Raw genomic sequence first — 144,179 nt, 5'->3', positions numbered from 1 at the left:
CAAAGAAGCAAAAAATGGGCTAATAGCACAATGTACACTTTTTAATAAATTGCTTTTTTCACTTCCCAATATATTCTGAAATTTTTTCATTTCAAATTGACGCATTTCTGAAACATCATTAAAGTCTGGTATGGATATAAGATAATCTATTTGATCTGTTCCATAATTCTCAATATTTCCAATAATTTGATATTCCAAACAAGGCTTTGCTGAGCATCTTTGATTTTACCCCCTGATTCTACAAATTATCATCACTGATAGTTTCCTTAGGATAACTTCTATAGAAGAGGAATTTCTTTGTCAAAAGACATGAATATTTAAAAGATGCTTTCATATGTTTTCCAATAGGCCCTTCAGAGTAGTTGTACTAATTTATTTTTTAAATTAATTTTTTAGAGAAGGCAATGGCAACCCACTCCACTGCTTTTATTGGAGCATAGTAGATTTACAATGTTATCTTAGTTTCAGGTGTACAGCAAAGTGGATCAGTCATACATATACATATATCCACTCTTTTTTAGATTATTTTCCCGTATGGATCATTACAGAGTACTGAGCAGAGTTCCCTGTGCTATACAAGTAGTTCTTATTAAGTTATCTGTTTTATATATATGTGTGTATATGTAAATCCCAATCTCCCAATTTATCCCCCCTTTCCCCAGTTATACCAATTTACTACTTCCACTGTCAGTGCATATGCTGTTACTTAACAAGCTCCATAAGAGAAGAGTGTGATAAACTCATGTATTACTTTCCCTTTTTAATCTGTGAGCAGCCAAATATAAAGCAAATGAAATCGCTTTCCATATCTAGATTGGGATTAGGTTTGGCAGCTCAGAGTAATTAGGCAAAAGGATTTCTCCAAAGTTGTGGAGCTTGAAACATTAGCCAGTGGATAAAAATAGAAGTAGAAGAAAAAGAAAAAGCCCACTCAAGGCAAGGTAAAGCAATTAATAGTGTGTTTTTGCTATTGACCTTGTAAAATCATTCCTGTGTCATGCTAAATTGCTACAGTCTTGTCCTACCCTTTGCGATCCTATGGACTGTAGCCCGCCAGGCTCCTCTGTCTGTTAGATTTTCCAGGCAAGAATACTGGAGTGGGTTGCCATTTCCTTCTCCAGGGGATCTTCTAGACCCTGTGATTGAACCGGTCTCCTGTGTCTTCTGCATTGGCAGGTGGATTCTTTACCACTGAGCCACCTGGGAAGCTTGAAGGTAAGGGAATCTGTTTCAATTCAATGTGGAGTAGAAATGAATGTTCTTGTCTATTCAAGATTCCTCCACCTCCCCAGCTTTTTTTGTTAATAACCTGGTCCTTGTTATGGCACTGGGCAATACTACTATTCTATCTCTTTGGCCATGGTGACTGGTCCAGAGACGGGCTTATGACCCCAGTCAGAGCAATCAGAATCCTTAGGCAAACATTTTCTAACTGGACTGGTCTTCTTTTCTTCTCTTTTGGTCACTGAATTTTTTAGCTGTAGGCCCAACACTGTTGGAGGGCATGTTCCCTGCTGGGTACAGAGAGTCTATCTGCAAGAGGAGGTCTTTAGCACAAGTTTTCCTAACATGAATTAGTGATGAGTTGATTGATTAATTAGAGAACATGAGGTGCCAACTAACTTGCACTGTTATAACCTCATTCAGAACTGGCAAGCAGGGTAGAAAAAAAAGTTGGAAGCAATACCAACGGTGATGTCTGAGTGACTTCATGCTTTGTTTATCTCAGCATCAGGTTGTAAAGTTGTTAACAATGTGTGCAGCTCATCCTAGTGATAAAGATGGTAGAGGTACTAATGAGTCAGTACTCTTGAGTAAGAACCACGAGTAACATAGAAATAAAGGACAACTATGAACCTGGAACCTAGAAGGACTTAGATTCACACAAGGTTATATTGTTGACCCAGTTCCAAATAAGGAAAGGACTACATCAAGGCTGTATATTGTCACGTTGCTTATTTAACTTATATGCAGAGTACATCATGAGAAACACTGGGCTAGATTAAGCACAAGCTGGAATCAAGATTTCTGGGAGAAATGTCAATAACCTTAGGTATGCAGGTGACACTACCCTTACAGCAGAAAGCCAAGAACTAAAGAGCCTCTTGATGAAAGTGAAAGAGGAGAGTGAAAAAGTTGGCTTAAAACTCAACATTCAGAAAACTAAGATCATGATATCCAGTCCCATCACTTCATGGCAAATAGATGGGGAAACAGTGGAAACAGTGACAGACTTTGTTTTTTGGGGGCTCCATAATCACTGCAGATGGTGACTGCAGCCATGAAATTAAAAGACACTTGCTCCTTGGAAGAAAAGTTATGACCAACCTAGACAGCATATTCAAAAGCAGAGACATTACTTTGCCAACAAAGGTCCATCTAGTCAAAGCTATGGTTTTTCCAGTAGCCATTAATGGATGTGAGAGTTGGCCCATAAAGAGCTGAGTGCCGAAGAATTGATGCCTTTGAACTGTGGTGTTGGAGAAGACTCTTGAGAGTCCCTTGGACTGCAAGGAGATCCAACCAGTCCATCCTAAAGGAAATCAGTCCTGAATATTTGTTGGAAGGACTGACGCTGAAACTGAAACTCCAATATTTTGGCCACCTGATTTGAAGAACTGACTCATTGGAAAAGACCCTGATGTTGGGAAAGATTGAAAGCAGGAGGAGAAGGGGACAACAGAGGAGGAGATGGTTGGATGGCATCACCGACTCAATGGACACGAGTTTGCTGCAGCCCATGGGGTCACAAAGAGTTGAACTGACTGAGCGACTGAACTGAACTGAATATTGTTGATAATAAGTGTTGGAATAAAAGAATATAGGTCACTAAAGGCTATGCTTCTCAGTAAGGAAAGAATCCTATAGCAATCTAAAGAGAGGAAGGAAAATCTACTTAAATTTAAATCTATCTGATTACCCATGTGAAATGCCATTTAAAAAAAAAACCAAGACACAATTTTTGACATACTAAACAGCTAGTTACAGTACAGTTATAAAGTTCCTATTTTATGTCCCAGGAACATAATCTTAAATTGCAACTAGTGAGATTTGGGAAACCTTCAGGGAGAGGTGTTTGCAATGAGTGTTGAAGATTGCTTGACATAGTGATGGAGATGGTATAGAAAAATATCCCAAGCTAAGGGCAGTAGCATAAATAAAATACTGGAGAGATCTGTGAATGCAGTGCACTACCTTTTGTATAAGAAAAAGAAACAGAGTACATATTATTTACTTTTATAAAAGCTTAAAGGTTCTGTACACTCATAAGGGCTTCCCAGGTGGCCCAGTGATAAAGAATCTGTCTGCCTGTGCAGGAAAGGCCAGTTCAATCCCTGGGTAGGAAGATCCCTTGGAGGAGAAATTGGCAACCCACTCCAGTATTCTTGCTGAAAAAAATCCCATGGACAGAGGATCCTGGCGGGTGATAGTCCATGGGGTTGCAAAGAGTCGGACACGATTTGAGTGCCTGAGCACACACCTACGCATGCATACTCCTAAGAACCCAATATCAGGGGTTGGCTATTGGGAGTCAGGAATGTGATCTGGATGGATGGGGACAGGGCTGGAGGGAAGACTTGTCAGTGGAACTAGAGTTTAGTTCTATTTGAATGACAGAATTTAGTGAACAGTAGGTTTAGGGTGGTGTTAGATCAAGCATAATCTTGAATGTTTTGTTACAGGATTTGTAATTCAGTTTCTGGGTGATGGAAACCCATTGCTGCTGCTGCTGTTGCTGCTAAGTCACGTCAGTCGTGTCCGACTCTGTGCTACCCCATGGACTGAAGCCTACCAGGCTCCTCCATCCATGGGGTTTTCCAGACAAGAATACTGGAGTGGGTTGCCATTGCCTTCTCCGTGGAAACCCACTACAGAATTTTAAACATAAAACTGACCTAGGCTTCCCTGGTGGCTCAGTGGTAAGAAATCTGCCTGCTAATGCAGTAGACATGGGTTCAATCCCTGGTCCTGGAACCCTGTCATAGGGCAACTAAGCCGGTGAGCCACAACTACTGAGCCTGTGCTCTAGAGCCCAGGAGCCACAACTACAGAGCCCATGCCCCGCAACTACTGAAGCCCACGCATTCTAGAGCCCGTCCTCTGCAAGAAGAGAAGCCACCACACAAGAAGCTCAGGCACCACAACAAGAAGCCCAGGCACCACAACTAGAGAGTAGCTCGCACAACAACAAAGACCCACAAAGTCAAAAATAAATATATATATATTTTTAAAAAGACTGACCTAATACAGTCTTCACGGAAGGGGTAAGTATTTGCTCTGTAACACATGAAATGCAAGCAACGTTACACTCTTTTATGTTCCAAAATTAAATCAAATTTGCTTCATTTGTCAGAGTTTGCAAAAAAAAAACAAAAAAAAAACAGTTTTGTTGCAGACAAAAGTGTATTGGGAGGAGTTCTCCTCACTCTCCCAATTCCATTAGGATCATGTTAGAGGTCTGGGAGCTTACATATAACCTAAAAAGAAATCAGCTTCCCTAGTAGCTCAGTTGGTAAAGAATCTGCCTGCAGTGCAGGAGACCTGGGTTCAATCCCTGGATTGGGAAGATCCCCTGGAGAAGGAAATGGCAAACTACTCCAGTATCCTTGCCTGGAAAATCCCATGGACAGAGGAGCCTGGCGGGCTACAGTGCATGGGGTCACAAGAGTTGGATCTGACTTAGTGACTTAACCACCACCACCAAAGAGAAATCACTCAACCTGTGGCCCAGACTTTGCTGTTTCTTCCTATCCTGGAGCAGGGCCAGTTACATAATTTGCAGGGCTCAGTGCCAAATGAAAACGCAGAGTCCTTTGTTCAAAAATAGTTGAGAATTTCAAGATGGTGACAGCAGAGCATTGGATCCCAGCGTGGGGCCCTTCTGTGTGTGAGTGCACAGATCTGTCTCAGACCCACGAAGCTGGCTCTGTCTGAGGGCAGGCAGCCTCACATGGACTACACTACTTCGAAAAACTAAGCTCCAGGAGTCTCTACTAGAGTAAGATGTGAGGCCAAAAGGATTACAGTGGTGCCCAAGGGGTGTATCTCTTGGAAGGCTTCCCAAACCTTAGTGTGCATGCAAATTACAAGATATTGCTAGGATGCAGATTCTAACTCTGGAGTAGGTCTGGGGTAGCATTTGAAATTCTACATTTTTGCAGACTTCCACGTGCCGCTGTTTCTGCAGGTCTGTAGACCACATTTTGATCCACAAAGTGTTACCCCATAACCCTGTGCTGTGCGCTTGGTTGCTCAGTCATGTCTGACTCAGCCCTATGGATGGCTCCTCTGTCAATGAGATTTTTCAGCCAAGAATACTGGAGTGGGCTGCCATTTCCTACTTCAGGAGATCTTCCTGACCCAGAGGTTGAACCCATGTGTCCTGTGTCTACTGCACTGCAGGTGGACTCTTTACCCACCGAGCCATAGGGGAGACTCCATAACCTTAGATGCATGCAACCAACCCTCAGACTCTCCTCCTGACTCTCCAAGAATTCATACCTGGTGTCCAGTCTTTTATCTCACAAAGCCTCGGCTGCTAAGGGTAGAGAAGGAGGTAAATATCCCCCTTCAGTCTATAACCTAGAAGACAAGTAGTACTTGAATTTCCTCATCAGGGTACCTGGACTGGTCTGTTTTATAAAGATAAAGGAGATGTCAGCATGAGGCATGGGAGAAAAAAACATGAAGAAATGAGAGGCAGTTATAATTGCGCAAGAGTTTGATAGGGCCCTGAGGATTAGAATGGAAGCAGACAGGAGAGGCTTTTCAAAGGTCAACCTAGCTGGCTGAGGAAACCAACTAGGAGGAGAGGGAGAGGGAGGAAATGGAGGTAAGTCCAGAGTTTTGAGCCTGGATATGCCTACAATGATAAGGATGTCATTAACCCAGGAGGGCAGAAAGGACAGCAGCTCTGAGAAGACACAAGTTCAGTTCAGGTAACACTAAGTTTTAGGGGCTGTACATCCTTATAGCTGGGCTTTCCAAGTGGCTCAGCAGTAAAGAATCCACCTACCAATGCAGGAGACGTAGATACGATCCCTGGGTCAGGAAGATTTCCTGGAGGAGGAAATGGCAAACCACTCCAGTATTCTTGCCTGGAAAATCCCATGGACAGAGGAGCCTGGAGGACTACAGTCCACAGGGTTGCAAAAGAGTTGGACACGACTTAGCGACTAAACAACAATATCCTTATACTAGGAGAAATCCTAGGCATCTAAGTAAGTAGAAATCAGAGAAAAATGGTGAAAGAAATACATTAATGGCTATCGAATGAGTATGGATGTAAAATGCAAAGTTTTTTGAAATAAGAATGTGAGGGCACATGTTCACTGAGTGGAAGAAATAAAAAAAAATGGGTGGAGGACCTGTTTTGGTAGTTCAGGGCAGTGCTACTAAGAAGTTCTAGGTGAACTAGAAACCTTTGCTCTTGAACAGGTATGCAGCATTTTCTTCTGTCACAAACTGTGATATTATCTTTATAAAAATAGACTAGTCCAGGTTCCCTGATGAGGAAATCTTTCAAAAAATCTTTGAAGCTTCCTGGAAAGCCTATTCAGTCCCTGCCATATCTGCTGTCATTAAATATATTAATAGAATCTAGAGTGCTGGAGTTACTTGTCTGCTGCCTTTTATGAGCACTGTTTGTACACAAAATAGCCTTCTGTGTTCTCATTTAATGTGGTCAAATGAATATATTTTGGTATGTAAATTTCTTTTTTTTTTTATTTTAATGGCTAACAACTTTACAGGAAAAAAAATCATGTATAAAACAGCTTGCCACAGCTTTTTGGAGGTTTCTTCTATCCTTATCAGTACACATACACATGATTAATATGTTTCTTGTGGGACTGGCTGTGAATCATTGGTGTGTAAGTTCTTTAATGACCACAAACTCCATCCTCCCAGTTTATAACACTCTCTGCAGTGCGACCTAGATGTTCTTCCATCAAGATATGGAATCTATTTCCTCCTATCTTCAATCTCTTCCAGCCTGGTGACTAACTTTGAGTAACAAGAGAATGCAGTTTCTTCTTTCTTTTTTAATGAAATGAGGCAAGGTTATTATTACTATTTAAAATTTTGGCTTTCAGGTTCTTCATTGCGGCCTGAGGGCTTAGTTGCTCCAGGGCACATGGGATCTTAGTTCCCAGACCAGGGATCAAACACACTCAGCTCCTGCATTGGAAGGAAGATTCTTTTTTTTGGAAGGCAGATTCCTAGCCACTGGACCACCAGGGAAGTGATAAGAGATTTGTGGTTTCTGTTCTTGCCATGTTGCCACCATCCTATAAAGAAGCTTAACCTAGCCTCCTTGCGGCCTACCCTTTACCCAATGCCAAAATCCAGTCATGTGAATGAAACTGAGACTGTCAAGCCCCAGTTGAGCTGCCAGATGACTGCAGTCACGAGTGTGACCCCAGGCCAGGCCAGCTAAAATCCAATGCAGCTTTACCCAGCCCAAGTGTGTGAGCAAATAAAAATGGTTGTTTTAAACCACTAAATTTTAGGGAATTCCCTGATGGTCTGGTGGTTAGGACTCTCTGTGGTCAGTGTTGAGGTTGTGGGTTCAATCCTTGGCTGGGGAATTAAAATTTTGCAAGTCACAGGGTGTGCCCAAAAACCCATTAAATTTTAGGTAATTTATATGGAATATAGATAATTGATAAAATTTGGTACATTATATTTGCATTCTAATTTTGGAATTATCATTATTCAGGGTATAATTTTGTATATATTTGAACAAGTTGTAAGATATTTTATATGCTTATACACAATTCTATGGTATTCCTTTACCACTGTTTACTTAACCTTTTCCCAATAATTAGACATTTGGTGTGTATACAGCTTTCCATTTTTATGGATAATACTGTTTCAAGAATCTTTTTACAACTGGTCTCTAATTTTTTTTGCTTGTTATTTTCTTAGGATTTTTTTTTTTAACCTAAAGTGGAATTAGTGGGTAAAATGATGTAAAGTATTAATTCTCACTACATAGTGACCAACTGCTTTCTAAAAGATGGTTATCAATTTACTGTGCAGCCAGCAATATGTTCATCTCCCCATACCCAGTTAGCAAACTTTATAAAAACTTAGCAATTTTGATTGCTTAAAAATTTTTTTTGGCCTCACCTCTCATTTTATGGCATCTTAGTTCCCCAACCAGGGACTGAACCCTGGGCCACGGCACTGAAAGCACTGAGTCATAACTACTGAACCACCAGGGAATTCCCAGCAATTTTAAAATTAAGACGTAACATATATGCAGCTAAGTATGCAAATCTTAACTATGTATCTTGATTAATATTTACAGATATAGAGAGAGAGACAGAGTTCATGTAATCACCCCCAGATGAAGATTTGGAACATTTCTAGCTCCCCACGTATTTCTCTTGTGCTCCTTTCCAGTCAAACCACCCCCAGAAGTAATCACTTCTTTGATTTTCATCACCATAGATTTATCTAATCTTGAACTTCATATAAATAGAATTATGCAGGTTGTACTCTCCTATGTCTGCCTTCTTTTGCTCATTATTATATCTGTAAAATTCATTCTTGGTCTTGTTGTGTATGGCAGTGGTTCATTCTTGTCCATTGGTAATATTATTGAGTATGCTGCAATTTCCTTATCTAGAGCCAAACAAAAACAATACCCAGCTGTGGATGTGACTGGTGATAGAAGCAAGGTCCGATGTTGTAAAGAGCAATATTGCATAGGAACCTGGAATGTCAGGTCCATGAATCAAGGCAAATTGGAAGTGGTCAAACAAGAGATGGCAGGAGTGAATGTCGACATTCTAGGAATCAACGAACTGAAATGGACTGGAATGGGTGAATTTAACTCAGATAACCATTATATCTACTACTGTGGGCAGGAATCCCTCAGAAGAAATGGAGTGGCCATCATGGTCAACAAAAGAGTCCGAAATGCAGTACTTGGATGCAATCTCAAAAATGACAGAATGATCTCTGTTCGTTTCCAAGGCAAACCATTCAATATCAGAGTAATCCAAGTCCATGCCCCAACCAGTAACACTGAAGAAGCTGAAGTTGAACGGTTCTATGAAGACCTACAAGACCTTTAGAACTAACACCCAAAAAAGATGTCCTTTTCATTATAGGGGACTGGAATGCAAAAGGAGGAAGTCAAGAAACACCTGGAGTAACAGGCAAATTTGGCCTTGGAATATGGAATGAAGCAGGGCAAAGACTAATAGAGTTTTGCCAAGAAAATGCACTGGTCATAACAAACACCCTCTTCCAACAACGCAAGAGAAGACTCTATACATGGACATCACCAGATGGTCAACACCGAAATCAGATTGATTATATTCTTTGCAGCCAAAGATGGAGAAGCTCTACACAGTCAGCAAAAACAAGACCAGGAGCTGACTGTGGCTCAGATCATGAACTCCTTATTGCCAAATTCAGACTTAAATTGAAGAAAGTAGGGAAAACCACTAGACCATTCAGGTATGACCTAAATCAAATCCCTTATGATTATACAGTGGAAGTGAGAAATAGATTTAAGGGCCTAGATCTGATAGATAGAGTGCCTGATGAACTATGGAATGAGGTTCGTGACATTGTACAGGAGACAGGGATCAAGACCATTCCCATGGAAAAGAAATGCAAAAAAGCAAAATGGCTGTCTGGGGAGGCCTTACAAATAGCTGTGAAAAGAAGAGAAGCGAAAAGCAAAGGAGAAAAGGAAAGATATAAACATCTGAATGCAGAGTTCCAAAGAATAGCAAGAAGAGATAAGAAAGCCTTCTTCAGCGATCAATGCAAAGAAATAGAGGAAAACAACAGAATGGGAAAGACTAGGGATCTCTTCAAGAAAATCAGAGATACCAAAGGAACATTTCATGCAAAGATGGGCTCGATAAAGGATAGAAATGGTATGGACCTAACAAAAGCAGAAGATATTAAGAAGAGATGGCAAGAATACACAGAAGAACTGTACAAAAAAGATCTTCACGACCCAGATAATCACAATGGTGTGATCACTGACCTAGAGCCAGACATCCTGGAATGTGAAGTCAAGTGGGCCTTAGAAAGCATCACTACGAACAAAGCTAGTGGAGGTGATGGAATTCCAGTTGAGCTATTCCAAATTCTGAAAGATGATGCTGTGAAAGTGCTGCACTCAATATGCCAGCAAATTTGGAAAACTCAGCAGTGGCCACAGGACTGGAAAAGGTCAGTTTTCATTCCAATCCCAAAGAAAGGCAATGCCAAAGAATGCTCAAACTACTGCACAATTGCACTCATCTCGCACGCTAGTCAAGTAATGCTCAAAATTCTCCAAGCCAGGCTTCAGCAATATGTGAACCGTGAACTTCCTGATGTTCAAGCTGGTTTTAGAAAAGGAAGAGGAACCAGAGATCAAATTGCCAACATCCTCTGGATCATCGAAAAAGCAAGAGAGTTCCAGAAAAACATCTATTTCTGCTTTATTGACTATGCCAAAGCCTTTGACTGTGTGGATCACAATAAACTGTGGAAAATTCTGAAAGAGATGGGAATACCAGAGCACCTGATCTGCCTCTTGAGAAATTTGTATGCAGGTCAGGAAGCAACAGTTAGAACTGGACATGGAACAACAGACTGGTTCCAAATAGGAAAAGGAGTTCGTCAAGGCTGTATATTGTCACCCTGTTTATTTAACTTATATGCAGAGTACATCATGAGAAACGCTGGACTGGAAGAAACACAAACTGGAATCAAGATTGCCGGGAGAAATCTCAATAACCTCAGATATGCAGATGACACCACCCTTATGGCAGAAAGTGAAGAGGAACTCAAAAGCCTCTTGATGAAAGTGAAAGTGGAGAGTGAAAAAGTTGGCTTAAAGCTCAACATTCAGAAAACGAAGATCATGGCATCCAGTCCCACCACTTCATGGGAAATAGAAACAGTGGAAACAGTGTCAGACTTAATTTTTCTGGGCTCCAAAATCACTGCAGATGGTGACTACAGCCATGAAATAAAAAGACGCTTACTCCTTGGAAGAAAAGTTATGACCAACCTAGATAGCATATTCAAAAGCAGAGATATTACTTTGCCAACAAAGGTTCGTCTAGTCAAGGCTATGGTTTTTCCAGTGGTCATGTATGGGTGTGAGAGTTGGACTGTGAGGAAGGCTGAGCGCCGAAGAATTGATGCTTTTGAAGTGTGGTGTTGGAGAAGACTCTTGAGAGTCCCTTGGACTGCAAGGAGATCCAACCAGTCCATTCTGAAGATCAGCCCTGGGATTTCTTTGGAAGGAATGATGCTAAAGCTGAAACTCCAGGACTGCGGCCACCTCATGCGAAGAGTTGACTCATTGGAAAAGACTCTGATGCTGGGAGGGATTGGGGGCAGGAGGAGAAGGGGACGACAGAGGATGAGATGGATGGATGGCATCACTGACTCGATGAAAGTAAGTCTGAGTGAACTCTGGGAGTTGGTGATGGACAGGGAGGCCTGGCATGCTGCGATTCATGGGGTCGCAAAGAGTCGGACATGACTGAGCAACTGATCTGATCTGATCTGATCAGTAACTTCAGCTTGGTGCTATTAAACAAAATGTTTTAAACTTTTTCACTTATTTTAATATATCAGTAGTCATACGTTCGGAGAAGGCAATGGCACCCCACTCCAGTACTCCTGCCTGGAAAATCCCATGGACGGAGGAGCCTGGTGGGCTACAGTCCATGGGGTTGCTATGAGTCGGATACGACTGAGCAACTTCACTTTCACTTTTCACTTTTCACTTTCATGCATTGGAGAAGGAAATGGCAACCCACTCCAGTGTTCTTGCCTGGAGAATCCCAGGGACAGGGGAGCCTGGTGGGCTGCCGTCTATGGGGTCACACAGAGTCTGACACGACTGAAGTGACTTAGCAGCAGCAGTCATACATTGATACCTTATAAGTGTTTCAGTACTAATTTCTTCATTACTGTTGGAGTACAACTGGCGAGGGACTAGAGAATGAGTCTGAGTGAGTAAGCAGGGCCAGATTATGAAGGACCTTGTGAGAGGTGCTGAGGAACATGAACTATGTGGCATGTACAGAGGGAAGTCACTGAGGGATCTGAAGCAAGAGAAGAACCTTATCAACCTTGAATTTTAGAAACATGTCCCTGCCAGGAGGGAGGAGAATGGATGGTGTGAGGAAAAGTCTGAAGGCAGATTTCTAGGCAGAAGACTTGGCAATAGCATAGGTAAGAAATGAGCTGGGCCTGAACTAACACAGCAGCAAGAGAACTTATTAGGTGTTGATCTTTGGGGCATGATGAGCTAACTGCTGGATAACTAAAATGGTGGTAGATGCATTGACTAAGGCAAGGAAGGCAGATGGGGAGGAGGATAGAGCACCAAAGGAAGATAATGAGTTAATTTTGGATTTGTTGAATTTGAGATACCTGTGGAACATCCACAGGTATTGAGATACCTGTGGAGAAGACTATTTGTCAACTGGCTATGCAGGTCTAGATGGGCTTCCTTGGTAGCTCAGTTGGTAAAGAATCCACCTGCAGTGCAGGAGACCTGGGTTGGATTCCTGGGTTGGGAAGATCCCCTGGAGAAGGCAATGGGCTACCCGCTCCAGTGTTCTGGCCTGGATCGCAAAGTATCGGACACGGCTGACCGACTTTCACTTTCACTTTTCACGTGGGTCTAGACATCTGGAAGTGGTCCTGCTATAGGCAGAGATTTGGGAGATTACCAGCACATAGGAGGAAGGAGAACCTGGAAGATAGACAAGGTTAATTAGAATAGTAGTTGAGGTGGATGGACAGGCAGTGAGAAGCAAAGCCAAAGAAGCCAAGATGAGAGGTCTGAGATAAATGGGAAAGTTGTGGCTCTCAGAAGTCCAGGGGTTGAAAATTTCAAAAATGAGGATATCTCAGAGAGGAAGGTGAGATAAAGACTGCATAATAACTTCTGGATTTGGAAGTCAGATCGTTGATGAGCTTGCCATAGCAGTTCCAAAGAAGTGATAGGAGCGGGTGCCAGATTGTAGCAAGCTGAGAAAGCCAAGGGCAGCAATTAGACTTTCCTTTTGGAAAATTCAGTTACAGATAAAAAGAAAGATGACATTATTGAGGCCAATGTCACTTTTGTTTTTGTCTTTTGGTTTTTTTAATTGATAGAGATCTGAGTACCAAGAGCAGACGGGGTGAAGGCATCCCCTCCTGGACTGCTCCCTAGGGACCACACCATGGATCCAGCACCTCTGTTGTCTTCCAAGCCCTCGTTTCTGCCTTCTCTAGTTTTAATAGAGCATTTTATATGATTCCTTGTTGTCTCCTCTCTTGATCTATTAATTATACTTGTTTAAAAATATATTTAAGCATTTTCCTTAGGGTGTGCAATCTACATTTACAGCTAATTCACTCTAATGCTTCATGGGTAGTGCAAGTATTTCATAACAGAGTATTATCAGTGGCTCCCTCCTATTTCTTATAACATTGCTATTATTTTTTTTCCTGGTTATTTATTTATTTTTTTTAATCTAGACTTGATTATTATTATTATTTTTTTTTACTTTACAATATTGTATTGGCTTTGCCATGTATCAACATGCATCTGCCACGGGTGTACACGTGTTCCCCATCCTGAACCCCCCTCCCACTTCCCTCCCCATACCATCCCTCTGGGTCATCCCAGTGCACCAGCCCCAAGCTTCCTGTATCCTGCATCGAACCTGGACTGGCGATTTGTTTCTTATATGATATTATACATGTTTTAATGCCATTCTCCCAAATCATCCCTGCCCTCCCTCTCCCACAGAGTCAAAAAGACTGTTCTCTACATCTGTGTCTCTTTTGCTGTCTCACATACAGGGTTGTTGTTACCATCTTTCTAAATTCCATAAATATGCATTAGTATACTGTATTGGTGTTTTTCTTTCTGGCTTACTTCACTCTGTATAATAGGCTCCAGTTTCATCCACCTCATTAGAACTGATTCAAATGTATTCTTTTTAATGGCTGAGTAATACTCCATTGTGTATATGTACCACAGCTTTCTTATCCATTCATCTGCTGATGGACATCTAGGTTGCTTCCACATCCTGGCTATTATAAACAGTGCTGCGATGAACATTGGGGTACACGTGTCTCTTTCAATTCTGGTTTCCTCGGTGTGTATGCCCAGCAGTGGGATTGCTGGGTCGTATGGCAGTTCTATTTCCAGTTTTTTAAGGAATCGCCACACTGTTCTCCATAGTGGCTGTACTAGTTTGCATTCCCACCAACAGTGTGAGAGGGTTCCCTTTTCTCCACATCCTCTCCAGCATTTATTGCTTGTAGACTTTTGGATCACAGCTATTCTGACTGGCATGAAATGGTATCTCATTGTGGCTTTGATTTGCATTTCTCTGATAATGAATGATGTTGAGCATCTTTTCATGTGTTTGTTAGCCATCTGTATGTCTTCTTTGGAGAAATGTCTATTTAGTTCTTTGGCCCATTTTTTGATTGGGTGGTTTATTTTTCTGGAATTGAGCTGCAGGAGTTGCTTGTATATTTTTGAGATTAGTTGTTTGTTAGTTGCTTCATTTGCTATTATTTTCTCTCATTCTGAAGGCCATCTTTTCACCTTACTTATAGTTTCTTTTGTTGTGCAGAAACTGATGAAAGAAATCAAAGAGGACACAAATAATGGAGAAATATACCCTGTTCATGGATCGGAAGAATCAATATAGTGAAAATGAGTATACTACCCAAAGCAATTTATAGATTCACTGCAATCCCTATCAAGCTACCAATGGTATTTCTCACAGAGCTAGAACAAGTAATTTCACAATTTGTATGGAAATACAAAAAACCTCGAATAGCCAAAGCGATCTTGAGAAAGAAGAATGGAACTGGAGGAATCAACCTGCCTGACTTCAGGCTCTACTACAAAGCCACAGTCATCAAGACAGTATGGTACTGGCACAAAGACAGAAATATAGATCAATGGAACAAAATAAAAAGCCCAGAGATAAACCCACGCACCTATGGACACCTTATCTTTGACAAAGGAGGCAAGAATATATTGTGGAGAAAAGACAATCTCTTTAACAAGTGGTGCTGGGAAAACTGGTCAACCACTTGTAAAAGAATGAAACTAGAACACTTTCTAACACCTTACACAAAAATAAACTCAAAATGGATTAAAGATCTAAACATAAGACCAGAAACTATAAAAATCTTAGAGGAGAATATAGGCAAAACACTCTCCGACACACATCACAGCAGGATCCTCTATGACTCACCTCCCAGAATATTGGAAATAAAAGCAAAAATAAACAAATGGGATCTAATTAAAATATTGCTGTTATTTATTTCACTAATTCATAAACTATAATTGCTGAAAGCATGGGTTGTATTAGTTAGTGAATCGTGTAGTGAAAATTTATCATTTGGAGTAATTTTTCTCACAGAGTTATTTGTTATGCTCTACCCAAGTGACTTGGTGGTAAAGAATCTGCCTGCCAATGAAGGAGACACAGGAGACCTGAGTTCAATTCCTGGGTCAGGAAGATGCCCTGGGGAAGGAAATGGCAACCCACTCCAGTATTCTTGCCTGTAAAATCCCATGGACACAGGACTACAGTCCACAGGGTCGCAAAGGGTCAGACACGACTGTAGTGACTTAGCACAGCACCATTTCGTATTTTATTAGTGTTGGTGCTTTCAAACACATGTGGTTTCTAACATGATGACTTTTAAAGACAAGATGTGAGATAGAAGAGAAAAATTCAGATTGAGTTTATAATGAAAATTTCAATCTTTTGAAACATCTCATTGTACCTGAGGACAATGAACTCAAGTTGTTCTGTTCCTTTGTGCACTGTATTAAACAGCTTACAAAGTAAGCAATGTGTCCCTGCAAATTGCAAAGACATATAACTCCACATCCCAGTCATTTTGACAAGTAAGGTGGCTGATTATTTTATGTGGCTATTAGAATCTTGAAACAGAGTAAAACTGTTGTTTAAAAAAAGTCACAAACAAATGGTATCTAACTAAACTTAAAAGCTTTTGAATAGCAAAGCAAACCATAGACACAATGAAAAAGCAACCTATAAACTGGGAGAAAATATTTGCAAATGATGCTACCAACAAGGGATTAATTTAAATATATATATATACAAAACAGCACATACAGCTTAATGTCAAAACAGAACAAACAAAATAACCCAGGGCAGAAGACCTAAATAGATATTTCTCCAAGGATGACATATAGACAGCCAGCAGTCATATGAAAAGATAATTAATATTGCTAATTATTAGATAAATGCAAATCAAAACAATTCTCACACCAGTCAGAACTGTTGTGTCCAACTCTTTTTGACCCCATGGACTGCAGCACACCTGGCTTCCTAGTCCTTGACTATCTCCCGGAGTTTGCTCAAACTCATCACCATTAAGTTGGTGATGCCATCCAACCATCTTATCTTCTGTCACCCCCTTCTTCTCTTGCCCTCAATCTTTCCCAGAGTCAGGATCTTTTCCAATGACTCAGCTCTTCACATCAGAATGGTCCCATCAAAATGTTTATAGGACTTCCGTGGTAGCACAGTGGATAAGAATCTGCCTGTCAATGCAGGACAGCCAGGTTTGATCCCTGATCTGGGAGGACTGTGCACGCAGGAGCAACTAAGTCACAACTACTGAGCCCTTGCTCTGCAACTTGTGCTCCGCAACAAGAGAAGCCACCACAATGTGAAGCCTGCACACTACAAGGAAGAGCAGGCCCTGCTTCCTGCAACTAGAGAAAGCCCAGAGCAGTCAAATATAAATAATGTGTGTGTGTGTGTGTGTGTGTATGTGTGTGTGTGTGTGTATATATATATATATATAATGTGTGTGTGTGTATGTGTGTATTTTTTTTTTTAAAGAGAGATTTGCTTAAAAAAAAAAAAGTCTACAGAGAATTTCCCTGGTGGTCCAGGAAGATTTCACATGCTGCAGGGCAACTAAGCCAGATGCCACAACTACTGAGCCCATGCTCTAGAGCCCACGTGCTGCAACTGCTGAAGCCCACAGGCCCTACAGCCCATACTCCACATCAAAAGAAGCCACTGCAACAAGAAGTTTGTGAACCACAACTGGAGAGTAGCCCCTGCTCACCCCAACAAAGACCCAGAGCAGCCAAAAAGCAGTCTATAAATAATAAATGCTAGTAAGGGTGTGGAGAAAAAGGAACACTCCTGCACTGTTGGTAGGATGTAAATTGGTGCAGCAGCTACAGATAGTATCGAGGGCCCTTAAAAAACTGAAAATAGAGTTACCATATGATCTTTCAATTCCACTTCCATACACATATCCAGAAAAAAGTCTAATTTGAAAAGATACATGCACCCTAGTGTTCACTGCACCCTATTTACAATAGCCAAGCATGGAAACAACGCAAATGTCAGATGATTGACAGATGAATTAATAAAGAAGATATGATACATATATACAGTGGAATATTACTCAGCCATAAAAAAGAATCAAATAATACCATTTGCAGCAGCATGGATGGACCTAGAATTTATCATATTAAGTGAAGTAAGTCAGACACAGAAAGACAAATATCATATGATATTATTCATATGTGGAATCTAAAAAAATGATACAAATGAACTTATTTATGAAGCAGAAATAGACTCATAGACATAGAAAACAAGCTTATGGATACTAAAGGGGGTACTGAATTTGGGATTAACATATATACACTACTATGTATAAAATAGACAACAAGAACCAACTGGACAGCACAGGGAACTATACTCAATATCTTATAATAACCTATAATATATATGCACACACATGCATATATACATATATATATCTGAATTACTTTGCTGTACACTTGAAAACTAACACATTATAAATTAGCTATACTTCAATAAAGATAAGAAAGAAAAAAGTCACAATTGGTAAAAATGCTCAGGAAATACATTATTTAGTAGCCTTTATTTATTGTCCAGAAAAGGAAAAATCACCCAACAGTATAATCAGTCAACATATTAGTGACATGTAACATTATGCCAACAAAGCTTTGTGAGATAAACTGAACAACAATTGCTTGTCTAGCCAGGTTGATGAGTCAGTAGATTTTACCAATAAATGTCTTAGCACAATATTTGTAAGATTTATAAATAAAGATGAAAATTGAGAGCTTTTTTTTTTTGCTGCTGCTGCAAAGAGCTCCCTAAAAAAGTCAAGGCCAACATACTTGTAATGTTTTGTCTTTGTACCTGAAGAACTGTGTGAACATTTGTAATGACCGAGCCCATCAACGGTTGTCTCCAGGAAAGGCTTTGCCTCTAGTGAGCAAAGAAAATTCTGACTTTGTTCACAACACACTGTTTTTCTTCATAGAAAAGTGCTGATGTCAAAGCCTGTTAAACAAGAAATTTTAAAAGTCTAGACAATGTGACAAAAACCACCAACTTTATTAAAAAGAGAACAATTCACTCGAGAATATTTTTTGAACTGTGTGAACATCTGGATAAAGAGCACATAAATCTGCTACCAACAGGAATTTAGTAGCTTAGCAGAGAAAGAATTCTCAGCAGGAGTTTAGGTTAAAAGATGAATCATAAAATCCCAGAGAAAATATTTTGACTTCGAGAGATAAGGTCTTAGATTGAAAAGAAATGAAAATTTGACAAATTATGTTCCAAAGGGAAATATTGACGTGTTTCCACTGTTGATTAGGTTTGAAGGTGAGGAAGGGTCTCTGTAAGCCTCACATCTTATGGAAAACCACTTGGCAAAACCACAGAATCTCACTGAATCACAGTCCCTGTGTTGGGGTTTCCCTGATGGCTCAACCAGTAAGGAATCCACCTGCAATGAGGGAGACACAGGAGAAGCCGGTTCAAGGTTGGGAAGATCTCCTGGAGAAGGAAATGGCAACTCACTCCAGTATTCTTGCCGAAAAAGTCTCATGAACAAAGGAACCTGATGGGCTACAGTCCATGGGGTCAAAGAGACTCAGACATGAATGAATATGAGTATGCACTACAGACAGTCCTTGTATGCACAAGGTATGACTCGAGCAACTCACACTCCTTGAATCTTTTGCTCAGCCTGAGAACTGTACCTTTAAGGGAAGAGAAGGAAGACTTCCCTGGTCTCCCTTCTCTTCTCTTAAACCACTTAATCCCTTAACCAGTGTTAAGAATCTGCCCTCCATGGCAGGGATTCCCACCCCTGGTAGCGGAACTAAGCTCCTATATGCAACTAAGCCTGCGCTTGGCAACTACTGAGCCCGCTCATAGAAAGATCCCGAATGCTGCAACTAAGACCTGATGCAGTCAAATAAAAAAATATAAATAGATAATAAAGTTCACTTTAATAGATTAAAAAAAAAGAAGAAGAAGGACTTTTTGAACTACAGTCTCTATTTAAATGAGGTTTACAAGTTCTGGATTCCTTTGAAAAAATAGTACCCCACTATTCATGGGAAGGGGGCTTTCATGATAGCTCATTAGATAAAGAACCTGCCTGCAATTCAGGAGGCCCGGGTTCGATTCCTGGGTTGGTAAGATCCCCTGGAGAAGGGAAAGGCTACCCACTCCATGGCCTGGAGAATTCCATGGACTGTATAGTCCATAGGGTCGCAAAGAGTCAGACATGACTGAGTGGCTTTCACTTTCACTTTTCATTCATGGGAAAACAATGATCATTTTGCTGAAGTGTTTAACTTCTCTTAAATGTGTAGATAAGCTTTGCATATTTAACCAGTGTCAGAAATTGTCTCATTTCAGTTGAAAATGAAATCTCAGTGTTGGACCAGCAAAAAAAAAAAAAAAACACATTTCAATTAAAAGGTAAATTTCATTCTTTAGTTTTAGTTTCATAAAGAATAGTTTTAATGCTTTTATATAGCCTGATAAAAGAGATCATGCAATTAGTATATATGTTGTAATTTTGCAGTTGCTAGGCCTGTATGGGAGCTTGATCATGTCACTCAGTAAGGAAATCCTTTCATACAGTGCTGAATCAAGCTGTCTTAGGTCAAAATTTTTTTTTTTTTTGGCTGTGCTACATGGCTTGTGGGATCTTAGTTCCCCGACCAGGGATTGAAACCAGGCCCTTGGTAGTAAAATCACAGAGTCCTAACCATTGGACCACCAGGTAATTCCCTCTTAGGTCATATTTTTATTCATATTGCTTGGTTTATAATTTTTGTAACTTTTCAGCATTGTCAATAAATTTCATGTTTTAAATAATATTAATTAAAATAATATATGATCTTTACATAAATTAAATCTATACCCCCCCTTTAAAAAATTAAATTTCATTTTGTATTAAGCTAGTTATTTGACAAAAATATATTATATTTGCCTCATGAGTTTTAAATATTTATGACAAGGCAATAAGGAGATAAATTTCAGGAAAAATAAGCTAATTTTAGCTATTTGATTCTTGTTCAAAGACATGGTTAAAAGAAACTTTAAGTGAGGAAAACAAACACTCTTGCACATATCATATATGACATACTAACCTCATTAGAATATCATTTAGTAGGAATTTCTGATAAGAATTTCAGAGTAGTTGGTTAAGATAAAAAATCAAGTAGGTATTATGAGTTAACATCTTTGGTCAGTAGGGAGAACCACACAAAATAGTAGGCTAATCAGTTAGTTAAAATAAATGGATCCTCAAGAAAGTATTTATACTCTACTCAAAAAAATCATTGGAAGTTATTACTGGATTGATGTATCTACAATTTACTGATCATGCTGAAACTGTCTAACTCATACTGGGACTTGAACCTAGTTGGCCAGGACTTGAACCTGGCCAAAATCCAATTTGGGACTCAAAGGCTGTCAAAATCCATGATCTTCCAACTGAGATCACATTCTTGGTTTCAGCACTTAATGAAGCTCAGATTCCTGATGTTTTATTGTGGAAAGAATTGAGTGAGAGACAAAGTGATAGGTAAGAAGTGGATTTACTTAGAGATACAGAGTTTGGATAATTTCAGAAGGAGAGAGTGGCCTTGAAATATGGTATGGTTAGCTTTTATGGGCTGGGTAATTTCATAGGCTAATAACTGGGTTTCCCTGGGGGCTCAGATGGTAAAGAATCCACCTGCAATTCTGGAGACGTGGGTTTGATCCCTAGGTTGGGAAGATCCCCTGGAAGAGGTCATGGCAACCCACTCCAGTATTCTTGCCTGGAGAATCCCCATGGACAGCCCCCTGGCAGGCTACAGTCCATGTGGTTGCAGAGTCGGACATGACCGAGCGACTAAGCACACATACAATGACTGGGAGGGTTATTCAAACGATTTTGGGGAAAGGATGGAGATTTCCAGGGGTTGGGCCACCACTCACTTTTTGGGCTTTGATGGTCAGCCTTGGAACTGTCATGGCACCTGTGGATGTGTCATTGAGCTGAGTGCTACAATAAGCAAATGCTGAGGCTCAGGGTTGCATGGAAGTTGACTCATCGCCATCTTGGACCCATTTGGTTCTAATCAGTTTATATTATGTCCTTGGGCTGTGCCATTCTTTTCAAGTTTGTGCCCTGCCCACTTCCTTCCTGTTTCAATGCTAAGGTACTACATGTGCGTGCTCAGTGGCTCAGTCATGTCCAACTCTTTGTGACTCTATGGACTAAAGCCCGCCAGGTTCCTCTGTGCATGGAATTTTCTAGACAAGAATACTGGAGTGGGTTGCCATTTCCTACTCCAGGGAATCTTCCCAACCTTGGGATCCACTTCTCCTGCATCTCCAGCACTGGCAGGTGAATTCTTTACCACTGAGCCACCTAGGAGCTGTAAGGGAAAAAAAAAAATTATATAGACATTCTCTGAAAATTATTTCAAGAGTTCCTCCGGAGGGAAAAGATTGAGAAAGATTATGTGAACCTCTGCAGGGTATCTGAAAATTGCTCTGTGCCTTTCCTTCTCAGTACAAATATTCTATAGGGCCTATCACTGAAAATTCTTTAAAAAAGAAAAGATGAATCATGTTCATGGCATCCTGTAGTAAATATATTGTGATATGTCACAACATACAGAAAGTAAAATAAAAGGTATATCACATGGTCAGTTGACAAAGTCGTCAAAAAGAAAACCAGGGCCCAAAGTGGTGTAACTTTTACTAAAGCCCAGGATACCAAACCTAGATTTAATACCTGACCCAATTTTAGCTTCAGGTTTCCCCAGGAATGTCATCTTAATGGGCCAGTCTGGGGTTTTCTGATCAACACCAGTGAGGTGATCTGGTGGGCCCTCTCCCTACCCACACTCCACCCCCAGAGGAAGAATGCATAATAAAAGCTGTTTTGTTCCCTTCTCCACAAAAGAAGATGGCTTGGCCTAAAATAATCCTTTGTTTTCTTTTGCTAATCCTTTCTTGTCCCATTCTTCTAGTTATAAAAACCTCCCATTCTGTACAACTCCAGAGAGTGTCTTTCTCTTCATTAGATGGGGTGCTGCTGATGAATCATTGAATAAAGCCAACTAGATCTTCAGATTTACTCAGTGGAGTTTGTTTTAGGCTCACCTGGTGGCTCAGTTGTAAAGAATCCACCTGCCAATGCAAGAGACATGGGTTTGATCCCTGGGTTGGGAAGATCCCCTGGAAAAGGGAATGGCTATCCACTCCAGTATTCTTGCCTGGGAAATCCCATGGACAGGGAAGCCTGGAGGGCTACAGTTCATTGGGTGGCAAAAAAGTTTTACATGACTGAGCGACTGAACAACAACAAATACTAAAAAGATTAATTTGTTAAGGATAGATAATTTTAATTTATATATTGTGTAATACTGGAGTGGGTTGCCATTTCCTCCTCCAGACAATCTTCCAAACCCATGTCTCCTGCATTGGCAGGTTGATTCTTCACCACAGTGCCACCTGGGAAGCCCATATGTGTAAATTATATATTAAATTAAAACCATATATAATTTTAATAATTTATTTCTGTATCTTAACAGATCATTTTAATAACTTCTTTCTGTATTCTAGCAGATCAAGGGCGTACACACTGACTTTGGAAACTACTGTCTTAATCACAGAATTCCTAGTCATACCCATATATCTAATGTCAGTTGATTTTCAACAAAGGTGCCAAGTCCATTCAATAGTGAAAGAATAGTCTCGTCAATAAATGATACTGGAAAACTGGATGGCCACGAGCAAAAGAAGGAAAATGAACCCATAACTCACACAAAATACAAAAATTAATTCAAAATGCTTTAAAGATCTAAATATAAGAGATAAACCTATAAAACTCTTAGAGGAAAACATAGGGGTAAATTTTGATGACTTCAGTTTGGCAGTGGATTCTTAGGTATGACTCCAAAATCACAAGCAACAAAAGAAAAAAATACATAAGTCAGACTTCATCAAAATTAAAAAAAACCTTTTGTACTTCAAAGGACATTATAAAGAGAGTGAAAAATCCACAGAATGGGAGAAAAATATTTGTAAATTGTATCAAAATTGAGCAGGACCCTGCAGGACCCTCCGGGTACAAGTCCCTCTGTTTCCCCTGTTTCTTGTTTGTAGAAAGAGGCTTTAGTTTCCAGGCCCTTCATTAAGTTCGAAAGTGCAGATTCAACAGTTATTAATAAGAAAGTGAAGGAATGCGGATAGAAAGAAAAATCAGACAGGCACAGAAAGTAATGATAGCTTAAACAATTGTTTATTGTTCAGTCACTGAGTTATGTCTAACTCTTTGCGACCCCGTGGACTATAGCAAGCCAGGTTCCTCTATCATCCACTATCTACCAGAGTTTGCTCAAATTCATGTCCATCAAGTCACTGATGCTATCTAACCACCATCATCTTCTATTACCCACTTCTCCTCCTGCCTTCAATCTTTCCCAGCATCAGGGCGTTTTCCAGTGAGTCGGTTCTTCACATCAGGTGACCGAAGTATTGGAGTTTCAGCTTCAGCATCAGTCCTTCCAATGAATATTCAGGGTTGACTTTCTTTAGGATTGACTGGATTGATCTCCTTGCCATCCAAGGGACTCTCAAGAGTCTTCTCCAACACCACACTTCGAAAGCATCAATTCTTTGGTGTTCAGCCTTCTTTACGGTCCAGTTCTCACATCCATACATGACTACTGGAAAAACCATAGCTTTGACTCTATAGACCTTTGTCAGCAAAGTGATGGCTCTGCTTTTGAATACATTGTCTAAGTTTGCCATAGCTTTCCTTCCAAGGAGTAAGCATCTTTTAATTTCATGACTGCAGTCACCATCCGCAGTGATTTGGGAGCCCAAAAAAATATGGTCTGTCACTGTTTCCCCATCTATTTGCCATGAAGTGATGGGACCGGATGACATGATCTTAGTTTTCTGAATGTTGAGTTTTAAGCCAGCTTCTTCACTCTCTTCTTTGACCTTCATCAAGAGGCTCTTCAGTTCCTCTTTGCTTTTTGCCATTGGGGTGGTGTCATCTGCATATCTGAGGTTGTTGATATTTCTCCTGGCAATCTTGATTCCAGCTGAGTTTCATCCAGCCTGGCATTTCGCATAATATACTCTGCATATAAGTTAAATAAGCAGAGGGACAATATATAGCCTTGATGTACTCCTTTCCCAATTTTGAACCAGTCTGTTGTTCCATGTCTGGTTCTAACTGTTGCTTCTTGTCCTGGTTTCTCAGGAGGCAGGTAAAGTCATCTGGTGTTCTCATCATTTTAAAAATTTTCCAGTTTGTTGTGATCCACACAATCAAAGGCTTTGGTATAGTCAGTGAAGCAGAAACAGATGTTTTTTCTGGAATTCTCTTGCTTTTTCTATGATTCAGTGGATGTTGGCAATTTGATCTCTGGATGTACAAGCTGGATTTAGAAAAGGCAGAGGAACCAGATATCAAATCACTGCATAAGTGTGTCGAAATTACTCAAGATTTGGGAATTAACCATCTGAAAGAATTAGAGGAACTCACACAGGGCCAGGAACTAGGCCTGTTTCTATTAGCCAAATTGGATAGCCTCATAATTTATGGCACACTGGGTAGGGTACTTAAAAGGATCTCACCTCAGTAGTAAAAAATAATTAACCTTTGACTATGCATGGCCCTGGTCTCACCCAACAATTGTAAATTGAAAGGATCAAAGTGTTTCCAATTATCTTAACTGCATTCCAAAACAAAGTTCAGAGATATACACAAGGATAAAAATAGCCACCTCCTAACAAGGCAAAACTCATAATGTCTGGCATCCAATCAAGAATTACTACACATACAAAGAAGCAGGAAAATACGACCAATGATGATGAGGATTGAATCAATAAATCAAAACCAAACCAGAATTTACACAGTTGTTAGATTAGCAGTCAATGACATTAAAGAATTATTATAACTGTGTTCCATATGTTCAAAAACTTAAGTTGAAACATAAAATAAATTTTTAAAAAACAAACTAATTGAATTTGTAGAGATAAATACTATAGTGTCTGAACTGGATGTCGTTAATGGCAGATTATAAATTAACATAAAAAGATTAGTAAACATCAAAGCATAGCAATAGAACCTATCTAAACTGAAGCGTAGATTTAATAAATAATTTAATAAAAAAGGAACAGAAAATCAGTGATCTTTAGGGCATCTTCTAGTAGCCTAATATAAAAGTAACTTGAGTCCTCAACAGATAGGATTGGGTATCTACAAAATACTTGAAAAAGCATTGGTCAAACTTTTTTTTTTTTCACATTGATGAAGAATATAAATTCAAAGGTTCAAGTAACTTGACAAACCCAAAGCACAAGAAATACAACAATAACTACACCAAGGTACATCATTGTATGAAGTCTCTCAGTCGTGTCCAACTCTTTGCGACCCCATAGACTGTAGCCTACCAGGCTCCTCTGTCCATGGGATTTTCCAGGCAATAGTACTGGAGTGGATTGCCATTTCCTTCTCCAGGGTATCTTCCTGACCCAGGGACCGAACCCGGGTCTCCCACATTGTAGACAGACGCTTTACTGTCTGAGCCACCAGGGAAGTCCTAGGTACATCATTATCATTTTACAAAAAAAAAAAAAAAAAAGTGATTAAAAACAACCAGAGAAAAGATACAAGTTATGTAGAAAGAAACACCAGGTTTCTTTTTGGAAACAATACAAGTTAGATGGCAGAGAGCAGCATGTTTGAAATACCAAAAGAGGAGCTTCCCTTGTGGCTAGTGGTAAAGAAAGAGGTTAAAGCCTCTGCCTGCAATGCAGGAGACCTGAGTTCTATCCCTGGGTCGGGGAGATCCCCTGGAGAAGGAAATGGCAACCCGCTTCAGTATTCTTGCCTGGAGAATCCCATGGATGGAGGAGCCTGATGGGCTACAGTCCACGGGGTCACAAAGAGTCGGACACAACTGAGCAACTTCACTTCGCTTCACCTCACTTCACTTCAGTGCTGAAGAAGACACAGGTTCCATCCCTGGTCTGGGAAGATCCCACATGCTGCAGAGCGACTGAGTCGTTGCGCCACACCACTGAGCTTTAACTACTGAGCCTGAGTGCCCTAGAGCCCAAGAAGCCCAAGCACCACAACGAAGAGAAGCCCCTGCTCACTGCAACTAGAGAAAAGTCATGCAACCAAAAGTAAATAAATAAATAAAAAGAGAGAGCTCTCCTGTACCATGACTTTCTAATCTCAATTTATAGCTGAGGAAACAAAGTCACAGAGAAGTAAATGTCTCACCTAATGCGAAGGGTCAGCTCATTGGAAAAGACCCTGATGCTTGAACAATTGAGGGCAGGAGGACACGGTGACAGAGGATGAGATGGTTGGATGGTATCACTGACTCAACGGACATGAGTTTGAGCAAACTCTGGAAGATAGTGAAGGACAGGGAAGCCTGGCGTGCTGCAGTCCAGGGGAACGCAAAGAGCTGGACGTGACTGAGCGACTGAACAGCAACAACAAAGGCCCAACGAGTGGGAGAACTGGGCTGGAACCCCAAACTTTTGACTCATGTTCTATGCCCTTTGTACTTCTTCATCTTCTTCCACTTTCAACTATGGACTTTCGATTTCTTTTAAAAGGCTCTCTGCTTAATCTCTCCCATGATTTGACACTGATCCTTTCATTAGGTTTTTTTTTTCCCCATTTACTATTTGCTATGTTGCTGCATTTCTCTGGGAGGAGCAAATCCATGTGGTCTGAAGAAATTTTTAATAGCCTTTCCTCCTATCCTGAACATGACTTATTAAAATGATCTCTTTTGATAAGACCACCCTATCCTAATTTATAGTTCTCAGGTCTTGTTTTGCTTTTGTTGTCTTCCTATGGATTGAGTTGCTTCAGTATCATTGTGGTTCTTGTGATCTTTTTTCATTTTTTTCCTTTTCTTTGGGCCCTTGAGGATAAAAATCCTTTCCCTCAACCCTATTTTGCTTTGTAAATTCATGTCTTGTTTAAGTTCATTTTGCTTGTTTTCCATATTCCTACTGTTATATTAGTGGAATTTTTTTTCTAAACATTCATATTCATTCCATTTTCTTTATAGAACCCTCCTGCTTACAAATTACAAACTATCATGTGAAGTAAATCATGAGTAGAAATTGCAATGGTGATTCTGGTCTAATTCCAGTTAGTGAACCATCTCATTGAGTTTTAGTTGTCTTCCTAAAAGGATGAAAGCTTTTTGCCAGGTACAGGAAACGAAACTGATATGACAACAAATAAGAAAAGAAACTTGAAAATAATATTTTTAACTTAAAAAAATACTGTACAAATAAGATATCATCATCAGGATTATCCATTAATTAGCATTACTGATTAATTAACTAATGTTGAACTTTAAACTAAACCATAAAGGATAGTTACATGTATATTATAGTTAAATTAAATGCTGCTTTCTTGGTGACACAGAGTGGATTGCTGTCCTAGAATTACTTTCCCAGAATCACATTCCAGAAGATAGTTTTAAAAGTTAGAAAACAACTGAAATGATAACAAAACACATGATACATTCTGATTAATGTAATGTTCATGTAAAATAAAACATGCTCACTTTCTTGCAATATATAAATTATATATATATAATTATGTATATAATATATACATATCTACTTTGTTGTTGCTGTTTAGTCATTAAGTGGTGTCCAACTCTTTGGGGATCCCATGGACCTTAGCCTGTTAGGCCCCTCTCTCCATGGGATTTCCCAGGAAAGAATATTGGTCTGGGTTGCCATTTCCTTCTCCAGGGAATCTTCCTGACCCAGGAATCCAACCCAAGGCTCCTGTAATGCAGGCAAATTCTTACTGGCTGAGCCACTGGGGAAGTACTGGCTGGTACTTCAGGAGCCTTGGGTTGGATCTCTGGGTCAGGATGATCCCCTGGAGAAGGAAATGGCAACCCACTCCAGTAGGCTATAGTCCATGGGGGTGGCAAAGAGTCCAATTCTTTGCCACCCCCACGGACTGCAGCACGCCAGGCTTCCCTGTCCTTCACTATCTCCCGGAGTTTGCTCAAACGCATGTCCACCGAGTCAGTGATGCTGTCTGTCTCATCCTCTGCCGCTATCTTCTCCTCTTGCCCTCAATCTTTCCCAGGGTCTTTTCCAATGAGTCAGCTCTTTGCATCAGGTAGCCAAAGTACCAGAGCTTCAGCTTCACTGTCAGTCCTTCCAATGAATATTCAGGGTTGATTTCCTTTAGGATTGACTGGTTTAATATCCTTGCTGTCCAAGCGACTCTCAAGAATCTTCTCCAGCACCACAATTAGAAAACATTAATTCTTTGGCACTCAGCCTTCTTTATGATCCAACTTTCATATCCTTACATGACTGCTGGAAAAACTACATATATGTATATGTATATACATATATATATATATAAATATGTGTATATATATATATATGTGTGTGTATATATATATAAAACTTATTTTTAAGACCCTAAGCCAGAATCATCCAGTTAAGCCACACCTGGATTATTTAACCACAGAAATTAAGTGGAACAATTAATGTTTGTTGTTTTAAACTCTTAAGTTTGGGGATAATTTGTTATATAGCAGTAGATAACTAATACAGCAACTCTATCATGACATTTCCTCCTAACCCCTTCTGGGTCCAGATGTCTGAGTAACAGGAGAAGACCAGCTCAGGAAATTGTTCCACAGTTTTCATTCTTGGGAGTTGTTGGATCAAGGCTTTATCACTTCTTCTCTAACAGTGTGTTGAGTCTTAAATTTTACTGTTAGTGTGAAAGTGTTAGTTGTTTAGTCATGTCTGACTCTTAGGCCCCATGGACCATAGCACACCAGGCTCCTCTGTAGATGGAATTCTACAGGCAAGAATACTAGAGTGGGTTGCCACGCCCTTCTTCAGAGGCTCTTCCCGACCCAGGGATCAAACCTGGGTCTCCCACATTGAAGGCAGATTCTTTACTGTCAGAGCCACCAGGGAAGCCTCCTAAGGAAGGCAGATGCCAGGTGTAACACTAATGCCCTGACTTGGAGTTGTGGTGAGGCTGGTAAAGAATCTGCCTGAAATGTGGGCTACATGGGTTCAATCCCTGGGTTGGGAAGATCCCCTGGAGAAGGGAATGGCAACCCACTCCAGTATTCTTGCCTGGAGAGAATTCCATGGACAGAGGAGCCTGATGGGCTACAGTTCATGGGGTTGCAAAGAGTCAGACATGACTGAGCGACTAAGCACAGCGCAGCACTATACTACTTGAACATTGTGCTAAGTTGGGAGAAGTGAAGGAAAGAGAAAATTTAAAAGAAACCTGTAATTTAGTTATGGAGTATGATGAAATCAGCTATTTTTCTGTTTCCCAAAAGGAATACTGTCGCTTTAAATGTAGTATGATGCAAACCACTGAAATCACACACACACACAAGCTTGAGTGCTATAACTTGCCAAGGAAAAAAGTTGTTAAACTGGTAACTTAGGTCAGTAAACAAAAATTGCCAAACAGACTCCTTGCCTGAGATGGCCATGGGAAAGGGTAAAATTAAGATGAAGTTTTCTAACTGGTTGAATATCACCTTCTGTTTGGTGGGAAATATATAAGAAGTTATGGCTGTTGATTATAAAAGTGTCCTACTTATATTATACAGAGAAATGACTGGAGAGCAAAGTAAGAGAGAGGTTGAAAAATTCTGGAAGAAGTTTCCCAAGAAAGATGAATAAAACCTGTCACCATTACAGTTTACTTCAGAAGTTTGTAGATGTTTTACTTCTGAGCCCAGGAGTAGTCACATAGAACCCTTGCCAGAAAAAAGTAGTAAACTTGACAAGCTGCTCACAAAAGGTCTTAGTTTAAGTAAAAATCCAGGGAAATTTGGAAATTGCAGAGTTTCACAAATAAGAAACCACAAGGCAAGGAATCCTCATGTATCATGGAATACAGATACACAAATGTGTGCATAGGCACATATACTATATATAATATTTTTAGTAAGATATGCTATAGAAACATCAACTTTAGGTGACTTGAATTTGAGGTTGTTTTAGTTTATTTCTGCATTGTGATTTGGATATCTAATTTTAATATTTCAGGCAGAAATCTACCATTTAATTTAGGAAAGACACCTTCTTCTGCTCCTGCCACCTTCGACTTCAAGAATATGCAGCACTCTTTATCACCACCAGCTAGCACTGTCCAGCATCTGCAGAACAAACTCCCACTTTACAACCTGTTCATCTCCACGGGTCTTTGAAAATTGAGAGCAAATATCATGACAAGATGGCTTTATGATGGACACATAGAAAATGTTAGATGATAACTTTAAAAAGAATATTTGTTTATGAACCAAAATAAGCAGTGACAAATTTTATCTGCAAGAGTAATCCACAGGTGACCTACTGTGGAGCACAGGGAACTCTACTTAGCGCTCTGTGGTGACCTAAATGGGGAGGAAATATTAAGAAGAGGGGATGTATGTAGTGACAGATTTTCCTTTCTTGGGCTCCAAAATCACTGCAGATGGTGACTGCAGCCATGAAATTAAAAGATGCTTACTCCTTGGAAGGAAAGGTATGATAAACCTAGATGGTGTATTAAAAAGCAGAAACATCATTTTGTTGACAAGGGTCTGTACAGTCAAAGCTATGGTTTTTCCGGTAGCCATGTATGGATGTGAGAGTTGGACCATAAAGAAAGCTGAGCGCCAAATTGATGCTTTTGAACTGTGGTGCTGGAGAAGACTCTTGAGAGTCCCTTGGACACAAAGGAGATGAAACCAGTCAATCCTAAAGGAAATCAACCCTGAATATTCATTGGAAGGACTGATGCTGAAGCTGAAACTCCAGTCCTTTGGCCACCTGATGCAAAGAGCTGACCTATTGGAAAAGACCCTGACGCTGGGAAAGATTGAAGGCAAAAGGAGAAGAGGGCAGCAGAGGATGAGATGGTTAGATAACATCACTGACTCGATGGATATGAGTTTGAGTAAACTCTGGGAGATAGTGGAGAACAGAGGAGCCTGGCATTCTGCAGTCCATAGGGTCGCAAAGAGTTGGACATGACTTAGCAGCTGAACAACAACAAATAGCTGATTCACTTTGCTGTACACCTGAAACTAACACAACATTGTAAAGCAACTTTACTCCAGTGAAAAGTAATTAAAAAAAAAAAAGGAGTAATCCATAGGAGACAGAGATCCAAGAGGGTTCCCATGGTGTGGGGAGGCTTCAAGGAAAAATCATCATATAAGCTATTCTCTGAAGGGTAGGCTTAGACTTCAGGGGATTGAAAAGGGCATTAGATTAGCAGAGAGGTGTGGGAGGAAGCAAGGACAATGTGAGCAGAGAAAGTGAGGAGACTCATTTAGATCAGAACTGAAGGTTCATTCTGGGAAGGAATTTTGAGAATATAAGGGTCAGTAGTGAGCAGGACAGGAAGGTTATCAGATTTAGTAAGTGGGCATTGCTCAGAAATCCCTAGAAGTGTTATTTCAGGAGACTGGCAGTCACAGACAGAACTAGTTATTATTTATATCATTTGATTTTTTATAAATTATAATCTTCATTGCTTCTCAGGAAAAATAAAACTACTATCCTGAAGATCTCTATAGGTTTTTATTCCTGTGTTTGGGAAGGAGTAAATATGGACAGGGGCTTCCCAGGTGGCACTATGGTGAAGAATCTGCCTGCTAATGTTGGAGACTCAAGAGACTCGCGTTTGATCCCTGGGTTGGGAAGCTCTCTTGGAGTAGGAAATGACAACCCACTCTAGTATTCCTACCTGGGAAATTCCATGGGTAAAGGAGCCTGGCAGTCCCAGTCTATGGAGCTGCAAAGCATCAGACACAACTGAGCGACTAAGCACACACAACACAAATAAGAACAGGATCTTTTTCTCTTTTTAAGTTTTTATTATTATTATTTAACATAAGGGAAATTTTAAACTGAAGTGACTGTAGAATTTAATTTAAGAAACCATATTCCTTTTCATCTAATTAGAATTTTAAAATGGTTTCTTGTATCAAAGCTAAACTATCTGACCTCCCTTTGTAACATTCATTGAGAATTCTGATTTTGTAAAGTACAAGATATGAATAAATGAAATTGAGTACCAGGATCTTTGGTTCTGATAGATGAAGTAGCTAAAAAATCTCCCTTTATATTGATCATTTAAATCTAAAAACTAAAATTTGTCTTAAAATCCCAATGTTTTAAAACAGGAAAAAGATTTTCTGGCCCATTGGACTGGGAACAAGAGAAATAGATTTTAATTATTGTGCCATCAATACACACTCCTTGAGGAGACCTGACAGCTTCAATGTAAATTTCTCTGGTTTTTCTCACGGCACTGAACTCAAGTCTTCATAAGGAGAAATCCCCTTCTGTCTCCCCTTTCTCCCAGTGCCCTGTTCCAACTGCTATTACAGATCCAACCAGAGGCTCCATGGCAAAGCAGATGACTTTTGCTTATGCATTGGGAAAACACGTCTCAAGGACAGAGAGCAAGGTGTGTCAGATACCTGCCTTGTTTCATACCACAGGTGGATGAATGCACTTATAGCTAGAGATTGGAGAAATGCCCTAGAGATGACTGAATGAGAAGCGTTCTATTTGTTTTTATCATTTTATTTACTTATTTATTTTTGGCCGTGCAGAAACTTCTCTTGGCTTCTCTTGTTTCGGAGCACGGGCTCTAGGGCATGAGGGCCTCAGTAGTTGAGGCACATGGGCTCAGTAGTTTCAGCTCCCCAGCTCAGGAGCACAGGCTCAATAGTTGTGGTGCCGGGGTTAATTGCTCCAAGGCACGTAGGATCTTCCCTGATCAGGGATCGAAGCTGTGTCCCCTGCATTGGCAGGCAGATTTGTACCACTGAGCTGCCTAGGAAGCCCAAGAAGAGTTCTATATGAATGCAATGCTGTGTTTTATTTGGTTGTACCTTCTTGGACAACCATAATGAGGAGTTGTTTTGGAAAAGAGAGTTTAAATTATCCACATTTCTTGGCATCATGAATCCAACCATAAATAGACAAGATAAAAATTACGTGGATGAGCTTATTGAAATTTAAGATGTAAAATTAAGTTTTACCTCCTGATCTCTTGGAATAGCTTCACACTCAAACCAAATATGGGAAAAAAATTAAAATGATGGATGTTTAAAATTTGTGTAATTACTAAATTCTCCAGAAGGTTTCAGGGCACTTACAATAAAGACTCAGAAAAATCTTGTTCTTTATTACATTTTTATTTATAGAATTTTGTTCTAGCTTTAAGTTGTAGTGACAAAAGATTCTATACTTTTCCTTCACAACACAGAAGACAGTGACCGTTTTCCGTTTGTTTGAATCTGTAAGAAAAGGTGGCAGTAGTTACAGTCCCTGCCTCTAATGAGATGAGACTTAGGGAAATAATGAGTACAATTTGTACATGGGAAGAATGTGAATCACTGAGCAGGCGGCCTCTAAAATGGGCTCCAGGGAGCCCTGCCTCCTTTTATTCTTGCTTTTGTGTAATTCCCTCACCTAGAGTGTGGGCTGGACCTAGTGTTGTGCGTCTAACAAACAGAAAGCAGGAAAGGTGAGGGATGTCACTTCTGAGATTAGGTTAGAAAATCAGGGTGAATCCTCTGGCTCAGCCTGTCTCGCCGGATCATTCAGTGGAAGCCAGCCACCGTGTGGTGAGCTGCCCAGGGGAAAGGAACTGAAGGCAGCCAACAGGTAGTGAGGAATGAGACCTGGGTCCAACATCCATGAAGAATTAATTCCGCCAACAACCACAAGATCCTCCCCTAGTGGGCCTTCTGCCAGCCAAGCCAACACCTTGACTTCAGCCTGATAAGAAACCTTGAACCAGGGGAGCTACCTAAGTGTTTCCAGATTCCTAACTCACACAGCCATAAAATCATGTTTGTTGTTTTAATCGTTAAGTTTTGGAGTAATTTGAATATAGCAATAGATAACCTTCACTGCCCTCAAGTAGTTTATGAGCCAATTAAACATACAAACATATAAATAAAATAAACATATAAAGACAATAGGGACTTCATCAGTGGTCCAGTAGTTAAGATTCCACCTTCCAATGCAGGAGGCTCAGATTCAATCCCTGGTCGGGGAACTAAGGTTCCACATGTCATATGGTGTGGCCAAAAATTTTAAAACAGAAAATAGTTAACACATCATGCTTATTACTTGCCAGATGCTTTTTAAAGCATTTTACATATATTGTTTAATTTCATTCTTACAACAACTCTATGAGGTAAATATTATTACTATCACCATTTTATAAAAGAGGAAATTGGGGCAACAAGAAGTTAAATAACTTGGTCATGGTCACGCAGCTAGTGGAACTGAGATTCAAACTCAGATTGGTGCCAGAGTTCAAGTTCTTGATCACTGTATTGTACTGTTTCTGTTCCACTTTATGTGCCACAACAGAGGTATGTTGGTTCTACAGGAGTAGCATGTCATCATCATGAACACGTGCTCAACCTTGTCCGATTCTTTGCAGTCCCATGGACTGTAGTCCCCCACGCTCTTCTGTCTGTGCAATTTCCCTGGCAAGAATACTGGAGTGGGTTGCCATTTCCTCCTGCAGGGGATCTTCCCAAAACAGGAATAGAACCCAGGTCTCCTGCATGTTTTGGTTTGCAGGTGGATTCTTTACCACTTGAGCCATCAGCATAGGAAATGATTATATCTGTAAGATCAAGAAAGGGGTCAGAAGGATTCAGACACCTGGGCAGTGTTTGAAATATGGAAGTAAGGCATTCCAGGCAGGTGGAATAGCATATGCTGAGGTATGGGGGCAAAAGACTTGCCCCCAGGACACACTCCATTCAAATGTTTCAAATCAGTATATGTACTTCCTTACATTCTGACCTTATTTCCACTGGTAAACATTACTCTCTTGGAGTTTTAAAGTGTTACTCTTTTCCGAAAAGAGTAATGCCTGATTCTCAACCGAAGGTAAAGGCAGGAGCTCAGAATAAGTTGAGTTGTTTCAACAAACAAGATGATTTAGGGGATTAGTAACCAAGTCATTGGTCTTTGGCAGCAACAGAAACTCACTGTTTACATACTTCCCACATGCTGTCCATTAGGGAGTATGATGCTCTCCCTGCCCTTGGGACAACAAGGAAAATCAATCATAAGTTTAAGAACTGCAATTAGAGTTTCTATATTTAAATGTAACTTTAAATAACCTTGCATCAGGCCCAAATAACCTATTGATAATTTGATAGGCAAAATGGAGAAGACAGAAGAAGGGGGATTAAACATAATTTAGAATTAATCACTAAGACTTCCCTGGTGGCTCAGTGGATTAGAATCTGCCTGCCAATGCAGGGGAGACGGGTGTGATCCCTGGTCCGGGAAGATTCCACATGCCACAGAGCAACTAAGTCTGTGTACCACCACTGAAGCCCACTTGCCTAGAACCTGTGCTTCAAAACAAGAAAAGCCACTGCAATGAGAAGTCCACATACAGTAGTTAGAGAGTAGCCCCTGCTCACTACAACTAGAGAAAGCCTGGACAAAGCAACGAAGATTCAGTATAGTCAAAAATAAATAAATAAATAAAATTATTAAAACAGAAAACAAATGTTGATAAGGGTATGGAGAAAGGAAAACTGTACTTAATCACTGGAAAAAGGAGCCAGGTAAACCTAAAACCAAGGAGAAGAGGCTCTAGATACAATAACTAGAGACATAAATAGTAGTTGCCTTTCTGCTTTATTACCATGTGTGCATATGTGCTCAGTAACTCAGTGTTGTCTGACTCTTTGCAACTCTTTGGACTGCAGCCTGCCAGGCTCCTCTGTCCATGGAATTTCTCAGGCAAGAATACTGGACATTATTATTCTCAAAAGGCCAGTTAAAATTTTTTTGAGATAATTATGGATTCCTATGCAGTTATAAGAAATAATGCAGAGAGATCCTACACAGTGCAATATCACAACCAGGATACTAACACTGGTACAGTGCATCAAATTTACTTAGTTTTAACATGCATGTGTGTATGTGAATGTGTACATGTGTATGATGAATCCTGCTGCTAAGTCGCTTCAGTCGTGTCCAACTCTGTGCAGCCCACCAGGCTGCCCTGTCCCTGGGATTCTCCAGGCAAGAACACTGGAGTGGGTTGCCATTTCCTTCTCCAATGCATGAAAGTGAAAAGTGAAAGTGAAGTCGCTCAGTCATGTCTGACTCTTCGAGACCCCATGAACTGCAGCCCACCAGGCTCCTCCATCCATGGGATTTTCCAGGCAAGAGTACTGGAGTGGGGTGCCATCGCCTTCTCTGATGATGAATCCTACTTATATGCTAATTTATCACATAAGTAGAGTTGTGTGGCTACCAGAAGCAAGATCTAGAACAGTTCTATCACAAAGGTCCCTCAAGTTCCTCTTTCATAGCCACAGGCACCCTTGCCCCTCCCACTGTCTCCAGTCCCTGCCATCTCCTCTGTTCTCAATCTCTATAACTTTGTCATTCAAGAGTGATATATACAAATAACTTTTAAGACAAACTGAGTTTGAGCAAACTCAGGGAGATAGTAAAGGACAGGGAAGCCTGGTGTGCTGTAGTTCATGGGGTCACAAAGAGTTGGATACAAGTTACCGACTGAATAGCAAACAACAATTTTTGAGACTGGCTTTTTTTTTTCACTCAGTGTAATTCACTAAGATGTATCCATGATGTCCTGTGTATCAACAGTTCAGTCCTCTTAACTGCAGAGTAATATTTCATGGTATGGATGTACCACAGTTTGTTTAATCCGTCACTTGTTGAAGGGCATTTGGGTTGTTTCCTGTTTGGGGCTATCACAAAAGTAAAGCTTTTACGAACATTTGCATACAAGTTATTTTTGTGTGTGGATCTGGAATAAATGCTCCAAGGTACAACTGCTGGGTTACATGATAAGCAAGTTCAGTTTACAAGAAACTGCCATAGTCTGGTCCAGAATGACTGTACCTTTTTCCCATCTTCAGTGTGTGGGTGATCCAGTTTGTCTTCATCCTCACTCACATCTGGCATATTGCTACATTTTGTTTTAGCCATCCTGATAGATATAAAATGATACCTCATTGTGGTTTAAATTTGTATTTTGCTAATTGCTAGTTTTTCCTTTTTCTTGTTTTTTAAAAAATTTTATTTTATATAGGATTAACAATGTTGTGTGAGTTTCAAGAGTACAGCAAAGTAAAGTGCTCAATTCTCTGTGATAACCTACATAGGAAAAGAATTTGAAAAAGAATAGATACATGTATATGTATAATTGCTAATTATTTTTGAACAGCTTTTTATTTGTTTATTTGCCATCTGTAAATCCTTTCCAGTAGCATGTATATCCATGTCCTTTTCTTCTCTTTAATATTTACTTTATGTATTTGGCTGCGTTGGGTCTTCTTTGTGGCATGGGCATGAGAGATCTTAGTTGCAGCGTGCAGGATCCAGTTCCCTGACCAGGAATTGAACCTAGCCTCCCTGCATTGGGAGCAAGGAGTTCTAGCCACTGGACCACTGGACCCCCTTTGCCTTTTTTCTGATTGGACTGTTTTTTCTTTTTTAAACTGGTGAGTTCTGAGAGTTCTTTAAGTATTCCAGAAACAAGTCCTTTGTCAGATACAAGGTTTGCAATTATACTCTCAGTCTATAGTTTGTCTTTTTATTCTCTTTGCAAGATCTTTCCAAAAGCAAAAGTTTTTAAATTTGATGAGGTTCAATGAATAATTTTTTCACTTTATGGATTATACTTTTGGTGTCAAATAAACATTCTTTGCTTATCCCTTTGTCCCAAAGATTTTTTGCCAAGTTTTTCTAAGTTTTAGATGACCTGTTTAACATTTAAGTCCAAGATCCATTTTGAGGCAATTTTTGTAAAAAATATTTGACTTAGATTGAGATTCATTTGTGTTTGGCCTATGAATGCCCAATAACTCCAGCTATATTTGCTGAAAAGGCTATTCTTCCTCTTTTTAATTTTTTCTAAACCTTTGCTAAAAATCACTTGGGCATATTTGTGAGTCTATTTCTGTTCTCTATTTGTATTTCCCTGAACTATCAGTCTATCCCTATGCCAGTATCATACAGTCTTGGTTACTGTAGCTATATATTTAAACTTAGCATTGAATAGAATGACTTATCCTAGTTCATTCTTTGTTTTCAAAATTATTTTAACTATTCTAGGTGCAGTACTTTTACATATAAATTTTGTAGCAAGCTTGTCTATGTTATACCGTGTTGAAATTTTGATCAGAAGCACACTAAATCTATAGTAATCAATTTGGAAAGTATTCATATCTTTACTGAGTAATCACACATGACACAAACACAGTGTGTTTATCATCATACACAGTAAAAATGCATACAAATATATCATACAAACACAGTATGTTTATCCATTTGTTTAGGTAGCCATTCAGTTCAGTTCAGTTCAGTCACTCAGTCATGTCCAACTCTTTGCGACACCATGAATCGCAGCACATCAGGCCTCCCTGTCCATCACCATCTCCTGGAGTTCACCCAAACTCTTGTGCATCAAGTCAGTGATGCCATCCAACCATCTCATCCTCTGTCGTCCCCTTCTCCTCCTGTCCCCAATCCCTCCCAGCATCAGGGTGTTTTCCAATGAGTCAACTCTTCACACGAGGTGGCCAAAGTATTGGACTTTCAGCCTCAGCATCAGTCCTTCCAATGAACACCCAGGACTGGTCTCCTTTAGGATGGACTGGTTGGATCTCCTTGCAGTCCAAGGGACTCTCAAGAGTCTTCTCCAACACCACAGTTCAAAAGCATCAATTTGTCATCGCTCAGCTTTCTTTATAGTCCAGCCCTTGCATCCATACATGACTACTGGAAAAACCATAGCCTTGACTAGACGGACCTTTGTTGGCAAAGTAATGTCTCTGCTTTTTAATATGCTGTCTAGGTTGGTCATAACTTTCCTTCCAAGGAGTAAGTGTCTTTTAATTTCATGGCTGCAGTCACCATCTGCAGTGATTTTGGAGCCCCTCAAAATAAAATCCCTCACTGTTTCCACTGTTTCCCCATCTATTTCCCATGAAGTGATGGGACCGGATGCCATGATCTTCGTTTTCTGAATGTTGAGCTTTAAGCCAACTTTTTCACTCTCCACTTTCACTTTCATCAAGAGGCTTTTTAGTTCCTCTTCACTATGGGGCTATTCAAATGATCTGTTTAGGAAATTCCCTTGCTGTTCAGTTGTTAGGACTCTGCGCTTTCACAGCTGAGTGTGGGTTCAGTCCCTGATTGGGGAACCAGGATTCCACATGCCAGGAACACAAAAACAAAAAAGAGAGACAGATCAGATCAGATCAGATCAGTCGCTCAGTCATGTCCGACTCTTTGCGACCCCATGAATCGCAGCACGCCAGGCCTCCCTGTCTATCACTAACTCCCGGAGTTCACTCAGACTCACGTCCATCAAGTCAGTGATGTCATCCAGCCACCTCATCCTCTGTTGTCCCCTTCTCCTCTTGCCCCCAATCCCTCCCAGCATCAGAGTCTTTTCCAATGAGTCAACTCTTCGCATGAGGTGGCCAAAGTACTGGAGTTTCTGCTTTAGCATCATTCCTTACAAAGAAATCCCAGGGCTGATCTCCTTCAGAATGGACTTGTTGGATCTCCTTGCAGTCCAAGGGACGCTCAAGAGTCTTCTCCAACACCACAGTTCAAAAGCATCAATTCTTCAGTGCTCAGCCTTCTTCACAGTCCAACTCTCACATCCATACATGACCACAAGAAAAACCATAGCCTTGACTAGACGAACCTTTGTTGGCAAAGTAATGTCTCTGCTTTTCAATATGCTATCTAGGTTGGTCATAATTTTCCTTCCAAGGAGTAAGTGTCTTTTAATTTCATGGCTGCAGTCACCATCTGCTGTAATTTTGGAGCCCAGAAAAATAAAGTCTGACACTGTTTCCACTGTTGAGGAACATAAAACAAAATGATCTATTTCACACTGCACAAGTTGTGCTAGTCTGTGTTTTTTGAGATTTGTTTCATCTAAGTTGTTAAATTTATGTGTATAGAAAATAGAGGTGTAGCATTTCCTTATTATCTTTTTTGAGGGGGCCGCACAGCATAGCATTTAGAATCTTAGTTTCCTGACCAGGGATTGAACCCACGTCACCTGCAGCAGAAGCTCAGAGTCTTAACTTCTGGACCACCAGGGAAGTCCTCTTATTATCTTTTAATGTTTGCAGAGTCTTTAGTGATATCCAGTTTCATTCCTGATATTATAATTAGTGTCTTCTTTTATTCCTTGTCAATCTTATTGGAGGTTTGTTAATTTTCCTCTATGATATTCTCTATTGTTTTCCTATTTTCAATTTTATTCATACCTGCTTTTGTATTTATTATTTTCTTCTTCCTGCTTGTTTTCAGTTTATCTTGCACTTCTTTTCCTGGTTTCTTGAGGTGAGACCTTTTTTTAACCCTGTATCATTTAGAAGTGTGTTGTTTAGTTTCTGAGTCCTTGGAGATTTCCTGTTATCTTTCTGTTATTCATTTTTAGTTTAATTCCACTGTGTTTGGATAGCATACTAGGTATGATTTCAATTCTTTTAAATTTATTGGGAATTGTTTTATGGTCCAGGATATGATCTATCTTGATATTTCGTGGACATTTCATAAGAATGCATATTTTGCTATTATTGGGTTCAGTTCAGTCTAGTTCAGTCGCTCAGTTGTGTCCGACTCTTTGCGACCCCATGAATTGCAGCAGGTTGGTTATCTGTAAATGTTGATCAGATTCTGCTAGTTGTCAGTGGTGTTAAGCTCTTTCATATCTTTGCTTACTTTCTATCTAGTTGTTTTACTAACTATTGAAAGAAGGTTGCTGAAGTCTCCAGCTATTGATGTGAATTTGTCTATTTCTTCTAGTTCTATCAGTTTTTGTTTCATGTAATTTGTAACTGTTGTCTGGTGCACACTTATTTTGGACTGCTGTGTCTTCTTGGTGGATTGATCTTGTTATTATGATATAATGCCCATCTCTACCTCCAGTAGTTTTCTTTGCTCTGAAGTCATCTTTATATAATATTAATATAGCTACTCCTACTTTCTTTCAATTAATATTTGTATATAAATACTTTTATATTCAGCCTGTCTATACGATTATATTTGAAATGAGCTTATTGTAGATATCATATAAGTTAGGTCCTGGTTTTTAATCCACTTTGCCAATCTTGTCTTTTAACTGGTATATTTAGACCATTTATATTTAATGTAACTAATGATATGTCTTCTCCAACAGAGAAGACTCTTGAGAGTCCCTTGGACTGCAAGGAGATCCAACCAGTCCATTCTGAAGGAGATCAGTCCTGGGTGTTCTTTGGAAGGAATGATGCTAAAGCAGAAACTCCAGTACTTTGGCCACCTCATGCGAAGAGTTGACTCATTGGAAAAGACTCTGATGCTGGGAGGGATTGGGGGCAGGAGGAGAAGGGGACAACAGAGGATGAGATGGCTGGATGGCATCACTGACTCGATGGATGTGAGTTTGGGTGAACTCCGGGAGTTGGTGATGGACAGGGAGGCCTGGCGTGCTGCGGTTCATGGGGTCGCAAAGAGTCAGACACGACTGAGCAACGGAACTGAACTGAATGATATGTCAGAGCTTAAGTTTGCCATTTTATGTTTTGCTTTCTGTGTCTTTGTTTTCTATTTCTCTAGTTTTTTTTTCCAGCCATAATGTGGATTACTTGAACACTTTTAAAGAATTCCAGTTTGACTTATCTACGGTGTTTTTCCCCAGCTTTATTGAAATATAACTGACATATATAACATTGTGCAATTTAAGAGGTACAACATACTGATTTGATACATTTATATATTGCAAAATTATTACCACTGTTATGTTTTTAAAATTAATTATTTTAATTATTTGTGTTTAAGATTTTGGCAAGATATACACTAACATAAAGTTTACCATATTTAATCATTTTAAGTATGTAATTCAATACATTCACCATGTTGTATAGCCATCATCTCTATCCATTTGAGAACTTTTTCATCATTTCAAACAGAAACTCTGTACCCCTTAAACAATAACTCTTCCTTTCCCCCTTATCAATAGTATTTTTAATTTTACTCTTTGTATATATATTTTTAGTCATCTCTCTAGGTATTCCATTATACATACCTATTAAATTCTTATTTGTTGTTTAGTGCTAACATGTGTTCAACTCTTTTTGTGACCCCATGGATGGCAGTCCACTAGGCTCCTCTGTCCATGAGATTTTCCAGGCAAGAATACTAGATTGAGTTGCCATTTCCTTCTCCATATCACAGTTTACTTGCGTCATTTTATCAATTCAACTTAAGCATAGAAACCTTATCTCTCTTTATGTCTTTGTCCTCCCTGTTAACATGATTGTCTTAAATATTTATTCTACCTACATTTAGAACCACATCAAACAGTGTTATAATTTTTGCTTTCAGTGCCAATTTAGAAATTTAGAAAACTCAAGAGAAGGGAAGTCTATTGCACATACCAACATTTTTGCTTATTATGTTCTTTCTTCCTTATGTTCCAATATTATTTTTGGTATGTTTGTGGGTGATTTTCAATGGACATAGAATGCTGGGTTGACAACCCTGTCCTTTTAGTACTTGAAAAATGTGCCACTTCCTTCTGACCTTCATGGTTCAGATGAGAAATCTGCTGTAATTTATATTGGTTTTCCTCTCTACAAAATGGTGTCATTTCTTTTTGGCTGTTTTCAAGATATTTTCTTTATTTTTCAGAAGTTTAATTATCATATGTCTTGAAGTGGAATTCTTTGGGTTTATCATACAGTCTTTGGTATTTGTTCAACATCTTGAAATTATAGGTTTATATCTTTGCCAAATTAGGGAAGTTTTCAGCTATTATTTCTCTGAATATATTTTCAGTCTTACTCTCATTCTCCTTTCCTTCTGTGATTACAATGATATGATTGTTACTTAAAAAATAATATCCCACAGTCCCTGAGACTCTGTTCATTTTTATTCAAGACTATTTTCTGTTGTTTAGATTCAATAAGTTCTATTGGTCTGTTCCTCAAGTTCACTGATCCTAACCTCTGTTATCTTCACTATTTTTGAGCCCAAACAGCAAGTTTTTAATTTTGCTTATGTATTTTTCAGTTCTATAATTTGTTTCATTCTTTTAATAGTCTCTATATCTTTGCTGAATTGTTTTTGTTTCAAGAAACTTTGTCAGTGATTGCTGAAGTATTTTTATGATAGCTTTAATATATCAATAACCTCAGATATGTAGATGACACCACCCTTATGGCAGAAAGTGAAGAAGAACTAAAAAGCTTCTTGATGAAAGTGAAAGAGGAGAGTGAAAATGTTGGCTTAAAGCTCAACATTCAGAAAACTAAGATCATGGTATCTGGTCCCATCACGTCATGGGAAATAGATGGGGAAACAGTGGAAACAGTGTCAGACTTTATTTTTTGGGGCTCCAAAATCACTGCAGATGGTGATTGCAGCCATGAAATTAAAAGACACTTACTCCTTGGAAGGAAAGTTATGACCAACCTAGATAGTATATTCAAAAGCAGAGACATTACTTTGCCAACAAAGGTCCGTCTAGTCAAGGCTATGGTTTTTCCAGTGGTCATGTATGGATGTGAGAATTGGACTGTGAAGAAAGCTGAGCCCGGAAGAATTGATGCTTTTGAACTGTGGTGTTGGAGAAGACTCTTTGAGAGTTCCTTGGACTGCAAGGAGATCCAACCGGTCCATTCTAAAGGAGATCAATCCTGGTGTTCTTTGGAAGGAATGATGCTAAAGCTGAAACTCCAGTACTTTGGCCACCTCGTGCAAAGAGTTGAAGTGAAGTGGAAGTGAAGTCGCTCAGTCGTGTCCGACTCTTTGCGACCCCATAGACTGTAGCCTACCAGGCTTCTCCATCCATGGGATTTTCCAGGCGAGAGTACTGGAGTGGGTTGCCATTTCCTTCTCCTGATCCAGGGATCGAACCCGGGTCTCCTGCATTGTAGGCAGACGCTTTACCGTCTGAGCCACCAGGGAAGCCTCATTGGGAAAGACTCTGATGCTGGGAGGGATTGGGGGCAGGAGGAGAAGGGGACGACAGAGGATGAGATGGGTGGATGGCATCACCGACTCGATGGGCGTGAGTCTGAGTGAACTCCGGGAGTTGGTGATGGACAGGGAGGCCCGGCGTGCTGCAATTCATGGGGTCGCAAAGAGTCGACACGACTGAGCGACTGAACTGAACTGAATGTAATTATCATGGGCTTATCCAGGTGGCGCTAGTGATAGAGAACCTGCCTGCCAATACAGGAGATGTAAGACATGCAGGTTTGATATCTGGGTTGGGAAGACCCTTTGGAGAAGGAAATGGCAAGCCACTCCAGTATTCTTGACTGGAGACTCCTGTGGACAGAGGAACCTGGCAGGACAGGATTGCAAAGAGTCGGACATGACTGAAGCAACTCAGCGCTAATGTAATTATCAGATAATTCCAACATTTGATTCATTTCGTTGGCATCTATTGATTGTCTTTTCTCATTCATATTGTGATTTTTCTAGTTGTTGGATAAGTAATTTAAAAAAATCACATCGAGGACATTCTGGATAGTATATTTACAATGCTCTGGGTCACATTTAATCTTCTTTTTCCTTTAGAGCAGGCAGTCCCCTATTGAGATTTAACACATGGGCTGCTGAGTATGTTTGTTTAGCTTCCAAGCCCTGCCAACACACTTTGGCAAAAGTGGAGCCCGGACTCATACTGCCTTGTTGCAAAGAGGTGGGGTGGAAGTTCAGCACTCCCCTTGCTCCCAGTGGAAGGGTGGGGGGTAACAACTCCCAGTGTCTTGTTGCCTCTTAACCAGGGGTATAAACTCAGCTCCCTGCTCAATCTGTTGGTACCACCTGCTGGGGGAACTGGAGCACCACCTGCTTTTGCCAGGCATGAGAGGGAAGGTTAGCTCCCTACTCTGCCTTGCCAAAACCATCCTGCAGAGGAACTGGAGCGCTGCCTCCAGGTCCATGGATTAAGGGGTGTTGAGTGGAAAATTATGTCCCTGCTCAGCTCTGCTGATACCATGCTAGGGGGAGAGGATGCAGTTTTTTGTGTTTGGCTGGAATAGGATGGATATTCTGCCAACAAAGTTTTCAGTGTTAGGCCATCCCTTTTCCCATGCTTTGGTTAGGGAAAATAGGCTTTCTTGGAGCCTTTATTGTGTGTGCCTGTTTGTGGTGCTGAGTGGGAGTCTTTTATAATACCCCATCTGAGATATGGGGGCTTCCCTGATGGCTCAGTGGTAAGAACTCACCTGCCTATGGAAGAGATGCAGGTTTGATTCCTGGGTGAGGAAGATCCCCTGGAGAAGGGAATGGCAGCCCACTCCAGTATTCTTGCATGGAAAAATCCCATGGACAGAGGAGCCTGACAGGCTACAGTCCATGGGGTTGCAGAAGAGTCAGACACGACTTAGCAACTAAACAACAACGACAACAACTGAGATATGGGAGAAAACCTGTGAATTAACCACCAGGTCATCTTTCAAGTCCTAAGATCCCTATACTGCCCAACTTCTTTCTACCTTTCAAAATATTCCTGTTTTTTTTTCTGTGCTACGTCCAGGGTTGTTTTTTTTTTTTTTTTAGAAACAACCTGGAGGAATGGGATTAGTTCGTGTTTGTGGAACTGGAAGTCTCAAAAGGCTATGTCTTAAGCACTTGCTTAGTTTACTGTCTGGAGTTTCCCCCAGGTTGTCAAAAGTCATGAATCTTGTACGTCAGCAATTTACAACCTAGACTCTGCCCTGAAGAGATGCGGTAGGAAAAGGCAACCCACTCCAGTATTCTTGCCTGGAAAATTCCATGCAGAGAGGAGCCTGGTGGGCTACAGTCCATGGAGTGGCAAAGAGTCGGACATGGCTGAGCATGCATGCACACAAGATACATAAACAGATGCATCAAATACATACGTAAGAGGAAATAACAGCACCCTGGATTTTTATAGGGCTTCATGGTTTATGAAGAATTTTCTGTGAATCTATTCATATGTATTCTTATACATTTGCTAATTACATGTATACATTTACCATATAAAACACATTTAAATTACTTTAGAAATAAATATATATAACTCAGTGATGTTGCAAGGTGGGTGGAGTAGAAATTGTTATTTTAAAAAAATAAGACTGTTGGGTTAAGATTGTTGCCAAAGGTGTAAAAGCTGGCAAGTAGCAGTGTTACAATTTCTGTGAATTTTAGCCCTAGACTCCTATTACCTAACCACATTACTTAGAGTAAATGATCCTTTGTGTTATTAGGAACCACATGCCTAACAAGTAATTATGGAGCATAATTTTGCTTTTCGGAGGTAGAGTGCTAATGGGTTTTGGAGTCAGATTTAAATTCAAATTCCAGCTCCACTGTGTATTAGCTGTCTGATCTTGCAGAAATCCCTCTCTGCTTCAGTTTATTCCTCTGTAAAATACAGATAAAATAATATTTATTTCCAAAGTTGCTTCTGATAATCACATATTTAAAGCAAAGTGCCTGGCATACTGTAAGCACTCGATAAATGGTAGGTATTATTATTACTGGAGTAAATAAACAAAGCTAAAGGGGGAAAAACACCCATTACACTTTTGCAATGAGGAAGCAGTGATTCAGCATCAAAATTTACAAAAGCAGGGAGGGGGAATTCCCTGGTGGTCCAGGGGTTAGGACCCCAGCTTCCACTGCAGGGCGCACGGGTTTGATACCTGGTCTGGGAACGAAGACCCCACAAGCCACAGGGTGTGCTCCCCACCCCAGAAAAAGAGCAAGGAGGATGTATCTATGTATTCCTCCTTGGTTGGGTAGTGCCTCACATGTTGTCTAATAAACACTGGCGTCTCTGTAACTTTAGAACTGGAAGGGACTTAAAGGTCATCTATTTCAAGCTTTTATTTTATAAACAAGGAAACTGAGGCCGGGCAGGGTTGAGTGAATTACTTCAGAATTACAGTGCTATCACCCTTCCTGCTATACCTGTAAACCACACAAAAGAGTGAGCAGCAAACAAAGTATAGAAAGACACCCAGATCCAGAAAGAAAATGATCAGATCAATAAAACCTGTGGGACCAGGTCCAAAAGGTATAAAGACCCCTACAGGGCGTAATATATGAGGGCAGTGCCTGCATATCATCCTCACAGAGATCTTTAAGGGATGTCTAAACTAGAAGGTGGGCTTCCCTGGCAGTTCAGTGGTAAAGAATCTACCTGCTAATGTAGGAGACACAGGTTCGATTCCTGGGTTGGGCAGATTCCCAGAAGGAAATGGCAACCCAGTCCAGTATTCTTGCCTGGGAAATCCCATGGATAGAGGAGCCTGGCGGGTTATAGTCCATGAGGTCACAAAGGAGTCAGACACGACTCTGAGACTAAACAACAACAAAACCAGAAGGCAGCCAATGGAGAAGTGCCCCGGCTTCCAGAAAGGGTGAAGACCACATTGGGGATGGCTTTGCTGTTGAAAGGCTGTCTTAAACAATCTTTAGTGGTGCTGAAAGAGGGTGGTAGTGGATACAGAAGAAGAGGCATTATTGTCAACACTGGCAAGGTATAAGCCAGCCAGCCAGCAAACAGGCATGTAAGTGGCAATATGCCCCAAACCACACAGGAGATATAAAAGAACTGAAAAACATTCTGATCAATACTTTTGCTGGTAGTTATGCTTTTACCCATTTCTTAAATTAGTCTTAGCAGCAATTTCCAGAAATGTCTCATGTGGAGATTTCTTCTTTTTTTTTATGGCTTGAGAATGATGAAAATTGATTTTTAAATAAATGATGAAAAGGAGTGTTATTTTCAAAATTTGATATTTCATAATAACACATTTTTTCAATTTAACCTTACTTTTTGTATTGGCTGTCAGCTAGAACAGTCAGGAAATTAGCAAGGTCTCTTTCACAAAATTTTTCTTTTTTTTTTTTTACAATTATAAACATAGTCTTTCTTACTCATATCTGAAAGTGCATTTTGCATAAAAAGCGTATTTTAAAAGTTTTCTTTATAGATTCTCAAATTTGAAAGATGAAATTTTTACTTTTTCTATCTTGTGTCTGTCTCCTTTCAAGCATCTGAGAGCAAGTTAAGATGAAAAAAAATATGTATGAGATGTACTGAATAAGGGTGAATGCTAAGCTATAGTTATATATAACAGTTACTAAACATTTCCAAAAGATGTCACAAGCAGTTCTGAAAACTTTTTGTTAGAGAAATATGTGTGCTTACTCAGTCGTGTCCGACTCTTTGTGACTCCTTGGACTGTAGCCTGCCAGGTTCCTCTGTCTGTGGGTTTCTCCAGGCAAGAATACTGGAGTGGGTAGCCATTCCTTTCTCCAGGGGATCTTCCCGACCCAGGGATTGAACCCAGGTCTCCTGCATTGCAGACGGAGTCTTTACTGTCTGAGCCACCAGGGAAGCCCCAGAGAAATGTTGAAGACAACAAAAACAGTCTACAAAATAATGAGAAACATCCTTCACCTATGGGCCTATCTGTATATGCAAGAAAAAGTCTGGAAATTCATCCCAAGTGTTAAATCTAATATTTTTTTTTCTGGGTTTTGGGATTTCACTGGATGATTATTTCTGTTAACCTATTTGTATTTTCTAATTTTCTAACAAAGAAGATGTATTTTGGTCATAAAACAAAAGGATTTTTTTTTCCTTTCTTTGGATTGTTTTCTTAAATGTTACAGAGAATGGAATTTGGGGTGGCAGGGAGGACCAATGCAAAGTCTAGAATGATTGCAAATGAAACAGTCTCTAGCTTGAACAAATTATGGGGGCAGGAGCTCAGCTGATACTGGATGGGGTTTTTGTTTGTTGGTTGGTGTTTGTGTGTGAGTGAATTATTTTTTGCTGTGTGGTAAAAATGTAGTCATAGAAAAATAATTTGCAGTTGTTCTGAAAATGGAATTTTTCTGCTGCTACTTCTAGAGACTTTTCTCTGAGAAATCAAGGTTTAGGCTGAAAGGAATTATGCACTAGGTAGGAAGGGCCAATACAAAGGAAGAAAGTAACAAAGATCTCTGCCCTTACAAGTACTATTTTTCTTTCCTTGGTTAAATTTGCAGTCTCTTCTCCTCTTGTTGGGCTTCCCAGCTGGCACTAGTGGTAAAGAACCTACCTGCTAATACAGGAGTTTGATCCCTGGGTCAGGAAGATGCCCTGGAGGAGAGCAGGGCAACCCACTCCAGTATTCTTGCCTGGAGAATCTCATGAACAGAGAAGCCTGGTGGGCTACATAGGGTCGCAGAGTCAGAGAGGACTGAAGCAACTTAGCACGCACACACTCCTCTTGTTTATCTTCTTTCCTTTAACAAGTACCTAGGGCACTTTTTCTGTGCTGATCAAATCATGGGAGAGAAAAGAAAATTCATCTATGACCTAGGAGCTAACAATCTAGTTTGAAAACAAGGTACATTTTGGAAAAGTTAACTAAAAATATGGGGGCAGTATGCACTTAAGCATTAAATGGCTTAACAGAGAAGTCCTCCAGCAATTAAAGGAGTGGCTGGTAACCCTTAGGGTCATGGTCTAGATCAGAACTGTTCAACTGAACTTTCTACAGTAAAAAAAAAAGTTCTGTGCTGATTAACACAGTAGCCACTAGCATCTGTAGTTACTGTGCAGCTGAAATGTGGCTGGTACAACTGAGAACATGAATTTTAAAAATTTAATTTAAATAGCTACATAGGGGGACTTCCCTGGTGATCCAATGGCTAAGACTCTGCATTCCCAATTCAGGGAGCCCAGGTTCGACCCCTGGTCAGGGACCTAGATTCTGCATGCCACAACGAAGACTGAAGATCTGGCATGCCACAACTAAGACCTGGTACAGCCAAATACATAAATAAATATTTAAAAATATAGCTACCTATGGCTGATGATTACCATATTGAGGAGTTGCAGACCAAGATCTAGAAGGTATCAGTAGCGAAAGATATTAATAGTAATAGGATTTGTCTTATTACTTGAAGAAAGAGAAGGATTTGAGTAGTTGAGGATAAAGAAAAGCATTCTAGGAGAAGAAAAAGCATGACAAAGCTGTGCTTAATTCACCCTCAAAGTATGAAAGTGCCCAGTGGTTGGATGGGGGATTGTGATGTTCTACTATGCTGGGCAGACCACACAGCTAAGAATCACGATTTGAAGCTGCAGGCAATGGGAAGTCTTGATTATTTCTCATTAGTGGATAATAACAGCTCTTACCATATACCCAGAATTATATTGAGTGCCTTACATGGATTGTCTGATTTAATTCTTATAACAACTTTTTCAGTAGAATGAAGATTATTATTATTATTTTTTTGAAGATTCATTTGATGGCACTGTAGAGGTAAGAGAAGCAATTATAATCTTGGAAGGATGACAAAAGTACTTATGAAGGGACTTCCCTGGTGGTCCTGTGGTTAAGAATCTGCATGCCAATTCAAGGGACATAGGTTCGATCCCTGGTCCATGAACTAACATCCCACCTGCCATGGGGCTACGAAGCTCATGAGCCACAGCTACTGAAGTCCACACACCCTAGAGTCTGAGTTCTACAACAAGAGATGCAACCTCAATGAGAAGCCCATGCACCACAACTATAAAGTCTGCTTGTAGCAACAAAGACCCAGCACAGCAAAAAAAGAAAGTACTAATGAAGGTGAGGCTCAGATGGTTAAGAATCTGCCTGCAATGCAGGAGACCTGGGTTCGATCCTTGGGTTGGGAAGATCTCCTGAAGAAGGGAATGGCCACCCACTCAGGTTATCCTGAGGTTCCCTGGTGACTCAGACAGTAAAGAATCTGCCTGCAATGCAGGAGACCTGCGTTTGATCCCTGGGTTGGGAAGATCCCCTGGAGGAGGGCACGGCCACCCACTCCAGTATTCTTGCCTAAAGAATCTCCATGGAAAGAGGAGCCTTGTGGGCTATAGTCCATGGAGTCACAAAGAGTCAGACATGACTGAGCGACCAAGCACAATGAAGGTGAAGGAAGCAGAAACTGAAAAGCCTCATTTAAGACATTAGGAAGTTAGACTCAATACAGAACATGCAGAGAAAGGTGTGAATGTGAAGAAAGAAATGTGAAGGGTGAATGGAAAACGGAGTGAGACAATCTGTATCCCTAAGCAAACTGATGAGGACATCTGGAAAGCACCAATAATTCTGGGGTGACTGAAGGCAGGTTACTTAGTGAAGGAATCTTGAGAAGGATATAGGTGGCAATGGAAACAGGTCAATGGAATCAAGGAATCTGATGGAGGAAAGGTTTTCAAGAACCCTAGAGGTAATTAAGGGCTTCCCAGGTGGTGCAGTGTAAAAGTATCTGCCTGCCAATGCAGGAGATGCAAGAGACATGGATTCAATCCTTGGTCAGGAAGATCCCTGGGGGTGGTAATGGCAACCCACTTCAGTATTCTTGCCTGGGAAATCCCCATGGACAGAAGAGCCTGGTGGGGTGCAGTCCATGGGGTCGCAAGGAGTTGGACACGACTGGGCAATTGGGCACACACACACATACACACACACAGAGGTAAGTTAAAGATGAAGATGGTGAGGTGGCATAGAAACATGCGAAAGTTAAGGTAATGCTGTCAAGAGGAGGAGAGTCAGTTTTGGAAGGGAAATATGGATTCTGTTTTTGACATGTTCATTGGAGGTAATGAGTTCTCTGGATGATGATGTCTTGCTAGTTGGGGGGAATGTGAAGCTAGTTTATGAGAACAGATCAGGACAATTTTAATTTTAATATGCTCTCACAGGACAGCAGGTAGAGAGAAAACAAGGTTGAGAATAGAACCTGGGGCAAACGCCCATCCATATAGGTGACTGAATGAGAAAGAAGAGCCAGTAAGAGAGAAGGGGTGACTGAACCATACCATGGCAATGCCCTGGAGGCCAAGGAAGGAATTTAAAAGTGATGGTGATTCGTAATTTTCATGTGTTGCAGTGAGATCAAGGGAAACAAGAGTGAGAAAAGGGTGACTGAGCTTATCAAGGTGATCCTTGGAGAAACAGGAGGAACACATGTAGAGGATTTGTTTGGGCAGTTTGGCCTTCAAAGAACTGAGGAAAAGGGAAACCGATTGAGAAGGGTTAAATGAAGGTTCCCCCTACATGACCAGGTCAGGCGACAGCTTAGGAAGGGAGAAGGGCCTCTTCTTCCTTTTGGTACTCGACAACAGTTCACCAAATGGATGGTATCAATAGACACATTTTGAGGAGAGGATTCTCAGGGAAGCAGGACTCAGGGTCACCTGCCAAGAAAGAAAGGAGAATGGGCAAGGGAGGCAAGAGAAAGGAGGTATGTAACAGCCACAGTTGGGGCTGCCCTTGAGAATTACCAAGAAATAAAGGATTGGGTGCAAGATCAACATGATTCCCTGACTAAACTGCCATCTCAGATTTATTCCTGGGAACTGACATCAATAGTAACAAACACCACCACCATTCATCATGTGGTTATCATGTGCTGGTTTCTGGGTGTTTTCATAAGTTATCTCACTTAACTTTCCTAACAATGGAGTTGAGTATTATTAATCCTAATTACTTATGAATTGTAAAAAAAGGAATTGTGGCTCAATGAGATTTTACCTAAATTAAAAAAAGAAGAAGATAGCATACCATGTCTCCAGGCACTGTTTACTGCACAGAAAACACAGGCAAGGGGGCTGCCTTATTGGCAATCTATTGAAGAGCTACAGACAGAAAAGTAAACGAATAAAACTAGGAAAAGGTCTTTTTTATTTCATTATGCATTCTTTACTTGAGAACCAATGGGATATAAATTATTCCCCAACATCAGTACTAAAAATAAAAGCACGCCGTGAGCATGTTTTCCCTTCTACAACTGGAACAATTCCGGAAATTCAGTATTTATTAGTTGCTTGTCTGAGTTAAGTTTCCAACTCCCAGAGTTTAATTTTCAGATTAAAGACATCATTGTCACCTAATCTTCGGAATAACATTTTAAGTTGTTAAAATGATAATATACTAAATAAAAATAAAAAAGAATAAGCCATTGAATACGAATAAAGGCTCACATATTTAAAAAAAATTGAATCAAATCATTTCAGATTTTAATAATGGTGCGCAAAGAAGAAAACTGATGATACAATTGATATTATAATAAATGACATAGCAATGGAGGAGGGAGTGCGGTCTGGGGAGGACCATCAGTGGGACAAGGGAGCTAATTTTAGGATGAGAAGGTAGAAGAATTTTCCAGGCCAAAGAAAATGCAAGTACGAGGCAAGCAGCAGCTTGGCTCCTCCTCAGCTGCAGCTCAGTGAGCGATTAGGTATAGACCAAGGTTGGAGGCACCATCGCCAAGTCAGGGAAGGATTTACGCAAAGGGGTTAACTCCAACCTATCCAATGGAATAAGGCGCCGAAGAGGCAGGGGCCAGACTGCCCCAGTCTCCGACTCGCGTTTCTTGTCCGCGAAGCTGCCCGTCTTACACGCAGAGTGAAGCAACCGGTCAGGAGAGGCTCCAGGCCCAGGGGCCAAAGGGCCGAGGCCTGCGGAGGTGGGTTGAGGGGTGAGGCGTGTGACCTCCTAGTGTCGCAAGAGTCGAGGGAGCACCGCAGGCTGCGCCGGGCCACTAGGCACCCCCTTCTCCTGCCCCACAACCACCCCCGCCTTTCATTCTCGATAGAGACCCTCGCCCATAGCACCTCCCACCCCGTCCGGCCCAGCTGGATTCCCCCCCCCCCCCCCCGGGGCGGCGAATCCGTCTTCCAAAACTTCGGAACGACCGTACCCCCTTGAGTGATGGGGAGATGAAATAATACAAGGCTAGGGCGAAGTCCTACAGGAAATAGACCTCTTTATTTCTGCCTTGTTTCCCCTCATGGCTTCACCCAAAACGCCTAGCTTCCCGGGATGCTCTCCAAGTCACCCCCTCCAACAACGAGTCTATTGGTTTGGCCCTTAGTCCCGGATTGGCTGAAGGGTTACGCCTCGGCCCGGGAATGGAGGACGTTCGGTCCTTACGTATTCCCGGCGCCCATTGGTTCGTTTTCCCCGTTTCTGGGTGGAGTCGCTAGGGCCGGTTTCCACCCACTTGTTTACGGAGCGCGTAGTTGTGGCGCTCTCGGAGCTCTGGGGCTGTCTCTAAAGTTCTCAATTTAGCTCTTTGGACCAATTGGACGCTGGCTCCACCCTCTCCCGCTCCCTCGCACGCCTACCGCGTGGTACGGCCCATTTCTTTAGAGCGGCGGCGCGAGAGGCTGTGTTCCTCCGCCCGCGCTCGCCTGGCTGACCCCCCTCGACGGTGCGCTTGGTACGGCCCGCGCCGCCTCCTCTAGCTGGGGTGGTTGCCCCCCTCGGGTCGGCGGCGCTTGGTGCCGCCCGGGAGAACCAGGTCATCGGTCGGTTCCCGTGAAAACAAAAACAATCGGCGGCGCCGCGGCGGGCAGCCGAACACGGCGAGCGGGGAAGCGGGGGCGCGGGGCCGGGTCTGACCAGCGAGCGAGAGCAGCGGCTTCGCGCCGGGGCCGGGGCGCCATGGGGCAGGCGGGCGCGGGCTTCGCGAGGCTCCCCTGGCGCCAGGGCTAGCTCCTCCGCCGCCTCGGCCTCTCGCGCCGCCCGCCTGGGGGACGAGGAGCAGGACGCGGCCTCGGCCGGGCCCGGGCCGAACGGCTGCGGACACTCGCGAGCCGAGGAGCAGAACACCGCCACCGCCGCCTCCGGGATGGATCAGTGCGTGACGGTGGAGCGCGAGCTGGAGAAGGTGCTGCACAAGTTCTCGGGCTATGGGCAACTGTGCGAGCGCGGCCTGGAGGAGCTCATCGACTACACGGGTGGCCTCAAGCACGAGATCCTGCAGAGCCACGGTAAGGCGGCCCGGGTGGTCGCGCGGGACCGGGCCCACCCACCCCGAGCCCCTCGGGCCCAGGCGGGCCAGGAGGGTACCTGCGGGCGGCCAGACCCGGCCTTCCCCGGGGCGCCGAGATCCCCAGGTCCCTGTGACTTTTCCTCCTCTCCCCCCGAACTGTCTCGAACCTACCCCGATCTCGTTGTTAATTAAAAGTGAGCTGGAACCCATCCGGAAACTAATTCTGGAGCCACGGGTTCCATCCAGGGTTAAACCCGGGCGCGGGGCCGGCTCGTCGCACCTGCAAACTGCCTCCCTCCCGGGGTGGGCGCCCCTAGTTAATTGCCTTGGGCCCGAGGATCCGGGCGAAGAGAGGGTCAGTGCAGAGAGCCCCATCCCTCCTCCTCCTCGCCCCAAACATTTAGCCGGGGACTGACTTTCCTCGTCTTTCTTCATTTTTTTAAAATTAGAAACTCGCATGTTATTCTTAGCTGTGGGTTAACAAAACAGCCGCTGCTTCAACTCCATAATTTGACTCTCTGTAGAAGAAGCCTTTCTTTCAACTCCGCAGCGGCACTGATGTGATGATGCCTAAGAAACTAGCTAAATCAAACTGTTAAGCTCTCCCAGTTGCATTCTGCGATGAGACTGGAGGTAGCCTCCCCAGAAACACATTGTGGAGCAAGTTGTTAGTTACATGCGTTACCTGGTCAAGTTTTTACTTGTTTTCCTTTCAGAAAGCAGGTTTTCAATGGAAGGTGTTTCTTTTCTATTATTATAGCCCTAGGCCCTGGGGGAAGATACTTAGCCGCAGTTAACTTGTGGAAGCTGGGTGGGATTCTTTGGGTTTGAGTTCTTTAAATAACATGAAAAGTCTGGTATTCTTTAGGTTAAAATATCTGTAGTGATGATTCTTTCTGAGCAAGAAGTAATGGACTTCATGGAATGGATTTGTTGAGTTTGGGGGCCCTGCTCAACTCAGGTTGAACAGAAATCTTTGATAAGGTTTGGTAGCTGGAGTCACGTGTGGACACTGGAGCAAGTGTGGTTGAGGACAGTGGCACTAGCTGAACTTCTTTCCTCCTCTCCTTCCTTCCTGTACATTTTCCTTTCCCAGACTGCTTTCAGTTGACAGTTAGTGCTCATCCATGGTGCCTGTGTGCGTGGGTCAGTCATGTCTGACTCTGTGCCTCCATGGACTGTAGCCCACCTGTCTTCTTTGTCCATGCAATTTTCCAGGCAAGAGTAATGGAGTTGGTTGCCATTTCCTCCTCTAGGGAATCTTTCTGACCTTAGGATCGAACTCGCATCTTCTGCACTGGAAAGTGGATTCTTTACCAGTGAGCCACCTGGGAAGCCCCATCCATGGTGAGGGAGTCTTATAACAGCATCTCATCCTGGACACGGCAGTCACTTGTGAACTCCAAGAAAGAAGCAAACCCAGTGACCATAGTGGGGTTAGGACTTGAAATATGAACATGGAAAAATGAGCAGACCTAGACGGCTGCCTGCAAGGGGGAAGTAGATGTGGGGTAGGATGGGTCTCCTGGGAAGGCGCTGGTGAACTTGGTTTGGGACAAGTGAGAAACTGAAGGACTGATGAAGATAGTCAAGGGGATCATGTTTCCTATTGGCTGAAGATGCATAGATGGAGTTTGGGAGCAAAGTAAGGTTTAAGATGGTGTCCTGGTGTCCTTCACAAAGGAGAGTGAAGGAGATCATTAGGTTGCACAGAGGAAAGACAGTAGGGTCTAACCACAGCCTTGAACTCCCTTTGAAGAGCGGAGGTCCTGGAGGTGCCAGCAGAAACAGAAAGGGCAGGCTTAGAGAGGTTGGTCAGCTGGTGTTTGGCTACTGGGACCAGTAGTGACCCTCTTTGCAAGCAGTTTCATAGAATTGTTAAACTAGATGGCTAGGAGTTAAGAAAAATAATACAGATTGAGGTGAGAGGGGCTGCTTAAGTAAGGGGCTGAAGGTGTGCCCCCTCTGCCCCTCATCTGGAGACGCAATCTTTTTGTATCGTTAAAGACTGAAAAGGGACTTCCCAGGTGGTGCAAGTGGCTTCTGCCTGCCAATGCAGAAGACAGAAGAGCTGCAAGTTAGATCCCCGGGCCAGGAAGATCCCCTGGAGGAGGGTATGGCAACCTACTCCAGTATTCTTGACTGGAGAATCCAAGGAGCTTGGTGGCCTACAGTCCATAGAGTCCCAAGGGTTGGACATGCTTCATATGCAAAGACTGAAAAAGGTAGGAGTAGGTGAAGGGTGTAGACTTGGAGAGGTGGAAGGAATGATTCCATTTTTAAGGAACAGGTTGAATATTGAGGGCTTGCAGAGTTTGAGAGAGAGAGAAGATAGAAACTATTAAAAAATCCCTTTCTTCCATGAGAGAGAGAGAGAGCATATTAATTGAAGGCGAATGTGATTTGAACTTCATTTTAGGGGATTTGGGGCCCATCCCAGATGGATAAAATAATTTTGAGAACTTGCTAAAGCAGGAATGTGTTTTAGACCTCTTTGGGACTTTTCGAGGAACTTATGGTCAGAGGGGTATTAGCCACAGAGTTTGCTGTGTTGTTCAGTCTGATGTGAATTGTGGCGTTCCTGCCTATTTTTTACCTTCTTATCTAACAAATTGCAGTTTTATATTGATAATCTCTTTGATTTTCTTTAATTCTTTAAGAATAGGATTAAGAGACTAAGGAATTCTCCAGGCAAGAATACTGGAGTGCATTGCCATGCCCTTCTCCAGAGGATCTTCTCGACCCAGGGATCAAACCCTGGTCTCCCACATTGCAGGCAGATTCTTTACTGTCTTGAGCCACCAAGAAAGCCCCTAAGAGACTAAAGGCACCAATAAAACATGAAAGAAAAATAAATACCACAAGTACTAGGTCTAGTTTTCAAAATAAAATTTTCTTTCTCATGATGTTCTATTGTATGAAGACAACAGATATCATGTCTTGGTGTCTGGAAGATAGTATTTTTCAAAGCAGATGATTTCTAAAGTTCTCTGCAGACAATGTGGGTATTATATTGAGTCTTAAGTATACCCTTCTTAAAGCTATATGGACTGAAATCTGATTTTGGACTCCATTTTCAAGTTTAAAGGAAGTTTTCAAAGCTCTGAATATGCCTATCTGGGTGAGTGATCTGGTGGTTTCTCATGACCTGATGGAGAGGCTCCAGTTGGCACCCTCTATAATTAGGTTTATTATAATAAGCTCATTCTTTGGGTTCATTTGTGATGATATTCTTGTAAGAATGTGATATGAATAAAGTAGAATCATGGGGACTCTACAGATCCCCCAACATTGCATCACACTGTTGGTGAGTAACTGCCTGATTCAGTAGTATTCTTTAGTGAGGGCCAGGGGGTCAGGTCAGTTTTTGAGGTTGAATTACATTTTCTTATGTTTAAATTTCTCTTTCCTAAAGTTGTGAGCAGACAGCTATACCACGTGAGGATGGTTAGGATGGCTTGTGGTAGAAACTGATGAACCATCAAAGAAAACCCATTGACAACTGTGGTCCACTCGCACCACCCTTGTTCCAGATTGTGATGTGAACTCTGCCCAGAGGGGGCTTGCCTGTTCTCCCCTAAGATCCTCTCATCTGCTCTAAATTGCCCCACATGGCATTTCCCTAACTCTGGGGGAAGAGGAGAGCATTTAGTGTATCATTTAGTGTATCCTTCTTTCAGTGAGAGTTTCCCTGTGAGCATGAAGTTTGCTGTAAGATTTAATACAGTCAATGCTGTTGATGATTGTTCTCACTCTGCCCTTGATCTCATTTGGATGATGCCCTGGTTCTGCTCAAACTTCACTCATACATGCACACTCCTATTTTTCAAGTAGATGCACAGTTTCACTTTGGTAGATTTATCCTCATTCTGGGCAATAATTGTAAAGTCCTAGATTTGGTATGTTAGGTATAATCAACCTTATGTTAAATATGTTAAAATACTTCACATACAGCTAAAGTCACCATTCACATCATTGGTAGGGGAACCACACTTTGGACAGCCCTTGATTAACGGATAAGTGGTATTAGATACATTTTGGTGATTTGCCTTGTGGGTATTTATTGTTAACTTTTGGGGGACGGCGAGTGTATTTATATTTTGTTAATCAATAGCACTTCTGTAGTGGAAAGGAAAACATAAAAGAATCATAAATGATGTATTGTTAATATTCGAAATTCATGTTTGGTGATAGAAAATCAGGCTGGAACAACTGGGTAACTTTTATTACATGTATATAGTATACTTGAAAAAAAATTACAATGTTTATAAGTGTAAAGGATGTACAGTATTTAATGAAATTGTTATTTTGGAGCTGTTATTAAAGGGAGTTCGAATATGGTTTCTGAAAGTGATTGTCAAGGAATTTTCTAAATTTAAAATTGTATTTCTTTTGAGTAGATAATACATTTAAATGGTATAAATTCAAATGATAAAAAGGATATCTAGTAAAAAAAATCTCCCTTTCAGTCATTCTTATTCTTGGACCACCTAGTTGTCCATCTTACAGCCAAAGATTTGGCTGTTTCCAGAAAAAATTTTAAGGTTCAGGGAAATGATAATTTATCAGTGTTTATTTTTTCTCTAAGGCATTGGACATGTAGTTCTGCATACTGTGATTTAGGCTTAGTATTATAACAATTTGCAAGTTGGTAGAGATTGTTTGATTTGTGGGTGCAGTCAATGTATATTATCAGCTAAAACTCCATGTGTTTCTGTGTGGTCTGACACTTAGAGTATGATCTTCTACCTTTATCTCTTTGGTGAATCAAAGAGAATTTAATTACTAATTGCAGAATTGCTTCTTTTTTTGTTTTTTTTTAATTTGAGAGTGATAAATGAGAAGTAAACAATTAAACATGAAAGAAAAAGCAAATTAGATGGTCACATTTTAAACTAATTTTTGTGATATAGTATTGGGTCAGTAGACAAAAAAACCAGAGGTCTGGGGTTACATGTTAGGTATAACTAACTTTACATTCTAGAATTTGAATTGTATATATTCCATATATATATTGAAAAGTATGTTTGTTTATATATGCGGATTCTCTGCTTTTCAGTGTCTACCAGTGTTGAGTGTCTGTGTTGAACTAATTGTAAAAGGATTAGGGTTTGGTGGACTAGTGGTATGTCTTACTTAGTTATCCTTATTTGGTGTACTTTGAGTAGGCCGTATAGCTTGGTCCCCCATTTGTTAACTAAACTTTTTGCTAAGTACAAGACACTCTTGAAAGAATTAATGCTGTTCAAGTTTTGAATAAAATTTGGTATCTCCATTTAGCATCTAATCTGGAAAGTAACAAGATAAGTAGGTCAAAAAAGTTTGTGTGAATTAGCCATTATTCAAAAACTCAAAGAAGAGAATAGACCAGTCACTGATCTACTTGGGCTGTTTTATAGATGGTGAGAATCATAATAATAATAGGCTAGCGTTGGTGTTTCCAGTAGGGTTTAGAAGCAGATTTGTCAGCCATTCCTTTCCAGGCTCATTTAGGAGGTAACTCTGTCATCTGGCACCTTACTCATTCAGACTGCTGTATCACTCAGGATCCTTTTGGTTGCAGGTGGCAGAATGGTTTTAATTAAAATGGAATTTGTTGACTCATAACTAAAAAGGCTGAGGATAGGCCAGTGGCTCCCGGGGCACAGAGGGTATCATGAGGGCTAGTTTTGTTCTCTTCCTCTCTTGGCTGCGCTTTCCTCCATGGTTGGCTTCATCCTCAGCAGAGCTTTTTTCACATGGAAGCAAAGATGGCCCGTGGACTCATGTCATTCTTGTACTGCTTGTAATCCCAGAGATGGGGACATGCCTATTTTCTGTATTTTCAACAAAATTACTAGGGAATATTTTTATTGTCCTAGTTCAGATCAGCAAGAGGGGCTGCTGGGTGGAGTCCATTAGCCACCTTGGGCTGTGCTTCCCAAGTGTGAGATGATTCATGACCATGTGACGTGTTGTTGCTCAAATAAAGGAGAGAGTTCTAGAAAGGAAGACTTGAAGTGATAGATGCCCACTGTAGTTGAGCCAGCTGCCAGTTACATCGATAACAGTATTCTTTGAGATGGTTTCTTGATTAGCCTAATCTTTACTTCTCAGCTTTCTCCTTGACTTGTAACTGTAGTGTTCAGATAATTCAAGCCCTGAATTGCTGGTATGACTTCATGTGTAGACTCTGAGACTACAGCTTGATTCATATTACCTTTGGGAACTTACTTGAAATGACTTTAATGCTTGGTATAATAAAATCATTTTCCTAAGGTTATCTTATCTTCCTGAGTAGTTTCTAATTCTGGATAATAACCTCGGTAAGGGGGAAACTTGCCAACACTTCCGTGATACTATCTTACTAGAGTTAATAGAGAAATTTCTGTGTTTTCATGTTGTAGTCACTTAGTAGTTAGCATAGTGAAGTGGTGTTTTAGGCAGACTGCTCTTCACTTGGAGAAGGCAATGGCAACTCACTCCAGTGTTCCTGCCTGGAGAATCCCAGGGATGGCGGAGCCTGGTGGGCTGCCGTCTATGGGGTCGCACAGAGTTGGACACGACTGAAGCGACTTAGCAGTAGCAGCAGCAGCTCTTCACTTGGGATACTGAAACTTATTTGTTTTTATTTGGGGCCCTGCTTCTTCATCTGTAAAATCTTTGAAAATGACCCCAAGAGGCAGTTGTGGGGAGACCTGGGGAATCCTGGCCATAAGCTATGTACTTGGAGGCCTGTGGTACTCCATGTTACTCCCCAAAGTTGAATACTGGGGAGGTGATAACTCTCAACAGAGCGTTTCTTCTGTCTTTCTTAGATTATGTACTAGTCTAACAGCTCAGAGAACAAGAGACTAGAATCTCTGGCAGCACTTGAGGCTTTTAGAAATAAGCTTCCACTCTGTTTCGGTTTAGTGATCGTATGGCTGAGCTCAAAGTGGTTCTTTGGGAAGATTGTTTGGGAAATCCATATGTCTTCTTTTGCCAAGTCTTTCCACCTAAGAGGCCTGGGGCACAGGATGTGCTGTATCTGTGCAATCCATATAGATTTAATATCTTCTTATTGGTCTGCGAAGACGTTAGGGAGGAGATAAAGAGAGACTTTAAAAAAGAAGCATGGTATGCATGGCCTCAGTCCGCCAGGAAGGTAGAGGCTAGTTGAGGAGACAAGATGTGTCTGTGCTTGTGGAGAAGAACATAAAGTTTTGTCCTTGAGCTCAGATCTGGATTTGAGCCCTTGTTCTCTCACTTCACTGCCTCTCCGTGTGTGTGTGTGTGCGTGCGTGTGTGCGCACATACACATCTGTGCGCAGTTGTGTCCAACTCTTTGCCACCCCATGGACTGCAGCCCATCAGGCTCCTCTGTCCATGGAATTCTCTAGCCAAGAGTACTGGAGTGAGTTGCTGTTTCTTCCCCCGGGGATCTTGCCGACCCAGGGATGGAACCCACATCTCTTGTATCTCCTGCGTTGGCAAGTGGATTCTTTACCACCAGTACCACTTGGGAAGCCCTCACTGCTTCTACAATCTCACTTAACTTCTTTCCTCCTCAGTAGACTGATAGCTTATATCATGGGTTGTGGAAATTAGATAGTATGAACTGGCTTTGAACTCTGTAAAACAAGGTTGTTATTTTTAAGATCCGTACCTTTAAGCAGTGTCTTAATTGAGACACTGAGTTTAGATATCTTTATTACTGGTGTATGTTAACTACCATTGTGTCCAGTGGTCTGCTTAACACTCTTAGGAATATTCAAAAAGTATTAACAACAGTCTTCAAGGAACTTTATTTGGATAATGAGGCCAGAGTTTTACAATTGAGAGGGGAAAAACCATGGATGTGGAATAGTACACAGCATAATATTAAAGGTCTTCCCTGGTGGCTCAGACAGTAAAGAATCTGCCTGCAATGCGGGAGACCTGGGTTTGATCCCTGAGTTGGGAACATCCCCTGGCAGAGGGTATGGCAACCCACTCCAGTATTCTTGCCTGGAGAATCCTCACGGACAGGAGCCTGGGGTCACAAAGAGTCGGACATGACTGAATGACTAAGCACACAGCACGGTTAATATTACTAGATAATAGTGCTTCTGGTTGGTGTAAATACTATCAGTTTAGAAAAATAGGAAGAGAAGGAGCCCTTAGAACGAACTGCTTAGAGGTGGGCTGTTTCAGTTGCACTGTAGAGCGCTTGGTCAGTAGTTACTAATCCCCAGCTATATGTGAAACTGGGTTAAATTTTGTGGGAGTTACAGAGGACAAGCAGTCATCCTCATGCTCCAAGCATGTTCTGAGTAGTTGGGGAGGTAAGCCCAGTATGTTTTTACAGTGCGAGGCCATGTGTATACAGTAAATGCTGATTGAAGGATACCAACAACAGGGTGGGATTTGAGACAGGGACAGGCTCCTCTAACCTGTGGGCAGTTTTAGTAACAGAGACTGAGTGAGGAGAGGAGGAAGATAGGATGGGGTGCTGGGAGAGGAGGTTGGCAGGAACAAAGATGCAGAGGAGTGAGGGTACAAGAGGCATCCTGGGAACAGTGAAGGACCAGAGTAGGGAGGTAGGAAATAGAAGAATGAAAATTAAGCTGGACTCAGGTTTTGTAGAGTCAGGGCTGTCAGGGCAGGTGGTAAACTGAGAAGATACTGAGAGACTTGGGTTGGAGGCGGTGAAAAGGGAAGGACAGGGACATGATCTGAGACCAGTTAGCATTTTGGGTGATTGGAGTGGGAGTGAAGTTTGACTAGAGGCAGAAGACTAGTTAAGGTTCCTTTTCAGCATGCGCCTGATGAAATAGGGGCCTATTCTGGGGTAGTGGTAGAGATGTAGAGACCCAGGTGTGGAGTCTCCTGAGGGAAGAAATTACCAGGACATGGGGCAGAATAGGAGAGAAGGGCTGGAAAAATCAAAGGTTCATCTAGGGTTCTGAGCATGAATGACAGACAATTACAGAACCAGGAGGGAAATGGGAAGTTCAGGAGAGGGGAAGGTAGAAATTTGGGTTTGATTTTTAAATAAGAAACCCATATTCAAATGCTATAAGAAGCCCTATCTGGTTCACTCATTCATTTCAGAGATAAATAGATGTCTCGATTAATTCTCTGTATTTCGAATTTGAAGGAAGTGAACAGGCTCTCAAAATATCTTGTTGTTTAGTCACTAAGTCGTGTCTGACTCTTGCAACCCCATGGAATGTAGTCCGCCAGGCTCCTCTGTCCATGGGATTGTCCAGGCAGGAATACTGGAGTGGTTGCCATTTTCTTCTCCAGGGGATCTTTCCGATCCAGGGATCAAATCCGAGTCTCCTGCATTGGCAGGCAGGTTCTTTACCACTGAGCCACCTGGGAAGCCCCTAAAAATATCTGACAGACATCTAAAAACTTGTTCCTATATCTTCCTTCTCGTCTTCTCTGGCCAGTTCTTGCCTCACAGACTCCTGTAGAGCCCTGCTTTCTTCCCCGTGCCCATCACATTGGTGTGGCTCTCTGCTCCAGGAGGACTGTTAGTCTGTGCCACGTCACTTAGCTCTTAGAGATAAACTGAGGTGATTTGTTTTCTCTTGTGTTTGGACTTGCAGCCCCCTCGGCTGTGATTTGGTGCAGCGGATCCGAATACCCATCTGTGAATCTACCTTTGGGGTGGACGAACAAATGCTATACTTTCCTTTACTATGTACATTTGCCAGCTGTTAATATACCAAAAAGTTTACTTTGTTTTCAGGGTGTACTGCCTCTAGGAAAAAAAAGAGAGTGTTTTCTATTTGTGCCTTTTCCTGCTTCCTCTGAGTATGTCTCTGTTGAGTGGTTACTGTGTCCTGAGTGCCAGGGTAGCTCATGAGAAGCCCAAAACCTCAGCAGGCCACAGTTTGGCTTGCTACTCGGGCTTCCCTGGTGGCTCAGACAGTAAAGGATTTGCCTGCAGTGCAGGAGACTTGGATTCTATCGCTGGGTTGGGAAGATCCCCTGGAGAAGGGAATGGCTACCTACTTCAGTATTCTTGCCTGGAGAATTCCATGGACAGAGGAGCCTGTTGGGCAACAGTCCTTGAGGTTGCAAAGAGTCAGACACAGCTGAGTGACTGACGCTAACTATGGTTTGCTACATACAGTATGAAATAGCCCTTTATTATTATTTTTAATACCAACCTTTTTAGAGTTGCAAGTTTTTCTGTTTTAATACCTTGCAAGCATATCCATTTTCACCTTGTCAGTGACTTTTTAAAAAAGTTTTTAATTGGAGATAATTGCTTTACAGTGTTGTGTTGGTTTCCGCCATACAGCAACACGAACCAGCCATAAGTATACATAGATCCCATCCCTCTTGAACCTACCTTCCAACCCTGCCCTCTGTCCTACTCCTCTAGCTCATGATGGAGCCAGAGTACCAGGCTGAGCTCCCTGTGTTACACGGCAGCTTCCAGTTAGCTACCTATTTTACACGTTGTCAGTGACCTTTAGAATCAGTCTTATCCTTGAAATTGAGACGGTGTAGTACACAATCTATTATGTTTCTATTCATTCAGTAAATAGTTATTGAATGCCTAATATGTGCTGGTTTCCATGCTAAACATGGGAAATTAAATACTTATGTTTTCTACCTTCAAGTAATTTCATGGGAGTGATAAATATTTACAGTGTAGTGTGGAACCCTGGTAGAGAAGTACAAGAAGCTATGCAAGCAAACATTTTTCTAATTCACTGTTTCCAGGTAACTAATGGACATAAATCCTGAAATGGATAGCCAGTGAAGCTAAGGGCAGAACTTGAAGTCTTAACTGGGTTCTATAAAAACAACTTAATGGTGTATGCTTAGTTGCTCAGTCGTGTCTGACTCTTTGTGACCCCATGGACTGTAGCCTGCCAGATTCCTCTGTCCATGGGGTTCTCCAGGCAAGAATACTGGAGTGGGTTGTCATTTCCTTCTCCAAGTAATCTTCCTGACCCAGGGATCAAACCCATGTCTCTTGTGTCTTCTGCATTGCAGGCAGATTCTTTACCACTGTATCACCTGGGAAGCAAGGTAAAATCAATTTAGGAGTTAACTCACATATGTGTAATTTAGTTTGGCAGATGTCTGATTTTGGAGGAGACCATGCCTATTCTAATTTTTGAGAATATCATGCTTAAATTTTGTTTATAAAAGGTACTGTTCTATTGCACTAAAAGGAAAAGTATCTTTAACTTAGACCAACTGTGTATGTGGATTCTTTGCTTGGATTTAAGATCGATTATTGCCATACTAATTGTTTTGCTTGTTGAATCAAGTCAAATAATAAAAGTGACTTTAAAAATAGTACTTCTGTGTTACAGCCACTTTGGAAGATGGTTTGGTGTTTTCTTACAAAACTAAACATTATTCTTACAATAAAAGACAACAATCAGTGTTCCTTGGTATTTACCCAAAGGAGTTGAAACTTATCTCCACACAAAAACCTGCACCTGGATGTTTATGGCAGGTTTATTCATAATTGCCAAAGCTTGAAGACAACCAAGATGTCCTTCAGTAGATGAATGGCTAAAGTGTGGTTATACCCAGACAGTGGACTAAATGAAAAGAACTTTCAGGCTGTACATGTGTGGAGGCAGGGTATACTGGGAAATCTCACTGCCTCCCTCTCAATTTTGTTGTAAGTATAAAACTGATCTTGAAAAATAGTCTTTGAAAAAAAAGTATTTGTGGTGACAGTAAAAAGTGAGTGATTTCTTTTCATACTTGTGTATGGGTCCTGAGTCCAGGGAGGTTTATCGCATTGCCAGACGCACTTGGCACAGGACTTCATCCTGGGTAAACAGTGACCACTCTCCTAGTGGCCAACATAGATCCCAGCGTTCACCTTCAGCTCTGGTTGTTATGGTAAAGATGGCTGTCACAGGAACTGCCCAGTTTTACTTCTAGGAACTGACTCCAGTTAGTTTTCTTTCATAGAGAAGCAGGTTTCTGTTCCTCTTAGAAGCAGGTTTTGTTTTCAGACAAGTAAATGGAAAGAACATTAGGCCTCTCTCCCTTTAGGTACTTAGAGGTTTGGTCTCAGTCGGTTTGGTGATTACAGTGATTGCCAAACCTGTTTTTACCTTTGGCTGTTTTCCACCGAATCCATTTGAAAATGCATTAGTGGAATCCTTCTCTCTGAACAGGGCTTTCCTGGGGTTCTCTTTCAGATTATGCCATTACACTTTTCTTGTGCTTCCAAATACTTTGTAGAAATTATTCTCCTTGGGGCATACTGAAAACTCAGTGTTAATTAATTGACCTTATATTATTCCTCACATCTATGATTTATAAATGTAGCAAACTGAGTCACTGAAATTTGAAAATATCAATGGATTTTGAGGTTGGGGCATAGAAGTTCAACTGGCAAATCCCAAATGACTTCTCTCCAGCTTGAGCTTTGCTTTTGTGTTCCTTAACCTTTTGTTTGTTGTCTCCTAATTGTAGAAATAAACATATCCAGATGCTATGGTTTGCATTTTTAGGCTTTTTAAAAAATTAAGTTAAAGTTCACATACCACAAAATCACCCTTTGAAAGTGTGAAATTCACTAGCTTTTAGTACATTCAGAGTTGTGTAGCCATAACCATTATCTAATTTGAGAACATTTTCTTCACTCCAGGAAGAAACCTCCTCTCATTCACAGTCATTCTCCATTCCACACTTCTCCAGCTCTGGCAACTATGAATCTCCTCGCCTGTTCTGGACATTTCACATAAGTAGAATCAAGCAATCTGTGGCCTTTTGCGTGGCGTATTTCAGCTTACTGTTTTCAAGGTTCATCCATGTTGTAGCATATATTAGTGCTTCCTTCCTTTTTATAGCTGAATAATACTGTTGTATGGACTTGCCACATTTTGTTTATCCATTCCTCATTTGGGTATTTGAATTGTTTCTCTTTGAGGGCTATTAAATGCTGCTGTGAACATGTACAAGTTTGTGTATGGATGTATGTTTTCATTTCTCTTGGGCCTGGCTTGCTGCGATTCATGGGGTCGCAAAGAGTCGGACTGGACTGAGCAACTGAACTGATGTACCCACATGTGGAATTCTTGGCTTATATGGTAACTTTGTTTAACTTTCTGAGGAATGTTTTCTACAGCTTGTGCACCATCCCTCAGCAATATATGTGGGTCCACATTCTTGCCAACACTTATTATTATTGTCGTCTACCTTTTTTCATTATAGCTATCCCAGTGGGTGTGAAGTAGTTTCTGACTGTAGTTTTGGTTTGCATTTCCCTATTTATTAATGATGCTGAGTACCTTTTCCTGTGCTTATTGGTTATTTGTTTATCTTTTGTTTTGGCCATGCCACACGACTTGTGGAATCTTAGTTCCATGATCAGGAATTGAACCTGGCCGTGGCAGTGAAAGCACCAAGACCTAACCATTGGACCACCAAGGAATTCCCACTATATCTTATTTGGAAAAAAAATCTATTCAAATTCTTTGCCTGTTTTTAATTGGATTGTTCATCGTGGAACAACAGACTGGTTCCAAATAGGAAAAGGAGTACGTCAAGGCTGTATATTGTCACCGTGCTTATTTAACTTATATGCAGAGTACATCATGAGAAACGCTGGGCTGGAAGAAGCACAAGCTGGAATCAAGATGGCCGGGAGGAATATCAATAACCTCAGATATGCAGATGACACCACCCTTATGGCAGAAAGCGAAGAAGAACTAAAGAGCCTCATGATGAAAGTGAAAGAGGAGAGTGAAAAAGTTGGCTTACAGCTCAGCATTCAGAAAACTAAGATCATGGCATCCGGTCCCATCACTTCATGGCAGATAGATGGGGAAACAGTGTAAACAGTGGCTGACTTTATTTTTCTGGGCTTCAAAATCACTGCAGATGGTGATTGCAGCAATGAAATTAAAAGACACTTGCTCCTTGGAAGGAAAGTTATGACCAACGTAGATAGCATATTCAAAAGCAGAGACATTACTTTGCCAACAAAGGTCCGTCTAGTCAAGGCTATGGTTTTTCCAGTGGTCATGTATAGATGTGAGAATTGGACTATAAAGAAAGCTGAGCGCTGAAGAATTGATGCTTTTGAACTGTGGTGTTGGAGAAGACTCTTGAGAGTCCCTTGGACTGCAAGGAGATCCAACCAATCCATCCTAAAGGAGATCAGTCCTGGGTGTTCATTGGAAGGACTGATGCTGAAGCTGAAACTCCAATACTTTGGCCACCTGATGCAAAGAGCTGACTCATTGGAAAAGACCCTGATGCTGGGAAAGATTGAGGGCAGGAGGAGAAGGGGACAACAGAGGATGAGATGGTTGGATGGCATCATCAACTCTATGGACATGGGTGTGGGTGGACTCTGAGAGTTGGTGATGGACAGGGAGGCCTGGCGTGCTGGTGTTGATGGGGTCGCGAAGAGTTGGAAACAACTGAGCAACTGAACTGAACATCCTGATATTCATGAGTTATAAAAATTCTTGTATGCTAGATACTAGACCCTTATCTGATGCATGATTTGCAAGTATTTTTCTCCCATTCTGTGGGTTCTCTTTTCATTTTCTTGGTAGTGTTTGAAGCACAAAAGTTTTTAAGATTTGATGAAGTGAAAATTGCTCAGTCGTGTCCCACTCTTTGCAACTCCATGGACTCTGTAGTTCATGGAATTCTCCAGACAAGAATACCAGAGTGGGTAGCCTTTCCCTTTTCCAGGGGATCTTCCCAACCCAGGGATTGAACCCAGGTCTCCCACATTGCAGGCGGATTCTTTACCAGCTGAGCCACAAAGGAAGCCCTTGTTTTGATGAAGTCCAATTTAAGTATCTTTTTGTCTGGTTGCTTTTGGTGTCATATCTAAGAAACCATCACCCAATCCAAGATTAAGAATAAACCCATTTTCTTACAAGAATTTGATAGTTTCAGCTTTTAATTTCGGTCTTCATTCCATTTGGAGTTAATTTCTGTCTGTGATACGATTTTTTTGCAAATGAGTAGCTAGTTATTCCAGCACCATTTGTTGAGTATGACTTTCTTTTTAACTGTTTTTTCCCCCTTTATTTACCATCAATCTGTGTACTTACATTAATAGCACCTGCAAATGTGTAGGGTATATAAGACTGTGGAGTATACAGTTTAAGAACTTGTCTTCCCTTTGGTTCTTACATCTAGTTGAGACTAATGATGGTGTATATATCTGCAATTGTTAAATGGTGTTTGATTCTGTGCCAGAGGAGTGGTGGAGAAAACAGAATTCATTAGGAATTGAGAAGACTGAGTAAGTCTGTGGGCAGAGAAGTTCAAAGAGAAGATAAGGCCATTGAGGTTAGATAAGGGTTAGATACAGAAAGAGCAGAAATGGCCAGAACAGAGCTTACTGAAGCAATTAGGTTCTTTTGGCCCAAAGTATGTATAGGACATGTTTTAGACAGATTTAAATTTTTTTCCTGGATTACCAGGTCTTCCCTTAGCCTAAACTGCATCACTAGAAATTGGAAGCACCTGATACATACTTTGTGCAGTTGTGTTTAGAAATAAGGGCAATTTCTGTTTTGGCCACCCCATATTGAATTGGGTACCTTATGGATACATCTTCTGTTTACTTCTCTCAGTGGTTGTCACAAATGCTGGAATGCTTTCCTCTGTAGGGAGGGAAAAAGTAATTTTACATCTACTCTTGCAAGTTCTTGGCTGAGATGACTCCTATAGTAGAAAACATACTAACTAGAGAAAAGCAGTTTGTTTACATGTATACTTCATGTGCATGTGGGAGATGCACTCAGTATTCCAGGGAGTAGTGAGTAACTCAAAGAGGTGGTTTAGAATTCAGGCTTACAGACCAGCTTCAGCTAAAGACACAAGAAAGGTAGGTGTGGGTGGGCCAGTAATGGGGAGGTTATCAGGAAAAGCACAGTCAACAGGGGTTAGGTTTTTTATGTAAATCTAAGTCTGAGCTTTCATAAAAAGTTCTTGAGATTTAGGAGAAGGTAATGGCAACCCACTCCAGTATTCTTGCCTGGAGAAGCCCAGGCTCCCAGAGGAGCCTGGTGGGCTGCCGTCTGTGGGGTCGCCCAGAGTCGGATGTAACTGAAGCGACTTAGCAGCAGCAGTCATTCTTCTCTTCCTCATACAGAGATACCCTTAGAAATGGAGGTTAATTTTATACATTTAAATTTCCCTTATAAAAGGGTCACTTCTCTGTTTTCAGAGCTTCTCCTGTGTTTGTTGTTTTTCAGAAATAATAGCTCAAGATCATCCTTATGCCAAAAGGCTATTTTCATTCAAGTTTTTGCCCAGATGTCACTTCCTCAGTGAGGCTTACCACGTCCACCTGTTTAAGATTACAGTGGCTCAACCCACAGACACTCTCCATTGGTTTTACTCTGGTCCCCCGCCCCTGCCAGGAGCACGTTTCCTCTTTTGCAATATTGTGTAACTGACTGACGTTGTATTTATCTTGCTCACCAGAAGTTATGGTTTGCTGGGATTTTTGCCTGGACACAGCTGTACCTGTCACATAATTGAATGCTCAACAAAGAGCTGTTCGATGAATGAAGATCCTAAGACTGCTTTTACTTTTGGGCTATTCTCTTTCAAATTCTTGGGCCCTATCCCAGACCTCTTAAATCAGAAACTCTGGGGATGTGAATCCATCTACTTTGTCTTAACTAGACCTCCAGATCGCTCTGATGTAAATTATACTTTTAAGAACCACTCAGTAAGATTTCAGGAGTTAGGTCTGTTGCTTACAGGTGTGGATGTGTAGGTCTATACTTGAGGTAACTGACAAGTATTACTGAATACAAATTCAGAGAGACAAAGAGAATACAAATAAAGAGAACAATCTCTTTTCGGACTTCTCTTTCTCTTTCTCCTGCTGCTTTTTTCTGAGGAGGTAGCACAAGGAAAGAGGATATCAGCTGTAGTAACTTTCTGTTGATTTATCAAGGAAAAAGTGTCCCCAAGACTACTTTGTTGTTGTTTAGTCCCTAAGTCGTGTCCGACTCTTTGTGACCCCCATGGACTCCTGCACCCCACTTCTCTGTCCTTCACCATCTCCCAGAGCTTGCTTAAATTCGTGTCCATTGAGTCAGTGATGCCATCCAACCATGTCATCCTCTGTTGCCCCCTTCTCCTGGCCTCAGTCTTTCTCAGTATCAGGGTCTTTTCCAGTGAGTTGGCTCTTTACATCAGGTGGCCAAAGTATTGGAGCTTCAGCTTCAGTATCAGTCCTTCCAATGAATATTCAGGGTTGATTTCCTTTAGGATTGACTGGTTTGATCTCCTTGCAGTCCAAGACTACTGTAGAGTCCAGTAATACAGGAGGTGGCACTGGACTCAACAGGGAGTCACACGCATACTCATGGCTAACATTTGTTACAGCAAAAACGTACAAGACAAACAGCCAGGGAAGAAAGCACACAAGGCATTGTCTAGAGGAAACCAAGAGAAAGCTGCAGAGAGTCCTCCCAGTGGAGTCACACAGAGCATACTTAATTCCTCTAGCATCAAACACTAACAAGTATGAAGTGTTATGATATTCCCCGACTCAGTGGTAAAGAATCCACCTGCCAATACAGAAGACACAAGTTTGATCTCAGGGTCAGGAAGATCCCCTGGAGAAGGAAGTGGCAACCCACTCCAATATTCTTGCCTGGGAAATCCTGTGGACAGAGGAGCCTGGCCAGATAGAGCCCATGGGGTTGCAGATAGTCGGATACAGTGACTAAACAACAACAAGGTGAAGTGTTTATCTCCGAGGGAACCTCGTTTGGAGACATAGTCTTCTGGTGATTACTGGGTACTGTCATATAGGCACCCTCTGTCTAGCAGATACCAAAATTCCAGACTCCCAGAAGAAAAGCAGTTCAGCACAAACCACATTTTACAAACAGTTTAGGCACAGCAAGCCATTCTTAACCAGTTAGAGTGGTAGGAACCCTCCTGAAATCCAGATTCCCAGATGCCCACCAGAGACCAACCTTGCAAGCCAGCCTGAGGCTGCTAATGCTTAGAAAGACCTGCTTGCAGGGTGGGCCCTTGGCCGGCATCTGGGAACTCGAAGTTCCAGAGAGTTCCTCCCACCCTGACTGGTAGGGATGGCTCACTGAGGCTTACAGGTGGGGATATATAAACTCTCTTCTGCCATGTTCACCGTTTCTTCATATTATCCAGAAAAGTTTGTTTTTCTTCTTTGTGTAGAACATAAAGCAATTAGACTTCTCTCTTCTTAGGAAATTTAGTAATAAAATGTTGTGAGAATGACTTGGACAGTTTAAGTGGATTGAATAAGTGAGTTTATTCACTTAGACATATTTTCTTAAAAATGCCTTGGCAGTATTATTCAGTATTATTCAATTTAGTAATTACATAAGTGATTTACGTCATAGTACAATTTTAAAATGTATTCCAAATGATGCAAAAATTAAACTAGCTTTCTTACTGTTCATTTGAAAAATATCACCTCTGGCTGTTACTGTCTGTTTCAAAGTGGACAGTTGATTTTTCTTCACATCCACCTTTTCATCTTCCAGAGGGCCAGTGTGATGACTTGCCATCTTTGGGTTTGCTTTTGTGAATAGCCAGTCTTCTTTCTTTCTTTTTTATAGGTCAAGATGCTGAATTATCAGGGACACTTTCACTTGTCTTGACACAGTGCTGTAAGAGAATAAAGGATACTGTTCAGAAGTTGGCCTCTGACCACAAAGACATCCACAGCAGCGTTTCTCGGGTTGGAAAAGCCATTGATAAGGTATGGAGTTGTCTGGAGTGTTTGGTGTGCTCTAGCCTCATCCACCGTGTCCCATGGCTGCTTTCATCACAGGAGCCTTCACACTGTTTGTACTATTTCTTCCATCCTTGCTTTTAGTCATGTGGTTTTACTATGGTACTCTTAAAGTTCCGTGTTGCTGTTATTTCAAAAAATAAGCATAAAAGCAAACCAGAAACCTCTTTTTATAGCCTTTTTTTTTTAAAAACCCATTTTCTTGTATGATGACCACTCCTAGTGTCAAGGTGAGTCAGTTTCCAAATTTTTAACTTACTCTGAGGGAGTTTGTTTATAGAAGTAACTTTTCCTACTTCCTGAGTGACTCCCGGGGTGTGACTTGGCCTCTCTTACGGGATGGTTGGGGTAACAAAGCTTGCGTCTGTCTGCCCTGCATCATCCTAGTCTCCTTGTCTTCCTGTGAGCTTACTGGTCACTTTGCTCCAGTGTTGTTTGCTGTGTGAGTGGGTTGGTTGCTAGCCAGCAGAGCCGGTCACTTGAGTTGAGTGATTTTCTTGTGACATCTCTTAAGTCTTTGACTTGGAGGTTTGCTTATAAGCAGTTACCATTTTTAGCACTGGGCCAGTTTTGCCCTTGGAATTCTTAGTCTTAGTAGAACCCAAGAGAAGTGGCTTAAGGTTACTGTGTGATACCTTGGAGTGTTTCAGCTATTGGGGAGTGTGTGACTGGTTGTAAACATTTTTGTTCACATGTTGTAAACTTCTGGGAGAGTAGAAAGAAATTTTGGAGAGAACTTTTTGTAGCAAAACATGTCTTATGAGCTGCCCCATCTGTATGTATGAGGACAGTAGCTGTAACATGGAAACTCGTGGAATCCAGAGAATGGCTCTTAACTCATGCGCAAGCCTAACTGTTAGAAATAATCTGACAAAGTGGTAGTGTTGGCTGGCTACAGTCAGCCCAAGTGAGAACTATAACACAAATGCTTTTTTTTTTTAACTTTACAATATTGTATTGGTTTTGCCGTACTTTAACATGAATCCGCCACGGTTGTACACGTGTTCCCCATCCTGAACCCCCCTCCCACCTCTCTCCCCGTATCATCCCTCTGGGTCATCCCAGTGCACCAGCCCCAAGCATCCTGTATCCTGCATCAGACCTGGACTGGCGATTCATTTCTTATGTGATATCATACATGTATCAGTGCCATTCTCCCAAATCATCCCACCCTCTCCCTCTCCCACAGAGTCCAAAAGACGGTTCTATACCTCTAACACGGATGCTTTTAAGGAAGTATTGCTAATTTGTAGGTACGGTATGACAGGACTGAACGGCTGGGGCTCTGCAGATCGTTTGGGTAGCTGGGCCTTCAGAAGTGTTAGTGACCTTTGGGAGAGCTCTCACCACTCCCAGTGTGCTGAGGGCTTCGACTCAGTGAAAGAGGCCAGAGAAGTGGTGTTGGCTGCAGCGGTCCCATTTTTGGATCTGTGATGGCGGTTGCCAGCAGAGGCTGGAAGGCAGTGAGTGTTCTCTGAAATAGCTCTGAGGTTGTGGGGCCTGTCTGTTAACTGAGGATGTAAACAGGGCTTTGGAAGTGGCTTTGGCCTCAGACTTTTTGGAGACTGGTGTCGTATGTCTTCAGTTGGTGCCTGAAGTGATTATTGGTGTGTGCTGACTCAAGGACCTTCTGGAAGAGTGGGGTTGGGGTGCTTTAGAGATGACCTTAAATCACTGTGAGTGAGGAACTCTCTTTAGGGTTCTTAGGGTGAAGTAACTACTGGTGATGTTTAGGAAGCTTCAGATATTGGCGGCTGCCAGTGACCAAGGCGTTCTATTGATGGTTCAGACCCAAAGAGGTTCCTGGCAGTGACCACTGGGCTACCCGCAGTTATGACGGTGTGGGGACAGGCAGAACCAGAAGATGTCAGGACAGTGAGAGTAGCTGAAGCCTCCGAAGCAGCCAGTCAGAGAAAAGATCCCAGGTTCTGGAATAGGTGGGGATGGCCTCGCAGTCATACCTCGTGTGTGGTCTCCTGGCTACCAAGATCTGCGATTCAGGGCTTTGCCTGGTGCCGCTGCTAGGGGGGCCATGTGCCTTCATTTCCTAGCTTATGTCTTGTCTGATCCTAATTACCATCAGTGTTAGTCCCTCCATCTTGTCCGACTCTTTGCAACCCATGGACTGTAGCCTGCCAGGCTCCTCTGTCCATGGAATTCTCCAGGCAAGAATACTGGTGTGAGTTTCCATTCCCTTCTCCAGGGGATCTTCCTGACCCAGAGATTGAACCCAGGTCTCCTGCATTGGAGGTGGATTCTTTACTGTCTGAGCCCCCAGGGAAGCCAGTTATCATCAGAGCCCTCTTTTACTCTTGTCCCCCAGCTACTGGCGACTTGCTAAACATGTCTTCTTCCGAATTTGGCAAGTCTTTATACATATTCGTAAGGGTTCTCATGTTTTGGCTAATTTTTGAGACAAAGCATTTAAATATATTTGGTGCTAGAAATGGAAGTATCTTTTTGAAAGTGGATGACACGAGATCCACATAGTGAGTAACCTACATTCTGACCTTTTTAGTGGGGAGGTATTTGAGGTGAATATTGCTGATTAAATATTTTAATTTATTCATTTATCTTTTGGGTATATTTTTCGTGTACTTGGAAGTTATAAGGGCTTTTATAAGTTCTTTGGGGGGGGGGTAGTTTTATATGTTACTGTGAAAGTAGTTTAGGTTCTAGGTGACCTGGCTTCTAGATTCTTCTGATCTATCATGAAATGACACCATTAAGTTGATCCTGGGGTAATTTGTTGAATTATAGTCCTGAGACACAGCCGAAAGCTTGGATGTCTTAGCAGAGTTCTCTAACATTTTTCAGTGTATTCTCTTCCCTTTTGGGGGGTTAAGGGGCGGCATCTACTTAGCCTTAGCTGTAAAGGAGGCTGTGACCCCACTAGAACTGCCTAGACCTTGTACACGAGCTTCTCGCGCACCTGAGGAATTCTATGTTGACTGATGTTGTCCAAGATTCCATTGGTTTGTAAAGTCTTCCTGCTCTTCTAGCTTGCACCTCGTAAATTTGTGCAAGCTTCCGGAGCCACCTGTCATAAAGGCTGGGTGGACTCGTGGGTTGGCGAACAAACAGGATGAAGCTGAAGCCACTGTGGCTTAAGCCTTTACGTATCACAGTAAACAGCCTTGAGTAATAAACTGGAATGTCGTCCGGCAGCCTGTGAGCACCATGTTATGGGCACATGTTCCCACCCTGCTGAGAGGAGGACAGTAAGGAAGCTGGTGACTCATATATGAGCAGGCTGGTGGTTGAGTGAGGAACTTGAGTAAATTTTTGACATGCTTAAAAAAATTTATTTTTTCCTTTAATGTTTTAATCCTTCCTTTAAACTTTTTTAGTCATCGCTTCCTTGAAAACATATGCAAAAAAGTTCATGATGTTAGGCAGGACACTTTCTGGCTTTTAATCATTGCCAACATAAAATATTATTGAAGATTTCTGCTTTAATGTGTTGACAGCTTTTAGATGCCTGTATGGCAACCCACTCCAGTATGTTTGCCTGGAGAATCCCAGGGACGGGAGCCTGGTGGGCCGCTGTCTATGGGGTCACACAGAGTCGGACATGACTGACGTGACTTAGCAGCAGCAGCAGTATAATCACAATTTAAAATAAATATCAACCGCTGGGTTTTGTAGCCAAAAAAATGTGTTTTTTTTGTTTTTTTTTTTTTAAGTAAAAACAAATTGTTTTTTATTTCCTTCTCTATTTTTAAGAAAGTCTAGAACTCTTTCCTATTTAGGATATTTTATTTAGTGCTTTACTTAGTCTTTTGACTTTTTTTAAGTTTAATTCCTAAGTAAGAAAAGTCAGTAAAAATAATTACTGCTTTAGACTTCTGTGTGTGGGTGGATGAAATAATGCTAAGATTTAAGTATCTAACATTTGCTGTGGGACAGTTGACAGTGAAAAACAGTACCTGTTCTTTAGAAAATTGTGGTGTAGTTTATTCGTGTAAGGGTGCTTTTTGTACATGTCAAAGAACTGGAAAGATTCTGAGGCAACATAAAGTAAGTTTGCTTAGGACAGACTCTGCTTACTAATAAAAAGAAAAGAGATGATCATTGAGTTCTTGATTAAGGTTGTGGAGTTGATATTTTATTTTATTTATTCATTCATTTATTTTTGGCTGCCTTGGGTCTTCGTTGCTGTGAGTGGCTTTCTCCAGTCACAGCAAGCGGGGGCTGCTCTTCGTTGTGGTGTGAGGACTTCTCGCTGTGGTGGTTTCTCTGGTTTCAGAGCACGGACTCTAGGCACACGGGCTTCGGTAGTTGCAGCGTGCAGGCTCGGTAGTTGTGGCACATGGGCTTAGTTGCTCTGAGGCATGTGGAATCTTCCCAGAACAGGGATTGAACCTGTGTCCCCTGCATTGGCAGGCAGATTCCTATCCACTGTGCCACCAGGGAAGTTCCGTTTAGTTGTTTTTAATTTTTAAAAAATTGTTTATTTTTTTGGCCACTCCACAAGGCATATGGGATCTTAGTTCCCTGACCAGGGATTGAACCTTCACCCCCCTGCATTGGAAGGCAGGGTCTTAACCACCGGACCACTGGGGAAGTCCCTGGAGTTGATATTTTTACATTTGACTTGTGAGAGTGGGTAAGATTTAGCACAGCAGAAGAGTGAGGTGTGGTCTTCTGTGGGGCCAGGCAAGGAACTGAACAGCTGAGAAAATGCTTGACTCCTGTTCAAGACTCTCAGGGACTGACTTGACGGGAGCGGCTGCCCCTGTCAGGCAAGGTCAGGCTGGGGAAAAGGCAGTGATGGAAGGCCCAAAGATTTGATCCCAGGAGATTGGGGAAGAAGGGAGGGAATGATAAAAACATTTGAGGATTTGCCTACCCTCCTTAAATAGAATGAAAGTAGTCTAAGGAGAAGGCAGAAGATACAGCTCTCACGTACGGAGTATTGACCATGTTCCACATGCTGAGCTGAGAGCATTACATACATTTAGACGGCTTTCCAGGTGACGCTGCTGCTGCTAAGTCGCTTCAGTCGTGTCCAACTCTGTGTAACCCCGTAGATGGCAGCCCACCAGGCTCCCCTGTCCCTGGGATTCTCCAGGCAAGAACACTGGAGTATTAAAAGAATCCACCTGCCAATGCAGAAGACGTAAGAAACTCCAGTTGGATCCCTGGATTGGTAAGATACCCTGGAGGAAGGCATGGCAACCCACTTCAGTATTCTTGCCTGGGAAATCCAATGGACAGAGGAGCCTGATGGGCTATAGGCCACAGGGTCTCAAGGAGTCGGACATGACTGAAGCGACTTAGCATGCACATACACGCATAGCCCATGATGTGTATTAGTCGCTCAATTGTGTCTAACTCTTTCCAGCTGCATGGACTAGTTTGCCAGACTCCTCTGTCCATGGAATTCTCCAGGTAAGAATACCGGAGTGGGTTGCCATTTCCTGCTCCAATAGCCCATGATACAAGCACATTATTCCCTTTTCACATGTGAGGAAACTAAGATTCAGAAATATTAAGTAGCGTACCCCAAGGTATGCAAGTGGTAGATCAAGGTTTGGGAAAAGGTTTCACTCAAGCATTTGTTCTTAAACACTGTGTTGTACTAGGAAATCAGGCCATTGCAGGGCTGGTAATGTTTTATAAAGGGGGCAAATAATGGTTAAAAAAAAAACCCCTTTTTGTAAACCACTTTTCCTAAACTGATCTTCTGCCACTAGATGGAGCATATGCATTGGTGAGGCAAAAGGATGACTGTGTTAAAAAAAAATGGCGTAAGGCTATAAGAAATGAAATAGAGAACATTGTAAAATAGTTCTGAGCGAGCCTTTTATATAGGTCTTCCTGGGGTGTAAGAGGAGAAAAAAGTAATGGCAGGAGAAAATTTTTTGCATTTAGCCTTAAACAATAATTAGAAAGGGTGAGGTCAGCTAGCTCTGAAGTACTATTATTGTATAATGGATAAATCTTTATGTAGTAGAGAGATGGTACTGTTCATCAAGGAGGGAAATGAAAAAGGCTAGAAAACTTACTCTGAGCAAGGCGAAAAAGAACTGAGTTCTGAAATACAGGCAGATAATTTGATACATGTATTGGGTAGAATTTTCAGAATTACGGAAAAGAAATGGCTAACAAAGCTGTAAAAAGATCACAGTGATTAGAAGCTAGGAACAAATTCCCTAAAAATAAAACAAAACATCAGACTAACCACACCCCCTAAAAAAGTTACTAGTAAGACATTTAGTAAAAATCTCATATTTTCTCCCATTCTGAGGGTTGTCCCTTTGTTTTTGGTTTCCTTTGCTCTGCAAAAGCTTTTGAGCTTAATTAGGTCCCATTTGTTTTCATTTTCATTACTTTAGGCAGTAGATTGGAAAACATCTTTCTGTGATTTATGTCAAGAGTGTTTTGCCTGTGTTTTCCTCTTAAGTTTTATAGTATCTGGCCTTGTTGCATTCAGGTCTTTAATCCATTTTGAGTTTATTTTTGTGTATGATGTTAGAGAGTGTTCTAATTTCATTCTTTTACTTGTCGCTGTCCAGTGTTTGCATAGTATCTTTTTTTGTTGTTGTGTGTTAAGTAGTAGATAACTTTTCCCAAGCTACGTGGAGCCAGAGTCCAGGTCTTCTCAGTTAAATGTTCCTTGCAGTACCCCTTTCACTGCTGCTACTGCTGCTAAGTAAACCAGATTAACTAGGTGCTTGGAAGGCAAATTGATTCCTCGTAGGTGCAACAAGAGCACATTGTTAGGGTCACATCCCAGTTTTTCTACCAAAGTCGATGGAGAAGTTTTTTAAAAATTAGCAGTATTAAAGAATTGGCAGGGACTTCCCTGGTGGTCTAGTGGGTAAGACTCCTTGCTCCTAATGCAGGGGGGCCGGGTTCCATCCCTGGTCAGGGAACTGGATCCCACATGCCACAACTTAGTAGTTCTCATGCTGCAACTAAGACCTGATGTAGCCAGATAAGTAAATATTAAAACAAAAAAAGAATTGGCACTTAGGCGTTAAATCAAATACTGAGTTTTATCATGTACTTCTTTTGTCACTGCTTACTCAATAATTATAATTTCATAAAATGTATTTCAGAAAGGGATTGATTTTGGATGGTGAGCAGTGAAAACCAGTCCTTAAGTCTAATGAGTTCATAAGCATGTTTAAGCAAACAGGTAGGGTGGTTTGTTTAGATTTCGTAGTCTTGTAAGGATCGTCTAAGTTATTTACTTCTCCTCTGTCTAGCCTCCAGACTTTAAAACCTTTAATCCATTAAAAACGTTAATGATACTAAAAGTACATGAGATGGTATACAGATTTGTGTGTCCTGGATTTCTCTAAGCTGTAATATCTTCTCTAGACAGACACACCCTTGAATATGTGCTTTTTATCTTTTGAAAATGTGCCTTCACATTTAAGAACATCCTTCCATGCTTTTTCTTTTCTTTTCCTTTATAAAAGAAAAAATGGAGTAAAACAGAAGTGCTAATAGACAGGTGTTTCTCTTCACTGTCTACTTCTTGGCTGGTTTGCGATGCTGCTGATTTCCTGGGCAGCCATGCAGATGAGTTTGGTCACCTAGCAACAGGGCCTGGAACTGATCCTTGCTCTGATGCAATAGTAAGAATGTGCACTTATAACAAAAGGAGTTCTCATACTATATTGCATTTCCTTGACCTCTTTTTACAGTTTTAGCTTTAATTTTTACTACATGTGAGCAGAAAATAAGCTATGAAAAAAATTTACTCATCCACTTTAGTGGTTTAAACTGCAAGATCTAAATGATAGAAGGGAGCTCAGAAATTTTCATCTAATGCTTTGCTTAGTCATGCTTAGTTGTGTTTTCCAAGACTAGCAAATAAGTTCTAGAACTTAAATGTACAGATGTCTTGAGTGTAAGGGTTTTCGATTTTTCTTACCACCAGTATAGTAGTGAAACAAAATTACATGAAGAGCATCCTTGTAAAAGAAAGTGTTTGCATTTGTTTAAATGTTAGACTGTTTTAAATTTTTCTAGATGATCAAAATTTACTTTTGGTTTAAGTATATGAAGGAAAGATTTGGAGGAATTGTTTTGTTTGAGCAGTTCCTGCCTGGTGGTAGCCATTATAGTTATGACTAAATGTAAACGTATACTGCTGAAAAAAACTCGTTTCATATGGTCTGTGCTTTGGAGTTGACCATTGGGTCTTCCAAAGTTATTTCTTTCTTTCCTGCTGAATAATAGACACTTGATTTGTTGGGGGTTAATGCGATTGGGGAATAATCAGTAAATGAATCAGTAGAAATCTGAAGGTTGTGTTTGGATTGAATGAGGTTGATAGATCAATGAGAAATCTTAGTCTCAATGATTCTTGCCTATGGAGTGCACAGACATTTAGAGAGTTATAGACAGATTCCTGCTGCTGCTGCTAAGTCGATTCAGTCGTGTCCGACTCTGTGCGACCCCATAGATGGCAGCCCACCAGGCTCCCCGTCCCTGGGATTCTCCAGGCAAGAACACTGGAGTGGGTTGCCATTTCCTTCTCCAGTGCATGAAAGGGAGAAGTGAAAGTGAAGTCGCTCAGTCATGTCCGACTCTCAGCGACCCCATGGACTGCGCGGCCTTCCAGGCTCCTCTGTCCATGGGATTTTCCAGGCAAGAGTTGGTAATAAATTCTGTCATCCTCTGATACCATTCCTTTATTCATTTGATTAGCCTTTTATCTGGGGGAATAAAATATGGGAGAAATCTGTGACATTGTTACTGAACCCAGGTCTGATTGTTTCCCAATAAAGAGGTTGGTGAGAAGGAAAGTTTGCTTTATTTTGGATGCTGGCAGTGGGAGGTGGAGAATGCTTGTCCAAAGGCTGACTCCCCACCCCCAATCAGGGGCAAGAGCTTTTATAGACAGAGGGAGGGGCTCCATGCAGAAACAGCACAATCAGCTCTGACAGTCATCTTGGTCATCAGTGGTCTAGTTGGCGTCATCTTCATTGTTTTAAGAACAGTTAGTCTTCCATTCCAGGATTGGTTGGTTCCTGTTTCCTTGAGGCCAGTTCTTGGAATTGTGCGGCTGTGTTGTGGTTACAGTCTGGTCATCGTGTAGTTAACTTCTCTACCTGCTGGTGGTTTCAGGATCTACAAGGGCAGCTCACAGGATATGGCTCAGAATATTATGTATAGCCTTTGAAAAGAAACTAAGGTCCCTGACTGTGCTTAATGACTAAACTATTATTATTTGGTCTCCTTTGACTGTTTTCCTTTGTTTCTGCATTTTCTCGCTTCTCTGATTAAACCTAATTTTTTGGCTAAAGTTTTTCCACAGGCAAAAGGCAGGCTGAGGACATGGGGGGGGCGAGGCCCTTGGGCCCTGCTCCGTTTCACCATCCGTCACCCTTGTAAGGCCTGTATCCCACCCAGGCCAGAGGAGGAACAAGGTAGCGGCATCTTTACTTCCAGTGTTGATTGTCACAGACAGCATAAAGATGTGATAATTAGCTTAAAGGTACTGATAGACTGCTATGAAGTCATCTCTCAACAGGCAGAATCTGGTAAGCAGATTGGATGAGGAAAGTAGAGAGCCACACCAAGCAATTCTGATTTTTTCAGCGCTAGATACAGTCTCTTCAGTATGGGCATGGACGCTATTGCCTTAGCATCTAGGTACTTTGTATTATCTCATTCTTTAGATTAAGTACCAGGCCAAGAAAGAGGTCTATAAAAAGAAAAGGAATAAAAATTTAAGATTCTGAGAATAATTTTGCTCTTTTGTTTTTGTGTTGAGTAATTCCAAATGTTAAATGTGTATATTTAGTTTTAGGCTACAGACTTGACATCTAAGAATAGATAGATCTTTAAAGAAAAGTGGGCTGAATTTTGAAGAGGAGAGCTGTGTGTGCTGTGTTATGGTGATTGTAAATAGTATGTGGTTTGCAGTTCTATTGTGGATTACTTACACCTGTTCTTTTGTGCGCTGTACCATGCTTAAGCAATGATTAACTAAGGATTGAATTAATAATTTTAGTTTAATCTAAACATAAACTAATTACATTTATGTGCTTAAAAAACAATTCAAGAGGCTTATCAGGTTAACATAGGTTAACACCTATGAAAGATAAGGGAGTGGAAGTAAAATTGGACACAGAAAGCTTTCAGAGGTAGATTGGCCGGTTTCTTTACTCTTGATGTTTCGAGTTGCCTTCTACTGGGGTAATTTCCCCTTTGTCAGAAGAACTTTAGTAGTTCTTTTAGAGCAGGTCTTCTTTCAACAAATTCAGCTTCCCTTCATCTGAGAATGTCTTTATTTCATCTTCATTCCTGAAGGATATTTTCACTTGATATAAAATTCTGAGATTCAGTTCTTTTCTTTTAGTACTTGAAAAATGTGTCACTTCTTTCTGGTCTCTGCATGGTTTCTGTTGAGAAATCTGTAGTCCTTTTTTCTTTTTCAAAATATGAATGTATGATAACACATTTACAGGAGACTTGGAAAATACAGAACAAAGTTGCATATGGTTCCACTATATATTACAATTATTTTTAAAGTATATAAATTAGGATTTTTAGTTGAGAAATCTGTAGTCATTTGAATTATAGTTTCCCTATAAGCAGTGTATCACTTTTCCCTAGCTACTTTGAAAATTTTCCTTGGTCTTTAATTTTTACCAGTTGGATTCTGCGATGTCTGAGTTTGGATTTCTTTGAACTTATCCTTTTAGGGGTTTGCTGAGCTTCTTGAATCTGTAGATTTGTGTCTTTGGACAAAATTGGGAAATGTTAAAAAAATTTTTTTCCTACACTACACTCTTCTCCCTCTAGCAATCCATTGACATAATGTTAGATCTTTTGTTATTGTCTTACAGGTCCCTGAGATCCTATTCATTGTTTTTTTTTTTCAATTTTTATTTGGTTGTTCAGATTAGATCATTTCTATGGATCTCCACTGACTTTTGTGCTATTTACCTCTATTCTGCTGTTAATTACATCCTGTGAGGTTTTTTTTTTTTTTAATATTTATTTATTTGGCTGTGCTGTGTCTTAGTTGCAGCATGGGAGACCTTAGTTCCCTAGCCAGGGATTGAACCCAGGCCCCTTGCATTGGGAGCAAGGAGTCGTAGCCACTGGACACCAGCAGTCCCCATCCACTGAGTTTTTTTAAGTTTTGTTTTAGTGGTCTCTACCTTGTTGGGCTCAGACTACAAGTTCTGACCAGTCTTCTCTGAGTTGTAGTTTCAATGTCAGCTTATTTCCAAAGCCATTACAGAGCTGTTCAGATATGTCTTGTTAGTGTGCAAACCAGAGGCCATTCTAGGACCTGGAAGCTAGGTCTGACCCCTAGTTCCTCTTTCAAAGTCTGTGCTGTGCCGCTGAGGGTCAGACCCATGCCTTTGCCACTTGAGGGCAAGCCCAGGGGTTCATAAACAACTCTGGATGGGAGTGTTACTTTTCTGAGTTTCTTCCTCTCTCTGATCTCCCTGCTACTTTAGAATTCTCTGGAGCTTCCTATTTAGTCATCCAGCCAGAGAACTGGGCTTTATATACCCTGATCAGTTCAGTTCAGTTGCTCAGTCGTGTCCGACTCTTTGCGACCCCATGGACTGCAGCACGCCAGGCTTCCCTGTCCATCACCAACTCCCGGATCTTAACTCAAACTCATGTCCATCGAGTCAGTGATGCATCCTCTGTCGTCCCCTTCTTCTGCCTTCAATCTTTCCCAGCATCAGGGTCTTTTCCAATGAGTCAGTTCTTTGCATCAGGTGATGTACCCCGATCCCCTGTATTTTATCATAATTCTGCCTGTATCTGGGGCTATGAGGTAGAGGGACAGAGAGAAAAGATGCAAGAGGAGTTTTGGCCCCTCCTTCTTGGGACCATCATCACTCCTCTGATTGGAGAGAAAAGATCCCTTCCCTCAGAGTTTTAACTTGCCTACTGTGGTGGATTTCTCAGGTGGTGCTAGTGGTAAAGAATCTGCTTGCAAGTGCAGAAGACATAAGAGAAGTGTGTTCGATCCCTGGATCGGGAAGATCCGCTGGAGGAGGGCATGGCAACTCCAGTATTCTTACCTGGAGAATCCCCATGGACAGAAAAGCCTGGTGGGCTACTGTCCATGGGATTGCAAAGAGTCGGACCTGACTGACTTAACACGTGCAGAGTTCTGAAGATCTGCCGAGTCTTGTTTCCTGCTTATTCAATCAAACATAATCTAGGTACTGCTGTGAAAATTACGACACCATTTTTTTCTTTTTTTAATGACACCATTTCTGTTGGGGAAAAAAAAAAAAAGCTTACAAATGCTTCTTTTTCACAACAGAAGCTTAACTGCAGACTGCCTTGAGCTAGGGGTGCAAGAAAATGGAAGGAAAAAAGCTTGTGATTTATTTCCACCCCCTTCTACGTGAACCCACTCCTGTTCCTCATGCCAGCCCTGGAGGGCTTCTCCTGGAGGTGTCCGCCCTGTTGTGGGTTTTGGTTGTACTACCTCCAGACTGAGAGATAGATGTTGGAGGGAGGAAAGTAGTAAGCTCACCTTCAGTTCTTTGCCTTCCTCCCCAATCCAGTTACTGCTGTTCAGAGTTGCCTCGAGTAGCCACTCCCTTCAGTCTTGATTTTGGAACTGCATTCAGAGAGTCAGGGTGGGGTGTACTTGCTTGATCTTACCCAGAACCAGAACCTTCAACACCCTCTCTTTTTGTAATAGATCTTGACGAAATCCTTTAGCTTGCTATAAAAGGAATGTTTGCTCTTTGTGTAAGAGTGGTTATCTCCAGTGATAATCTCTGCTAGTACTTTATATATTCTTTTCACATTTGTTCTGTGAGCATTTGTGTAAGCTTTTTTAAAAACAGAAATGGTGTCATTAAAAAAAGAAATGGCATCATAATTTCTGTAGACGTTGCTTTTTTTTTCATTTAAGGGTAAGAACATTTTTCCATGTTAGTAGATATAGAGCAATGAACCTTACTTTTTAATTGTGAATAGTAAGACTAACAGAGTAATAACTACCATTTCATTGCACCAATAAGGGAGCATATTAATTTCCAAGAGCTGCTATGACCAAGTACCACAGACTGGGTGGCTTACACAGACATTCTTTTCCCCACTGTTTTGGAAACTATAAGTTCCTGATCAAGGTGTGGCAGGCAGGGTTGGTTTCTTCTGGGGCCTTTCTCCCTGATTTGTAGATAGGCATCTTTTCTTCATGTCATCACATGGTGTCTTTATCTGCTTGGGCTGCCATGACAAAATTCCAAAATTCCATTTAAACAACAAAAGTTTATTTTCTTCTGGTTGTAGAGACTGGGAAATCCAAGATCAAGGTGCCGGGCAATTCACTGCCTGTTGAGGGTAGGCAGCCTTCTTCCTGGCTGGCAGATGAGCACCTTCTCCCTGGGTCCTCATGTGGTGGAGAGAGAACAAATGAGCCCTGGTGTTTGTTCCATGTCTCATAAGAACACCGGCCCTACTGGATGAGGGCCCCACCCTTATGACTTCATTTAACCTTTATTACCTTCTCCCAGACTCTGTCTCCAAAGCCAGTCACACTGGTTTCTAGGGCTTTGATATAGGAATTTGGGAGGGACACAGACATCCGGTCTATAACAGGTGGTCTTCCTTCTGCACCTGTATGTGTCCTGTGTGCGTGCATGCTCAGTTGCTTCAGTCATATTTGACTCTTTGCAACTCTTGTGAACTGTAGCCCGCCTGTCCACGGGATTCTCCAGGCAAAGATACGGGAGTGAGTTTGCCATTTCCTTCTCCAGGGGATCTTCCCTACCCAGGGATCAAACCTGTGTCTCTAAGTCTCCTGCATTGGCAGGCGGGTTCTTTATCTGCTGGTGCCACCTGAGACATCATTCGTATTGGATTAGGGCTCAAAATGGTCTCCTTTTAACTTTATAAGGTGCTGGGAGTTAGGACTTGAACACCGGAATCGTGAGAGGATACAGTTAAGTCCATAAAAGTATTTTCTCTACTTAAGCTGAGCCTCAAATATCTTGAGTGATTTGGCCAAGAATGGCAACCTACTCCAGCCAGTATTCTTGCCTGGAGAATCCCATGGACAGAGGAGCCTGGCAGGCTATAGTCCATGGGGTCGCAAAGAGTCGGACACGACTTAGTGACTAAACCACCACCACTACCACACAGCTAGTTAGATGGAACCAGGATCCAGACCCTGGTGGACTGGCTCCAGAGCCTGCTCTCTGAGCCATCTGTCCAGTCTCTTTTTCCCCAACCCCCACCTTGGCACTGCAATTCTTGGGATAGGCCAAGGATTATTGAATAATCCTATGTTCGATATAATGGCTCTTCTTGTTTTCCTATTAGACAACACTGCATTGAACTTGCTTTTGCAATTATCACTGCACACCTGTGAAAATATTGCTGTCCTATAATGCCTAGAAATCAGTTTATTTACAGAATCATTATAAAGTTTATTTTTCCAAAATACCCTCAAAAATGAAAACATTTACCCTTGCAGCAATAATGAATGCGAGTGGGGGTTTCAGAAAAGAACGGTGGAAGAGACTGCTTCCTGTCATAGGCTGCAGACAAATTGGAATTGGGGACTTATTGGAGGTGTCACAGAGTTAAACAAAGGTGGTGGTTTCTGTAAAGGTAGGTGGGGTGAAAACGTATCAAGTGATGCATCCTGGTCAATTCATGACTCGGTATCTTGCCTTTCAGAATTTCGATTCCGACATCAGCAGTGTGGGGATAGACGGCTGCTGGCAGGCAGACAGCCAGAGGCTTCTCAATGAGGTGATGGTGGAGCACTTCTTCAGACAAGGAATGCTAGATGTTGCTGAGGAGCTCTGCCAGGTGAGGATGAAATGAACACAAGGGAGATCCTTGGGGTTTTTAAGTCTTCTAGCTGTAAGTAGATTGTTACATTTTAATCACCAGTGCTGACCTCAGTTTACTAGAAAGTCTCTCTCCTTTTTTTTTTTTTTTAAACTTGGTTAAAAATTATAGTCCTAGAACTTGCTATTCAAATTATTTCCTTATTCTTGCCCCAGAATGTTGGTCCCAGGTCATCAGTCAAGTGTCAGAAGTGGTGCTACTTTTCCAAACATCTCCTCTTTTGTTTTTTGGGAGGGAGCCAGTGCATTTTACTTAATTTTTTAAATCAGTTTTTTATTATTATTATTTTACAGTTGATTTACAGTGTTGTGTTAGCTTCAGCTGTACAGCAAAGTAAATCAGCCATATATATATATATATATATATATATATATATATATATCCACTCTTTTCTGGACTCCATTTCCATATAGGTCATTACAGAGCACCAAATAGAGTTCCTTGTGGTATACAGTAGGTTCTTACTTGTTACCTCTTATATATAGTACTGTGTATGCTCAGTCATTTTAGTCATGTCTGACTCTTTCTGACCCTGTGGACTGTAGCCCACCAGGCTCCTCTGTCCATGGGGATTCTCCAAGAATACTGGAGTGGGTTACCATTTCTTCCTCCAGAGGATCTTCCCGACCCAGGGGATTGAATCCTTTTCTCTTACGTCTCCCGCATTGGTCAGTGAGTTTTTTACCACTAGTGCCATAAAACATCTCTTTGACAGGAAGGTTAGTATAGCAGAGAAGAGGACAAAGAGGATTATATTTGCTCTTCTAATCTGGCCCAGCTTAAAGAACTTGATCAAACGAATTTCAAGCTAAAATAGACATGAACTTAGAACAGTTTACCAATACCACATAGTCATAATATCAGCAATATGTATTAAGTATTTACTGCCAGCCAAGCCCTCAGTTTATTCCTTACTGCAACCCTGTGAAGAAGAAATTATTTCCCCCATTCTACAGATGAGGAATCTGAGGTCTAGAGAAATAACCTGCCCAGGACCATACTGCCGGGGCCCGGTGGAATCCAGGGATTCCCTCAGGATGACGGCGTCGGCAATTAGAATAGCGATAGCTTAATTAAGTATTAATTAGAGATATAAAGCGTGGTTAAATAGGGATAGCTCAGTGAGAAAATTCAGTGGAGAAAAGAGGCTGAATAACTTGGTTTATGCGGAAAACCAATAAAACTCCAAGACAAGGAGTTTGCATCACCTACGTAGGCTGCAGGTGTCCTCCCGTTCTCCCCAAGGAGAGGAGACACTAAGGCCTCCCCGGTCAGATCTTGGAAGCCCAGGAAAAATTAGTGGGCTTGACGAGCCTCCACATTCCAGATGGGAATTCAGCCAGAAGGTGAGAGAAAGAACGACATGGGGGGACCAAGCTTTGGTGAGCAAGGCCCGTAGATTTATTTTCATCAGGGGCTTTTATACCCTAAGTTGCACATAGAGTATAATAGGGGGTGTGAAATCATGCAAAGTCAGCAGTCTTTGATCCTTATTGAGACCAGGCTTTCTTTTCTGCAAATTTATCGTATATAAATGGTTTAGGTGATTTACATCATCTTCTGGCCAGAAGGCCTGTTAACATTTTATGACTCTGATAAAGGTTTGTCAACCATAAGACTTATTTTCTCTAGGAGTAATTATTTTAAAGTTTGGCACCATCCTCCAAAGGTGTTAGATAAAGTTGCATTCCTGTAGGGCAAAGGTGCAGTGGGTTTACAACAAAGAAAAGAATTTATTACCTTAAGGGTCTAAAGTTGTTAACACCAAGGCCACTACTTATTTTTTCTACATACCAACTATATTAATTAATACACTTCCAAGGATACAATACAGGGGATGTGGAAACTTGGCAGCAAGCGTTGGCTCAACAAGGAAATCTTCTACTAGTTCTATTCTGACAATTTCTAACTCTCCGAGAGGCTCTGTACCATTTGAATATCTTAAGCTTCCCATGCCTCTTCCGGTTGGGAGACTGTAAACAATTGTATGCATAGCTGTAGGAGTCCGGGTAAACCTGTCAGGCAAGTTAGAGAGCCATCTGAGGGGTTTGTGAACTAAAACTCTTGTCACGCCCAGGAACTTTATTAACTGGAGCTATAAGTTAACTCTTTTTTCAGAGAGAGAGAGAGATGGTGGTGGGGGACAGCCCCCCATAAAGTCAGAGGTGTAGGTGAGAGTACAGAGCAGTGAAGTAGGCAGACTCTGGTTTGGGGGGTAGATGCTCCAGAATTTCCAGGGGGACTCCTGAGGCTCGATCCCACCTCCTTCCTCATGACCTTTGCCACGGGTGGAGTTCCTCAGCTGGCTCCCGCCACCTTACAGGTTCTTAGTGGAGGATCTTGGATGCAGTTCCATTTCATGTGTCTTCAGACTCTCTTCTGTGGCTTACATTTTGTGCTGTTGTATTTTTCACTTAGAAGAGTGAAGGACCATAAGGTTTAAATAATCTAAAGGTAGTCTGTAAACCAGACCTCTAATCTAAGACTTTGCTATTTTAAACAATTTAGATAAGTAGTAACCCAAGTCTTTCTCTATACATTACAGGATTCTGTGTCCATATAAATTTCCTAAAATAAATTGTGTCATTTAAGATTGTTTATTTACAAGTATCAGAGACCCCAAATACCAATGGCTTAAACAAAAATGAAGTTTATTTCTCTTACACAAGAATAGGAAATAGTAAGCCATTCATGACATATATGGTAGCCACATACCATGAAACTCTTAGGGATCTCAGCTCCGTTTAGCTTTGCTGTTTCTAAGGTGACCTCTGTCCTCATGGTTCAGGGAAGCCAGAACCCCAGCTTGACCTCTTTGTATTCCAGGAAGGGACAAAGACATATGTTTGTGTTTCATTGGCCAGAACTTACATTTTGCAAAGCCCAGCTTTATTCCATATGCTTACGTGCCCAGCTAAAATATGGGATTTACTACTATCATAGGAGGAGGAAGAGGGATACTGGGGCTTAGTCCTCAGTCTCTGCCAGAGAAATATATGTTAAAAAGAAACTATCTTTAATGATTTACCTCACATTTTATAATGTAGACTATGCTTTTACTGTATCTCTTTACTCTGACTTTTGCTAACAAAAGTTCTTTTGATTTTTTTCAGGAATCTGGTCTTTCTGTAGACCCAAGCCAGAAAGAACCATTTGTGGAGTTAAATCGAATATTAGAAGCATTGAAAGTCCGAGTTCTGAGACCTGCTCTGGAGTGAGTTACTGAGTTTGTTTTCCTTTGAATGCTTTGTGAGAACTCTGTAAGAAAACGGAATTAGAAAACACGGTGAAGATTTTGAGATCTCTCTCTCTTAATCTCATGTGGGGTAGACTTCAGAGTAATCAAGGGAGAATTATTTTATTTCGTTTAGTCGAGTGCATTTGGGGGATATGCAATTTGAGAAAATGGTTAACACTCATTTCACTTATGGTTGGTCTGAATTCCCATGAGAGAAGAGGGTTTCTTGTAGCCAGACTATCTTTATAACTGAAGTACTGTTGTTCAGGGCATCTGAATTTGATATTTGAACTTGCAGAATGTGTGGGGTTTGGTATACATGAAGAGAACAAACGTTGCGGAGTTTTACTCTAATTACCATCATAAAATAGTTCACTGTGAACTTGTCATTGATGTGAATTCTATGAAATTACTGGGTTAGCTCTGTTAAGTATTATCCTAGAACAGGGTCAAGGAAAGTTTTTCATAAAGAGCCAGATAAGTATTTTAGGCTTTGCAATCCACGTATGGTCTCTGTTGCATGTTTTTTTTTATTTCATTTTATAACCTTTTAAAAAGGTAAAAAAAAAACCAAACAACAAAACCCACCTTGGCCACGTGGCATATGAAATAGACAGCAAGTCCTGTTTGGCCTGTGGCCATGGTTTGCTGACCCCTGTCCTAGAATTTTTTAGTGTGATAATAATCACGTTATTTGTTTTAAAAAGGAAGAAAGGAAAGCTACAAAGTAACAGAAAGAATCTGGGTAATAGAAGCAGTGATATTGTTGTGAGGGCACAGCCTTAGAATCGTAGTATTTTAAAACTGGAAATACGTGAGCGCATTGTTGCTGCTAAGTCACTTCAGTCGTGTCCGGCTCTGTGTGACCCCATAGATGGCAGCCCACTAGGGTTACCCCCATCTCTGGGATCCTCCAGGCAAGAACACTGGAGTGGGTTGCCATTTCCTCCTCCAATGCATGAAAGTGAAAAGTGAAAGTGAAGTCGCTCAGTTGTGCCCGACTCTTAGTGACCCCATGGACTGCAGCCTACCAGGCTCCTCCATCCATGGGATTTTCCAGGGAAGAGTACTGGAGTGGGTTGCCATTGCCTTCTCCAAGCGCGTTGTTTCAGGGCGGAAATATAGTTGGAAAGATCCTTGATGAGTTTTATAAAATACACCTTTTTCCCTTCTATTAACCCATTTAAATCTTCATAGCTTAGTTTTTTCTGTTTCTCATCATTTCTCAGTTCTTAGGAAATTCTGAAAGTTCTAAAACCAGCCTAGATGAACAGGCAGAGATAGTAAAAGTCGCTCAGTCGTGTCCAACTCTTTGCGAACCCATGGACTATACTGTTCATGAAATTCTCCAGGCCAAAATACTGGAGTGGGTAGCCTTTCCCTTCTCCAGGGGATCTTCCCAACCCAAGGATCGAATCCAGGTCTCCCTCATTGCAGGCGGATTCTTTACCAGCTGAGCCACAAGGAAAGCCCAAGAATACTGGAGTGGGTAGTGGATCCCTTCTCCAGCAGATCTTCCTGACCTAGGAATCGAACTGAGGTCTCCTGCTTTGCAGATGGATTCTTTATCAACTTTCCCTGAGCTATCAGGGAAGCCCTGACAGAGATAGAGTCCTATGTAAATTTATAAATTACAAATTTCTGTATAATTTATAAATATCAGGTAGCTCATTTATTTTCATTCTTTAAAGATATAAATGTCACCCAGCACCACTGTGTACTATGCATATCACTTTTTAGTTTATTTTTATAATGGATTTTTTAGCAGGTTTTATTGTGACACACCCTTATAAGATGAAATTTAATCAAATGCCTCAAACACCCTCTTAAATATGGCAGTCACTCTTGTCTCTACTTTCATATTCCACCTAAATGATTAAACTCTAAAGGAGAGTGAGGGAGCCTAAATATAAAAGTGTGATGGCACCAGTCAGAATGGCTGCGATCCAAAAGTCTACAAGTAATAAATGCTGGAGAGGGTGTGGAGAAAAGGGAACCCTCTTACACTGTTGGTGGGAATGCAAACTAGTACAGCCACTATGGAGAACAGTGTGGAGATTCCTTAAAAAACTGGAAATAGACATGCCTTATGATCCAGCAATCCCACTGCTGGGCATACACACTGAGAAAACCAGAAGGGAAAGAGACACGAGTACCCCAATGTTCATCGCAGCACTGTTTATAATAGCCAGGACATGGAAGCAACCTAGATGTCCATCAGCAGATGAATGGATAAGAAAGCTGTGGTACATATACACAATGGAGTATTATTCAGCCATTAAAAAGAATACATTTGAATCAGTTCTAATGAGGTGGATGAAACTGGAGCCTATTATACAGAGTGAAGTAAGCCAGAAAGAAAAACACCAATACAGTATACTAACGCATATATATGGAATTTAGAAAGATGGTAACAATAACCCTGTGTACGAGACAGCAAAAGAGACACTGATGTATAGAACAGTCTTATGGACTCTGTGGGAGAGGGAGAGGGTGGGAAGATTTGGGAGAATGGCATTGAAACATGTAAAATATCATGTATGAAATGAGTTGCCAGTCCAGGTTCGATGCACGATACTGGATGCTTGGGGCTGGTGCACTGGGACGACCCAGAGGGATGGAATGGGGAGGGAGGAGGGAGGAGGGTTCAGGATGGGGAACACATGTAAACCTGTGGCGGATTCATTTTGATATTTGGCAAATCTAATACAGTTATGTAAAGTTTAAAAATAAAATAAAATTAAAAAAAAAAAAAAAAAAAAAAAAAAAGTGTGATGGGTTTCTCAGTTGTTTTATAGTGATTTAGAAATGTTATGTAAGTTGTTAATTGAGGTAATATTCATTTATCCATTAATTTCTCAGATTTTTCATCAGACTTTTGTTGAGTGCTTATTACTATGTATCAGAGACTATACTAAGTATTTGGACTGCCTTAGCCCTCAAACTACTCAAGGTTTTTTCCTTTTAGACTGAAGAAACTTCATAAGTCTCTTTTAACTGTGTATTTTTCCTGTAAGATCTCAAGTTTCTTACTGATAACTATATTATATGTATCAGTTATTTCTGTAAATGTCTTTTGTTATTTGTAGCCTTAAGCAGTGCCTCTCAGGCAAAGGAAGGACTCATTCCATCTGCCTGGCAGTAACAGTGGAAATTTCTCTGCAGTCGTCTCTTAGTATCCATGGGACATTGGTTCTAGAAACCTCTGTGGATACCAAAACTCACAGATGCTCAAGTCCTTTATGTAAAATGGCTTGTTACTTTTGGCCCTTTGTATTTGAGGTTCTGCAACCGTGGATGCTGAGGTCCAACTGTACAATAAAAATGTTCTTGTTACATTTTTCTGGGAATAGTGCCACGTTAAATATCTGCATGTGGGATACAGTGATAATTACAGTCACCTCTCTTGGAGTGCTTATTATTAATATATGCCTCTCGTTGTTCTAAGCAGTTTATATGTATTAACTTATCAGTCCTCATAATAACCCTATGAAGTAAGTACTCAGTTTACCGAGGAGGAATTAAGCCTGGAAGGTGCTCCATGGGGAAAAAAAGGATATGGAGTCAGAAGGTTAATTGAGGAAAGCTTCATGTGGTAGTCTCTAGTACTCTCCTCTAAAAGATTCACTTTAGCATACTAGATGGGCCATCTTCAGTTCTATGATAAAGAAACTCATTTAACTCTGTGAAATCCGTGTTTCCCGTGCATAATTAACCAAAGAATCCTTCTCTCCTTTCACCCCCAATAACACCTACTAAATAAAACTCACAAAATTGGAGATCTGTGGAATTATAGGGGTTTCCTTGGTGGCTCAGATGGTAAAGAATCCGCCTCCAAATGTGGGAGACCAATAAGTTTGGAAAGTGTTAGTTTAATACAAATATCTGTTACAGAAACTCAAACTTTTCCATCTTGCCAGTTATTGGTGGATGCAAAGCAGAGATTTACTCAACATCTTTTATGGGCAAGGTTTGGACTTCCCAGGTGGCTCAGTGGTAAAGAATCAGCCTGCCAGTGCAGGAGATGCATGAGACACAGGTTCGATCCATGGGCCAAGAGGATCCCTGGAGGAGGAAATGGCAACTCACTCCGGTATTGCCTGGAAAATCCCATGGACAGAGGAGCCTGGTGGGTTACAGTCCATAGGACTGCAAAGAGTCAGACACAGCTGAGCCACTAAGCACATAGCACCCATGTGGGCAAGCACCCACATACTCAGCTTGAATCAAAAATTTAAAAATGTGGAACATGAATTTCCAAGATTCTGGTTCAGAAACACTGGAGAGAATCTTTCATATTTCATGTGTGGCATCTTCTCTTTGTACCTGGAAGCATCGTGGAAGCACCCAGGAGAGGAAGAAGGTGAGAGACTGCAGCAGTTCCTTCAGGCAGCCTGGCAGTTGAGACAGAGGCCAGCCAGAAAGGTTAATATGGCTGGAGTTGACTAGATGGGAGGACTAGATGAGAAGGAAGTCTGGTGAGCATTGTCAGCTATTAATTGCAACCAGTAAAAGACAATGGAAAGAAGGTGGTAAAGAAGGATAATATGGCAGAGAGAAGCAACAGAAGAACACTAATTATACATACAGTCAGGATCCTGCGTACTCTTTTGTTCCTGCCTCTGTATTTCTGAGTTTGTGTGCAGATTTTTCTCCTCACTCAGATCACCCTATTTTTTGAGTTCCTCTTGGCACCTCACAGAGTGCTTATTTCATTGTAGGCATTCAATAAATGATGGAATAATTTGAAGAAGAACTTTGAACAAACGTGACCTCCTCCTTCATGTGGCAGATAGAAGCAAAGTCAAAAATAACTAGAGTCAATGGGAGAATAACAGTAACTTAATATGACGAGATGGAGAAAATTAGAAAAATAGAAACTGTCCTTGTAGACATGTACCAGTTGTTGACATTTTGAAAGTGCTATCTTGAGAGGAAGCCAGATGGTTGCCTTCCTAAATATTGCTTTGGTGGATTTGCCACGGTCTAGAATTTGACTTTCAACCTTGCATACTTGGAAACTTACTTTCTTTTTCCTCGAACACCCAAAGCGGACCCAGGGGCCTCATAGCACTTGTTTAGAGGAATTTGAAGTTCTGTTTGCTAAGCTTCAGGGGAATGCCATAAGGAAACAAAAACTAATTGAATGATTATAATACAGAGGGATGTTCTAGAATTTTTTCACAGAAGAAAGAGTATTTCATTAGTCTAGACCACTGCAGAGTTTTAGATTGAACAGGCCATGAACAGTACAGGCAAGCTCTGAAATATGAGAGGACTCCATCTCTAAGCTTAGCAATTAGGTGAAGCTGGAAGTAAAAGCCACAGAGGGATATGAGGTGAGCTTGCCATTGTGATTTCTTGGCGGTGTGTGTGAACAGTGCTTTTGAAGTGAAGAAATTACTTGCTGGAATTAGAGAAATTGTGGTATCAGTGACTAAAACACTGTTTATAAGCAGAGAAAAGTTTTAGAAAATGGAGGTTTTAGAAAAGCCAGCAAGGAAGTCTGGTCACGGAGCCTTGACTGCTACTAGAAAAGAGAGTGACCGTGGTTAAGCTGTTTCTGGTGTCTGTTTTGTTATTAGTTTCGTCTTCCTGCAGGTGGCAGTCTTGCTGACTCGGGTACTTTTAATAGCCACATAGACCCACAGAATAAAGGCTCTCATAGGTGTCGCCTGTACCATTGGAGAAAAGGGATCAAGGTTTGAACAAGTTGGGTTTGTCTCCCCTCAGTTTGAGCGTTTTTGGTTTTGTTTTCTTCGTTTTTGGTTTTGTTGAGTGGTGTGTGCATGCTTAGTTGCTCAATCACCTCCAACTCTTTCCACCCTCATGGACTGCAGCCTGCCAGACTCCTCTGTCCATGGGAGTTCTCAGGCAGGAATACTAGAGTAGGTAGCCATTCCCTTCTCCAGGGGATCTTCCCAACCCAGAGGTGGAACCCGGGTCTCCTGCATTGCAGGTGGATTCTTTATCATCTGAGTGCTGGCTCTTTTTAATTCTGCATGGGCCGAAGAGGTAAGTTGAGGAATGGGATACAGTTTTAACTCACTGTGTCCATGTGTTGAATCCAGTGGAAAAAGAGCAACTCTGTTAAAAAGAAGATAATTGAAAATGGAAAGAGGTGTCCAGTGGAAAGAAGACAGGACAGAAGAAAGGTCAATGGAATGTAAAGGCCGAAAGGGGAAAAAAAAAAAAAATCTGGTGTGAGGACATCATTTTCTGTTGTCTGGCCAAAGTTTGCATGAAGTTGCAAGGACAGTCAGTGCTTCTCAGGAGGAAGAAGAGACATGGCCATCTCTTATCTGGATGCATCATCACCAAGGACTTGGAGATTATTGGAAACAAGTGGGCAAACCATGACTACAGAGAGACTGAGAATTTTCATTTCAAAAGAAGGGAAAATTGAAATAAAATATCCCTGAGAGGAAGTGTTTAAAAAGAATAAGGAGCTGAACTAGGCCAGGAGGGGAGCTAAGGGAGACTCTGGAATTTGTTCTTATACAATGCTGATGTGTTATTAATTTAGGCTTATCAAACACTTGGTTTTGTGGTGGGAAATTAGCATTAAATAAGGCAACGTCATATTTAAGTACTTTATTAAAAAATCACCAGTCTGTAGAACTGTACTGTCCAACATGCTAGCCACACATGACATCTGTTAGGCATGCCCACCACACTTTGCGTGACTAAGACCCTCATGTAAAAGTTAAGTGTGAATGTGGTGGTTAAAGAGGTTCAAATGTGAATCACTGCCCTTTGTGTGGTTTCTTAAATAGCATATAAGAAGGACAGAGATTCACACCAGCTCTGAGATGAATGAAATGTTAGTAGTTCCAGCAATGGATTCAACTCATACCTGAGGAGTTACCATTTGCCGGTAACCTCAGAAATGAAATGTTTAGTTATCCTAAAGCAAAATGATAGGGTTCCTCACTGTTTTGGGCTGAACTTTGGTTTTTGCCAATCTCTGAATTTTTTAAGCCCTGGATTTTGGTCACCAGTAACATTCAGCCAAGTCTACCTCTGTGGAGTAACGCCTGCCACTCATTTCCCTGATCTTCTGCTTTTACCCCCAGGAAGATAGCCCCAAGATAGATCGAAAAAGAAGATATTTTTGAACCTTTTAAAAAATGCTGTGAGACTTAGAGAATGAACTTACGGTTGCCAGAGGGGAGGGATAGTTAGCGAGTTTGGGATGGACGTGTACGCACTGCTATATTTAAAATGGATAACCAACAAGGACCTATTGTACAGCACATGGAACTCTGCTCAATGTTATGTGGCAGCCTGGATGGGAGGAGATTTGGGGGAGAATGGATACATGTTTATGTATGGCTGATTCCTTTCACTGTTCATCTGAAACTATCACAGCATTGTTAATCAGCTCTACCCCAGTACAAAATAAAAAGCTCAAAAGGAAAAAAAAAAATGCTGTGAAAGATCATAGTGGAATGTGCCATAGGAACTGGCAAGAGGCATTTTCATTGGAAAAGACTGATGCTGGGAAAGATTGAGGGCAGGAGGATGAGATGGTTGGATGGCATCACTGGGTCAGTGGACATGAGTGTGAGCAAACTCAGGGAGATAGTGAGGGACAAGGAAGCCTGGCATGCTGCAGTCCATGGAGTCGAAAAGAGTCAGACACAACTTAGCAGCTGAACAATACCAACCAGAAATAGAAACCAACCCAGGCTGGCAGGATGGTGGGAGGAGAGAGGTAAGCAGACCAGTGCTGTCCGTTAGTCCTGGGAAAGAACAGCTAGCTTGAAGGTGAAATCTTGTTTTAATTATTTTTGGATTAATAAGGAAATGCTAAACATGGAACGAACAATGGGCCAAGTCCCTTTGGAGGCCTGACAGTGAAGATAATGAACACTTCCCGTTTCTGTATGATAATTGTGTGGACGTGGGTTGCCTCTGACTTCATCACCTAAGTAAGTGGTATTGTTTTGGGGTCTTTTTATGGACGAGGCCCACAAGGTCTCCTTACCAGCGCTACAGTGAACCAGAACTGTGACATAGGTGACCTTACTGGGTGTCATTTTGTTTGGTTTGCAGTGTTTCTCTAAACCCGGAATGGTTCCACAGCTGGCGGTGCTCTTGTGGTGAACACTGGGAGATTTGGGAGCAGATTTTTTTTTTAAGAAACTACAGTAAAGCTAATAATTTACCTGGATGTTGACATTTACCTTGCTGCTCATAGTGTGCGTGCATGTGTGTATTTGTGTGTTAACGTTAGTCGCTCAGTCGTGTCCGACTCGGCGCTCCTCTGTCCATAGAATTCTCCTGGAAAGAATACCGGAGTGGGTAGCCATTCCCTTTTCCCAGGGGTCTTCCTGACCCAGGGATCAAACCCCAGTCTCCTGCGTTGCAGGCAGATTCTTTACCATCTGAGCCACCAGGGAAGCCGGTTATAGTGTAGTGGGTGTTAGTGTTTTAAAAAATGAAAGATCAGAAATCTTCTGCCAGAAGTGCCATGAACCAGAATACAGCACCCCATTCCTTTATTAACTGTTTTTTTGTCTTTCTGTCGTGTGTCTCCGGAGCTGTGTGGATAAGTAGTTTTTGGTGCCGATTGTAGTTTTGTGCTCTTGTAGTTTCATGTGCTTCATTGTTTTTGGATTTGATGATTTTCAGGTTAATTAAGGTGGCGACTATCTTCTACCCCTTACTCCTGCTCAGTGCATCAAACACCCACATATTCAGTGTGAACTTCTAGCGAAGAAAACTTCAAAAATTTTTGAAGGGAGTTAGCTGGTACATGCTGATTCCCAGAGAGTTGTTTTTAGAAAAATCAAAGTAACACTGAGTATTATATGGAAGTGCCCAAGTAACTTTAGATTGTCACTTTTTAATTAATGATTTTAGAGAATATTATGCTTATCTATTCAGTAAACACATATTAAGTAGCTGATTATTGTCGATTTGTGCCAGTCTCTGGGCTCACTGCTTTAACTTGCCCCGTCATTTAATGCTCATCACACTATGAGTTGCCCCCATTTTATAGTAAGGAAACGGATGTGAGTGCATTAAGTAACAGATCACCACGATTCACACCACGGAGCCAGCATTTAAATCCATGCATGTTTGGAGAAGGAAATGGCAACCCACTCCAGTAGTCTTGCCTGGGAAATTCCATGGACAGAGGAGCCTGGCAGCTATAGTCCATGGGTCGCAAAGAGCCGGACACGACTTAGCAACTAACAACAACATTTGGCTCTACTGACCTGCTCTATCTTGTGCCCCTTCAAAGTAGGGGGTGCCGAGCTGAGCAAGGCAGAACCCCCGCCTTAAGAGACCATCCTCCCAAGTGGATTGTGAGAGGTTCGAATAAAAAAAACATCTAGAGTTCAGTGGATGAAGAGATTATTAGGAAACTTACAGAAAATGTGGTAATTGAGCCTGGGCCTTGAATTTTTCAGTTCTGTTCTCAGCTACTCAGTTTGTTCCATTGTACTTTTGTAAAAATACAACTGCTCCCTACACTGGGAGAAGGGACCATGGCTTCTCATTTCATGGAAGGAACAAGCGTTCTTGCCAGACCAGCTTTGCTTCACCTAAACGCGTCGCTGTTGATGGTGATGCAGGTTGCTGCATCAGGTTGTCTGAATATGTTTGCATGTTTTTCTTGGCATGCACGTCTCTCTACCTCCATTCTGTTCTCAGCAGCCCTCTTAATTTCCTCCTTGATTCTTCACACCACATCACAAATGCCTCCAGCTCACCCTATTGGCCCGCCACTGTGTTTTTCTCCTTCCCTATGTTGCATAACCTCCCCTCTGGGTTTTTCAGCCTCCCCTCCTCCCAGAAAGAAGAATGGATGGGGCAGAGACCTCAGTGATGGTAGACCTGGTTCCTCAAACTTCTTTCTTCTTCGTACCACTCCGGGCCATCTTTGTCTTTATAAAGTAACCTCTTGCCTCTGAAATCCTTATTTTTTTTCTCTCCTATTTCTTTTCTCTACTGAACCTATGGGCCATTCTCACTGCACAATTCCCCAGTATGCCCAAATTTCACAGTTTAGTGAGATAACACCAGTTCCTCAGCAACACAGTTCAGATTTCAGTCACCATGGTATATTGCGAGTAGGTACATAAAATACAAACTTCTCTGCCAGCTTTTCAGTCGTGGGTCACAACATAAATAACAGATGTACAGCATGGTCACGGCCAGTCACATCACTGCTCTTTAGTCTCTTGGTGCTTGGTCACAGCATATCTGTTACTCAGTTCACCCGCAGACAGCAAGTGTGTGGCTCTATTGCCTCCTCACCTCCTGGTAATAAGCCCACGTGACATATTACAGAAAGGGATCATTGAAAGACAGGCTTGGACAGCAAAGATGAATTACTAGAGGTGAAATTGAATGCATTGAGGATGATTTGAAAATGATGACAGCAAGGGGAAGCTGAGATGAGAGCTAGACTTACATGAAGCTGTGGTATGAGGCATATTGAAAAGTCCTATGGGGACTTCCCTGTTGGTGCAGTGGCTAATATTCCATGCTTCCAGTGCAAGGGACCTGGGTTCAATCCCTGGTCAGGGCACTTGATCCCACATCCAGCAACTAAAGATCCTGCATGCCACAACTAAGATCCGGTACAGCCAAATAAATAAATATTAAGAAAAGTCCTATGAATGTAAAAACCAAGTTGAAGTTGCTTCAACACCTTTTAATGTAAGTTGCACTAGGAACAGAAAGCTGCTTGTGGTTTAAATGATGGAGCATTTACTTCTACTTTGGATTGAAGACTGTAAAAACAAACAAACAAAAACCCATAAAACCTTGCCATTCTGGGGACTTCCCTGGTGGTCTAGTGGTTAAGAATCTGCCTTGGTGTTAAAACTGGACTGCATTAACCTTAGTGCCAGTTAAGGATCCAAGGCTTACTTAAATTTAAGTAAATATTTCCAAGATCCAAGTGATTAGTATTTTTAAAAATTACTTTGATTTTGAGGTCAGATTCATGATTAGACTCTAAGATGCGGCTGCATCAGCAGATTGATTAGAGTATTGATATATGGATTTGCAGCCCTTTGGGGAAGGATAGGATCCAGTGAGGGCTTCTCTGGTGGCTCAGATGTCAAGAATCTTCCTGCAATGCAGGAGACCTGGGTTCCATCCCTGGGTGGGGAAGATGCTCTGGAGAAGGGGATGGCTACTCACTCCAGTATTCTTACCTGGGAAATCCCATGGGCAGAGGAGTCTGGAGGGCTATGGTCCAGTAGGTCGAAGAGAGTCGGACGTGACTGAGCAACAAGCACACATACAGGATCCAGTGAAAGTGCCGTCTGTGAAGTCTTAATGCCAGTCAACTGATTCATTACAAGTAACGAAACATTTTACTCTCGTATTGGGTTGACCCATAAGTTCATTTGAGATTTCCATAGCATCTTAATGGAAACACCGGAACAAACATATTGGCCAACTCAATAGTAGAGTAGCTCAGTTTAGATTCTTCGAGTCCTTAGTGAATTGGGTTAAATGGTGAATGTCTAACTGAAGATCAGATTAGAGAAGAATGTGATACTTGACATCTTCTACATGTTAATATGTTCAGAGAGCAGTGTTTCTTACCACTTGCTTGCAAATTTGATTTTAACAGCTGGCTGATAGACTTCTCTGCTTTAGTGCTCACCTTTAACTGGTAGTCCCGGCTCAAGATAGTAATTCCAACTTTTTGTACTACAGAGGCTGATGTCACTGAAGTTTGGATCATTCAGAACTGCTATATTGTTCTTTCTCTCATTAGCAGTGTTGGTATAGACCTTTCTGGCACTGACACACTACATGGTATTTTTATAGCTTTATCTGCCTGATTAGATCAAAAGCATCTTGAGGGTAAATACCTATGTTTACTATTTTTAATCTGAAAGCAAGTAGCACAGAACCTCGCAGCAGTGCAGTGTCGTGTTAGTTTCTGCTGTTCAGCAAAGTGAACCAACTATATGTGTACACATATCCCCTCTTCTTTGGGTTTCCTTTTCATTGAAAATTTAAACATAGATGATTCTCCTTCAGAATCTTCTGATACATTTATAAACATAACAGTTTAACAGGACGAGTAGTGGATCTAGGCAGCCAGTAATGAATCTCATGAGTGACGTCAGCTTCAACGTGTGGCCTTGTACAGTTCCAAATATGTCAGAATCGATCTTGTCTTGATGTAAAACCTTATTAAATAGTAATTGTCATCTAATTTAATGTTTTTCTTTCTTTCACTGGCTTCAGAGCATCTTTTGGTATAGTTTGTTTATTTTCTTTACAAAGCCTCTGGTCCTAAGGGTTGGTGTTACCACCAACTTCCACAAGATGGCAGACTAAACCCATTTTTGTTGTTCGGTTTCAAACCACTTTTAACATACATGCCTGTGCTTTTTATTACTGTTGAATCGTTTTTTGCTTTTTCTTTAGATGGGCAGTATCAAACCGAGAAATGCTCATAGCCCAAAACAGCTCCTTGGAATTTAAGCTACACAGACTCTATTTTATTAGCTTGTTAATGGGTGGAACTACAAATCAGCGAGAGGCATTGCAGTATGCTAAAAATTTTCAGCCATTTGCTCTAAATCATCAAAAAGGTGAGTCTAGAGTCTGAGGGTTTTAATGGTTGAAACAGGGCTAAAGCTGCCGCTGGAATTTGTTTGTCTTAAGTAGATGTAACGTGAATTTGCTAAGAAACTGAAACAATTGTAGATGATAATCACTTAATTAAAAAGCTCTTGACTGGCTCTAGAACAAGTAAAATATTAAAGCCTCTTGATAGAGGGAATTCCCCGAAGGTCCAGTGGTTAGGACTCTGTGCTCTCACTGCCAAGGGCCCCAGGTTCAATCCTAGTTGGGAAACTAAGATTCTACAAGCCGTGCGGCAAGGCTTAAAAACAGAAAGTCTCTTAATTGAAAAGCCAGAAAGAAACTGTACATTTTGGAGGATGCTGTTAAACTAAGAGGAAATAAGGTGTGCTCTTGCTCCACCACTCGCCCGCCGCCCCTGTGCTGCTGTTGTGAGACAGCCAGACGTCTGAGGGCGCCCCAGGGTGGCAGCGCTGAGCCCCAGGGCTCACTGTGGGGGCTGGCTGGTTTCACAGCCAAAGATAGGAATGGCCCCACTTACGACACAGGGGTTACTCCTCCAGATAATGGTAATCACGCTGTGCTGTAAGAATAAAATAATTACACATTCAGTATTTAGTGCTTTCCTTTTCTTGTTTTCCTCTGCGCTGCTTCTTTAAAAGACAGCAAGCTTAAGGACCAGAATTTTGAAAGACATTGTTAATAAGTTATTTTTATGCTGTGTCCACTGGGGAAATTCTTGCCTTTTTCAGTGTATGACTTGCAAACTCTTGTTTCAAGTGTGAGCATCCACACCTCCAAATTGCTGCTGCTTCTGTTTAGACATTCAGGTCTTGATGGGGAGCCTCGTGTATCTGAGACAAGGGATTGAGAACTCACCGTATGTTCACCTGCTTGACGCAAACCAGTGGGCTGACATCTGTGACATCTTCACCCGGGATGCCTGTGCCCTCCTGGGGCTCTCCGTGGAGTCCCCACTCAGTGTCAGGTATGCACACTGTCCTGTCTAGTTTTTGTTTATTTTTGAGGGTTCCCTGTGCACTATAGTTGGTTCTCGTTTGTTAACTATTTTTACGCAGTAGCATGTATATGTTGATCCCAGTCCATCCCATCCCCTCCTTCCCCCCTTATCCCCCTTATCCATAAGTTTGGTCTCTACACCTGTGACTCTTATTTTGAAATACTTTGCAGATAAGCTCATCTCTACCATTTTTCTAGATTCCACATATGTACGTTATATACATAGTGTATATTATATATAATTACATATATAATATATATTATAAATTATATATCATACATTATATATACAATATTTGTTTTTCTGACTTACTTAATTCACTCTGTGTGACAGTCTCTAGGTCCCTCAGTGTCTCTGCAGATAGCACAATTTTGTGCTTTTTAATAGCTGAGTACTATTCTATTGTATATACGTGTCCTGTCTGTTTCTGAAACATTCATCACATCGATCAGTTCTGCTTAATTTGTGGTCTAGTTCTTGATGTTTAAAGCTGAGAGAACGTTTGTCTTTCTCAAGAAGAGTATAGTTGGTATTTCAGGAGATCATCACACTTGGCGACAGTTTTAGAGGAGCAGTTAGCAGAGTGTGATCCTTTGGGTCTGTGATCCTTTGGGAGTCTCTGAGAGCCTTTCCCACTGTGTTCACATGGTGGGTTCAGTAAACTCCATGTTTGAGTTATGAGCTAAAGGACTAGTTGCTTTTTCCTGGAACACAGTTTTTACCTGAAAATCCACTGAAACACTACAGTTACTCACACTCAGGCTTTTGGCAGACATCTATTCAGATAAATGAAGTAGGCCTCTCATGTCAGGGAAAGCAACTGGTGGTGTCTTTCGCCACAGTGATGGAATTTTTAAGCTAAAATAGAAATTTGGGGAAACTTGAACCCACCACTGTGAGCTTGACAGCTTCCCAGTGCTTAAAGATATTTCTGATGAAATTGGTGGTGATAATAATTTTAATTTTTTGATGTATAATAAAATGTGCTAGCTCTTAGAAGAGCAGTATGATCTTACAAAATCATGCACGAGTCAAGGATTCATTCAGAGTTCAAGACCATTGGGTTTGAGTAGAGCAGAGTACAAAAAATACTCGACATAACAGCAAGGATTCAGATTCCACTTTGCAGCTCACCTTTTTAACAGACTGCTACTTTGTGGTGTTTCAGTGAGGCATTAAAGAAGAAGATCCACAATTATATGAAAAGGCAATTAAAGTGCTACATATCTGTGTGAGACTGGATTTTTTTTCCACTTCAACGGAAAGAATACATTGCAACAGACAATGCAGAGGAGGGTATAAGAATCCAGTTGTCTTCTGTTAAACCGGAGGTTAGAAAGATATGCAAAAACAGAGAACAGTGCTGCTCTTCTCACAAGGTTATTTTTGGTTTGGAAAATATAGTTATTTTTTGTGAGAATGTTATCTATCATATGTAATATATTTATTAAACAATTTCAACATTTAAATTTTAAACATTTCCCAATTTTACTTTCTAATACAATAAATAATGATGGAACCCACAAAACCAAACACCCTTTGAGATCCTTAATGTTTCAGCCTGTAAAGTGTTCCTGAGATCAAAAGGTTTAAGAACCTGTTTCAAGAACTGACTCTTGCAGCTCTTTGATTCATTTGATTCCTCTAGTGTTTTGAATCCCTGCTCCGTCCAGGCATCGTGTGGGACACAGAGATGAATCGGGGCAGCCTGTGTTCGCAGGGGTCAGAGTCCTACGTAGGAGACAGTGCAGTTCACTTTAACGTGCCGTGGGGCTGCAGGGTCAGGTTCCCTGGGACAGACTTGAAGGGGCGGGGGGAGATAGATGTGCAGGAGGTTTACTGGGATCAGCGCCTGCAGGGAGCAAGAGCAGCAGGATCAGGCTGAACTCTGAACTCTGTCACCAGAGGCCTCAGCCCACCCCTGCAGCACTCCAGAGCTGTGGTGGCCGGTAGAGTCATCCCAGTTGGGACAAATTTTGTGTCATCAGGTGGAGCTGTCTTAGAATGTGACCCTGGTCAGGTCGCTTCCTTCAGGTGAGGGCAGTCTTGAAGAGGGACTCAGCAGAGAGTTGACTGGACTCAGCAGAAGGTTGACCGCCAGCACTTGTAGATCCGAGAAGTGTGTACTTCTGCCCTGGCTCTCCAGGGTGATCCAGGTCTGGAAGGGGCTGTGCAAGGAAACGTTTCAGAGTGTCATTAATGCTAAGAATTCTGTGGGGGGAGGCCACAGTTCCTGAGGCACTAGCCTGCTGTTTCCCCTTTGCCTGGCAAAGAAATCCACTCTCCTTCTCCTATGCTTGAAAAAAATAAAAGAATGTGCACGTGTGGACATGTGCACACATGTATGTGCGCACACACTACTTCAGCAAAACAGATGGCTTTATCATACCTAGAATCCAGTGGGACCCTCTGCACACAGCATGCAGGCTGGAGGAATTGGTGTTGCCTGGGACCAGGCTTTCTGCCACCTGGTCTGGCTTTAACATTTCCTTTTCTGCCCTCCAGTTTCTCAGCAGGTTGTGTGGCGCTGCCAGCTTTAATTAACATCAAAGCTGTGATCGAACAGAGGCAGTGCACTGGCGTTTGGAACCAGAAAGATGAATTACCTGTGAGTGCCATTTCCTGTTGGTTATTACCTCTCTCATCAAGAGAAGAACGTGGATGCGATGGATTTTAAATGCTTATTTTGCCTTTTAATCAGGAAATTTTATTGTAGCCATTTGACAGGGATTCTTTTATCTGTACGGAGACATGATTAAACAGTAAAAGCAGGGTAGGTAGTAGTGTTAGCCACTCAGTCGTGTCTGACTCTTTGTGACTCCATGGACTGTAGCCTGCCAAGCTCCTCTGTCTGTGGAATTCTCCAGGCAAGAATACTGGAGAGGGTTGCCATTCCCTTCTCTGGGGGATCTTCCCCGCCCAGGGTTCAAATCCTAGTCTCCTGCATTGTAGGCAGATTCTTTACTATCTGAGCCATAGGTCCATTTGGCATTGGAGTTTTCTTACCATTTTGATTTAGAGCAGCAGCGACAGCTAGTGAAGGAATAGGTCAGAAGGGGGAAGGTGGATATACTGAGACATGAGCAGTGTTCTAAGTGCTGTCGACTTCAAAAAAAATGTATGAGAGTTGTGAGTTAAGTTTTATTGGAGACAGAATGAGGACCGCAGCCTAGGAGACAGCACCTTAGATAGATATGAGGAGATGCAAGGATTGGGCTCAGAAAATCAGTTTCTGAAAATACTTAACTATCTGAAGACCTGTTGCACCAGTTTTCCTGGAGCACAGAGTGCCTCACTCCTGTGCTCCACCCTGTACTACCCTCAGGGTGTCTGGAAGGTCAGCATCTACTCTAGTCACTTGCCAGCTCACTCTCTCCTCAGAGCGGTAGTTTGTCCATCTCTAAAATGGGACCGTCCTTCTCTTTATGGGGCTGTTAAAGGCTAGATAGAGATAACAGAGGAATGCTTAGAATAATATGGAACACACAGTAGGTAGTCAGGTTTTGCTGCCATAGGAGTTATGACATGGAAGCATAACATAGGTCATCGTGTGTGTGTGTGTGTGTGTGTGTGTGTGTGTGTGTTTTTCTACCAGGCCTCTGACAGTAGGCACTGGATCTTTGACAGGAATTCTCATTCCTGCCTGATCTGGTCACGGATCCCAAAGGCCAAAAATATGTATTTAGCTTTTCGCTTTTCTCCTGCCACCTCTGTGTGCAGGTTTATCTGCAGTTCCCTTGTAATTCCAGCTGATAACTGTCAGTTGGTTGCCCCGCTTCTCAGAGATCAGTTGTGATGAAAGGCGCAGGTGTACGCCCAGTCCTGAGTGTGGTCAGGACACAAGCAGTGCCCCGCGTGGCAGCTGCTCGTTGAGACGAGCGAGAACTCGAGCCTCCCCTCCCTTTGCTGAGGCAGGTGCCTGCGAGAACCTGGCAATTTCCCAGTTGTATTGTCAGTGTCTGGCGCTTGCACCCTAGAACAGAGCGCACCGAAATTGAATTCACCTGGCGCCTGTGTGTCAAAATAAAGCAGTTGGGGGTTGCGGAGAATGATCTGGTTATTTTATCTCGGGATCATTGTTACACTCTGCCAACTTTCTTGGAAGAATCTGGGCAATATAGACTTTTCTGTTGATAGCCATTTGAGATTTAGAAGAAGAGAAAACAGAAAGAACTGCTGTTTGTGAAGCCTCTTTCACATGCTAACTACTATGCTAAGGTGATTTCATAGCTTTTGTTTTGTTCACTGCAGAGAGAGAGAGCTGGTAGAGTGCTATGGGCGCAAATGGATGGGGTGTGAATTCTCCGGCTGAAATTTAGTTTGAAGCCCTTGTTTCAGGTGGTTTGTCTGGATAGTTGCATACAAAACATGGGTAACCCAGATCTAAAGCCCACACAGCAATAAACAGTATTTAGTCTGCCTTTAATGGATTAGCACACTGAATTGTATCAGTGTGTTGTGAAAACCATCAGCATTTCTGGTGAGTTTATTTATTTGGCCATGCCATGCAGCGTGTGGGATCTTAGTTCACTGACCAAGGATCAAACCCCTGCCCTGGCAGTGGAGGCACGAGCTCTAAGCACTGGACTACCAGGGAAGTCCCTTGGTGGGTTTACTCTTTCGTACATCTTGATGAGTCTTTAAGAGTGTTTGACTTCCAGAGTATTGCCTTGCCTTTGACCTTTGCTTTCAGGCATTAGAATTTGGTTTGCTATATCGTGTTATAAATAATTTTGAAGGTTGATTTAGAATGATGAAGTAATACTTTGAGTCCCTAAGACTGTCCATCTTTGAGTTAGTTTAGAAGAGTGCTGTAACAAGTTACCTTCGTATGAGCAGGTTTGATGAACGTTCTTTGCTGCAGAGTGCATACTGGCATGTGGATGGTTTCCTGAAATATAACTTGAGTCCTTTACCTTTTTAAAAACAGATTGAAGTGGATCTTGGTAAAAAGTGCTGGTATCACTCGATATTTGCCTGTCCTATTCTTCGTCAGCAAACAACAGATAACAATCCACCCATGAAATTGGTCTGTGGTCATATTATATCAAGAGATGCCCTGAATAAAATGTTTAATGGTAGCAAGTAAGTGTCTTGACTTTTTAAATGTTAGTAATATATATATGTGGAACTTGTTGGGACAATAAATAATAAGGATAAGTAAACATAGCTAGAGTTTAGAAATATATAGATTTACTTATTTAGTGAGTGGTATGTGATCGTTTCTCCATCTAAAGACTGAGAAATTTCTTCAAGAATTTATTAATTAGATTAAAAAAAACAGTTTCAAAACCCTGTTTCTAGCATAGGCGGCTAAAGAATTTCTCATTGGAGTTCATTACAGACCCTTTACAGTGAAGTCTTTTCTTTGAAGAAAAGGCCCTGAAGCTGTTTGTGTCCTTCTCAGCAGCTGAGTGCAGGTGGATGGCAACTTGGTTCAGACCATGCTGGTTTCTGATGCCACCACAGCATGTCGTGTGCCACCACGGGCATGTAGGCCACTCTGGGTTGGCTGCGTGCCGTGTAGGCCTAGCAGCTGGCATCAGTTTTGCTGCACGTGTGTGGATTGTGACACCAGTACATCTGAAAGTCATTCTGAGATAGGTGCAAGCTAAACCTTGGAGGAAAAAAAAATTGAATTTGCTTCTGAAACCCCAAAAGCAATTTTCCGAACAGTTATCTTTGTTTTCAAAATGCTTTTCACTGATTGCCACTGAAGAAGAGCCTTGCAATTTAGGGTCTGGTTTGGATGGTGTTTATTTTTAACTCTTCAAAGCATGGCTGTTCTATTAAGGGAAAGCACAGTTATAGATGTGCACAAACAAGCATATCTGTGAGTGTAATTGTTACAAGATACTCTGTAACTAGATAAAAATTGAATGCTCAGTACTGATCCTGTTTCTTGATTCAATGTTTTCTTTCTTGTCTTTAGATTAAAATGTCCATATTGTCCAATGGAACAAAGTCCAGGAGATGCCAAACAGATATTTTTCTGAAGAAATAACGTTAGTTTGCAATTTGTAAGTGAAACTGAATCGAGGGTGCATTTCAGAAGAGAACGTTCCATTTAATGCAGCTAACCAAGGACTCCCATGTTTCTATAAGCTAACGCTCCAGAAACTTTGCCAACATCTTAGTGTGTACACACGGTGGGGAGTGCTCCAGTTGGATATTATCATAGGGCTTTATTATATTCTTGGTCTTCATTTCTGATCAAGTAAATACACCAGCAGTTGTCATTCAATGCAGGTTTTTGTACTTAATTATATGGTGATTTTTTTACTTTTTAAGAGCAGAAACAGAAATTTACCTTCCTGCCATGTGTTTAATAGTTCTCCTGCTTTTACTTTTGTCATTCTCCTGATAACTGTAAGCCTTGAGAATGTTTGTGAAGAAGTTTTATTTCCTGTTATGTAACATAATTCAATGAAAATCCTTCAGAAAAAAAGTTTGATAAACTGAATTGTGGTTATGAAACTCATCTGCAGGGTTTTGTTTTTGTTTTGCTTAAGGAAGAAAGCTGTGATAACTTGCGAATTTGCTTTCTGATATTTTCCTCTGCTCCAGCTCTCACTGAGAAGTCAGCAGACCTGCACCTGAGCTCTGCTGGTGGCCCCAGCAGGCTGCCTGTTGCAAAATTCCATAATGAATTTATTAGCAGGTCGGCGTGACCAGTCTTCCGCTAGAACAGAGTGGAAGCAGTACTATTGTTTCTTTGCTTTTATTGCCAAGAGATGCTTGTTTTAAGAGTGTGTTCAATAAAACAAAATTCTAATGTTAGAAGTGTTAAGTTGACATTTGCTCTCTTGGTCTTGGTAGCCCTCTTCTCTGAAATCTGCCTTCAGGACTTGGCTGTGTATATTGCATTTGTATATCATTGCAGACACAGTGTTGTGCATGTGTGTGTACATATATATATACATGTGCACCAGCATCAAACATTGTGTATCTGGAAGGGAAGAAGCATGTTCCAGTCCTCAGATGCAGTTGTCAGACTCATCACTTTCAGTCCTTAAAGTTAGAAGTTAGCAAATTTTCTGTAGCACAGAATGTTTATTGCTGTTTTTTTTGTATTTGAATAGCATCCTGTTCAATGCCTCTCTTCTGCAAAACGTATCATCTCATTGACTGTGAATCTGTATATTATTCTGATGGATACAGATAATGATCGTTTCTCTTGTGAGGTATCTTCATTTAATGCACTGTCCGGAAATAGCCATGCGTGAGAGTCTTTCTCTGTATGATGAACTACAAGGAAAAGACGTCTGTGGACGCAATTCTGACTTAAACTCATGAAGTTACTTCATTTTGAGAATGTCATATGGAAATCACCAAATACTTTGCAACTCTATATCATCTGACTCAGAACTGACTATCAATATAGGAAAACTTCCACGAGAAAATGAAGAAAGGAGACGACACGGAAGCAAAGAGAAACGTGACGCTTCACATTTTAAATTGCAGACTGACTTCGTTTGCGCGGGCGGGGAGGAGGGTGATACCGGATTTGGTGCTCAGTTATTGGAAACTGGCAGCATTTGCTGTCATATATACCAGCCTGGATGGTTCATCCTGAAATGTTTACCAGGGAGAGCTGGGATCTGTTTGTAAGTGAAGGGGATACTGCTTGGTTGCTGTGTGTGGTCAGGCTGACGGTGAGGGTTGTTACTGTATGCTGTGGGGCTGAGCCAGGATTTGATTGGCCGGCTCAGTGCTCGCTTTGCCCGACTTCCTGCTTTGGCCAACTTCCGGCTCAACTCCACAGCTCTCCTGTTGGAACCCTCTGTCTGGTAAAGCAGTGAAGGAAGAGAGCAGAGAGTAGCTCCTCGGACTCCAGGAGAAGGTAGAGAACTCCAGGCAACACTTGGGCCGAGGATGTAAAAGTGATTTATCTTTTTTTCTTTCAGTTAAACCCAGAGTGTCTTTTTTATTTTTTATTTTTATTTTATTTTTTTACCTTTTGCTCACTAGGCCAGATTTAGTTTTAGTTACAACTTATTCTCACCTTTCCACCTCAAACACCCACATAACATTGAGGCTTTGTGTAAGGTTCCTACATTACTGACATTTCTCTGGAGGCCGGTGGTTTGTGTTTTTGACAGCCAGACCCCACAGCAGCTGGCTTAGTCCCCTTTCAAGAAGAGAAGCCAGAAAAAGCTCCGCTTTGTCCCTCTCGCAGTGTTGGCAGCCCCATTGACAGTTTTCTGTGCAGCTCGTGAAACTTGAGAATATGCTTTAATGGAAGCATCTGATTTTGCATTTGCCCATGCCGGGTCCTTGTGGTTCCCACTGGGCAGGGTTAGGGCCAAAAATTTGAAACTGTTGATCTGATAATTTAACATGCAAATGATGTCTTGTGTCCTTCTATAATTAAACATACGGACTTAAAATTCACTGGTGACTAAATGTGAAGGAAAGAGGTGGATTTGAAGAGACCAGAGCTTAACCAAAGATACGGAAATGCAGCATGCTGCCCTTTCAGCTCGAGAAGCACCTTCCCCAGCGGTGCCAGGACCAGGTCGCCACTGAGCCTGTGCGTGCAGTCACTGCACTCTGCTTTCTCTTGAAAAAGGTTGTGATAGAGCCAAGGTTTTTACAGTCAGATTAATGATAACAGTGCATTTAAAACAGAGTCTGAGTGATTTCTTAAATCTCTTGGAAACTATTTCCATTTCCCAGGCTCCGACAGAGGCCATGGAACTATGCTAAACCAATAAAACCTTATCAGATCCTTACATTCTGATTTAGAGCCACTGTGCTTTCAAGTACACACTGAAGTGCAGTGGCAAAGGTTGTCTTTTGATCTTTTTTCTCCTTTGTGCAGTCATCACTGATGCCATTTCTGTCATTTTAGTGGTGATTTTATGATACTTCTAATACATAAATGAACGGGTATTGGTGCCTCTTGATTTTTAAAATTTTGAAGAGAAGAGCCACCTCATATTCATAGGGTGTATGAGTATCTTGTGAGTGTATGAGCATTTGATTGAACCTAAGAAAGTGATGAAGCAAATCTTACTGAATTTTCTGTAGCAGCTGATGTATATGGACAAACTAAAACCCACATCTCATTATGTGGGGAATGAAGATCCTTTTTTTTTCTCTCCAAGTAGTCCCACGGGTTATGCAGTTTAAGTTCAGTATATTATATGCTGTGAGTTATTTTCCACCTCGGTGATTTCACCCTCTGGGACAGTAGATTTTGCAAAAACCAAGAACTCTTGGTTTATCTGCACAAGGCAAGCTGCTGGTAGACATTAACCCTCCGGTTTTCCAACTCAATCTCTGATTAAGTGGATTGACAGGCTGGCCAGTCTGCTTAGTCAGCTGACTCAGGTTAATTTCAGGGAAGGCATGGAGGCATGTTTGGTTAACTTCATCGCTAGGCTGTGTAAGGTGAAGACACAAACCAAATACCTTTCATTACTTATCTCTACTTGCATCATCTTTGGGAACACTAGAATGCTGTGGTCTTGAGGGAATGTTATTAGCAAAGAACACGCAGAAGATTTGGTGCTTTGTAAGGCCATCCAGCGAGGGCAGGCATTTTGCGGCACAGTGGTGTTTACCATAAACAGGTACAAACTTCACAAACTGTGCTTATTGAAGGAGAATGGAATAGATACCAAAAATAGAATGACAAATGTATTTTAATTGCAGATGAGGCAATTAGTTTTAGGGCAGGTTTTTCTGCTGTTGATTTTACTTCAAGACATACGGAGAGAAAACTGTCGTTTTCAAGACATTTCCCTCTACAGTTTTAAACTGTAGTGAGCATATGCTTCATTTACTTCCAAAGAGGCAGAAACAGCTGGAATTGGCTTATAGCACATGCTTTGTTTGATGTTATGGGTGATGACCTACACTCTTATTTTAGCAGTCACTTAATGTTCTCCAGCAAGGCAGATGTGGGGTTCACTAGGACTTAGTGCCTGATGTTTTTCTTTTGGGAAGGGAAGGGAGTGAATGTATCGGGGATGGGAGGGTAGCAGGAGAAGAAACGGGAGAATGAGTGAGTGTGCATGTGTCTGAAGTTCACCGTTTGCCCCCACCTGTGTCTCGCTGAACAGGTATTTAATGTATTTTGCTCCTGACTGCAGTGTGCATGTATTTTTTTCCCCTCCTCCATGTTTTCTAAACCTACACTTAAAAGGATTCATCAGATCATCTTTTTCAGATGGCTCAGGATTGCATTTCTTTTGCTTACCCTGCGCTCTTGGGTTCTATAGTATTTCTATAATTACGTAACAATAGTGTTGCACTGTAATCTATCATATAGAGCTATATGTATGGAAAATTTTGATCTTTTTTTTTTTAAGAAATGTATTCTGTTTGCAAAGGCACAATAAAGTTGCATCTTATAGACTATAGGCAATAAAGCTAACAATAAACCTTATTTAACACAAACCATATTCACATTCTCTGTTCATTTGATCTTGAGAAAAAGTCGAGCGTATCTGGTAGTTTCAGGGATCTCATTTTAACTTAAAAGGTTCTGATATATTTAATTTATAAATTTCAGACATATAATAGAGTTTTGGGAAACTATAAGAAATGCTTTGTTAATGTGTGTATTCCTATGTAAAACACATGGCTTCTCCTGTGTATATTTTTCAAAATTAAAGAAATGCACATTTGAAAAGTGTTTTGTGGAACCAGTCTGTATAAATGTGACAGGTGCCAGAGGCAGGAGGGAGGGAGGGAGCATGGAGGTGAGAGAGCATTGCTGTCTGCCTCTGCTGAGGGTCTGCATGTAAACAGTTTAAGAAAATATCTTTGTCACCATCTCATCCTTTTCCTGTTGCTACCAGCAGTGTGAGAGGAGGTGTTGGCTGGGCACCGTCCCCAACTTCTATAGAAGGGGGATTGGGTTGATAATTGTAGGTTCCTGCCCCTCATGCTCATCCTGTGGGTGCCTGGAACCCCCCGACCAAGCAGACAGTGGGAAGATGCACCCAGAAACAGCTGCTGGTGGGGGAGGGTGGCTACACCCAGCTTTGCCAAGGAGGAACAGAGGACGCATTGTCTGTCTTCCTCCATGACACCCTGAGGTGATAGAGACCCAAAATCTCTTTGTGCTGCTTCTGTATTTTCTGAGAGAGAAAGATTCATTCTCATCAGATATTTTCTGATGAATCCCACACCCAGGGGCATCTGGAGCTAGGAGGTCCAGGAGGTATAGATGAAGCCTGGCATCGCCACCTATCCTTGCAGCATTTGGGGTTTCTCTAGAGTCAAAGTGCAGCCTTCCCTGGTGGCTCAGCGGTAAAGAAGGAGCTAGTACAGGAGACATGAGTTCAATCCCTGAATCGGGAAGGTCCCCTACAGGAGGAAATGGCAAGCACTCCCAGTTTTCTTGCCTGGGAAATCCCATGGACGGAGCCTGGTGGGCTACAGTCCATGGGGTGGCAAAGAGTCGGACACAATTTAGCAACTAAATAAGAGCAGCAGCATCACCTGAGAGCTTTTAGAAATGCAGAATTTCAGGCCTCAGCCCAGACTTACTGAATCCACATCTGTGTGCTCCTGAGAAAACTTTCTTCACGATGAGTTCCCTGGATGCTCCCTTATTTTGTCTCATTGACCTGGGAGTTTTTGCAGAAACTAACAAACTGGCCAGCAATTTGCTATGTAAGTGAATATTGAAACGTCTCCAGTGAATAACGTTTGGATAACAAAAGCAAACTCGGGGAGATAATGATGGACACAGAAGCCTGGCGTGCTGCAGTTCATGGGGTCACAAAGAGTTGGACATGACTTAGCAACTGAACAACAATAACCAAAGACGTATTATTGTATCTCTGGTCACTAATCTGTTGTATGTGCATGCATGCTAAGTTGCTTCAGTCATGCCCAGCTCTTTTTGACCCCAGGGACCGTAACCCGCCAGGCTTCTCTGTCCATGGGATTCTCCAGGCAAGATTACTTGCGTGGGTTGCCATACCCTCATCCAGGGGATCTTCCAAACTCAGGGATCAAAACTGCGTCTCTTAACATCTCCTGCATTGACAGGCGGGGTCTTTACCACTAGTGCCACCTGGGAAGCCGGTTATAAAGTACTGATTGATTGTTAGTCGCTCAGTCTTCCGATTCCATAGACCAGGCTCCTTCGTCCATGGGGTTTTTCAGGCAAGAATACTGGCGTGGGTACCCGTTCCCTTCTTCAGGGCATCTTCTCGACCCAGGGATCAAACCTGGGTCTCCTGTGTTGCAGGCAGATTCTTTACCATCTGAGCCACTAGGAAAGATGTTATTAAATATCCTCCCTCTTAAATGTGGCAGATAAGGGTCACGTGTACTGAACAAAATTTAGCCTTGATGACTAAGTTATGAGTCATCGAGAAAAGTTAAATTTAGTGTGCTTAGAACTCTTTTAGTACAGTTATCTTAAAAATCAGTGTATTTCTTTAGGCATCCAGGTAACTGAGAGACTATTTGTTGTATTTGTTGTTCAGTCACTAAGTTGTGTTGACTCTTTGCAACCCCGTGCACTGCAGTACAACAGGCTTCCCTGTCCTTCACTATCTCCTGGAGCTTACTTAAACTCATGTCTGTTAAGTCAGTGATGCTATCTAACCATTTCATCTTCTGCCACCCACTTCTCCTCCTGCCTTCAATCTTTCCCAACATCAGGGTCTTTTCCAGTGAGTTGACTCTTCACATCAGGTGGCCAAAGTAATGGAGCTTCAGCTTCAGCATCAATCCTTCCAATGGATATTCAGGGTTGATTTCCTTTAGGATTGATTGGTTTAATCTCCTTGCTGTCCAATAGACTTCAAAAGTCTTCTCCAGCACCACAGTTCTAAAGCATCAATTCTTTGGCACTCAGCCTTCTTTAGGGTTCAACTCTCACATCTGTACATGATCACTGGAAATTTGCAGCATGGCAAAATTCATTTTCCACCCCTTTCCACCAAAACAGGGAAGAATGAGCACCAAAGATGTAAAATACTGGGTTTTTGTCATGGCAAAATAAAGACTGAAAAATGCACCTTCTAATGAACAGCTTGATGCCCCTCACCTCCCCCGCTACCCCCAGAGAAGCTTGAAGATGAACAGTATCCCAGCAAGCAAATGTCACTTCCCAGAGGACACTCGTTCCTACTTTTTTCTGACAACCAGTAAGAAATTAGTATAACCCTGTATACATGTAAAATTTATAATTCTCAAAAGTTTTGCAAAGAACTACCTAGTGCTTATTTGGTTTATGCTTATCAAGACAATTGATTTCATGACTAACGGGTCAGAATCCACTATTTCAAAAAGCCTTGCATTGGGAATTCCTTGGTGGTTCAGTGGTTACGAGTCCAGATTTTCACTGCCAAGGCCACAAGTCATGAGGCACAGCCAAAATAAAAAAGGAAGCCTTATGCTAAGGGATGATAATGGAATGATCCATTCACAAAGCTTCGTTGAAATCACTGTTAATATGTATGATAATATTTTTTTCTCTTTTTCAAAAAACCTTTTCCTTGCAGTTGGATGTGCTGCTCCTGTGAGTCTTCCATACTAGCAATGTAAAGTAGCTAAACATTAGAAGCACTGAAGCAAGGGCACTTGTGTGTCAGGGAATTTCTTGTTTCCTTAGCTATGTTTTCCTCCAGCTCAGAAAAGTGCAAAGTGCTTCAGGCTAAATATTGACTTGTGCAACCGAATCCATTAGTAACTTAGGCAGATGTGTGCCTGTGAAATGCAGAAAATAACATACTATGACAGCTTCAGTCATTCAACATATAATTTTTTTTTTTCTTAAGTGCCAGGCATTAGGAAGAAGCAGAGTCCTGGGCCTCCAGAAGCTTATGGACTGCCAATAGGTGCAGAAAAGAAGAGAACCAAGATCCCATAGTGTGGTTAATGCCCACCAGTGACCTAACTACTGCAGGATGATGGGAGGGAAGAGAAAGGCGAGATGTAACGATGCAAGGGGTGTGGCAGGGTGGGAGCGAGTGCAAAATCTTAAGTTCCCCAACCAGGGATTGAATCGGTGACCTCAGCAGTGGGAGCTTGAAGTCCTAACCATTGGACCGCCTGGAAATTTCCTGATTCGCGCTTTTTAACTTACTTTAATTGGAGTATAATTGCTTTACAATGTTGTTAGTTGCTGCTGTACAACAATGTGAATCAGCTGTAGGTTGAGCTGCCTCTTGAGCCTCCCTCTCACCCCCACCCCCATCCCACCCCTCTAGGTTGTCAGAGAGCACGGAGCTGAGCTTCCCGTGCTGTATAGCGGGTTCCCACTAGCTATTTATGTGTTTTTAAGGTCCACTCTGGCCACAGTGGGATGAAAGGTGGTTGGGGAGAGGATGAGGTTAGACCCTGGGAGGGCCTGTTTGGTAGGTTATGAAGGTGAGTGTGAGTCTTTGTTGAGCACAGTAGGTCCTGGTGGGCAGCATGGTGAATAAGACAATCTTGGTCTCTCCTCTCAATGAGGGTAATCTGAGATAAATTAAATGAAAATACAGCAAGATGATGTTTTTGTCACATACAATGCTCAGAAGTCTCTTTCAATATAGTGAAACATTAAAGTGTTCTTGTCTCTCAAGTGCTGGGACTCCTTGCTCTGATTGTTCTAAAAATCATTCCCATTTCTTCCTATTGGCTTCGCTTTATGGGTGAGTTTCTAACTTCTCCACACTCTCCTTACTTCATTGGCTTCCTACACTACGTGAGCTTAGTGATGCTCTGCCAGCCTCCTGTAGGGATTCACCTTTTCACTCCATTTGGAGACCGCATTCAGCCACCAAGCAAGTGCTGCTTTTCAAACGAAGGACTTTGATGTCATTTCCTGTCGGAAGCAAAGATGTGCCTTAAAAAGAAGTGTGTTATTTGTTAGCATTCAAGACTGTTTTGGGAGATTTCCCTTCTGAACAGATTAGAAATGACGTATGTGTATCACCACGTGTAAAATAGATAGCTAGTGGGAAGCTGCTATATAACACAGGAAGCTCAACTCAGTGCTCTGTGATGGGGGTGGAGGTGGAAGGCTCAAGAGGGAGGGGATATATATATATATATATATATATATATATAGTTGAATCATGTCGAGCAGAAACCAATACAAGAAGATGAGATGGTTGGATGGCATCACTGACTCAATGGACATGAGTTTGAGCACACTTTGGGAGATCGTGAAGGTCAGGGAAGGCTGGCGTGCTGCAGTCCATGGAGTCACAGAGTCAGACATGACTTAGTGACTAAACAAAGCCCAATTTTTAAAAAATGCATTTCAGGTTTCCTGTCGTAGCACAAGACTATGTTGCTTTTAGTTAATTTAGATCAGTGAGCGCATCAGCCCTGCAGAGGAACTTCACAGAAAATTATTACATTGTCATGAAAGCTTTGAGAGGTGGTTCTGGAAATTTGGGCTGAGGGCCCATGTCTGTGTTGGTGAGTATCGGCAGCACACATGCAGGAGGCCATCAGGTTTGTGTGGTGGCTTCATGCCATCAAGGGACCCACAGTCTTGCCGTGTGGCCTGTTTCACCTCTGATCATGTCTGTGTTCAGGCAGCAAGGAGGAAGCAAGTGGGGAAAGAACAAGCTTCCACCTAGGTTAGCCCTTTTGAAGTCTTTCCTGGAAGCTCTACCCAGTGACTTACTAGCCACACTTGGCTGCAGGAAAGTCTGGGTAATGTAGTCTTTGAGCCAGGCACGTTGCTGCCTATAATAAAAGGAAGGTTCTGTTAGGAAGGAAGAAGGGGTGAATGGTTGTTATAAAAGTAGCTTGTGGTCTCTGCCACAAGATGCACTAAACTGTGCATCTCAGCCAGGTAACAGGTGACATTTCATTCACAGAATGGAATTAAGTCATCAATACCAGTAGTCAATGCAACTTCTTACCTGTCCTGAGATGTGAGACAAACGAGTTTGCTATTACTGGAATATCTCCTTGACATACATTTCTTGGCCTCTGGTGGTATTCATGGTAGAAGCAGGAACCTCACCCTAACTACAGACAAAAGCCCTATTCTACACTTGTTCTAGAACATTCTTCTTGCCATGTATCAAATTTCAGAGCCAATGATGACCTTTGTTCTCTATCTTGGTATCTGCGTAGGTAAAAAGTGTGCATTTTGGTTTTGAGATGCTTATAAAGCTTTAAAGCATTTTTAAATGCTCTATTGGAAGACCCTATTTTATCGTATTTTGCTTTATTATGCTTCACAGATACAATGCTTTTTTTTTTTTTTTTTTTTAACATATTGAAGGTTTGTGGCAACCCTGCATCTAGCAAATTTATAGGTGCCATTTTTCCAAGAGCATTTGCTCACCTTGTCTCTGTCACATTTTGGTAATTCTAGCAATATTTTAAACTTTTTCATTATTATGTGATCTGTGATCAGTAATCTTGGATGTTACTGCTGTGACTTGCTGAAGGTTCAGATGATGGTTAACATTTTTTAGCCACAAAGTTTTAAAAATTAAGGTATGTGCCTTTTTTTAGACATATAGTATACATTTAATTGACTATGGTATAGTATAAACATTACTTTTATATGCACTGGGAAATCAGAAAATTCTTGTGATTCACTTTATTGTGATATTCACTTTATTGCAGTGGTCTGGAACCAGATCTACAATATCTCAAGTATGCCTGTATTTGCCTAATTTTAAAATTAAAGACAGACTATGAAATAATCAATATAGCAGGGCATTTAAGAGTTTGGCGTATGGGATTAGATCTGAGTTCAAATCCTGATTCCACCAAATTCCAGTTGTGTGATCTTGGGCAAGTGATAGAAACTTCCATCCAACTTCCCGGTGGTCCAATGGTTAAGAATCTGCCTCCCATTGCAAAGGACACAGGTTCAATCCCTGGTCCAGAAAAATTGCACATGGCGTGAGGCAACTAAGCCCATGAGCCACTGCTACTGAGCCCACACTCTAGGGTCCACTCACTACCATTAGAGAAAAGCCTGCACAGCAGTGAAGACCCAGCACAGCCATAAATAAATAAAGTCTATGCCTTAAGAAAAACAAAAAGAAACTTCCTATCTATGCCTTAGTTGACCCATCTGTAAAGTAGAATAATAGTTTCTACCTCATGGTTTTGTGTGCGTGCTAAGTTGCTTCAGTCGTGTCCTATTCTTTGTGACGCTATGGACTGTAACCGGCCAGGCTCCTCTGTCCATGGAATTCTCCAGGCCAGAATCCTGGAGTGGGTTGCCATGCCCTCGCTCCTCCAGGGGATCTTCCCAGTCCAGGGATGGAACCTGCATCTCTTATGTCTCCTGCACTGGCAGGCAGGTTCTTTACCACTAACACCACCTGGGAAACCCCACCTCATGGTTTTGATGAGGCCTAAATGAGATACCTCGGAGAAGGAAATGGCAACCCACTCCAGTACTCTTGCCTGGAAAATCCCATGGACGGAGGAGCCTGGTAGGCTGCAGTCATGGGGTCGTTGCGAGTCGGACGTGACTGAACGACTTCACTTTCACTGTTCACTTCCCTGCATTGGAGAAAGAAATGGCAACCCATTCCAGTGTTCTTGCCTGGAGAATCCCAGGGACGGAGGAGCCTGGTGGGCTGCTGTCTATGGGGTTGCACAGAGTCGGACACAACTGAAGCGACTTAGCAGCAGCAGCAGCAAATGAGATACCTGGCCCATGGTGAATGCTGAAGAGTGGGTAGGTAGGTTTTATTTCATTAAGCCAATAAAACATGAGACACATGACATATGCAAATCATAGCTCAGAGAGAGCAGAAAAGGGGAATTGATAGCTGGCGTCTCAGAGGTGAACTAGGCCCACAGGGATGGGGCCTTCAGTAGGTGCTAAGATGACCAGCAGTAGAGCGCAAGCTTTTCACACTGTTTCTGCTGTACAAGTTCACATTTGCCTTGCTGGAAAATATTAAGTGACTGCTAAATATCAATAACCTCAGATATGCAGATGACACCACCCTTATGGCAGAAAGTGAAGAGGAACTAAAAAGCCTCTTGATGAAAGTGAAAGTGGAGAGTGAAAAAGTTGGCTTAAAGCTCAACATTCAGAAATGAAGATCATGGCATCTGGTCCCATCACTTCATGGGAAATAGATGGGGAAACAGTGGAAACAGTGTCAGACTTTATTTTTGGGGGGCTCCAAAATCACTGCAGATGGTGACTGCAGCCATGAAATTAAAAGACGCTTACTCCTTGGAAGGAAAGTTATGTCCAACCTAGATAACATATTCAAAAGCAGAGACATTACTTTGCCAACAAAGGTTCATCTAGTCAAGGCTATGGTTTTTCCTGTGGTCATGTATGGATGTGAGAGTTGGACTGTGAAGAAAGCTGAGCACTGAAGAATTGATGCTTTTGAAGTGTGGTGTTGGAGAAGACTCTTGAGAGTCCCTTGGACTGCAAGGAGATCCAACCAGTCCATTCTGAAGGAGATCAGTCCTGGGATTTCTTTGGAAGGAATGATGCTAAAGCAGAAACTCCAGTACTTTGGCCACCTCATGCGAAGAGTTGACTCATTGGAAAAGACTCTGATGCTGGGAGGGATTGGGGGCAGGAGGAGAAGGGGATGACAGAGGATGAGATGGCTGGATGGCATTACTGACTCGATGGACGTGAGTCTGAGTGAACTCCGGGAGTTGGTGATTGACAGGGAGTCCTGGCGTGCTGCGATTCATGGGGTGGCAAAGACTCGGACACGACTGAGCGACTGAACTGAACTGAAAATGAGTGTAGGTCATCACATGAAATAAAGCATGTGCTATAAGCCAGCTGTTTCTGCTTCTTTGGAAGTAAATGAAGCATATGCTCACTACAGCTTATAACTGTAGAGGGAAATGTCTTGAAAACTACACTGTTTCAAGGATGATAAGACTCTTGCCACACAGAGAGGGTGTGGCGCTCAGGATGCCAGGCTGAAGGGAGCTTCTCATCACGCAGTGTAGAGGCCGTATCCATCTGAGACTGAGCTCTTGTGAGATGTGTATGACAGAGATCCCTGCGTATACATAGTACATGGACCCCTCAGGAATGACTATTGTGTACCCCTTTTATGGATATAAGAGAAGTTAGAAGAATCAGACAAGAGTGGCTGTGTTCAGAGTACAACTGGTACAACAGTAATTTTGACAAGTTTAGTACACGTTCATTTTTTCAGGATACGTTTGTTACTGTATTCCAGAAGCTGTTCTAGGCACTAAAAAAAATACATATATTCTTGCCAACAACCTTTTGAGATAGGGACTATTGTTACCCCCATTTTACAAGTGAGGAAACTGAGGTATTGAGGCATTGTCATTTGCTGGAGAATGCACAGTTAATTTCTAGCACAGCCAAGAAGCTGCTTTCAGTGCCTCTGCATTTAACCTAATCTCTGGTAATTGAGGCCTCCTGCAGTTCCCTTTGGTGGAGAAGAACGGTTCAAGTCTGCTTTTAGGAATAGCTTGTAAAATCATGGCTGTCGTAAAATTGGCTATTGTAAAATCATGTGCAGGAAAGATTTGCACACAGGCCCAGCGCAGAAAGGAGGGGCAGCTTCTTGCTGGTTAAAAAAAAAAAGAGAGAGAGAAAGTTCTCTTTGACCCACTTGCTGAAGTGTCACAGGGGATTTCCGTAGGGTGGGCTCTGTTAAAGCAGTTTAAAAGCTGGAAAAAAGAAACAACCAATTTCTCTTTTTCTTCAACAATTAGACTATGGTCTTGATAAGAGAATGCATCCTTATTAAATGTTGAAACTGGATTCGGCCAGCTGAACCAAGCTTACTGCATAGTACAAAAGTGATTCCTCTAAGTTCGTGTTTTTCGGGGTCCAAAAATGGGTTGTGGGCATCTTTCATGTAGGAAAATTGGTAAAAACCAGTGCTTCAGGCTACAGATTGGCAAGTAAAAAAAAAAAAACAAAACAGACTGTTGGGACTGAGGCCTCCGGCTCTGAACTGTCGGTCCTCCTGCACGTGTAGAACGAGCAGGCTGGATGTCTGGTCTCCGTGAGCCCTGAGCCTAGATTCACAGCCCACCCCTGGCGTGCCTTAGGCCTCCTGCTCTGTACACTGCTGCTCTATTTTCTTCCTGTTCTCGAGGGCCAGTTCTAATGCTTGCTTTTTCCTGTGTTAATATTTTTAATCTCCAAATTGTTGTTTTACCATTGTATTTGTGTTGAGTGAAGAAGTCCTTTCATGTGTGTGTCAGTTGCTGAGTCGTGCTGACCTTTGCGATCCCAAGCACTGTAGCCCACCAGGCACAGATTCCTTACTGTCTGAGTCATCAGGGAAGCCCAGCCCTTTCGTAGGGGATATGACAAAAAAATCAGGGAGTATTTAATCCTTTCTGGAGCCTCATGGCTCCCAGTTGCTCACACCTGAGCTGCAGGTTGGAGAAAAAATGTAGAAGAATGTAGCCCAGAAAGAATGTGGCCCTTTTACTGTCCCTCCCTTTGAGGAATGCTCCTCCTCACCTCTTTCAGGAAACACAGAGATAGCCCAGAGCCTGCAACCCTCTCCAAGCTAGGCCTCTGTCCCTGGGGTGTGCCCCCTCCTTCCCCATTCTGCTTAGCTTGATGGGTTTGGGAGGAGGGGTCAGAGCCAGATTTTGTCTTGAAGAAACCTTCCCAGTTTCTCTTCTGCTTTCCCACACTGATGATACTTTTTCCTCTAGAATTTTGTTCTCTAAAAGTAGACTGCTTTTTAAAATTAAGGCTGTGGAAGGCCATTTCTAGAGAGCAGGGGAAGTTCTGTTTCTGATGTGGTGCCAGCTATGTGAGAGTTCATTGAATAATGACTTGGAATTGTACGCTTACAGTTTGTGCACTTTTCCATATGTCTATTTCACCTGAAAGACAAAATGAAGATTTTGTGATGTATTACGAGAGGAGTAGCAACTCATCTGTTACCAAGGAAGAACAAAATGAAGGAAGATGATACAAGAAGAGACGAATTTATTTTGATTGATGTGAAAATGGGGAGTCTGAGGTGAAAGTGGGCAGTGACCCCAGAATTTTAGGTATTTGTCCTCAAGATGTCTGCAACTTTTTAGTAGTATTTGTTATTACAGTAGTGGAAGATTGGAAACAATGAAATATCAAGTCATGGATAAATAATGGCACAACCAAAAATGAAATACGACTTTGCTATTAAGAAGTAAGCCATAAATGTTTGTTTATTAAAGCCATTTATAAAAGCATAGTGCAATCCCTTTTTAAAAAATTATATATTTTATATGTAGGCACAGAAAATAATCAGGAAGAATGTAGCCCATAATATTAACAATGGATTATCCCTGAGGTAAAGAATTACGGATGATTCTTAATACCTTAGCTACATTTTTTTTCTCCCAGTGAGCATGCATTTTTTGCAGAACACAGTAAGAAAGGAAATGCCTTGTAGGGCTGGAGCTGCGCTCGTAGCCTCCTCACCAGAGTGTCTGCACATCCCCTCAGCTGCTAGCCTGGGGTGGCCAGGGCCTGTGCCAGCTGCTTGGTCCCAATTCTCCCTTTACAAACTATAAAAACTCACCGATAACCCAGGAGCATGTTTGAATACGGAATCTCAATGTTTAGAGAGACTTGAACTCCATTCAACTTTCCTAACGTTCAAATCATGCTTGCAGAGGGTGGCCTCTCTTCTTTCATAGGTCCTTCTGCAACACAAGGGCTGGGAGAACCATCTCCAGGCTGGGATTTCCCAGAGATTTTCTTCAGAGGTCAGGTTGCTCATTTTCCATCGTTTGGTTCACTTCTTCCACTTCATTGGAAGAATTCCTATTATCTGTATCATTTCACGCTTGATTATAAAAAAATAATCTGATCCTGTTCAGCAGTATCACAGAACTCTGTCAAGTTTTCTTGTCCTATTTCATTACCTCATCGAGGCTCTGGGTGCAGTCATGGATCTATCACAGATGCTTCAGAAATAACTAGTTCTCTGAGGCTTGAGATCCAGCTCCCCACGCTGAGACAGAGGCCTCCAGAAGAAAGACCTCAGTTGTGTGGAGCCCTGCTAGGACTCTGATCCAGCTGTTCCCCATCTCTGGGCCTCAGCGTCCTCCTTTGTAAAATGTGTGGAGGAGAAGTTGGGGCTGAGTGGGTGCCGAGGCCCCCACCAGTTCTCACAGCCAGGTTCTGAGAATAGAGCTTGCGGTAGCTCTGGCCCGCCCGCCCTCAACCCGAGTATGGGAGCACAACAGCATGATAACCCTTGTGGTATGCCTTAGACACGAGTGTCTTGTTTTGTATCAAAGTAAATAATAAAGAAAAAGTAACTCTTCCCACCCCACCCCCATGAAAAACAAGAATAACAAGAAGGAAGGAAGCATGGGAGAAATCAAAAGGGAAGGATCTCAGGAGAGTTCTCAGTGTGAAGTCTTGTAGTGGCTGTCACGGGGCCCATCGCCATGTTAGACATATTTCTCTGAAAGGTTGGGCTTGCCTCCTTGTCGGACCACAGGCCTGAAAGAGAGGTGGGTGACTGTCAGTGCAGCAAGAGCCCCTGAAATTCGATGCAGCATCCACTCATGTCTACCCACACACACCTCCACCAGCTTCCCAGCCTTCAGAGGGGTCTGAGGACTTGTCCCCAGGCCACCGGCATGGGACTAGGTGAAGGACCTCAGCAACCCTGCCAAGAACTTTCCTTGTGCCATCTTGAGATGAGAGGCTGGAGAATGTGCCCAAGGTCACATAGCTAGGAGGGGTTGGAGGCAGCATCTGAAGCCAGTTAGTCTAGCTTCTTGGAGACTTTGTCAAGGTCCCCATGGAGGTGTGAGAAGCAAGCTGATAACCAAGCCATCATCTGAGTTGATTCTCAGCCCTTGAGAGGATCACAGCGATAGGGGAGGATGTGAATGAACCACCGTCTGTCAGTCAAGTAGAGCTACTTTACCTAAAATTCCCTTTGATAACCCAAATTTGATGTGTCAATTCACTACTGGGCTAGCACCTTCTAAATGGGCTGATTCATCGTGAGTGTCATGTCTGTACACACCATCCTCCAAAACATCTGGGTTGAAGCTGAGCTGCCCTTGGTCATCACTGAGCTTATTAACTCAGGTGTGTGAATTTCTCATAGTTTTAATCTGCATGGTTTTGTATTTTGGGACAGAGTTTTATTCTCAGTTACTCATTTCAAAATTTCAGAAAAGATAGAGATAACAGATGATTCTCCTCCAAAAACTTTCCAATATTGAAACTGCTAAAAAATCCTTCTCTGCTCTTAAAGGGTATCCATTGGTATATCACCTTTAGTATATGCATTGGAAATTCATTACATTTCCATTGTTAAAAAATAACAATGTATAAGACACTGAACTTGGGTTTCTGCAGAGAAATATCAAGGAGTGTGAAATGCAAACCTCAGGTATAAAACTTGAAACATTTTCATCTACTGAAAGGAATTGGTGAATAGAGTTGGTTATCGTTAACCCTCTCTGCCCTGGCCCCCAACCACAGAGAGGAGCTCGGGCTTTGAACAGAAGTTGCAACTCTCCTGCTTGCTAGCAGTATGGCCTCAGACAAGTCACTAAAGATCCTAAGCCTCAGTTTCCTCATCTATAGAATGGTAACCACACTGACTACTTTAAAGGTTGTTATGAAACTTGAAACTTAAAAACTTTATATATATTCATATATATAAAGCACTGGTAAACTTTAAGGTTATTATGATTGAGTTGGCCAGAAAGTTCATTTGGGTTTTGGGATAAACTTAAATGAACTTTTTGGTCAACCCAATATTATTGATGGGTGGATCAGTGGTAAAGAATCCACCAGCCAAACAGCAGATGCAGGTTCAATTCCTGGGGCGGGAAGATCCTCCAGAGAAGGAAAAGGCAACCCACTCCAGTATTCTTGCCTGGGAAATCGCATGGACAAAGGAGTCTGGTGGGCTATAGTCCATGGGGTCGCAAAGAGTTGGACACAACTGAGCAACTAAATAACAGCATTATTGATAGCTAACGTGTAAGCATGACTCTGCCACCTTGACTAGATTTCCTGATCTCTGAGCCAGTAATCTGTGAGATGGCACTGTGGTGTTCCCCTATTGGGTTGCTGTGAGCATAAGGAATTCCCTGGGTGTGACTCCCATCACTGTGCTGGGCTAGAGAGGGCACTTGCTAGATGTTAGGGCAGTGCTGCCTCAGACTAAGCTGGAAGGAGAAAGGAGACTGAGGCCTCTCTTTCAGACACCATTTTTCACTTACGTCTTTTCCTGATCATGTCAGAATGATCATGGGCTGGAATTGGATGAGGGAGTCACTTGAAATGCCAGGTAGTTCTTTGCCTCTATCCCTGACTTCCCCTTCTTCCCCCTCCAGTCCTTGGCAGTAAATCAAGGCCTTGAGTTGCCACAGGGAAATGAGCAACTGAGGCCTTTTTTTTTTTTTTAAATCAAGTGATATTTAGTTCAGGTGATAAAACTGACTCTCCCCTCCCACCCCCAAAAGCTAGACTAAACCAATGGGAAAGAAAAAAAAAAAAGTTTTCTTAAGAAAACAACAAGACTCAGACTTCCTTAATAGTCCAGTGGCTAAGACTCTGTGCTCCCAATGCAGGGAGCCCAGGTTTGATCCCTGGTCAGGGAACTAGATCCCACATGCTTGCAGCTAAGAGTTCACATGCGCTGCTAAAGATCCTGTGCGCCACAATGAAGACCCAGTGCAGCCAAATAAATAAAAACTTTAAAAGAAAGAAATCAATATTTATGAAAAAAAGAAAGAAAAAACAAGATTCAGATGGAATTGTCCAGATAAAAGAACGTCGGGTCTTTGGGGGCTTCCCAGGTGGTGCAGTAGTAAAGAATCTGCCTGCCAACGCAGAAGACAAAAGAGAAGTGTGTTCGAGCCCTGGGTCAGGAAGATGTCCTGGAGGAGGAAATGGCAACCCACTCCAGTGTTCTTGCCTAGAGAATCCCAGGGACAGAGGAGTCTGGTGGGTGTCCACAGGGTTGCAAAGAGGCAGACATGACTGAGCACGCATGGATATAGGATTAAATGGGGGAATACTTCAGGTTAGGCCAAATAAGATGGACATTTCCTGAAATCACACTGCTCTTTCCATTAGTCCAGCTTTGCCTCCATGTCCTCCCCAGTGTCCCCCTTCTGCCTGCATCTGTTCAGACACTATAGTAACTCCCTGGACCTCAGGACTCTGCTGCCATGGTCTCTGTCTGGAAAAGATCCCCACCATCTGCTGCCTGGGATGAGCAGGTCCAGAGATTATAAGAGACTCACCTGGGACATTTGCAGACACGTCTTCGGTTCCCTGGTTAAGGAAAAAGAAGGGGTAAAATGATTATCTCACCATGACCAACAGTTCCAAACATGATTTCTGCTTCACTTTTCCTGTTTATTTAGGATTATAAGTTTTTTTTAGTGTGGCTATGACTAATTTTTCCAAAGCAAACAATAACTACATCAACATTATAAAAAATACATCATAGGTATTTGGTGGTCAGGTGTATAGGACTCCACACTGCCAATGCAGAGGGCCAGGGTTTGATCCTTGATCAGGGAACTAGATCCTACATGCTAAAACTATTAATAAAAGATCCCGAGTGCTGCAACTAAAACCCAGCACAGCCAAATAAGTAAATATTTGGAAGAAATACATCATAATAAAGTAAACTTGTAAAATGACAGTGCATAATAATGATTGACACTGAAAAGAAGATTAATTTACTAAAACACAAGCTATAAAGCATAATATATTTACATTTTATGGTTTTAATAATTATTACTAAAAGTAAAAAATTGAAGTATAGTTGATTTACAATATTGTGTTAGATTCAGATGTATAGTAAAGTGAATCAGTTTTTATATATGTAAATATATATATAGGTAAATATATGGGGCTTCCCTGGTGGCTCAGATGATAAAGAATCTGCCTGCAATGCAGGAGATCCAGGTTTGATTCCTGGGTCAGGAAGATCCGCTAGAGGAGGAAATGACAACCCACTGTAGTATTCTTGCCTGGGAAATTCCATGGACAGAGGAGCCTGGTGGGCTACAATCCATGGGGTCCCAAAGAGTCGGATGTGACTGAGGGAATAACACATATACATATATATGTAAATGTATATATACATGTATATGTAAATAAATATTTCAGGTTCTTTTCCCTTATAGATAATTACAAGATATTGAATACAGTGCTATGCAGTAAGTAGCATTTAACTCTTGAGAACTGAGGTGAGGTCTTCTTTCCCACCCCTCTTTACATCAATTTAAAAAGCATTGCAAATACAGACGTGGGTGGACGTGGGTTAGTACGGCCACCTGCAGTAGGATCCAAATTGGGGTGGGGGCTCACAAGGAGGGGGCCAAGGATAAACCACTGCCTGTAGTGGTTTTGACCTGGGCTTCCTGGGCACTGGTCCCCGGGCCACAGCCGGGCCCCGCCCTGCCCCCATCCCCATCCCAGGCGTTTGTAATAAGCCCAGACCTGCGGGCTTTGCGGGTGGAACACCCACCCCTGCCGCTGCGGCTCCGGGGATGGGGCTCTGCCCTCCTAAAAACTTCCCGGGGTGTGGAAAGAGAAGGGGTTTTCCCCGCGTACTCTCTCCACGAAAGACATAGGCAGTGCCTGGCCCTGCGGTGCAGCTCAAAGTTCCAGAAATCCGAACCCAACTGAACTGCCCCCAAGGGCTGCCTAGAGCAAAGCGCTGCAAAAATCGGGCTGTCTTCCCGCGCGATTCCCCAGGACTTACGGCGGTAGCAGATGCCTGTGATGACCAATGACAGGAGAAGGACTCCGCAGGTCCCGACCAAGGGAGCCCAGATGTAGACATTGCAGGCGAAGTCCGGCCGGCTCGTGTCCACTGACGACACAGAAGACGCGGACATTTAGGAGAGGGCTCGGGATCTCCCCCCACCCTGGGAAACCTTCCCCCCTCTCCACCCCCGCGACCCTATCCCACCCCGCTGACGCGGGCACGTCCCTTTCCCGGTTCCGGCTCTCGTTTCCCCACCGCTTGGGCTGCTAGGAAGATCAGTGGGGCCCCAGCGAGGGCCTTTGCCGCGCCCGCCTCACCTGCGCTGCCCGCAGAGGTCCGGCACACCTCTGAGCGCGGAAAGATCGACCTAGTCTGAGGCGCGCTGGTGGGCGCCCGCGTGGATGGCCGCATCGCCGGCGTGGTGGCGGGCTTCGCTGCGGGAGCAACGGAGAGTGGTTAGGGGCCGCGTTGAAGCTGTGGCAGCGAACCCTTCCCACCTCTCCGCCAGCTTTTGCCAAGGGGGCGCTCCCTCCGGATTAGCCACTGGAGGAGCCGTAGAGGCTCAGCGGAGCTCGGCGCTCAGCGCAGGGAGATGCTGAAAGACCACCTGGTAGTCTGAGTGCACTGGGTGCCTTGGACATGAACACAGAGGCCCGTGCCCTTCCGCCCGGCCTCTCTCCAGGGCCCCACCAGAAACCTCGAGGGCTTGGAGGAGGCGGGGGTGGGACGGTGGGACACCCGCCTTCTACTGACCAGCAGAGGGAAGCTCAGATAATTGAAGTGCAATAACTTGCCCAGGATCATACTAGCCTGGAACTCGAGCCCAGATCAACCAGACCTAAAAAGTCACTTTGAATTACTACCCAGTCGCACCCTAGCCTCAGTTTTCTCCTCTGTGAATTGGGAACAGTATCTAAGTAGCCCCCAGAGGCTCGAACCCCAAGAGACTCGAACGTAGCGGTGTCCGTGTGAAAAAGGGACTCAGACGTGAACCCCAAAGCCCACCCAGGGCGCCCGAACCTGGCAAGAAGACAGGCACGAAGTTACTGAAGTACAGGATCGAGTTGCTCACGACGGAGCAAAAATAGTAGCCTTGGTCCTCCTCGAGGAAGCTGATCAGGGTGAGCTGGAATTTGGTGCCGGAGACCCTGGAGCCGGAAATGTGTTTGGGGTCCAGTCCCTCGGCTAGCTTGACCCGTTGAGGGGAGAGGTACATTAAGAATGTGGGTCTGGGGTCGTCCCCGGGTATCTGGCGGAGCCAGGAGCACCCTGACGCCATGCCGGACTGCAGCAACTCGCATTGCAGCTCCACCTTCTCGCCCAGTCTAGTCTCCTTCTGCGTCGGCGACATCCGGAACGAGAGCGACCCGAGGACCTTGGCGGCATCTGCGGGACACGGGCAGCGAGACTGAGCCGGGAACCCCGTGCCGCACCCCCCCGACCCCCCCCCCATCCCATGCCAGCCCCGCCCCCGCTTCCCCCAGGGGTAGCCAACGCACCGAGCAGCAGCAGGGCCAGCGGCAGGATCAAGGCGGTCAAGAGTGAGGCCATGGCGCTCTCCCCGCCGCAGAAACTCCGAGGCGCGCAGGAGCCGGTGGATCACCAACCGGGCCGGGGGAAGTTTCGCCCTTCGACCGGCCGCCGAGCCCGATTTCGCATTCGGAGGATGTGATGTCACTTGAAGCCCCGCGGAGAAGAGAGTCGCCCTCCTTTTCGCGGTTGTTACCCTCCAGCCCAGAGACGGGTGGGCGTGTGGGGGTCTGTGAATGGGGCCTTCGAGGCAATCTGGCCGGGTGGAGAACTAGGACAAGGATGGTTGGACGTGGCCCTTGGAAGGGCTCTCTTGTGGGTGTGACAGAGGCAGAACATAGAAATGAGAGATTTCTAGAAGGGAGGGTGAGCGAGCAGGAAGGCAAGAGAAATGTCCACTTCCTTTGACCTCATTCAAAGTGGCCCTGGCACCGACAACTTGGGGCTTTAGGTCCCTGCGAATTGGGCCCTGAGGGCTGAGACTAAGAGGAGTTAGTGACTGGCCCACATCTGGGGAACTCGGACAGGGGAATCTGGGTGCCCACAGAGGAAAAGACCTTCTTCCTTCCATTGAGGAGACTTCCACCAGTCAGCCGGTCAAGCAGTGTGTGGGGCTTGTGATTTTCTGCTCCTCATGCTCTTTCCTCAGCAGTTAAACCTGGCCACCACAGCCTCATTCCTTCGAGGCCACTGCAGCAGCCTCCACACTAGCCCCTCTTCTGGCCAGTCCCCCAACCACACTGCTGTGAACAGTATTCTCCAAAAGGGAATGTGATGGTGTCACTCTTGAAGCCTCCTGGTGACCTGCAGGTCTGCGTGGAAGCTCTGCGTGGAAGCTCAGCCCTGCCTTGGCTTGGAGCCTCTGAGTGCTGGTTCTGCCCAGCCCCCTGCCCAGCCTCCTGCCCAGGCCCCTGCCCTGGTCTTTCCTATTCACCCCCAACTACATGCCCATAACACACAACTGATGGTGCTCTCGGTTATGTCTGACTCTTTGCGACCCCATGGACGGTAGCCTGCCAGGCTCCTCTGCCCGTGGCATTTTCCAGGTAAGAATACTGCCAACGGGTTGCCATTTCCTACTGCAGGGGAATCTTCCCAAGCCAGGGATCAAACCCCGGGTCTCTTGTGTCTCCTGTGTTGGCAAGCAGATTCTTTTTCACTAGCGCCACTGATGATCTGAACTGTGGGCTCCCCATGCTGAAATGCGCTTCTGTTTCAGCCCCTGGCCAGCTCCCAGGCCTTGGGATCTGAATCTCATTCTGGCTCTGGGTGCTTGGCAGGCACGTGTCAGCCTGGGTGGAAATGGTTCTTCCTGTCTGAACCTGATACGCACTTGGCCCCTTCCTTTTTTGTCTGCTGCTGTCCTGAAACCTTCCACCCCATAGGGGGTCCCCTCTCTCATTTCTTCCGGGTCTTCCCACTTTGCATCCCATAGTGCAGCGATCCCCAAACTTTTTGACATCAGGGACCAGTTTAGTGGAAGACAACTTTCCCACCGACTGGAGGCAGGGGATGGTTTGGTGATGATTCAAGCACATTTTATTTATTGTGCCCTTTATTATTATTATTACATCAGCTCCACTTCAGATCATCAGGTGTTAGATCCCAGGGGTTGGGGACCCCGCCACAGTGCATGCCCCTCATGCTGCTGCCCCCTGTTTTTAGAGACAAACCACCTGGTGTTATCTGTTCCATGTGTCTGCCCCATCCATGAGGTCTGCCAGGTGGCTAGGCCTATGTCCCAGACACCCTCCCAGATGTCATGTCATATCACAGCAGGCTGAGCTGTGTTTGCAAAACTGCAAAACTCCCTTCATGGAGTCTGAGCTTGAGTCTTGGATGGGATTTATTTATTATTTTTTTACTTTGATGTCAACCCTCTCCCTCACCCTCTACCCAAGGCGTCCGAGGTACTTACTCTAACACACACCATTTAATGTCTTATATTTAAAGATTTTTTAAAAAGTGTCTTTTAAATTACAAAAGTTATATATTTTTGAAAAACTTCAGACAATACAAAAAAAGAGTATGGGGAAGTTTCCCTGTCTCAACTCTCCTCCCATAGTCCATTCTTTAGAGAAAACCACTTATGTGTGCCCCTCATATATAGTCTATGCACAAAAAGATGCTTATACATCATTTTAGACACATGGTTGTACTATACACATATTTTTTTGCAACCTGCATTTTTTATCTAACAGTAGAAGAGGAAAGCTTTTCATGTCAGCACCTGTAGATCCACCCATACTTCTAAAGGAGCGTATTTTATATGCTTAGTCGTGTTTGACTCTTTTTTTTTTTTGACCCCAGGGACTGTAGCCCACCAGGTTCCTCTGTCCATGGGATTTCCCAGGCAGGAATACTGGAGTGGGTTGCCATTTCCTTCTCCAGCATTTTATATGAGTGTTCCATAATTTAGTTTCCCTATTATCACACATTTAAGGAGTTTCTCAATTTTTAAAAAAGCACTTCTTTACTTATTTGGTTGTACTGGGTCTTAGTTGCAGCATGTGGGATCTAATTCCCTGACCAGAGATGGAACCCCGGGATCCCTGGATTGGGAGTGTGGAATCTTAGCCACTGGACCACCAAGAAAGTCCCAGCAGTTTCTCAATTTTTCCAATTACTAGTGAGGCTGTAGTAGATCCAGGCATCTATATCATTGAGCAATCACTCATGTACATGGAACATTTTCAAATGGAAGACTAGGGAGGTTGAGGAAGGAAAACCCTTTGTAATAATGGATATGGCTGTGGCGCACAGCAGTGGTTCCCCTGCATACCAATATGTGTGTGTGTTTGTGTCCCTGGCTGTGTAGACACAGAGCTGTGCCTTAACTCACACGAGTGAAGGTCACAAGGAAACAGCCAAGTCCAGATAGGCCACTGACAAGGCAGTCCTCATTTTAGATAATTTCCCATTTTGCTTCATCTCTGTTCCCACTGCAAAAATGGCCCTTTTGGCCAGGGTGCCGTTAGGAGGGAGGTGAAGAGGATGGCCGGCCACGAAGGTGCACCTTGCTGGTGGAGGAAGCATTGGAGGGGAGCCAGAGTCAACCTGCAGATATTTGGATCTTGGGGACCAGGTTCCTGAAGATGACAATGCCCAGATTCTGGGGTACAAAGCTTGAAAACAGAATTGTCCTATCCCACTCTCCCGGAAGTGAGCTGTAACTGGTGTGGAGGTCTTCTAGCCTTGCTACTTAGAAAAGTGTCAACCAGGGGGCTGGCAGCCCCCTTGTGCAGAGCATGACAGAGGATGGGGGGATGTCAAGGCAACATGTCAAACCCACCGAGGAGGCTCTGTGACCCCAATGTTATTTTTCAGAGAGCTGGTAGATTTTCGGCATAACCACAATGACATCCGCCCTGTCGCAGACAGAACAGATGCAACTGTGCACGTTCTGGCGCTGCTTGTTTGCTGTAGGGCCAGGTGTGCAGAGGGCTGGGTGAGGACTGCCAGGTGAGCTCCGCATCCCACACCGGCACTCACATGGGGTGGATGAAGAAATGGGAGCAGCCTCACTCTCAAACTCCTTATTTTTAAACACATTCAGGGAGTGACAGGGTAACAGAGTCACCAGTTTCTGTGACAGAGAGGCTAGCACTCTTCCAGTGCTTCTGGTCCCTTCAATGAAGATCTTGTCCTGCTAACCTGGTCTGTGCTCCATCCTGCCAGGGCTTTCCATGGTCCCTTAGAAAACACCAGTTTTTATGCTGATTTAAACAGGTCACCAGTTTCTAGGCCGAATTTAAGCAGGTCTTTGTTTTCCTCAAGGTATATGTTATTTTTTTAAAGATTTTTTAAAATGTGGCCCATTGTAAAAGTCTTTATTGAATTTGTTACAATATTGCCTCTGTTTTATGATTTTTTTTTTTTTTTTTTTGCGATGGGGTATGTAGAATCTTAACTCCCTGACCAGGAATCAAACCCACACTCCCTGCACTGAAAGGCAAAATGATACCCAATGAACCACCAGGGAAATCCTAAGGTATATGTTCTTAAACCATGGAACTACTCAGTGGTAAAGAAACCACTTGCCAAGCAGGAGACGCAGGTTCAATCCCTGGGTCAGGAAGATCCCCTGAAGAAGGAAATGGCAACCCACTCCAGTATTTTTGCCTGGGAAATCCTATGGATAGAGGAGACTAGTGAGCTACAGTCCATGGGATCGCAAAAGAGTTGGACATGATGGAGCATGCACACACGTACACACACACATTCATTAAAGACCTATTCAGAATGTATAACTGGGTGGGGTAGTGGTAGGAAATTAGTCAGGGCCCTGTGCCCCAGCTCCTAAGATGCTGATCCAGGGCCAACCTGGAATCATGGTGTTGGAAGCTAGCTGTTGTCTCCCCTTGCTGGTCCAGGAGATAGTGTCATCTCCTGGAAGGGAGTTAGTTAGCTTACTTGGGCCTAGAAAGGTCTTTGAACTCTAGAATTATCAGGGCCTTGCTTTATCTCAATCACAAACACCTGTTAACTCTACCTCACTTCTGCCATTCCCACTTTTCTCTACCCTCAACCCCCCAAGTTCAGCTAGGCAATTGTCATCTCTTATCTTGACATTTTGCAGTGGTCTTCTAACTGACCACCCCATTTCTACTCTGGTCTCTTCCAGTGCTCCTGGTCCATTTCAGTGAAAATCTTGTCCTGCTAATCCTGTGCTCCATCCTATAAGGGCTTCCTATGGTCCCAGGGGGAACACTGGGTGATCCTGAATGTTGTTGGAGGCCTGCCCACCATCTTCATCTTCTCCTGTTTGCCTTCTTCACACCTCCTAAGCTTGGTGTCTCTTGGTTTCTCAAAGAGACCTTGCTCCTTTCCACCTCAGTGCCATTAAACATGCTATTCTTTTAGCCTGGATTGTTCTCAGCTCTGCTGTCTGCTTAGTAATCTCCTCTTCCTCAAGTCCCAGCCCAAGCATCTCCTCCTTGTGGGACTCAGTCCCTTACCCACCCCTTCCCCCTGCTCCTAGGAAGTAGACCATAGGCTTCTTGGTGTCACCTGGACCTTGGGCATTCCTAGACTGAAGCACTTACTCTGCACAGCAGTGGTTTATTTGTTCATCCAGCTTGATGACCAGAACCTTGGTCCCTTGAGGAAGAGACCTCATCTTGTTCATGGTTGTTATCATGGTGCCTAACAGGACGTGCTACACATTTGGTCTTCAAGAATCTTGTTTGGTAAAAGCTAAATCAGGTAAAAGCAGAGTAGAGCAGATAAGAAGATGTGGAGATAGTTCATTTCAGATAAGAGTGCCCAGGAAAGGCTTTATGAAGTGGCTGGCTTGTAGATAAAGTAAGAATAGGGAGAGAGGTTATTTTTAATGAGGCATTTAACACAGTTCCCTGGTGGCACAGGGGACAAGAATCTGCTGGCATTTCAATGCAGGGGACACAGGTTTGATCGCTGGTCTGGGAAGATTCCTCATGCTTTAGAAAAACTAAGTCTGTGTGCTACAACTGCTAAAGCCCGCGTGTCTAGAACCCATGCTCTGCAATAAGGGAAGTCATCACAATGAGAAGCCCACGCACTGCAACCAACTTGCCACAACTAGAGAAAGCCTGCACGCAGCAATGGAGAGCTAGCACAAGCGAAAATTAGATAAATAAATATTAAAAAAGAAGAATGAGGCATTTGACTCCTAATCAAGATGGTGCTAATACCATGTTTTAATACGTAGTGATGGTATGGTTGAAGGTAGAAGGAGGAGAAGGAGGAAGGGGAGAAGATGGACTCATTCAAAAGCACGGTGAATATGTCCTCAATGTAGGGGTGGAAGTAGGGCTGAAATCAGGAGCCAGGGGCTCTGTTCTTGAGCCCGTGTCTTGAGGGTCCATCTTGAAGCAGTGGCACTGAGGGTTTGACTTCTTTAGCTCACAGGGTCCCAGAGTGCTTTGTCTATGGAGAGAGGCTGAAGCCAGGCTCTCTATTTGAAACAGGGGGTTGGCTCAGGATTCCTCAGTGAAAGGCTGGAGAAAGCTGTGCATTTTTCCGCAGTCACGGCTCATATGGGGCTGTGTCCCTACAGTGATGGCAGTCACCTGCTCTCCAGTGTCAGCACTGAACAGAGCCCAGAGCCACCAGAATAAGGCCTGGTTCTGACTGTTGCCCTGAAAACAATAGGAGGATGGAGTATAAAGAGAGAGAGTTTTTGCTTTTTGTTTTTTTTTTAACTTTCATCGTGTCCCTGAACTTTATTACCAGTCATCATTTCTGCCTACATCTGCTGAGAAAAGGAGAAACTGACATTTACTGAGCACCCTCAGTGGTCTAGAACTTGGCAGGACTTACTTTAAATCTCAAGGGCCCTCTGAAGTGGCTTTAGTTCTCCCTTTTTTCAGAGAAAGAAACTGAGGTTCAGAGATGTGAGAATAACTTACCCACGGTTGCACAGCTAGTAAATGGTGGAGATGAGATGGAAACCCAGCCTGGCTCCTAACTGATCCTTTAGTCTCACATTTCCTCTCTCTCTCCCTCTCCAAAAAGAGAGATTTTTAAAGTTCCCATTCAAAGTGAGATTATATACACACTGAAAATTCAAAATACATGTAAAGATAACTTACTAAAATTGGGATGGGAGTTCACTTCAGAAGAGATACAAATTACAGAGCAATCTGAAAAGAGTTTAAAACAGAGAAAAAGAAGGTATAGAAAACACAGAAATTAAACAAGAACAACTGACTATGATAAATACTGAGAATACTGGAAATAAAATCTATATATAGTTTAGATATATACTAGGATAGACCCTACACTGGACAGAGTTGAAGGAATAATTAGTAAAATGGAAACTGGCGCTGAGGAACTAACATTGCAATGCGAGAAGATACAGAAACAGTTTGAAAAGCTGTTAAGATCTGGATGAGCACTGTGAAATATTCAATAGAATTTCAGAAAGAAGAGAATAAAGAGAGTGTGGAGAAGGGACACTGGAAGAGATCTTGGGTGTAGATTAAAAGACACAAGTGCTTGGATCAAAAGCGCTCCCAGAATGCCAAACAGGATAAGTCAAAAGATGCTCATCTCTGAACATACCAAGTTGAACCAGAAGACTTCAGAAGCACAGAGAGGAAGGCAGCCCAGGAGGCCAGAAGAAGTTGAGATAATATTTAAAATACCCTTGGGAGAACCTTAGTCACAGCTTGGATGGGGTGAAGAGAGTAAGAACCTGATCTGTGATGGGAAAAACCCACATATCGGTTGACAACTTATACTGATGCTGTGTCATTCTCTCGGTGCAGACACGCGCTTGCTGTAAAGTTGGGGGCCAGCTTGCTAAGGATCTTTAATGTCAAGAACATTCAAACAGAAGCATCCTGAATGCAACTGGAGAGGCAGAATTTGAGTTTGAGAGAGGGACCAGGGCTGGGAACCCAGCCTGTGCAAGGTTGTATTCATCTAAGTTGTGAGAGTGGGTCTGATTGCAAAGGCAGGTAGAGCAGAAAGGAGAAGCAAAGGAGCATATTGAACCTTTAGGGAAGGCGCATTTTTAAGAAGAGGGAAGAAAACATTGGCAGTAATTCAGGTGGTGTAGTAACTTCATGGCACCCCACTCCAGTACTTTTGCCTGGAAAATCCCATGGATGGAAGAGCCTGGTAGGCTGCAGTCCATGGGGTCGCAAAGAATCGGACACGACTGAGCGTCTTCACTTTCACTTTCATGCATTGGAGAAGGAAATGGCAACCCACTCCAGTGTTCTTGCCTGGAGAATCCCAGGGACAGGGGAGCCTGGTGGGCTGCTGTCTATGGGGTTGCACAGAGTCGGACACAACTGAAGTGACTTAGCAGCAGCAGGAACTTCAGGATGGGGCTTGAGAGGTGGCAATCCTTTATGGAGAGGTGGCTGCTGTGGATTTGGGCTATAAAGGGGCTTTGGGAGGACATGGAAGCTTGGGACGACTTGAATGCAGCCTGTGGCAGGAAGAGATTGTAATCCTGTGTTCAACACCTGGCCCACTAAGGACATCGACTCCCACGTGTTTGTCAGAGGAAGACTCCCAGGTAAAGAGGGAAGTGGGGGCAGGAGGGTGGGCTGGAGAGGGTAGGGAGCTAGAGGACTATTGGATGAGGTGATGTTGATGTCTGGATTTCATTTATTGTTCATTCACTTAAATGTTTCTTCCATTCACCCTTTAATTTTAAAGAAAGCATTTGAACACAGAAAAATAGAGCAAATAATATAAAAACACCCATAGGCTCCCCAGAAAGCACCCCTCAAAACTAATGTGTTAGCATTTTGTCACATTTGCTTCAGATGAACATTACAGATAAAATTGCACATCCTCAAATACCTTGCCTCCTGTCCAGAAGCAGCATTTGGGGGTCTATCAGTTATGAAATTTGGATGTTACATTTCCAGTCATATTCCTGGATTTGTCTGTTTCTCCCTTTAACTCTATCCATTTTTTGCCTCTCATATTTTGAAGCTTTGTTGCTGGGTACAAAAATTAAAAGATGCTTACTCCTTGGAAGGAAAGTTATGACCAACCTAGATAGCATATTCAAAAGCAGAGACATTACTTTGCCAACAAAGGTCTGTCTAGTCAAGGCTATGGTTTTTCCAGTGGTCATGTATGGATGTGAGAGTTGGACTGTGAAGAAAGCTGAGCACCGTAGAATTGATGCTTTTGAACTGTGGTGTTGGAGAAGATGCTTGAGAGTCCCTTGGACTGCAAGGAGATCCAACCAGTCCATTCTGAAGGAGATAGGTCCTGGGTGTTCTTTGGAAGGAATGATGCTAAAGCTGAAACTCCAGTACTTTGGCCACCTCATGCAAAGAGTTGACTCATTGGAAAAGACTCTGATGCTGGGAGGGATTGGGGGCAGGAGGAGAAGGGGACGACAAAGGATGAGATGGCTGGATGGCATCACCGACTCGATGGATGTGAGTTTGAGTGAACTCCAGGAGTTGGTGATGGACAGGGAGGCCTGACATGCTGCAGTTCATGGGGTTGCAAAGAGTCGGACATGACTGAGCCACTGAACTGAAATGAACTGACACACACATTTAGGATTGTTCTGTTTTCTTGACAGATTGACCCTTTTATTGTTACAAAATGTCCTTCTTTATCTTTGATGATACCTTGTTTTGAAATCTAGTTTGATATTCACATGGCCATTCCTGAGCTCTTATGTTTTCTGTTTGTTTTTTCTGGTTTGTTTTATTTTGTCTTTAATTTTTAATTGGAGGATAATTGTTTTACAGTGTTGTGTTGGTTTTTGCTGTATAATGTGAACCAGCCGTAAGTATATGTATCCCCCTGTCTGTTTTCTGTTGAATTTGTTAGTTTTTAAGGAACCTCCTTACTGTTTCCATAGTGGCTGCACCAGCTTTCATTCTCACCCACAGAGTAAACACATAATTTTAAGGGGGTTGTTTTCCAGATCCTCAAAGCCTATTTATTCTTTTTCCTGAGATGGATCTGCCCAAGAACAAATGCCTTTGTCTAGTTTTCGCGGATTCTCTTTCTCCACTCCACCTTTCACGATTGCTCTTTTTTCCTGCTTTAACACAAAACAACAGACCTCCCAACCTCCTGTATCTTACTGTGGTGCAAAGAAAAGAGATACCTGCACCCCTACGCTCAAATATTTTTCATTTAATGTCTGTTTGCTTAGGAATTGACAAAGAATGCATTTCTTTTGAGAAGAGTCTCTGAGATGCTGGAAAACAGGACATTGGGCAGAAATGCTGGAGGCTGAGCTCCTTTATGGCCATCTCCTGAACCTCATCACTCTGCCAACCTCTCTACTGTAGAGCTGGAGTTCAGAGAGAGACAGGTATTATGGGATGCACATTAACATGTTCATTGGAGAACTTCCCTGGTGATGCTGAGGATAAGAATCTGCCTGCCAATGCAGGGGACACAGGTTCGATCCCTGATCTGGGTGGATTCCACATGCCACAGAGCAACTAAGCCAGGGACCACAACGATTGAGCCCACGCTATACAGCCTGAGAGCCACAACTACTAAAACCCGTGCATCTAGAGCCTGTGCTCCACAACAAGAGAAGCCATCGCAATGAGAAGCTTGAGCACGGTAATGAAGTATAGCCTCTGCTCACCGCAACTAGAGAAAGCCCACGCAGCAGTGAAGATACAGTGCAACCAAAAATACATGAATTAATTAATTAACTTTAAAAACATGTTCATTGGAATTGCAAAAGGAATCAGACTTCTTTTTTAACAGAAGGTAAGCCTGATTTGCTAGTTGGTTTGACATTGAAGCCTGTGCCAATGAGGATAGTTGGCAGTTATGATTTTTTTTCCCATGAATCAAATGAGAGAAACCTTTAGATCCAAAGTTTTGGTGAAAATAAGGTGGAAAGCCTTTGATAAGATAAAAATTTTTTTGGTAAATTTTCATGGTAATTAAAAATATTTATATTTCC

At 42.3% G+C, this 144,179-nt stretch overlaps 2 protein-coding genes and 1 long non-coding RNA gene across 4 annotated transcripts; 2 read left to right on the top strand and 1 right to left on the bottom strand.

Annotated features, from left to right (window-relative positions):
• The first annotated feature begins 54,602 nt into the window (after positions 1-54,602).
• On the top strand, positions 54,603-116,250 carry RMND5A (required for meiotic nuclear division 5 homolog A). Of its 2 annotated transcripts, XM_055540295.1 has the most exons (10): positions 54,603-55,233; positions 73,778-73,920; positions 88,597-88,731; positions 91,887-91,987; positions 104,426-104,592; positions 105,407-105,572; positions 108,111-108,213; positions 110,536-110,690; positions 111,538-111,625; positions 112,688-116,250. In XM_055540295.1, the coding sequence occupies exons 1-9, from the start codon at positions 55,092-55,094 to the stop codon at positions 111,599-111,601; spliced, it is 1,176 nt and encodes a 391-aa protein (XP_055396270.1). In that variant the 5' UTR covers positions 54,603-55,091; the 3' UTR covers positions 111,602-111,625; positions 112,688-116,250. The 2 variants fall into 2 exon arrangements, with proteins under 2 accessions (XP_055396270.1, XP_055396269.1); XM_055540294.1 differs by having other exon boundaries at positions 54,604-55,233; positions 111,538-116,250.
• Positions 116,251-126,693: 10,443 nt separating this feature from the next.
• On the bottom strand, positions 126,694-133,798 carry CD8A (CD8 subunit alpha). Its single transcript, XM_055539116.1, has 6 exons — positions 133,747-133,798; positions 133,268-133,633; positions 132,565-132,681; positions 132,242-132,352; positions 130,767-130,797; positions 126,694-127,989 (listed from the first exon to the last, which is right to left on the bottom strand). The coding sequence occupies exons 1-6, from the start codon at positions 133,796-133,798 to the stop codon at positions 127,938-127,940; spliced, it is 729 nt and encodes a 242-aa protein (XP_055395091.1). The 3' UTR covers positions 126,694-127,937.
• An 8,708-nt stretch (positions 133,799-142,506) lies between these two features.
• Positions 142,507-144,044, top strand: LOC129622442 (uncharacterized). Its single transcript, XR_008699981.1, has 3 exons — positions 142,507-142,671; positions 143,406-143,567; positions 143,649-144,044. It is a non-coding gene; the product is annotated as an uncharacterized LOC129622442 (long non-coding RNA).
• Positions 144,045-144,179: the final 135 nt, after the last annotated feature.

The sequence above is a fragment of the Bubalus kerabau genome, chromosome 11 (genome assembly GCF_029407905.1).
Source record: "Bubalus kerabau isolate K-KA32 ecotype Philippines breed swamp buffalo chromosome 11, PCC_UOA_SB_1v2, whole genome shotgun sequence".
Lineage (NCBI taxonomy): Eukaryota > Metazoa > Chordata > Mammalia > Artiodactyla > Bovidae > Bubalus > Bubalus kerabau.
This window is presented reverse-complemented; position numbering and strand designations above follow the sequence as displayed.

Excerpts from the sequence above, each read along its gene's own strand:
- CD8A (XM_055539116.1), bottom strand. The coding sequence starts at position 133,798 with ATGGCCTCACTCTTGACCGCCTTGATCCTGCCGCTGGCCCTGCTGCTG. Across the intron at positions 133,634-133,746 it reads GCTGGCCCTGCTGCTGCTCG|ATGCCGCCAAGGTCCTCGGG; the intron begins GTGCGTTGGCTA and ends CGTGTCCCGCAG. Across the intron at positions 132,682-133,267 it reads CGTGCCTGTCTTCTTGCCAG|CGAAGCCCGCCACCACGCCG; the intron begins GTTCGGGCGCCC and ends TTGCTCCCGCAG.
- RMND5A (XM_055540295.1), top strand. The coding sequence starts at position 55,092 with ATGGATCAGTGCGTGACGGTGGAGCGCGAGCTGGAGAAGGTGCTGCAC. Across the intron at positions 55,234-73,777 it reads CGAGATCCTGCAGAGCCACG|GTCAAGATGCTGAATTATCA; the intron begins GTAAGGCGGCCC and ends TCTTTTTTATAG. Across the intron at positions 104,593-105,406 it reads TGCTCTAAATCATCAAAAAG|ACATTCAGGTCTTGATGGGG; the intron begins GTGAGTCTAGAG and ends GCTTCTGTTTAG.